Source organism: Pogoniulus pusillus, chromosome 3, assembly GCF_015220805.1.
Source record: "Pogoniulus pusillus isolate bPogPus1 chromosome 3, bPogPus1.pri, whole genome shotgun sequence".
Classification (NCBI taxonomy): domain Eukaryota; kingdom Metazoa; phylum Chordata; class Aves; order Piciformes; family Lybiidae; genus Pogoniulus; species Pogoniulus pusillus.
In genome coordinates, this window is record NC_087266.1 from 22,769,061 (window position 1) to 22,913,239 (window position 144,179).

The 144,179-nt window shown below is 43.5% G+C and overlaps 2 protein-coding genes across 5 annotated transcripts; one reads left to right on the plus strand and one right to left on the minus strand.

Moving 5' to 3' along the window:
• Positions 1-13,524: 13,524 nt before the first annotated feature.
• On the minus strand, positions 13,525-83,530 carry LNX2 (ligand of numb-protein X 2). 3 transcript variants are annotated; one of them, XM_064172455.1, is made up of 11 exons: positions 62,136-62,206; positions 61,323-61,640; positions 46,000-46,513; positions 33,562-33,800; positions 32,301-32,500; positions 27,816-28,187; positions 26,022-26,168; positions 23,460-23,637; positions 21,389-21,620; positions 19,576-19,734; positions 13,525-16,335 (listed from the first exon to the last, which is right to left on the minus strand). In XM_064172455.1, the coding sequence occupies exons 3-11, from the start codon at positions 46,398-46,400 to the stop codon at positions 16,200-16,202; spliced, it is 2,064 nt and encodes a 687-aa protein (XP_064028525.1). In that variant the 5' UTR covers positions 46,401-46,513; positions 61,323-61,640; positions 62,136-62,206; the 3' UTR covers positions 13,525-16,199. The 3 variants fall into 3 exon arrangements, with proteins under 3 accessions (XP_064028525.1, XP_064028509.1, XP_064028517.1); XM_064172439.1 differs by lacking the exons at positions 61,323-61,640; positions 62,136-62,206 and adding an exon at positions 82,310-83,530; XM_064172447.1 differs by lacking the exons at positions 61,323-61,640; positions 62,136-62,206 and having other exon boundaries at positions 46,000-47,166.
• On the plus strand, positions 83,143-102,408 carry POLR1D (RNA polymerase I and III subunit D). Of its 2 annotated transcripts, none has more exons than XM_064172470.1 (3): positions 83,143-83,272; positions 92,562-92,636; positions 101,048-102,408. In XM_064172470.1, the coding sequence occupies exons 1-3, from the start codon at positions 83,247-83,249 to the stop codon at positions 101,331-101,333; spliced, it is 387 nt and encodes a 128-aa protein (XP_064028540.1). In that variant the 5' UTR covers positions 83,143-83,246; the 3' UTR covers positions 101,334-102,408. The 2 variants fall into 2 exon arrangements, with proteins under 2 accessions (XP_064028540.1, XP_064028549.1); XM_064172479.1 differs by having other exon boundaries at positions 83,150-83,272; positions 92,566-92,636.
• The last annotated feature ends 41,771 nt before the right edge of the window (positions 102,409-144,179 follow it).

Sequence of the window (144,179 nt, forward strand, 5' to 3'; positions counted from 1 at the left end):
TCAACCTTCCCTGAAGCTGGTGCATAGTAGGGTATGTGATAGATCCATTCAATACCATGCTCTTTGGCCCAGTTTTTCACTAGATTGTTCTTGAAATGAGTACCATTGTCTGACTCAATTCTTTCTGGAGTTCCATGTCTCCACAAGATCTGTCTCTCCAAACCAACAATGGTGTTACGTGCAGTAGCATGTGGAACTGGATAGGTTTCCAACCATCCAGTGCTGGCTTCTACCATCGTTAGCACATACTGCTTGCCAGAACGAGATCGAGGTAAAGTGATGTAGTCAATCTGCCAGGCTTCACCATACTTGTACTTTGACCACCTCTCACCATACCATAAGGGCTTGATTCGCTTAGCCTGCTTAATAGCAGCACAAATGTCACAGTCATAGATGACCTGGGTGATAGCGTCCATGGACAAGTCAATTGACCTATCACGAGCCCATCGGTATGTTCCATCTCTGCCTTGATGTCCAGATGAGTCATGGGCCCACCGAGCTAAGAACAGCTCACCTCGGTGTTTCCAATCAAGGTCAATGTCAAGTTCAGAGTTGGTATCAACTTGAGCAATCTTAGCAGCTTGGTCTGCCTTCTGGTTATGTTGATGTTCCTCAGTGGCTCTGCTCTTAGGCATGTGTGCATCTACGTGCCGCACCTTCACTGGAATTTTCTCCAGCCGTGCATCAATGTCCTGCCATAGATCAGCACACCAAATAGGCTTTCCTTTCCTCTGCCAACCATTCTTCTTCCAGTCCTTTAGCCAACCCCATAGAGCATTGGCTACCATCCACGAGTCGGTGTAGAGGTAAAGGATAGGCCAATTCTCACGTTCAGCCACATCAAGAGCAAGTTGAACAGCTTTTACCTCAGCGAACTGACTGGATTCTCCTTCGCCATCTTTCGTTTCGGTAACTCTCCTGGTTGGACTCCAAACTGCTGACTTCCATATTCGCTTGTTCCCAACAAGACGACAGGAACCGTCTGTGAACAAAGCATAGTTCTTTTCCTGATCAGAGAGATCACCATAGGGAGGAGCTTCCTCAGCACGAGTTATTTTCTCCTCTGGAGGTTTGGAACAGTCTGTGCCTTCCGGCCAGTTGGTGATCACCTCCACCAGACCAGGTCGGTCAAGATTACCCATTCGTGCTCGCTGGGTTATCAAAGCCATCCATTTAGACCAGGTTGCATCTGTGGCATGATGCGGTGATGAACCTTTGCCCTTGAACATCCAGTTTAGAACTGGCAGTCTAGGAGCTAAAAGCAATTGTGACTCAGTTCCAATCACTTCAGAAGCTGCTTTCACTCCCTCATAGGCTGCTAGGATCTCTTTCTCAGTTGCAGTGTAATTTGTCTCTGAACCTCTGTAACAACGTCCCCAGAAACCAAGTGGACGACCACGTGTCTCATTTGGAGCTCTCTGCCAAAGACTCCAAGTTGGACCATTGTCACTGGCAGCCGTGTACAGAATGTTTTTAATGTCCGGACCAGATCTCACAGGTCCCAAGCCCACTGCATGGACTACTTCTCGCTTGATCTGATCAAAGGCTGCTTGTTGTTCAGGTCCCCACTCGAAATTGTTTCTCTTACGAGTCACATCATGCAGAGGTTTGACAATCTGACTGAAACCAGGAATGTGTAGTCTCCAAAATCCCACCACACCAAGGAAAGAAAGTGTGTCCTTCTTACTGGTGGGAACTGCCATGGTAGAGACTTTGTTGATCACATCCTGAGGAATGTAACGGCGACCATCCTGCCACCGCACTCCCAGAAACTGAATTTCTCTGGCAGGTCCTTTGACCTTGTCTCTCTTAATGGCAAAACCTGCTTGCAACAGAATGTCAATGATTTTGTTACCTTTCTCTAAGACTTCCTCAGCAGTTTGGCCCCACACAATGATGTCGTCGATGTACTGGATGTGCTCTGGAGCTTTACCTTTCTCCAGTGCATTATGGATGACTGAGTGACAGATGGTTGAGCTGTGTTTCCACCCCTGAGGCAAACGGTTGAACTGGTACTGGATTCCTCTCCAGGTGAATGCAAACTGAGGCCTGCACTCCTTTGCTATGGGAATAGAGAAGAAAGCATTAGCAATGTCTATTGTTGCATACCATTTAGCTTCCTTCGATTCCAGCTCGTACTGGAGTTCCAGCATGTCTGGCACAGCTGCACTCATGGGTGGTGTCACCTCGTTGAGGGCACGAAAGTCAACTGTCAGTCTCCAGTCGCCCGTAGGTTTACGCACAGGCCAGATGGGACTGTTGAAAGGTGAATGAGCTTTCTCGATGACAGCCTGACTCTCCAGTTGACGAATCAGCTGATGAATGGGCAACAAAGAGTCACGGTTAGTTCTGTACTGCCTATGATGAACAGTTTGAGTTGCAATTGGCACTTCCAGGTCCTCTATGTCATGATGTCCCACAACTGCAGATTCATCAGAAAGTTCAGGTCTAATAGACAATTTCAATTTATCATCCTCAATCTCTACAGATGCTATTCCAAAAGCCCATTTATGACCCTTAGGATCTTTGAAACAACCTTGTCTCAAAAAGTCAATTCCCAAAATGCAAGGCGCATCAGGACCAGTTACAATAGTATGTGTCTTCCACTCTTTACCAGTTAAACTGATCTCAGCCTGTACCTTAGTTAACTCTTGAGATCCACCAGTGATTCCAAAGATAGAAATGGACTCTGTCCCCTTACAATTAGATGGCAATAAAGTACACTGAGCACCTGTGTCAACTAAAGCCCTGTATTTCCGAACTCTTGAACTGCCAGGCCACCTAATGAATACATTCCAATAGATTCGGTTCTCTCCACTATCCCTTTCCTCCTCCTGGCTGGAGGCAGGGCACCCCTAATGCTGAACATGGCATGTGGGGTGTACACAGTGATTGGTGTTGTTGCGAGAGGAATTGCAACTGTTGGAACAATTGCAGTTGCTCTCGGGAGCTGAAGAAGTGACAGCTACTTTTCGGGCATTGCTGCCTCTGTTTCTGCCACTCTGCAGTTCCCTGACTCTCTTTGAAAGAGCTGAAGTAGGTTTACCATCCCACTTGTTCATGTTCTCCCCGTATGTGTCACGCAGAAGTATCCACAGTGACGCACGTGATTGCTGCTGTCTGGGTGGAATTTGTCTCCTCCTAGGCTGGAATTGCCTTGCAGGAGGTGGGCGTCTGTTCCTGATTGCAGAAACATGCACCCATTCAGATGATGCAGGAATGGTATCCTTTACCAGATTGGTAATGTTTTTGAGATCCTCCTTCAGTTCTTTCATGCTCTCCTTAATGCCATCTCTAATACCATCTTTAAGCTCTGTAGTCATAGTCTTTATGGCACAGATTATACCAGAATGTGACAAGCTGTCCTCAATCTGCCTGAGCTGATCAGTGAACTCACCAACAGTGAATGACCTTCCATTATCACTCCTTGCTAGAAATTTACTGGCCAAGATGTTAGCATAGGATGAAGGAGCAAGCTTAATCAGCTTCTTCATGAGACCTGTTCCCAAAGGAATATCGTCAGGCTCATGAGTACCATGATCTCCATAAAGCACTTCCTTCACAGCAAACTCCTTCAGAAGCTTAATTCCCTGCTCAACGGTGTTCCACTTCTTGGCAGCCCATGGCAAATCATCTCGGGAAGGATATCTCATAGCCACAGCCAACAGAAGGCGTGTCCACAAGCTAACCCTACCAAGAGGACTTGCTAGGTGTTTGTCCACTCCACTCTCCTTAGTGAGTGGTCCCAGCTGCTTGGCAGACTTGTCTCCTACCTGCAGAGCATTAGCACCAATGCCACGGCATCTCACTAGCCAGCTTAAGATTGGCTCACCTGATTCCCTTGTGTATTCCTTCCTAACTTCCCTGACCTCTCTGAGTGGATCCTTGGAGCCTTGGATGTCATCTTCCTCCTCTTCTTCCTGTTGTTCTGGTGGTGCCGGGCCTAACACAATCTTCCTCATAGCATTCCTAAACTCATGGGAACCATCCTCTCTCTTGGCAGCTAATCTCACAGCACTCCTCTCACTTGAGTATTGTTGTCTCAGCACATCTACAAGGTCTCGCAGACTAACTGCCTCCTCTTCCTCTTCTTGCTGCTGATCACCAGAGGTCCCATCTCTTACATCCTCCTGCGAACCACTCTTTGTCTTAGCTTTTGCCTTAGCAGGTGCCAGAAGGGCCTGAGCAGCAACAGACTTGGATGTGTCTGCTGGAGGATTTGAATCTTTAGGAGTCTGACTTGGAGGGTTTAAATCCTTAGGGGTCTGACCTGGAGCTTGTGAGTTCAAATCTGCCTTGCTTTTAACAGGAGGATTTTGGTTCTGGTCTGCTGGCTGGGGGTTCGAATTGGCTGAGCTGGTGTCATTAGGATTTGGACTGACTGGGCTAGCGTTACTAGCATTGGTAGTATTATTAGCATTAGTGGGATTATTTGCCTGTCCTCCTGGGATGCCTGCCAACCCTGAGGTGTTTTGATTTTTGCTAGGGACATTCTGATTTTGGGTACCTGCCTGTCCTCCTAGGGCTCCTGCTGAACTCTGTGGCTTGTTTTGGTTATCCTTATCATTGTTTACGTTAGTGGGGGGAACACTGGCTGTGTTCCCAGCACTTGGAGAAGGAGGGGCAGAGGCTGGCAAGGGGGAAGCCGATGACTGTGTTCCCTTGTTTTGCTGTGAAAGAGACTGCTTCTGAGACACAGAATTTTTCCTAGCTCTTACAGAAACTGGTTTAGAATTTTTCACCAATAATGCCAAAATTAATATGAATATTAAAATCATGAGGCAAATATTAAAAACTGTGAGAAGAAAAACAGTTTTACACGAGCATGTACCTATACAAACAGTTGGAATTCCTGTCTTAGGCTGAATAACTCTCATTAGAGCCATATTTAAAGCAGAATTTCCATTGCTTGTCACATTATTAACCAGAGCTCCTGTAATGTCCTTGGTAATATTCTCAGAGATATTAAAACCAGCATAACCAAGAATAAAATCACCCCAGCTCCAGAACATGTTTGAAAGCTTAACTTTAGCCTTCTTAAAAACTACATGAAGCAAGAAATAACCAATTTGATCTTTGATCCAGTTGTACACAAAAAACCAGAAAACAGGCCACACAGCAATCCCCACCAAGTACAATAGCTGCTTGATTAGCTTCATCTTAATTCCCAGAGCTAATTTCCACTCACTGAAATCTCTAGCCCCACGTTGGGAAAGCCAATGAAAAATGTGATGGTTTGGGGGTTACCCCGCCCCCCCACACTTTTGAATTTGCCCCAGCTAACTCAGACGGACCCTGGGAATATAGATGAAGCAATTTATTTACAGCTAGCAGAATTTACAAGCAGCTATTTACAATATATACAGTTATATACAATTATATACAGAAATATACAAAGGATAAACAATACAAAAGCACAACTCCCCTCCCAGAAACCTGAGTCCCCAGGAGGGGCTCTCAAACCACCCCAACACCTCCCCCCGTCCCTCTCAACCTTACCCCAGTCCTCAGGAAGAAAAGAGGTGCAGCCAAGAGGTTAGGGAGCAAGGTTAGTAGGAGCAGGGTTAATGAGATGTGACCAGGTCTAAAGCCAAAGCAAGAGTGAGAAACAAAATGGAGAAAAAGTCTTTCTTCTTCCCAGAGTTCTCAGCGAGACTATGAGAGAAGTTGACATCACTTGTTTTCATTTCACTGCCCATTATCTAGTTCTGTTACCAAAACATCCCAGCTTGCTTCAAACTAGCACAATATGTAAGGGGTGAGTGCCAGGAGGATGGAGCCAGCTTCTTCTCGGTGCTGCCCAGTGACAGGACAAGGGGCAATGGGTGGAAGCTGAGGAATAGGAGGTTCCGCGTGAGCCTGAGGGAGATTTTTTTCCCTGTGAGGGTGGCAGAGCACTGGAGCAGGCTGCCTGGGGGGGTTGTGGAGTCTCCCTCTCTGGAGATATTCAAGAACCGTCTGGATGCATTCCTGTGTGATCTGCTCTAGGTGATGCTGCTGTGGCAGAGGAGCTGGACCAGATGATCTTTCGAGGTCCCTTCCAGCTCCTGACATTCTATGATTCTGTGATCATAAAAATATCTATGAAACCCTGTCCCAAGGTTTTGGTTGATCATTCACCCTCATTCCTGACCACATCCAGTCTGGCTGGGAAGCAGGATGCTACCAAACCCCATCCTTGTGCAGGTGCTGCTGTTACAAGTGACTCTGGGCCCAGGTCAGGGAGTTCAGAGCATGTTTTTGGATATTGGTACCTGAGAGGCCACTGCAGTATATGTTTGCATACGTGGCCACTGAATAAGGGAATATTTTCCTGCAAGTGCATCAGTCCCAGGAGACTCTGCTGATGAAAAATGTTTTTCTGTGGTTGATGTCTCACCATATTTCTGGCAGGTGCTTTTTTTCTCTCTGGCAGAGAAAAAAAGGAGTACTGCATTCAAGAAGTTTCTTGTGAAATACAGTTTCTTTAGACTGCACTTCAGGTTGCTACAGACAGCTGAGACATGCTCTGAAAACACTACTGGTTTTGATGTCAGATAAAGTAATGAAAGCTGCAGAGATAATGTTGTCATCCAGAGGAAAGGCAGTAAAACTGGCCACAGTGACACATGAACAGCCCCTCGTAGGCCACAGCATGGAGGAGTGAGGACTGACCCTACACCTTGGAGGATCAGTCCAAAGAGATAACTTCTTGCATAGGAGGCTGGTGTGCTTGGGGCTCTTCAGGCCTTGCTAAATGAACCAGGACCAGGGAGTCAGCACTGGCCCAGGATGCTGGTGGCACTCAGTGCTTACTCTCCTTTTGCATCACAGTGCAAAGATGTTCACTGGATGGTGGATAAAAATGTGAACACCGAAAGAGTGTCCATAGAGGAAGAAGGCACAGGGTCACAGGTCTCCAGAAACACTGTGGCTGGTGTTGGGATCACCCAGTTTGACATCTGCCTGTGCCAGGAGGAACATCCCAGCCTGAAAAGGCTGAGCAGCTACTCGTGGCAGCTGTGAGTGTGGACTTGCTGGCTGGGGGCCAAAATTGTTGAAACATTTCTTGGGTGAGCTGTGGCACTGATGGAGCAGGCAGGAGTGGTGGTATGTGGGTACTGATGACAGAGGGAGAGAGGGTAGCCCTGTGGCATGTGTGCTCTGTGAGGAGAAACCTACAGTTGCTCCTGGTGGTTATCCCTGCTGCTCTGGACCTCTAGTGTCCCTGCTATAGAGGATTGGTGTGACTGGGTTTATGGTGAGAGGTGCAGAGTTGGACGCTGGTTCATTTTCAGCCCAGTTCACATGCAAAAGGCACCAGGGAAAGAAGGACCTCTTGCTGTTTTTGCTCTCCCACAAAGTGATGCCCTAGATGGACTTCTGCTTGGCAGGAAAGGAGCTATGAAAGGAGGCAGATGCAACAGGAGATATGCAAGCTACAGCGTGGGTTAAATGAGAAGTAGGAGAGAGGCTGGCTGCTCTCTCCCTGAGATCGGTTGCAACCCACTATCAGCCTTCCAACATTTGGCAATTGTCACAGCTGGAGTTTAACTGAGTTGAGTTGGACACGGGGAACTGAAATTCAGCAAGTCTCAGAATATTTGCTGTTCTGCCCCCACGTGAACTCACATAAATCTATTTTTCAAAGTTTATGGTAAAACTCAGTCATGCAGCTCAGGCCAAGCTGGAGCTCTTCTCTGCATCATTAATTCCTTGGCTGGTTTTTCTTTTTCCAAAGTTCTCCGCAGGTCATTCCCAGCAAAGTGGAGTAAGGGATGGAAGAGCACACTGAAATCATTATCTATAAACAGTTACATCTCAAAGATACAAAGAACCATTATTTCTCAAAGATGCAAACAAAATGGTTTTGCATCGTGTGAATTATTTTCCTATTTGAAACACAAAACCTCTCTCAAACAGCTTTAAAACCCGTATTGTAGTGAAGCATCTAGTTTGTTCCATTAACTACTGACAGAGTCAACTGGAGAACCACTGTTATTAATTTCAATGGAAGCTAAAATGCAGTTCATTTTCTGTAATTGCAGGCCCATCACCTAAAGACCCAGGAAAAGCTTTTAATCCAAGGCGTTTTTAGAAGGGTATGATTACATCGCATTTCTTCATAAGGTGTATAATTACCAGGGCGTCAATCACAAAGAAACACAAAGAGCCAAACTTCCTGGGCTGTTAGACAGCAGTCCCCTCCGGCTCCCCTCGGGCTGCTGGTGCAGGGGGTCCCCTGGTGGGTGCTGGAGGTGGGGAATCTCTCTGGGACCCAGCGGTGCTGCTTCCTCCTGGGTGGGGAGCAGCTAACAGCAGCTGTCCTAATGCCAGGTTGCATAGGGGACAGGGAACACATGAAAAGGTGAGGAAAAAGCCAATAAAAATCTTAGGAAGGAAAACCTGAGGGTAGATGCTATTTAGTTTAAGGATGAGAGACTCTGTGAGGCACAGAATATTCACCAGAATAACGTTTCACTGCAAGGGCACTGCAAGGAACCTGCCATGGTTGGACAGCTGGCATGTCCACACGCTGGATAACAGTGGCAGCAGGGTGGTGGCTCCCATCCCAGCTTCTCTCAATGAACACCACCCCATGACAAGCTGCTGGCTGTGCTCACACCACAGTCAGATGGGACTGTGCAGTTTGTCTTTGCATGGTCTTAGCTGCCTTGATTCAGGACAAACTGCATAGCTCCTCCATCCTGCCTGTGAGAAGAGGAAACTCCATCTGGAGGGAAGAAAAAGAGAAAACTTTGGGTTTGAATTATTGCATCTCCATTTCACTCAAAGGATGGACAGCCACGATTGCCTGCTGTGATTCAAGGCTGCTTCAGCCTGGAGGTGTAGTGGCAGGGCTTGGGGTTGGGGACTGTGAGCAGAGTTTCAGGCCAGAGCCACTCCTCCCCATTGGGCTCCTTAGTACTCAAAAACCCTGAATCACAGAGGAAACTGAGATTGGTGGAAACACATAGATGTCAGAAGGAATATTTAAATCCCACTTAAATTCCTCCCCAACACTGAATATTTTTAAGACTCAGCTGGACAAGATGCTGGCCCATTTTGTCTAGGCTGTGCTTTAGCCAAGAAAGGTTGGACCAGATGATCCTGGAGGTCCCTTCCAACCTGGTATTCTCTGATTTTATTAAATCTGTGTGCATTAACAGCCCCTTTCCCTTGGCTCCTGGTGCCAGTCTTCTCCCTCTTTAAGCATCAGAGGATGCTAAGCAGTGGCTGCAACAGCTGAAGCTATTTCATTTCAGAGCTGGTTCACCAGTACAGAAGAGCAACCCTTTGCTGCATCCTGCAACGAGGGGCCATTTAATTGACTGCAAAAAATGCTAAGTGTACTTATCACCTCAGTGGATGAGGACTAAGGTGGGTAACAGTGGTGGGAGAAGTAGCTGTTTGGGGAGCAATTTAATTAATAAAAATGTACGACACAAAAAAGGTCAAGTCTTGCCTCTGCTGTGCTGTGTTTAATCTGCACATGTAGGCAGGACTTCAGGCTGCTCTGTTGCTTTTTATTCCAGCTGGCAAATTTCCCCAAACACAATAAAATCTTTCTTTCTTTCTTTCTTTTTTTTAACTTTAGTGGATGACCTATTGTAATATGTTTAAGGATCTGTCATGTTTTATGCTTGTAGCTTTCTCACAATTGTTGTTCCAATATGGCAGGGATGGCAGCATTAAAGTTTAATATGATTAGAAAGCTCAATTGTATAACCATGGGGTTATACTCTTTATCTATTCTAATCTGATTAAAATGCTTCTCTTCAGTAGCTTCCTACAATCGCTTTATAGCAAACCCTGGAAGCAAAGCCACCAGTGCTTTGGTTTGTCCCAAACCACAAGAAATACCAAATAGGTTCCTTAATTGGTTTTGTTGTTTGGGGATTTTTTTTTTGGTTACCATACAAAACTGGATCCAAACTGCAAACCCAGCTCCATCTGGCTTTAGAGGAGCTTCTTCCTGAGAAAGAGCTTGTGGAACCCTTGTGGGATGCCCAGGCTTGCCCTGAAGCTGGGTAAGGTTCAATACCTGCCTGCATTAGGGACAGAAAAAAAGTGGTTTGGATCTTGGTGCCTGATGCTGAGGCTGCTAAGTCACTGCAAGTTGCTAATGTCACAGCTACATCTAAATCCTAACACAGCATTAAATTCAATATTGCAATTAAATTATCTCACTGCCTATGATACCATCTCCCCACATGATACATCTCATCCAGCCTAGTGGTAAACTACTTGATGCAAGAGAACATAATCCACCTCTAATTTCCGTTGCCATTTAGCACTCATAAGCCACAATTTATTGTCAGTCTGAAGGCACAGTACTGAAAATACACTTCAGAGAATGTAATCGTCCATTAATAGGTAAAAGCATGGAGACAGAGCTCCATTTTTGTAACATTTCCATCTTTTCCTTCAATTGTTCCTCTAATGGTTACCAACATCGTTACAGCAGAAGAGCTGTAGAAGACCAAACACACCTGATAAACTAGAGTTGGGTTTGCTCTGTCAGGCACTCTGCTCTGGAAGTGAAGCAGAGCTGCTATACGAACCCCTGACACAGCAGAGGTTATTCGTTGTGCTATAGATCTGCAGCATTAGGCAAGCCTACCCCTGAGACCAGGGTTAGAGAGTGCTCCTGCTGCCTTTACATGCACCCTTGAGGCCACATCTTAAAAAGTGGTGATGGTTGTTCTGTAAACCTCCCTGCAGGACACTCAAGACTGAGTTACCGCTGAGATCATGACCACTGACTGGCATAATCACAGAGCAACTTTGATGTCACTGCCTCCTCTCTCTAAAACTGAGCCATGCTCTCAATAGCGTGTTGCTGTGGCTAAGGCACGATACAAAGGGCCTGAGAACTGAGGAGTTTAAGCTAGCTACTACTACTTGGGAAGGAGGCTGAAGATGGGCAGCCCCTCCTAGATGCAGTATTTGTCCCCACGAGTCACAGAAGATGCTGTCCCCTTCCATCTTTTGCTCAGTTGCTCCCCTTGCTTCAATGGGAACGACTGGTTCTTCCATTCATCCTCCAGCAAAACAAGCCTCCCTTTCCCTCACTTGGGTTGGGCTGCTTCTGCTTGGCTGTGCATGCAACTCACAGCTTCCTCCAGCCACTCTTTACCAGCAGAGTTCAACAGCAAAAGCAACCTCTAAAGTCAAATACATTCTCTCCCCTTCTAAAACTGCTTCAGGTGCAGTGCCAAGCAGGCTCCACACTTTTGACTGAGCTCTCAGGCCTCTTTGCTTTCTGAGTTGTCTGAACTTTTGGCATCACTCTACAGAAGGGAGCTCATCACCATCATATCAACTGCAATGCATCACTGGCATGGCCATTGCATTCATATTGCACTGCTAATATGCAGAGGATCCATCCATGTGATATGGCAACAAAATCAGCATTTAACTAGAATTAAGCTTTCCTACTCATGTAAGATTATTTGATTTGTCCCTTAAGCATAAAGTCTAAGGTTTTCTCCATCATCCGGGCAGCAAGTAACTTTAAGAATTGTTCTTCACTAGCTTCACAGAGAGAGTGATTTCCCATTGGAATGGGCTGCCCAGGGAGGTGGTGGAGGCACCGTCCCTGGGGGTCTTCAAGAAAAGACTGGATAAGGCACTTAGTGCCATGGTCTAGTTGATTGGATAGGGCTGGGTGCTAGGTTGGACTGGATGATCTTGGAGGTCTCTTCCAACCTGGTTGATTCTATGATTCTATATCAGGAGTGATGAGGCCATTGCAAATAATTTTCTGTCTCTCCTTTTAATATATGTTGGGGTAGATCCACTTTTTAAAGCACACAAGCTTGTGTAGAAGTTGCCTGAGACAACTGGGATGAGAATGTTTCCTGATCTTCCCTGGTGTTACAACATACTTTTGGGCCATGTGGTATCAGACATGTAAGACCTTAACTCTAAGCCTGCTGTTAATGCTGCCCTGTCTGGTACAGCCATTCCTTTAACTCAATAGGGTCTCCTATCTTAATTCATTAACTACTTTTATGAGCCATTAAAATTGCCTCAAAGGAAAGTGGTCATGTTTCTTAACTAACAAGAACTTGTCTTGCTTTTGATAGTACCTGGGTCACTCTGTAACCAAGAATCAGGAAGAGATTTTCACCATAACCACCCCAAATCTATTAGAGACTTTACAAATAAATTAATTCTTAATTATTTTGCAATGTTGAATTTTCCCCTCAGTTGTTCCTATCTCTAAATATGAAGTTCAGAGCAGCAAATTAAATATCTTCAGATTTTGCTTCATTGGCTTTCTGTGAAGCAGAACAAACTGGTTCACATTCTGCACTGGAGATCCTCAGGGTTGTTTGGGGAAGGTGTTCTCCCATGAAACTCCAGCACACAGATGACTAGGTCCAACACCTCACACTACAGCTCTGTGCACCTACAGCCTGGCACAATGAATTCATTCATCTGTCTGCAAATCAAATTCCAATGATCTGGCTCCTAACCTTCCAGAAGCACAAGACCTGGCAGATGTCGCTGGTTTCTTCCATGTTTCTGTACATAGGCATGGTTTTGTAACACAGGAACACATCTCTCTCTCTAACCCAGTAACTACTGCAAAGAAGAATCCAGGTTCTGGGCAAATTTACTGCAAATCATTAAGAAATTGCTTTTAGACTCATTCCAGCTTTGTGGATGTCTAAAGATAGAGCATACTTGCCCACAGGACGTGGAGATGAGAATCGATCACCAGGAGGCTCAAGTTTCAGCTGTAAAACTGAGGTTTCCAGCAAGACTGTCTCCTTGCATCAAATCTATGCTGTGAAAACATCCTCCAGCTGGTCGGTACCAGCTGGCATTGAGGGGAAAAGATGAACCGCTGCTCGTGGCAAAGTACCATAAGGCACAGAGAGTACCCCTGCTTTAGAAACACTTCTCAGTGCTGGGATTACTAGTTAAACAGCTGATTTGTTACCCAGACATGACGAGCATACCCTCAGACTCCTCTGGTACATTGACTAACTGTAATTTATGATAAACTACAGAAAAAATAGTATTTTTAAACTGTGTCTTTACTGAGTCACCCATATGCTGCAACATATTCAGAGAAGGGCCAGGGGGATGATCAGGGGGCTGGAGCTCCTCTCCTAAGAAGACAGATTGAGAGAGTTTGGGCTGTTCACTCTGGAGAAGAGAAGGCTCTGAGACCATCTCTCACTGTGTCCTTTCAGTATCTGAAGGGGGTTTGCAGGAAAGCTGGTGAGGGACTTCTTAGGATGTCAGGTAGTGGTAGGACAGGGGGGAATGGAGCACAACTAGAATTGGGTAGATTCAGCGTGGATGTTAGGAAGTGCTTCACCATGAGGGTGGTGAGACACTGGAACGGGTTGCCCAGGCAGGTAGTGGAAGTCCCACCTCTGGAGGTCAGGCTCTGAGCAACCTGATCTAGTGTGAGGCATCCTTGCCCACAACAGGGGGATTGGAACTAGGTGATCCTTGAGGTCCCTTCCAGTCCTGACAATTCTGATTCTATATCTTTAGCAAAGAGTGAGACAATACAGGGGAGTTATTACAACGAGTAGAATGAATTTTTATTTTCATTCATCCTTCATCAATACTATACAGTTAGAGAGCAATATCTGGGGAAAAAAAAATAATCTTGAAATAATTTGAAACAGAAGGCACAGAAAACCAAACCCAACTATGCAGCTACAAAAGAGAGGGGGAAAATGATTTAGGAAGGCAATTAATTCCGAAAGGTAAATCCACTAAATTGTTAGATGTTCTGACTAAAAGCTACAGCATACAGAAACAAAACTGCACAGTTTAGGCTAACCCATGCTTTTGTTATGTATTCATATGACAGGAAAAGAATAAAAAAGACATAAAAATCTGATTTTTGCAAGGGTTTGACTGAAAAGCCTAATTTTAGGATAATTTTAAAAACAAAACTTATTAAATCTAGTACATATGTCAAAATATTCCCTGAAGTCTATACTAAGATGTACTTTACCCGAAAACAACAACAACAACAACAAAAAATCTGCATTAATAGCAAAGTATACAATTAAACAGCATCTGCATTCCTGTGTGGCCTTGCACTAGATTATGGTCCTGCTCTGGCAGGGTGTTTGGACTTGATGATCTCTGGAGGTCCCTTCCAACCCCTAACATCCTGTCATCTGGGGATGGGAGGAAACTTGTTCTCAGATCCATTAAGTTTGGTGGTTGCTTCAGAAACAGAAGTTCTCAGCACAGTAATATAATGTAGAGGACATTGAAGACATAACATAGATGTTAGGAAGAAGTTCTTTACAGTGAGGGTGGTGGTACACTGGAACAGGCTGCCTAGGGAGGTTGTTGACACTCCCTCCATGGAGGTGTTCAAGGTTAGGTTGGATCAGGCCTTGAGTGACCTATTCCAGTGGGAGGTGTCCCTGTCTATGGTAGAGGGTTGGAACTAGATGATCCTTGAGGTCCCTTCCAGCCTAAACCATTCTATGATTCTATGACACCGAGAGCATACATTACAGAGAGGAATTAAAAAAAAAAACCACTTCATTCATATGAGAGTTTTACTTTTTTTCCTTTTTTTTTTTTTTTTTGCAAAAGAGTAACTTTATTTCATTTGAAAACAAAGCTGCTGGAATTAATGACATGCGATAATGCGCCCCGATATTATTATACCAGCCGAGTCTGAAAAGAAAGGTCATGCTTCACAATGGAAATACGCTGCGGTTCTCAAATACATTCTCTGGTAGTTAAGAATACAATACAGAGGTCATTCATAAAATCAGTTCAGGTTGGGAACCTGGTTTATAAATGAAGCTCTTGTTCTTTTTCCCCCAAATATGTAGAACACCGACAACGTGTGTCCCGGTCAGTACATTTCTTTCTGCGCTCCACCCTTTTTTATCTTAAACACGTGGGTGCTTAGCTTGCAAATACCACGGAAAAGCAAAGTCTAGAAGTTACAGGTTGGTTTGTAAAAATACTAAATACAATCCAAGATAAATACTGTTACTCTTACTGACAACTTAATAGCAGATGCTCTCTAAAGGGAAAAAGAAAACAAACAACAAAAACACCCTGAAATGCATGAGAGATCGTTTCAGCATTTGATATCAAGGCATTTGCACATTTGTCAGGAGGTGACAGAATAAAAGGGAACTTTGCAGCTTACTTTGCAGTTGGACTTGAATTCAAAGAGCCTTCCTTCTAGCTTGGCCACCTGTAAACCATAATGTATGGTTTCTTAATAGCTTGCTTTTTCCCCCTACCAACCCCCCTCGGAAATAGTCCTCCCATTTAGAAAGTACAAGTCAAAGTCTTGTTTCCACAGATGAATAAAGAGAGCTGACAGCTACAATAGAAACGGTAAAAATGATCTTTGTAAAAATGGTCATCAAAATTCTCTGACATAGCAAAACATTCATTTGTAAAGTAAAGTCTAACACTGCAAGCCATTCACTCAGAGGCGACCTCGGGCACGAGTACTCTCGCCAGCGTTGCCACAGTTACTACTCCCATTTTTCTTGTCATTATAGGATACAAACTCTGTAATATATTAAAGTTTCCTAACAAAGAGTCCAATTATTGCACTTTATAAAAATTCCAGTAATATCAGGCTTTTATCCTACTTTTCTGTGAACACTGATGCCCTGCTAGAAAAACTGGGGGTGTGGGGGGATGCAAATAATTTCTGATGGGTAAGATGGATTATGTGAATCAGTCTGAAATACTGAGTCAAAAATAGAAGGCTTAAGAAACAAAGAGACGTACCTTTGGGAACAGATTTTGGTTCACAGCAGCAGAGAGATGTGCCACTGCAGTACTGACACACCTTCTCTTTGCAGGGAAGAATGGGCACATGGCTCTTACGCTTACATATCACAGATAACTTGAGCACTTTGCAGAGAGACCTAAAGAACCACTAAGTTCTTCTTCTGACTCTACAAGCCTGATGGGGAAGGCTCAGTGACAGCCATATCAGAGTGGGAATTTCTCTGTGAGCTCCTGTGTATTTCCATTTGCTTCAGCAATGGATACAGCAAATAGAAATGGCTATAGCAGGACGGAAAGACATATAAAGGAAGTCTGAGAGGCCCATTAAAAAAACCAAAGAAATACAGCAGTTTTGGCCCTACTTATAACCAGCTGTATCAATATGGGAAAAAAGACAGAGATTTTTGTGCCAGCTATCTAGAAAGACACTGCTTGAACCAAAATGATTCGCACATTTATATGAGGCTTCCAGGCCAGCAAATGACAGTTAAAGTTACTTTGTTCCTCTGCTCCTTCAGCATGGGGACAAGTGCAGAATGGCTCATTCCAACCGTGGACAGTCCGTTCACAGCTACAATCATATCACCACACCTGAAAAACACAAGGAAGAAAATAACCCAAATGATAACTCCTGCTCTGCAGTAACTACTACACACCAACAAACAGCGCTTCATTGCTGGGGTGACTGGTTTGCATCAGGTTGGAAGTGGAGCTTAAAAAGCTGAAGGGATTAGGTTTTAAATCTGTTTTACAATTCCTCTGGGAATCTAGATCACTAGATTTTCAATTCTAACAGAAAGACAGTTCTGCATTGAGACCTGACCTGCAGAGAAACAAAAGAAGAGTTGGAAAGATCTAATGGAGTCAAGTGTGTGCATGCCAGAAGCCTTTGTGTTTGTATGGACTGCAACACATTTACACCAAATGTGCCCTTACTATGTAGGAGGTGCAAAGATACTTATGGTTACCAACCACATTACAACCAAAAATCTTGTTTTCATTGGCTTATGATTCTGTCAAATGTTACCATTCAGCCTGAAATCTCCCTCAGCAGATGGTTCAACTGAGAAGCTGTAGCATCTCTGTGGTTTTGAGGAACAGAAATCTGGGAGGGTGCTGTTTGATGGCCCACAGAAAATTGACCTTAAAGGGCTCACTTTCAGTTTTCACAAGCCTAAAGGAAACTTCAAAAAGGCACCTAAGTTCTTCCTATGCTGAGCATGCTCTTCTCTGTGACTTGAGTACAGAAGCAGCTGAACATGACTCAGGATATCAAACAGGACTTTTCCTGTAACTGATCCTCACAACTATTGGAGGCATGAAAATGGATGGCAAAAAGACGCTCTCCTGAGCTCTCCTGGTGCCTGCTCCTAGAGCAGAGAATGAAGAAATGGTATGTCCAACACCAGTCAAATGTGCATTCAAAAGCACTTCTCTGCCTAAACCAAGGCGCCCACCACCCCAGAGCATGACGTTACAGTGGGGGTGAGCGGGGTCTCACTCATGCAGCCTTTCTGCTGAAGTTATTTCACCTTCTATAAAAATCACACCAGATAAACAGTGTAGGCAGAAAACAGTCTTTGCTATTGAACTGTAAAGTCATTTGCTCCCTTCCTCTCTAACAAAAAAAAACCAAAAAGCCAGATACTCTAAATAGAACAGCTTCAAAGAGCTCTGCCCTGGAACAAATCATGGTGCAAGGTCTAAGGAGCTCTCCCTTGCTGATGGTCTGTCTTGGTAGATTTGACCAAAGTCTACCATATCACAGCATCACACAAAAGCATCTTTTCCCTTCCTTACAAAGGGGTCCGCATGACCACAACCACTTTTCCCTCCTCTCAGGAATGATACTTGAACTTCCATTTGTGTGAAGACTTCTGATTATGAATTCCTGTGCTAGTTTGAAGCAGGCTAGAATGTTTTGGTGACAAGAATGAGATTACAGGCCGTGGAAAGAAAACAGTGGTGATGTCTACTTTGCTCACAGGCTTGCTGAGATGTATAAAAACATAAGTCAAAACATAGATGAGACACTTGGCATCACTCTCGCTGGGGTTGCTGGCTGAGCTGCATCTCTCTAACCTCACCCTCCATTTTGGGATAATCCACTTTGCTTCCTAACCCCCTGGCCGAACCTTTATTCTTCCTTGGGACTGGGGTAAGGTTGAGAGGGGTGAAGGGGTGGTTGAGAGCCCCTCCTGGGGTCTCAGGTTTCTGGGAGAGGAGTTATGTTTCTGTATTACCTTTTACCTTGCATATTTCTGTCTATAACTGTATATACTGTAAATATCTGCTTGTATATTGTGCCAGCTGCAAATATAAGCTTCATTCATATTTCCAGAGCCAGCTGAGTCTAGTCTGGGTGATTTCTAAAGTGGGAGGGGGAGGCAGGGAACACCCAAACCATCACAATTCCCCGGTCAGAAATTATTTACTTTGGGTTGTACAGAATTCTTTCATTTAATCCAAACTGTTTCACAGTTGTCCACAAAAATCTAATTTTGTGTTCAGCCAAGCTATTTTTTCATTTATTTATTTAGCCATTGAACTGAAAAATCAATTACTGGCAAGGCTCTAGGCATAAGTACATTTTTGCTTAAGCTACTTTGTAAGTAAATCTACATGTAAAAAATCGTGCCATAAAACTTCAAGTTGCATATTCGTTACTGCCACCTTCACAAGAGATCAGGTTATGAATGAGAGAACCTTTAATAGGAACTGTAAGTCCTGGTTCTGAACTAATTCTACCTAAAGCTAAGATGTACATACACATATTAGACCTCAGGGTTGCATCAAAACATTATGTGTAAGTAGAAACATACAATCTTTAAGGTCAGGAGGGCCCTCAGGAGGTCTCTAGTCCCACCTCCTGCTTAAAGCAGGGTCAGCTGTCAGATCTGACCAGGTTGCTCAGGACTTTATACAGTCAAGTCTCAGAAATCTCCAAAGAGAGAAACTTGGCAACCTGTGACACTGTCTGAGAATTTCTCCTTATAATCTGCCTTAATCTCTTTTGCTCAGCTTGTGCCTGTTGCTCTCTTCCTCTTGTCCTGCACTACTGTGAAGAGCCTGGGCTTCATCTCTTCAGTAATCCCCCCTTTGTAGAGATTACTCAACGGGGCTGTTAGGTGGTGCCTCTGAAGACACCTCTGCTCCCAGATAAGCAAGCCCAGCTTCCCAAGCCTCTCCTTGTAGGGCAAGTGCTCCAGCTCTCTTCATCTTGAGGGCCTCAGCTGAACATGCCTCATTTATCAGTGTTTTTCCTGCCAGCTAATGAGTCTCAGCACTGACGTGGGGATTTAGTTCCTTAATTGTCTTTCCAGAGGTACTGTTTTTTTCATCTACTTTCTTGCCTTTCCATTAAAGCAGCAATGCCCATCTTCAGTACCAGAATTTCCAACAGTGAAGTCTATGTGAAAAGGATGAAGTAGTTCCCCCTGTTTTACCTAAGTTCTAATTTTTCATTTGTGCTCTAGAAAGACAGAAATGTTAGGAACTAGGTAGTTCTGCACACAGTCATTTTGCAATGTCTCTTGGCTTAAAGAAGCCAGGAATAGACAGACATCAGGTGACATCAGCACAACAGCTGGGGAGGAGGGTGAGAGATGGCAGAGGTGCCAGCACAAGCACCATCTCTGACAGACACCCTTTCTTCATAAGCAACAGCCTGTACTACCCTGCATCACACTCATCAGGGAGGCAAAGCCTTCATGATTTCCACAGTACGACATGCTGCAGTGAATTTCCTTAAGTAATCAGTTGCACCAACAGTTAACTCTTTAAAAGTGATGACGAAGGTGATGATTACTATTATTACTACTTTTAGCTTACTTTAATCTTCCATCAAAGTAGGCAGGAGTTCCAAGAACAATGGTTTTAATGAAGAAAGGCTGGTTCGTGTGGTTCTCCTCGTAGCCACCAACGATGCTGAAACCCCAGCTGCCTAAATTGCTCCGCCGCAGTACTACGTCATGGCAGCTATGTAGGCAGCTGTAGAACAAACAGTGAGAGAAAAAGCCATGTACACCACACAGAGGCATTTTTATAGTAGGCACAACATCTGCTGTCACATCATTACCACTGTGCTAAGCGTGGAAGAGAAGGGAAGGGATGGTGATTAGACCTCCGTTCCCGCAGTCAGTTCACATATTCAAACCGATTACCAAAAATGCCTGCCATCTTGAGACAGAAAAGTGTCTTAAAAGAAATAATGCAGTGCTAAAATAATTGTTTAAGCACAGCTAACTCTGTATACTGACAGTAGCAGAATGGCATTTTAGGGATTTCACAGGTAGCAAGGATGTGGGTAGAAAATGGATAACTGATCTGTTCCGTTTGCAAGAGAAAAAAAACACAACAAGTTTTTCTTCCACCCCCATCAAGTTCAGGCATTTTCTGTTTTAAGATCTAAAAGTCCATGCATCATCTTCACTGCCTCTAAACTGATACATCACCAGCAACAAAAATATGTATGATTAGCCATTTTATGACACAGAATGTAAATAATTCAGATCATGCTTCACTAACTATATTGGCATATGTTATCTCCCCCAGTGAAATTTAATTACTGCCAAGGAGGTTGGCAATGACTTCTGAAAAGATCCCCAAACCAACCAACAACAGAGAAACTAAATTTTGGGTCAAAAAGATGCCAGGTTCCTTACCCATATACAACACTGTATATACCAATATACAGCAGCATAATGCATAGCATAACTTCAGGAGCCCCACATAGGCATTTCTAGTATGTATGTAAGTGATAAACCACTGCGGAGGCATGGAAAGGAAGTGTATCTGAGAACTGTTTACTGAGATTAGATAACTGAGGATAAATTGATTGATAGAACTCAGAAAAAGGGAGAAATCTTTGAAGGGCCAGTTCTGTTATCTTCAGCTACATTCTGCTACCAACACAACTTGGTCGTGTTGTGGTTTTATGCCTAAACTATGGACCTCAGAGTGGTAACTATCAAGACTGAGGGGAATTAACCTGCATGCCCTGACAGAAGTTAATAACACTATGTGCTGTAGTAAGAACTTTTCTTGATAGCAAACAGTGCTGGAATGAGCTTATGGGTGTAGCCACAAGAGAATGAAAAACAGGACTGTAAAAATGAAACACAACAAATGAAACACTGTTGGACAGTGATGTCCAACAGACTGCAGAGGAGGCAACTCACTGCAGATCTTGAAGAGTATTTTTGTTTGGCAGAGACAGTAGTCTGCTCTTGAAAAAAACCTCTGGGAATCTGTAGCTACAGACCCACTTGTGTACAAGAGACCCATGTCAAGAATCTGACAGAATGGCAAGTCTGATCTGATATTCTATCTGTGGTTTTATTAACAATCTCTCTGGTTGCAGACATGCTATAGAAAGTTGCAGTGTGGCTAAACAATAGAAAAGATGACTTGTGCTCATCTACATGGGGAGTTACTATGGTTTGAGAAGAGAGAAACCCAGTTTCCTAAGGAAACACTGCTCCTTGTTCACAGTCTGGTTTGCAAGCACACTGCCAAACAAATGTAACTGAGACTGTCAGACAGAAAGGCAGATGTGCTGCAACTAATAAGGTCTCTGCTTTTGTATCTTTCATGGGCTTATCTTAAATCAGGAAACGAATAACTTTATCAGTTAATTCTGTACCTTGGAAGTCCCAGCCACATGACCCATGATGGTGACCAGCTGGCATCATATTCATTTTCACTGATGGTATTCAGTTGTTCTTCATTAGCCTGAGGCTGTTCCTCTACAATCTGCACTTCCAGGGCTTTCAGAGCAACTACTGAAGAGGCAGCACTAGCTTTCAGCATGGCCACCGCCTCGCTGTGGCTTAGGTTTGTCAAATCGATGCCGTTGATGTTCAGCAACACATCACCTGTTGGAAGGTGCAAGAAAGAACACATCAGTTTGTCATAGAATCATAGAATCAATCAAGTTGGAAGAGACCTCCAAGATCATCCAGTCCAACCTAGCACCCAGCCCTATCCAGTCAACTAGACCATGGCACTAAGTGCCTCATCCAGTCTCTTCTTGAACACCTCCAGGGACGGTGCCTCCACCACCTCTCTGGGCAGCCCATTCCAATGTCGGCACCATTCCTAGCAACAGCACCCCCCACGCCAGGGCTTCACTTAGTACTGTGTTTTTTAGAGCTGAGACAGTCTGACCTGACAGCCTGGCACTGTGAGTAGCTCTGAGGCCTTATACTGCTGGTTCAAAACAGTAATGTGCTGAACTACTAAGCTGGATCAGTATCACTTGTTTCTACATAACATTTCAAATGCTGTGGCTTCTCTAGTATCTTGCTCTGAAAACTTGAGACAGAAATTACCTAAGCACCTCATCATCTCAGCTAGCTGCAACTGCTATTGCAGATGCCACATCACAATTATTTCCAGGATTTCAGGTCCACCCTAACTTCAAAAGGGAAAGAGGAATGATGGAAAGAAAAATAGAGACATCGCAAAATAGCAAACTCTTGTAGATAAGGGAGGCTCCACAGAGTGCTTTAGGTCTTTACCTTTTTCTAACTTGTTACTCAGAACAAAATGGAATTCAAAATCTACTGCAAAGGCTGACACAAATCCCCAGAACATTAAAAATAAAGAAAGAGCAAGTATATCTGCAAAGATAACCTGGAAAGACCTGAAGACACTAAGAAAAAAAAAAACCAGACAGAATTTTATTTTGCTTCAGAATCATTTTAAAAAGCTTGAAGATGAAATCAAGGATGTTATTTACTGTCCAAGAAGTGACAGACTCCTCTTTCACACAACGTCTCGCTCATTGATCAAAGCCAGAAAAAAACCAAAGCAAAAGTGTGAACACTTGGGTAGCTTAACTTGAAATCAGATTTGTTGCTGCTCTGGCTACTTTATGTTACACAATGAAAGATCAATTGCAATTCTTCTATCAAGTGTGTTTCTCATAGTAGTACAGAAAAAGAAAGAATCTCCGTTGGTATGTGGGTGTAAAACTCCCTCTCTCAGAATCATGTAAGCATGCTCCCACACTGTTCTTTTTAAACTTGCAATCTGTTAAGTATTTTTCCCTACATTTCTTTCCTAAGAAGCTGTAAAATCTGTAATTCTGTGAACTCTGAGTCACAGAGATCCCACGGGCAGCCTTTGTTTTGTATAGACACAACAGGTTTTAATCGCCGAATGCTTTGCTATCGATAGGGCAGGACAGCCTCACCTACACTGAATCGAACTTCCACCTCCCGGTTCCCTTCTGCAAAGCCAAGGAACACCGATGGGTGCAAAGCCAAGCTGTCCCAGAGGATAAGGCAGCATTCAGGAGCCAGGGTCAAGCTTCAGAGGTAAAGAGCATGGGTGAGCTGTGACCTGTCCTCACAGCATCAGGTATTTCTCAGACAGAGATGGAGCTCAGCGTACCACATTAAACACAAACCCAGGATGTGTGCATAGCAGTACAAAGAATTGCACCAGACCCTCAGCCCAGGGGATTACCGTCAGCTTTAAAGAATTTAAGCAGACATTTCCTGCTCTTAGCTGCTTCCCCTGCTATCTCTCATAGAAAAGATGGAAGTGTGACACTAAATACTCTATTTCCATTATTGAAACAGGAAGAAGCATCCATCAGCACTTCCCTGTATTTGTGAAAAGCTCTTTGACACCACCTGACTTCAGAGCATGTACTCATCACACAACAATCAGAGGCCACCCGTGCCACCAGGAAAGCCAAGCCCCACCTCGTTTAATCCTGCCATCTCTTGCCAAGCACCCGTGAGGCTGCACACTTGTCACAAAGATGGGCAACTCGCCACTTTTGCTGCCTCTGCCTCCTGCCACTGTCATTCCCAGAGATTCATGTGGCTCTTTTTTCACAGTAATGTGCTTTTCTTGGCATGTAACACACTGGGAGAGATCCTGTTCGACAAGGATAAATAACATTGTTAAAAAATGAAGGGAAAAAAAACAGCCAAAAAAGAACACAACAGAACCATAACTAAATTGTGAGTAGAGGGAGTGGAGGCTTAAGGCAATTTAAAGAGGCATTGTCAAAAATATTTAGGAAAAGAAGGGACTCCAAAATGAATTTATAAAAGCACAACTTAACAGAGTTTGCTGGCAAGATTCACTCTATTACATCCTATGTGGAAGGAACATGGAAAATTGGAGTCAGGTTGGATGGATTTAAATGGGGATCTGGAGAAATTTATACAGAGATAGGGGAGATAAAGCCAGGACTGAGTTGGAGTGAGTCTTGTGTAACTTTGGCATAGCTTCACATAGTCAACACTAACAAATCATGGAATTAAGATTGTACAATTCTCTACCAACCCTTAGTTGACAATCAATAATTTGTTATAATCAAACACAGTGATTCAGTCAAAGATTCACTAAAGTTTCTAAATGAAATCTCATACACATAGAGACACAGAGGTTAACCTATGATTAAGATGTTTCCTGTCTGCAGACTGCAGATTGTGGCACCTATGAACATCACAAGATTGAATTATAGTGAATTACTCATTATAATCCCTTCTTTGGTGGTGATCTTCCACTGTGAAAGACAGGTTGCTGCCTACTATGATCCCACAATGATCCAAAGGGCCTCACTTTAGAATCAATATTTATGGGGTCACAAGATGATTGACTCTGGTCAGTACTTTTCCACTGTGGCTGCAATTCCTGTCAGGTGATTTTGGGAACTTTCAGAGTGGGCTTCAGATCTGTGCAGGAGGGGGCTAGGGTATGTTTCACAGGCAACAGGAGCTCCAGGTGTGGTTAGGGAGTGTCTGATCCCAACTCACTGTATGTGCACCAGGACAAGAAGGTACCAGACTATCTCACTGCCCCAGTAGGCAAGGCTAGAAAGCACCTCATTGTCCCACCCCACTGCACTTGCAATTGAAACAAGAGCAATGTTGGGCCCACAGTCCTTGTAACTAAAGCAAAAACAATGTCACAATATGGCCTGGGGTGGGGTGGTCTTCACCACCACATCAATACACCCCACAGCTATACTCTGGCACTTTTAACAGAATGGTTTTAAAAGGACTAAGGAGTGCAAATTGGCTTCAGAATTCCCCCTGCTTTCTCTTGGAAAATGGCAACACTGCATGCTTGGATTTTAATGCCAGATGCTCCTTTTGACTCACTCTGCTCCTCATATATACATGTTAATCACATATATATGTCTGTATCTATACACATTACCATGGCTTATAAAGACAGCTCCTTCTTAAGGCTTTAGGACTAAGTGGCTGGTGCCATGCAATTATATAAACATTTTTAAAGTCAACTCTAGGTTTATGAGAGGGTGGGAAAGATAAATGGTGTTAAGCATGGGGAAGGCCCATTTGTGGTTGAACAGGATTTTGAAAGAGTGTGTGGTACTAACAGATGAAGGAAATCAGCTCAGCCAACAGATCAACTTTGGAACTGCAACATGAACGCAACCCGTGTTGGCAGATGGAAAGTATGTTCAAACTCTCTAATCATTAGGACATAAGGACAGAGCTCAAAGGATTGTGGTCAGTGGGGCAGTATCTAGTTGGAGGCCCACGGCTAGTGGTGTTCCCCAGGGATCAGTATTTGGTCCAGTCCTGCTCACCATCTTCATCAATGACCTGGGTGAAGGGACAGAATGTACCCTCAGCAAGTTTGTTGATTATACCAAACTAAGAGGAGTGTCTGACACACCAGAAAGCTGTGCTGCCATACTGTGGGGAGAAACCTGCTTAAATTCAACAAGGGCAAGTGCAGAGTACTGCATCTGCGGAAGAATCCCATGCATTAAATACAGGTTAGGGGCTGATCTGCTGGAGAGCTGCTCTTCAACATACTCTTAATATGCTGGATGGTGTGCACCACACCTCCTTTTCTTGCTGGAGCCAGCACAGTGGCAACAAAGATAATAATGTTCTTGAATGACAGCTCTCCCAAGCAGCAGTAACACATGAGCCACTGTCTTAGATGTATAACAACTACAGCTCTATGAGCTCAGAGAACTTGCTGCTTTCACTGCAGTCAGCAAATCCAAAGAAATACTGAAAAGGTCTTGCATAGCTTTTGTTGCCACTCCCGACATGATGTAGGACTTGAGTACCTGGAAGTTGTCTTTTAAAGAAAGAAGGGAAAAAAAAAAAAGAAAACCAAAAAAGAAGGTAGGTGTAAATGAAGACATAACCCCTTCTTCCAAACTTGCCCTACTACACACTTCAATCTTCTCAAGACTAAACCTGTATTTATACCTACGGGAAATTGAAAGAAAAAGAATTTATACCTGCTGGAATATTTATACCAACCTTATGTGAGTTGGGTCTGCTGTGAAACAGCTGCTGCACCTGGTGCTGGTGTGAGTTGCTGTTGTGAGTCCCCATGTCTCGGATAATACTGACGGTCTGTGACTTCAGAGGTCTAGAGATGATCAAATTCACTCTCTCCCCACTGGCCTGTTAAATGCATAAAACAAAGTAAAGCAGTTGATAGGATATTGATTATCAGCAGAGATGGAGGAAAAATGCATGATGAAATACAAAGCAAAACAACAGAAAAACCCATTTTCCACTTTCTGGGGGTGCACAAATTGCTTAGACTTGCAAAGTCCCTTTCTTGCTTCATGCTGCAATCCCCTCTGGAATGGAGGCAATAGTAACACTCCTTTTTCTCTGTTACTTTTACATCAGCTGGAAATCCTTTGCCAAAATCACTGTTTCTCGCTTTGTGTTACAAAGCTCCAAACATTAAAAATCACACAATTCCATTTGCAGCCTCTGTGAACTTCTGCAACACATAGCAATGTCACAAAGAAATGCCCATGTGCTGGCTCCAGGGTCTGCAGACTTTGGTCAAATGCTCCGAACATTTCTGGGACTTCCCAAAGAGACTTCCAAGAAAGATCTTATCTATGAGCAGACCATCAAATTCCTTTGGGTTTGGGGAGTCCTAGGAGATTCAGCTACCAGATGTTAAAATAAACCATCAGCTCTTTCTACAGTCACAAAACTGCACCTCAGCAGGTAAGTTATGCAGTGTAAAGTTCTGACCAGTTCACCATATCTTAAAACATAGACACTAAAATTGCAGTTTCCAAGATTATTGCTATTTTCATTTAACTGCAAAGGAAACCCTTGACATTATTACAGAGTTCTCTATGTGGTGCTAGGTTAAACAAAGGTGACTGCACTAAACTGCAAGAACCTACTACTGGTCTATTCCAACTCAGACATGGCAGTTTTCACCAACATCCCATCAGCAAGAAGCAGCAATGTGCTGCAGCTGTTTCCTTACAAACTGGGAAAAAGACATGGAGTAAAGGTTTTCTTGTGGTAAGAGGGAAGGGTCATATGTCAGACTGCATCAAGCTTTGGGTAGTGTTTGTCTCCAGAACAGCGACAGACATTGAGAATAGCCCTTTCCTGAACACTCAGAAAATGAGTTGTACTGCACAAGACTCAGGAAAGATTTGTACTTTTTCTTCCCACCTGCTTCCCATCTGTTGCCTCTGCAAAGTCTGAAAAATCCCTTTCCTGTTTTAATCCCAACTTCACAAAGAGGAAAATCAATACAAAACAAAGCCCACTTTGATAGAGTTTACTGAAAGATTAAAACCACATAAATATCATAATAATCCTCTTTTCCTGCTAAACAACAGGCTGTGTGGTAGTCTCCTTGCTCACGTAAGCAGCCTTATAAATTTCACACTGCATGTCAAGGAAGAGTGATGTACTTTTCACTTCTGAGCAGGTGAAGTTACCTGTTACCTGCCAGCTGCCAAAGCAGACCCTGTTTTGCACCATTGTTTCCAGAACATAAATCACAGCAAACTGCACCACTGCAGGCTTTTAGGCATTACATAGAATCATAGAATCATAGAATCATAGAATCAGCCAGGTTGGAAGAGACCTCCAAGATCAGCCAGGCCAACCTATCACCCAGCCCTAACCAATCAACTAGACTATGGCACTAAGTGCCTCATCCAGTCTTTTCTTGAAGACCCCCAGGGACGGTGCCTCCACCACCTCCCTGGGCAGCCTTACCCCAGGCTTTGCTCACGAAATAAAGCTGAGCTGCAGCCTCAGATAGGCAATGCACATTACCTGTATAACCTGAGCAGCAAGCTCAGGTGTCCCATGCTTCAAGTCATGTCCGTTAATCGCAAGCACGCGGTCGTTGCTGCAGAGCCTGCCATCTTGAGCAGCCAAGCCCCCTTCCAAAAGGTCCAGAATAAAAACTCCCGGCTCATCCGTTCTGCGCACAAGTTTAATGCCCAGCTGCTCGCTGGAGTCGCGCTTGTGCAGCGTCACCTGGAAGCTGTCCTCCCGGGAGGAGCCGGTGGTGTCTGCGTGGCCGTGGGTCCGGCTGCCGAACCGCCGCTCTCTCAGCACGGTGAGGTGCAGCACCGAGCAAGGCTGGGAAAGCACAGCTCGAGCGTGGTTGTGAGACACATTGCTGATGTCAAAGCTATTGACCTGCAAAAGAGCAGCAAAATCGGAATGATATTTTCTTGTCTTTAATTGTTCCTAACTATCGAACAAGCTGCTTTCCAAACTCAGCTCAGAGCTCACTGCAAAACCAGCCTTGGAGCAACCTGCACATCTGACCCTGCCAGGCTTCCTCTCTTGTCCTTCCATCCTTTTCTGCAAACCCATTTTGGCCACCCAATCCACAAGTCTGTTTTTAGCATGGAAAAGACCCCTAAGATCATCAGGTCAAATCATTAACCTAACACTACCAAGTCCACCACTAAACCATGTACCTTAGTATCAAGTCTACCTGTCTTTGAAATACCTTCAGGCATGGTGACTCAAACACTTCCCTGGGCAACCTGTTCCAGCGCTTGTAAACTACTTTCATTAATAAGCTTTCCTAATATCTGACATAACCTGCCCTGGTGCAGCTTTAGGCCTTTTCCCACGTATGTGACAACATCTCTATAATGGAGAACACTCTGGCATCGTGGCTAAGGGTTTTTTGCTCTCATGGTCTCCTATACTTGCCTTCCTTAGATCTTTATACCTTTTACTCTCCAGGGCGAGAACTTTGCATGTGTTTTCAGGGTCAAGTCCAATATCACTTAAAAATAGTAACTATAAAAAAACCACATCCAAATCTCTGAAGAAAGTTTGTGTCTAACAGGAAGTCAGAGTTTTAAATTTATAATGTGTAACACTCAAAATTCAGTTGTAAATGGAAAGCAGATTAAATCTTGAGGTGGAGTGGTTGGAAACTGCTCAGAAGAAAAGGACCTGGGAGCATTGGTGAACAGCAACTGAACATGAGCCAGCAGCGTGCCCAGAGGGACATGACACCAGCATCCTGGCCTGCATCAGCAATAGCATGGTCAGCAGGACCAGGGAAGTGATCCTGCCCTGGTATTGGGCACTGGTGAGGCCATACCTTGAATACTGGTTTCAGTTCTGGGCCTTTCACTCTAAGAAGGACCTTGAGGGTATGGAGTGTGTCCAGAGGAGGACAATGAAGATGGTGAAGGTTCTAGAGAAGAGGTGTGGTGAGGAGCAGCTGAGGGAACTGGAGTTGTTCAGCCTGGAAAAGAGGAGGCTGAGGGAGACATTCTGGATGTCTACAACTTCCTGAACAGAGGTCAGAGCCAGGTGGGGCTTGGTTTCTTCTCCCACAGAACAAGTGATGGGACAATAGGAAATGGCCTCAAGTTGCCACAGGGGAGCTTTAGATTGGACATGAGGAAACGTTTCTTCCCCAAAAGGGTTTCAGAACTGTGGAGATGTTGTGTTGAGAACCTTGGTTTAGTAGTGACCTGGCAGTGCTGGGTTGATGGTTGAACTTAATGATCTTAAAGGTGTCTTCCAGCCTAAACAATTCTGTGCTTCTCTCCCTATAAACAAGAATTGTTTGTTAATGTGGCTCACTGATACAAAGCTCAGTAATCTTCAGGCTTTTCTTGTGATAGAAAGTTAAGATAAAACTCGACAGTGCAACGAGACCTGGCAGAAAACAGAAGCACCACAAAAAAACCAGCACAAAAGCCATATTTGCCTTATTTTGTAAGAAGGGATACAAAGTTAACACTAAAAATTCATCCTTAGCATGTACTACTGTGTCCTGATTGAGAAACCTCTGCCCCATAATTTCAGCAGGTAGAAGCTAACACTGAGTGGATTATGCTGACCTGGTCCCTGCACAACCTAATTAAGTAAAAGGATACATTTGCAGCTTCCCACCATCTATCAGCAGTATAAACACTTAACAAAGAACAAAACCAAAAAAGAAAGAGAAAGGAAGGACTGAGAAATCTATGTACCACAGCCACCACATTTACTTCACGCATCTGACAGGTCAATGCCAAACCATTTGGCTGTGGTGTTTTCAGCACAGCAAAGGGGTGGCTGCATCAACCAGTACCCTGCCCCTCTGAAAGGCTTCCACTCCAGCAGTGGAGGTAGCACTCTCTGAGCCACCTCCATCCTCCAGCCTGATGCTCACTACAAAGCCACTGCTCTTGGCAGCGCTATGAGCTCAGACGCTGAATCACCGCCATGTCCTGGTCTGCTACTGCCCCGAGACAGGCTGTAACCTTGGTCAGAGGGAAAAGAGGCATAGCTAGAAGAAATAACATTTAGAGCTGCCACCAGCAAAACCTAGTAGGGCTCATCCGTCAGAGCCTTTAAATTAAATCTGGTTTTATTTTTAGCTGTTGCTAGCTAAAGTAAATACATAAAATATGGAAGCATTCAAAGGGCACAGAAGAATACATGCAATAAAATGTAATTCTTCTTTCTGCAGTTTCAGAATAAAACAGCCTTTACATTTCTGGGGGAAAGACATTCTCATTAGGACATGTTTTACATGAATTACAGTCACAGCCCAGCAGAAAAAAAAGGACAATTGTGGAGCACTTTGAAAATGTTAGTCACCTATCTATACCTTGCAGACAACATACACTTTTATGCAGCTGTTACAAAATGCTGTTCCCTCACATCTTAAAAGGGTAATATTTCTTGTCTGGCTGGGCAAGAAAATGCTGATTTTCACCTCGCAGTCCTTTCTGGCTTTCTTTTCACCCTTTACTGCTCATAAAAGCCTTTAGAGACATTTTTGGAAACATCCAACTGAAGCGTGCATGCTGAGCTGCATCTGACTGCTTAATTACAGCTGGCAGAGAACAAGCCTGCTCATTTTAACACAACAGCTCAGCACCTGCACAGGTAAATTCAAAGCAATAAAGATACTGTATCTTGGTGAATCTCTTCCTCAGCATGGCAGAAGGACTCTCATGGACATCCCCCTAGCATCTGACAGCCTCAGTGCTACACATTGATAGAGAAGACTCACTGCTGCCTATAAATTCTATTTATAGTCAATTTATTGCCACTTATGGCTTTGGAAACTATAATTGACACCTGCCCAAACAGCAATAATTCACAAAGCCTCACTGGAGCTCAAGCTCCCTATTCTGGCAATCAAGGAGAGCCCTTGAGTATCAAAAATAAATTAGGCAGCATTCAATCAGTGTCTGCGACTGCTTGTTAAAAAGGCAACATTCTGGAAACCTCTTGGGTTGTGTTCTTGGCCAGTCACTATGCTAAGACTTTGAGAGAGTAAAAAGGCACATTTCTCCAAAGGGACTTTATCTTCTGAAGTGCAAACTAATTTCATTCCAAGGGTAACTACGGTATTTAAGCTACTTCTATCAGCTTGATTTCAAAACCGTGAAACGATACTAATTTTAGACTGATCTTAGGCTGTCAGATCAAAAGCAAACATTGTTACTGAAGCTGTTCTGAAATGATGATAACCTATTTTTAATCATTCCACTTGAAACAAATAGTAAAAAAAAAAAATGTCAGAGGACTGCCTTGCTTATGTAGAACTCAGTCAGTGACATCCTTAAGAGTCCCTACAAACAACCCTTTCCCCTAATAGAAAATTGAAATTCCAAAATATAATTTGATCTTTTTACACTGTCTTTGCCTAATTATCTTAAACCTTAACAAAAATACACAATCACAACAAAATTGAATTTTAATTGGGGTTTTTTTTTGGCTTTTTTTTTTTTACTTAGAGCATATTGCTTCAAGTCATGCCAGTGCAGAGCATCATTGACACCTCTGCACATACTGCAGATGCAAGTCAACTGCCAAGACTACTGGAAGGCAACAACAGTGAAGCCAGACTAATATATCTGATGAAGCCAGCCTCACAACACAGAAATTACTTCTTTACATAGGACAAGGCATGCCAACATGATAGCCAGGAGTAACCCTGGGTTCCTTCTGACTGCATGCATAAGGATGAAATAAAGACCAGATCCCACAACATCTAAACCAGAAAAATGAACTTATACTTCAAATACTGATAAGAGATGCTAAGGAGGAAAAATAATCCCAAGGACTGGTCTGACAAACAATGTAAAGCACCATAACCAAAAGCACTAGAAAAACAGGCCTTGCTCTGAATATTAATTTGCCTTCCAACTGATAATTGCAAAGCTAACATTTACACAACATAGTCTGACAAGGAAAATCTCCCATTTCGCTTAACAGGTAGTTCTGCAAGGACTGAATTGAACGCAAGCAGACAGAATATGTCATTAGGTTGCATACTTGAAGTATTTGGTCTCCAGCAAGAAGTCTTCCATCTCTGGCAATGATCCCATCTCGATAAACCTCTTGAATGACAATGTTGATCAAAGGCGTTTCATTGCCACCCACTATGCTAATTCCCAATTCGATATAAGGATTGGACCGATGAATTTCAATCGTAGTGATCTCTCCTTCGGGCAAGGTAGGTGGCTGTTGATTTGCTGCCAATTATTTCATAAAAAGACAGATGATTAACATCCTTTACACCTTACACATTTTCAGTAAAGCAAATCAGCAGAGGACAACGTAGACAGGCCACACAGCAACAGTTTAACGACAAACTCAACAAGTGCAACTGGATTAGTTCCACTACTTGTTGGATCACCTTAGCTTATTAGGAACAGCTCTCTAACGAGTTAGCAGCATCCATGCTTCTTGAAATGGCATTATTTGTGTTGGAAAAGGATATTCTGAACCCTCTGGATCCTGTCCTTTATAGGAAATTTCATACTCTTAATTTCCAATTTGATCACTTGTGTATTCACATCTGATGATGAAAATAAATATGTGTTTTGAGGCTTAGTCCAAGGAGCATAACTTGGTCATGACTTTTCATTAGCAGTTCTCACAACTGCACTAGGAGTTGAGTTACCAGGTAAAGAGAAAGAGCCCATTTCTGAAGCAAACATGGAGACAACTAAAGTGGGGCAGGGGATGCTAAAAGATGGCAAAATACAGGGGAGAAAGAAGGGGACAGAACCACCTTCCTCTGTGATAAGGCTCAATGCTTCTTCTCTAAAGTCCCAGATGCTAGAGACGTTACTGCTCGTTTGATGCAGACGGATGCAGAAGTTACTCAGCTGCCGTTTTGTTCGAACAGGACAGCATTCCATGTGGAGGAAGGCTGCTGATCCGGTCAGAGGGTAAGGGGGGAAAAGAAATCTCATCTTAGAAAACAACTTTTGCAATTTTACAGAAAATACGCTCCTTCCATCTCACTGCAAGGCCAGATTTACATGAACCAGGGCACCATGACATAATAAATGGTGATACAACACCATGATATCTGGCACACGCCCCAAGATGTGTATTTCCTTCCTGTGACCTTATCCCATCTGTATACTTGCAGACGACCAAAACCCACTAATATTTCTCCAGGACTTGCAAGAGACAAGAGCAGAAAATGAAGGCACACATTCATGGTTTGCAAGAGACAGGCTCTGACACCACCAATGTTTCCACATCTGATAAGAGAGGCTTGAGAAGATAAGTGATGACATACTGTCTGCTACTGTGTTCTCCTCAAAAGGCGGATTGTCGGTGCCGGGCTCGTCTGTCCACGCAGGAAGGGCGGGCGAGGTGAAGCTCTGCTCAGCTGGCACTAGTCCCTGATCTGCATCTGATGACAAACTGCTGGGCTGCTCTGTCCCACCAGGACCACTCTCACCCTCCGCTTCTGTTTGCGGCTTGCTTGCTTTCCTTCTCTCTAGAGCAAGCCTTCGATGAGAAGCCCCAGGACACCTGTAAAGACAATGTTTATACCATGCTTCAAGCCTGCAGCAATGTTTGTAGCACAGAACGCCCAAGGTAATACAGCAAATTAAATCAGTCTTCTGCAAAGCCACAGCTTTAAACTAGTCACAGAAAACACAAAACACAATGGACTTTAAGACAAACTCATGTTTTAGTGGACAGAACAATACTCCCTTCTTCACAAAGCTTGTATTGTGTAGCTTTTGGGCCATGAACTAAGTGTGCTGTAACACCTTCTGACTGTGGACTTACTCTGTTATAGAACGGTCCCGGCTGGGAGGGACCTCCAAAGGTCAGGTAGTCCAACCCCTCCTGCAGTCAGCATGGGCATGCTCAACTAGACCAGGTTACTCAAAGCCTTGTCAAGCCTCACCTTGACTATCTCCAGGAATGGGGCTCCAACCACCTCCCTGGGCAGCCTGTTCCAGTGTTCCACCACCCTCGTAGTAAAGAACCTGTTCCTAATATCTAATCTAAATCTGTTTTTCTCTACTTTGAAGCCATTGCCTCTCATCTTGTCACTGCTGGCCTTTGTAAACAGTCCCTCTCCTTCCTTCATGTAGGTCCCCTTCAGGTACTAGAAGGCTGCTATAAGGTCTCCCCGAGCCTCTTCTTTTCTAGGCTGAACCTCAGCTCCCTCACAGCCTGTCCTTGTAGCAGAGGTGCTCCAACCCCCTGATCATTTTCATGGCCCTCCTCTGGACCTGCTTCATCAGGTCCATGTCCTTCCTATATTCAGGCCTCCAGACCTAGATTGTGCTGTAAATAGGACTGGCATGAAATTGCACAGAAGAGAAGCCCTGTTCAAAGACACATTTGCAGATCCATTGAAGCAATTTCTTTCTGCCTTAGTAAGCCAAGAGAAGGAAGTATCACATTTTTCTGGGGTCATTCAGAGGAGAGAGACAAAAATTTAATCTATATTGTAATTTAAAGTGTTAAAATACTGAAAAAAACCCCACTTGCCTATGAGTTTGTGTTAAAACTTTAGCAAAAGTAACAGCTCTGCTCATCGTCTCTTGAATTGGTAGAAGGTGTTTCATTCTCCTCCTGCCTCCTCTTTTTTGTTCTGACTTCTCACAGGAGGTGCAATTTTTTGCTTTGCCTCGTGTAACAATGCTCCATCAGCATTTGATGCTTTTTGCTATAAACTCTCTTTTGTGAATTCCCATTATCCCCCCTTTTTTTTTGCTTAAAATCTTACAATAGTTTATTGCAAAGAAGGGCTCCAATGTTGCCAATTCACAGAAGGCCTCCGTTTACCAAGTGGTTGGTCTTACATTTATGTGTGTATAATTGGATGTGGACATCAATCTTACATCTGCCTGCATGACAGTTTTTGCAGTGTCTCCTATGTCACTTCTTACAGTATTTGATGTCTTTAAAGTTCCTGCTTCCAGAGCTGCTGACTACCTAAAGGTGCTCATAGCATAGCAGTGTCACAAAAAAAGGAAAAGGAACCATGTTCTTAAAAGTGTTCCCTGTTTGGGAACTTGACAGATTGTTGTAAGAAAAGAAGAAATGATTTATTTTTTCAACAGTGTTAACAGAATAAAAGACAGCAGAAGCCTAATGACGACCTAACTTGTTAAACCAGAATGTTCTGAGAATCATGATTCTTGTTGTGACATTCTCTGAAGGAGATCTGATAATTACATGGTTAGACTGTTTTGGTATTCAGCTCCAAAGAACGTTGATAAAGACATCTGCAGAGCTTTTGTGATCTCCAGCAGTGTTATACATACATAAAGTGATTAATACAGATGTATGATTGACACATACATCATTGTATGCATGTTTAGAAGAACAGCATAAGGTGACCCAAATGTTCTGTGAAATATGCAAAACTGCATAAGTCAGAGACAGCTCACATGATTAAATGACACATTTAAGAAATAATTTCTAGGGACTTTCCCAGAGGCCATCTTTTTGGTCATCTTGTTCTTCAAAATTAAGAAAGGGCAAGCACGGAAGGTGAAAATTACTGGAAAAGTTTTGCATTCTGAACAAGTTTCTCCAATTTTAATGATGGTACAAAACTCTGCTTCTTGGGTTTGCCCAGGTAATATTCTTTACATTAAATTACTGGGCTTGATGGCACCTATCTGCTAAGAAAGTTAGCCAGTCTCAATTTATCCTGGTGGTCAGAGACACACATACTTAGAGGTGAAATTCAGCAGCAAGTTTTTAATCATTGACCATTTCACACAGTATCACCAAGGTTGGAAGAGACCTCATAGATCATCAAGTCCAACCCTTTACCACAGAGCTCAAGGCTAGACCATGGCACCAAGTGCCACGTCCAATCCTGCCTTGAACAGCACCAGGGACGGCGACTCCACCACCTCCCCGGGCAGCCCATTCCAGTGTCCAATGACTCTCTCAGTGAAGAACTTTCTCCTCACCTCAGGCCTAAATTTCCCCTGGCATAGCTTGAGGCTGTGTCCTCTCGTTCTGGCGCTGGCCACCAGAGAGAAGAGAGCAACCTCCTCCTGGCCACAACCTCCCCTCAGGTAGTTGTAGACAGCAATGAGGTCTCCCCTGAGCCTCCTCTTCTCCAGGCTAAACAATCCCAGCTCCCTCAGCCTCTCCTCATAGGGCTGTGCTCAAGGCCTCTCACCAGCCTCGTCGCCCTTCTCTGGACACGCTCAAGCATCTCAATGTCCCTCCTAAACTGGGGAGCGCAGAACTGAACACTCAAGGTGTGGTCTAACCAGTGCAGAGTACAGGGGCAGAATGACCTCCCTGCTCCTGCTGACCACACCATTCCTGAGGCAGGCCAGGATGCCACTGGCTCTCTTGGCCACCTGGGCACACTGCTGGCTCATGTTAAGATGCGAATCTCAAAACGAGAATGCCAAAGTGCCAAGAAAAGGAAAGATGTGATTGCTTCCCTCAACATTTCAAAAATACTTTAATTTGATGGGTCACCCCTACACATCCTGAAATCTTAGCACTGGCCACGGGGGGGGGGGGGGGGGAAGAAAAAAAAAAAGGACCAACTTCCACCATCACTCAGTTCTGCAGGAAGGGGTAAAGGCTCTTGCAGAGGAAACCTCATCAGGGCTCTGACAGATGTGTTCTCTCACAGCAATATCACAGTATCACAGTATCACCAAGGTTGGAAGAGACCTCACAGATCATCAAGTCCAGCCCTTTACCACAGTGCCCAAGGCTAGACCATGGCACCAAGTGCCACATCCAACCTTGCCTTGAACTGCCCCAGGGACGACGACTCCACCACCTCCCCAGGCAGCCCATTCCAGTGTCCAATGACTCTCTCAGTGAAGAACTTTCTCCTCACCTCGAGCCGAAATTTCCCCTGGCGCAGCCTGAGGCTGTGTCCCCTTGTTCTGGAGCTGGCCACCTGAGAGAAGAGAGCAACCTCCTCCTGGCCACAACCACCCTTCAGGTAGTTGTAGACAGCAATAAGGTCACCCCTGAGCCTCCTCTTCTCCAGGCTAAACAACCCCAGCGAGTTTAGGACAAAGCCACCCCAAGCTGCACGTCCTTGATGTGCCTGAATTACTCTGCTACAGGAGCTGGACTTTTCAGCAAAAAGATGAATGAATAGCTCAAACCTGCCATGAAGAGAACCACACTTCATTCCCACTCAGGCTGCAGACAGCAAAATCCAGCTTTACTGGACTACTTCTCTGAATCAGATACTTCCTTGTCTTCTCCCAAAACACTGCTTCAGCTAGCTCACAAAATCTGTGGATTCCAAAGGACTCAGTGTAGATGGCAAAGCACACCTTGAAATTTATTGTTTTAAAAACTATCAAACCAGGACAGAACGAAAACCACCCCTGAAGTGTCCTATTTCTTTCAAAACCTTCCAAACCAGTCAGGTCCTCCTCCACCTTCCTTCACAGAGCACACTCCCCTGTCGTTACCTGGCAGCTGATGAAAGTCATTGTGCAAAAATATAAATAGATTTGAGGTTTATTTTTGTCAATGATATTTAATTATCATTTCAAAGGCTAATATCAAGAAACACAAACAGCCTCCTGAGCACACCTACTCAGTGGAATCTTTTTTTTTGTGCAGCATTCTACAAGGCCAAAATGAGGGGGGAAAAAAAATCCAGATTCTTCCCTAAATTACCCAGTAATGACTGTGACTTTCAGCCTGGTATAGCAGAATTGCATTGCCAAGAAAGTAGCTGTCTGGTGGAGAAATGAATTAACAGGATGCCAGTTTCTAGGTCTTTAAAGACTATATGCCTCCTGCCAAGCAGCAATGCCTTGTATTGGCATTCAAGCACATTTAAGGAGCTTTTCCATTTGCAGTTGTGAGATAAAACAATTTGTTACTGGCAACAGTATGAATGTCACAAAGAGCAAAACCATACAGTAGTTTTAACAGTTAAGAAGCACCAATAAATCTCTATGCATGCACATCTTCACTAATACTGCTATCGTCAAATACCTGGGATAAAAAGCACTTTGGACTAAGTCTTGCAACAAGTTATGTACACAGATGGATATCCTGGGATCAAAATGAGCATTACAGATTGTTTTTATGGGTACAGAAGTCCATTCTCGTACAACAAACTGCAAAAATAAGGGCTGAAAAGAGACTGAAATGTGTCTTAGAGGGATGCCATTTCATATTTACCTACAAAGCCGGAAAATCCAGGCTAAGACAGAGAGGAAAGGCAGGAATTATTTTTAGAATTGCCAGAAATTACTTCATGTCTTTCATGAATCAAGATGCTCCAGAGCAGAGATACTGACACAGCCAGTTAAAACACTTGAGTGCTCTTACTTATCAGGAAACTCAAAGGCAACTGTCCTTTGGATGTAAAATGAGCTTCTGCTTGTGTACATCAACTCACTCATCTCCTTCCTTTGACTCCAGCTATTGCTTAATTCTGGATGGTGATAAGGTGTAGCTTTTACCTTCAACTTCTATAAATCTAGATCAGGCATAGAAGAACATTTTTCTTTATTTTTCCCACAGCCAAGTCTGCTGGGTTTCTCATTTAAAAGCTGACTCCTTGGAACACGAGCAGCAATCCATCTCTGCAGATAAAAAAAGAGCTTTCATACAAAATTAAGATGTAGTTTACAGTGTATTCCATGAAATAACAGTAATGCCTCAAAAAACACATTTGCTCACTGACTACTGAAAAGAAAGACTTCATTGTGACTTATGCCACCAGCTTCTGCTCAGGGTAGAAGCTTGATAAACATGCCAAAAAGCCGCAAACCAGTTGTACTAACTCATTTTCCAAGTAGAAGCTGAATTTAAGCAAAGACTGGAGAGAAGCAAACCAAATGCCTTTGCTATTGCTCATAAACTTTGCCAGCAAAGTGACCTTAAGCAGTAATTCTGGCAAGAACTGCAGCTGCAAGTCAGAATAAAACAGGGCTGCTTTGGAAGGTTAAATGTTTGGGTCTTGGTTTCGCTTTAGCCAGGAAAAAACAAAAACCAAACCAAAACCCAAAACCCCCAAAACCAAAACAGAAAAAAAAACCCCACAAACAATCCAAGGGAAAAACCAAACTCACAACCAAATAAAACAAAGAAGTGAGTTAGGTTTGAGAAGAGTTACAGAGGTTTGGAAATCAGAGAAGACTCAGGAAAAAGAAACAAGTGTGGATTTGTTGCACAGATCCAACGACTTGAGAAGACTACAAGAAGCTATGTGGCAGAGAACCACCACAGAAAGGTCCTTCACCTTTCCAGCAATTGGAGAAGTCCATTGGGCATGGAGAAATTCTGACACTGTTGTCTATCCACTTATAGGTGTAAGAAAAGTCCTGCCAAAAGAAGGTGAAATCCTATAGATCCTTTTCACTTCTAGTGCTACAAAGAGCAGGGTAGGGACAGTACTCACAGCCAACATGGGCTGAGTGGGAAAACCAGGACTCAGCAGCAGTATCATAAACACCAAAATAACTGTGATTGTCAAGACTTTGCACAAGGAAATTCTGTACAGTTAATTTTCATGTGGATCTCATTAAGCACAGTGTCTGACACACAGTGAATAACTCCAATGATTTCCTCAGTTCCAGAAAACCAGATCTATACAGAGTTCAAACTTAGCTTGACATAAAACTGGCTTGTTGACACCAACATTAAAGCATTTAGAAAAATGTCTCCTTGTAAAATGATAACTTAAACCAACACAGGAGAATATGGGAGGAGGAAACTGATGTCCAACCCAAAAGCAATTCACAAATGCAACACCAAACCCTCTCTTCAAAAGGCTGTATGAATTTCAGAGTATGTTTTGTCATAGTGGAGTTTATTCAGGTCTGAATAATCCATAGCAATTCCCCGAATTAAAATCATACACAGAAAAGCTCAAAAATGTTTTTGTTGGTCAGATTTCCTTCTGATAAATTTACCTTTCCTATTTAGAAGCAGAACTGGCACCTTACTAAACATTAACAGGTTTTCTGTATCAAATGACTGGGAAAATCAGCACAACTCAGCGTTACTCACCTATTTTTTTTCCTTTAAAACAGTTTGTGTGCACTGTGTGTAATTCTGAAAACCACAAAAGTGAATCTGATGAAACTGAAGGACTCGTAAGTTGAAAACGTCTTCTTTATGCAACAAGGTATCACAGTATCACAGTATCACCAAGGTTGGAAGAGACCTCACAGATCATCAAGTCCAACCCTTTACCACAGAGCTCAAGGCTAGACCATGGCACCAAGTGCCACGTCCAATCCTGCCTTGAACAGCTCCAGGGACGGCGACTCCACCACCTCCCCGGGCAGCCCATTCCAGTGTCCAATGACTCTCTCAGTGAAGAACTTTCTCCTCACCTCCAGCCTAAATTTCCCCTGGCACAGCCTGAGGCTGTGTCCTCTTGTTCTGGTGCTGGCCACCTGAGAGAAGAGAGCAACCTCCTCCTGGCCACAACCACCCCTCAGGTAGTTGTAGACAGCAATAAGGTCACCCCTGAGCCTCCTCTTCTCCAGGCTAACCAATCCCAGCTCCCTAAGCCTCTCCTCGTAGGGCTGTGCTCAAGGCCTCTCACCAGCCTCGTCGCCCTTCTCTGGACACGCTCAAGCATCTCAATGTCCCTCCTAAAGTGGGGGTCCCAGAACTGAACACAGGACTCAAGGTGTGGTCTAAGCAGTGCAGAGTACAGGGGCAGAATGACCTCCCTGCTCCTGCTGACCACACCATTCCTGATGCAGGCCAGGATGCCACTGGCTCTCTTGGCCACCTGGGCACACTGCTGGCTCATGTTCAGGCAGGTATCAATCAGCACCCCCAGATCCCTCTCTGTCTGGCTGCTCTCCAGCCACTCCGACCCCAGCCTGTATCTTTGCATGGGGAGGTGCCATGGAGTGCAATTAGTGACCATGAAATAATCAAGTTTGTGTCTCATGCCTCTCACCTCCTTGCTGGAACAGCTTGCAATGACCTTACGCTCTGAGGTGCCTGGTGGATATGATGACATTTTCTCCCAGCTTTTATGCTCAAATGGAGCTCATTAAAACAACACTGGAAAATCTAAGTGTGAATGTTTTCAGACAGTGAAAACTAAGCAAACACACTGCATCTCTTAGAAATACAAACTAGCTCTTGTAAAGGCTTGTTAAGATTGGCTAATATTAATCTATGCTGAAAATGATAATAATAGCAAATTTGTTATTTCTTTCCTACATGTAACAATCAGTAGCAGGATTTTACTGCATTCATTAATCCATATAAAATCGAATTCAAACTATGCAGTGGCTGCCAGCATTTATGTCAGAAATGATATTTTACAGGTGTTGAGATGTTTGCACATAAACTTAATTGAAAACTGTAAATTAGCATGTACTCAAAATGCATATCAGCACCCCAAGATGACAGAAAGAATTTAAAGTGAGCAGTCTTCTGCAACTGAAAGCTTTTTTTCAGCCGACAAACAGGAAAAGCTAGTGGCTCAGCTCACTCAGATTTCATAATAACCTGGTGCATTAAGTAAATTACTGTTTCATACATACCTAAAGAAAGCATACATCGTGTTCCCCATAAGAACAAATTATGTGGTCCTTTTGTAAACAGCCCTAATATTATTCAAAGAGTTGTCAACCCAAGCAGATGGACTGAAGAAGTGAGGGAGAGTGGGGAATGAGAATATGAACCAACTGTGTAGCAGGAGACTTGTTAGCATTTTGGGTTTTATTAAAATCAAATCAGGTTATTGTTAGGATTATAACTTGAACAAGCAGTTTGGCTTCCTTGCAATTCCCAAGTCATCGTAAAGAACAGAAATTACTTTCCTGGAGGGGAATAAAACCCAGCAGCCTAAGTTAGCATGGAAACCTGTGAAGAAATGAAAAAAAAAAGAGGGGGGGACACAACTTCAGAAAGGCTCTTAGTTAGTCTCCATACCTTCCTGACAATGGATAATGCACCTGTGTACATTCGTGCTGAGAGTACAATAACTAACAAAACCCAGGCAGCTCCAGGCTCACCACAGCCTGCAGGGTTGCTGCATGTCCTGCATGTCCAAGGTCCTCCCATGCTCTGAATCCCCAAGAGGCTTTAGCATGGGAATGTGAAAAACAGCATGCTGGAAATACATGTGTGCAAAACCTGTTTCCAAGGCAGGCAATGGCTGCTTCCTTCCCCTTCTCTGTGGAGCACTCATCTGTGTACACATCCCCATCACGTCTGACTTCCAGTCTCCTCCACGATGTCACCCTTCACCCAGGGTGGCCTTCAAGAGCCTCCAAACAGACAAAGACCAAGACTTGGAAAGAAGTTGATGGGGTAGATCCACGCACCTCAAAAGGAAAAAATCTTACTATCCAGTACAGCTGGAACAGACTGAGGGCAGGCAGAGGAGGCACACAGCTAACAGTGCCCTCCCTTTTAGGGAAGGTGACAGGAAAGGAAGCCTCTCCCAATCCCAGGGCAGCCACCACTGCCCATCCCTCTGGGTAGAGGATTTTTAATCCCAATGTGGAGGGCTCTTTGCCTGAGGAGCTGGCACAGCCAGGAGTACCGAATCATGAGACAGCCTCATAAAAAGGGCAACTGTTACAGTTTATGCAGGCTGTTTCTAAAAATTGAATAAAGACCAAAGGGGGGAAAAAAGAGTGAGCATCAAGTTGAAAGAAAGCAGAGCTGGTAAGAACAAAGCTCATGACAAAGTCATGGAAATGAAAAGATCTCATTTCAGCTGGTGATTAAGGAGAGTTAGGATTTGTACCATCCATTCTTATGAAAAGCCACTAGAAAATGTGCTTGTGTCTCTGAATGCTACTGACAAAACCACTGACACACAGAAAGGCATTTCCTTAGTGCCTTTTGTCTGTGTGCAGTGGATATGCTTTTTTTGAAGGGACATTTACACATTTTTCTGAAACCTCTCTGCAAAATGAACATAGGCTTTCAAATAGCATTGAGTTGTACACAGGGAATACTTTCTGGTAGCAGATGCAATTCACCTGAACTGGATCCTTTGAAGTGAGATGTGCTTCTTTTGAATACATAACTCCCCTTCTCTACATAACTCTTCACTACATTCCTCTTATAATTTCCTAATTCTCTACACAGTTTAAAGTTAGTTGGAACAGATTTGCATGGTATTTTTTAGCCCTGACTCATTAATTCCAGGGGTTTTTTTTAGCTTTAACATTAAGAAAATGTCATTGTCTTACAGAGAAGAATGAAACATCCTCATATAGCACAGTACTGCATACGTGGCACAGAGGCAACTCCTTTGCTGAGGAACAAGGCACACTATTCTGCACAGTATGAAGAATCATTCCATCTGAATTTGATAATCATGGAGTATCAGGTTGGAAGGGTCCACAATCATCAATCATCTCATAATAATCTCATTTCCCTCTTTCAGTAATGACCTCTTTTAAATATTTAGAGTAGAATGGAATAAAGCAGAAAACTGTAAAATTATGAACCATTCAAAATAAGGACCTAAGCATTTATAGGTGCAGGTAATATTGGAATGTAACTCTTCAGCATTATATTGGAATGTATCTCTTCAGCAGGTTTGCTGACAACACCAAGCTGGGAGGCTTGGCTGATACAGCTGAAGGCTGTCTGGCCATCTAGAGAGACCTGAACAGAATGGAGAGCTGGGCACAGAGGAACCAGATGAAGTTCAACAAGGACAAGTGTGGAGTCCTGCATCTGGGGAGGAATAATAAACTGCACCAGTACAGGCTGGGAGGTGATCTCCTGGAAAGCAGCCCTGTGGAGAGGAACCTGGGGGTCCTGGTGGATAACAACTTAACCATGCCACAGTGATGTGCCCTTGTGGCCAAGAAGGCCAATGGGATCCTGGGGTGTATTAGGAGGAGTGTGTCCAGCAGATCAAGGGAGGTTCTCCTCTCCCTCTACTCTGCCCTGCTGAGACCTCGTCTTGAATACTGTGTTCAGTTTTGGGCTCCCCAGTTTCAGAGGGACAGGGATCTGCTGGAGAGGGTCCAGCAGAGGGCTAGGAGGATGATTAGGGGACAGGAGGGCATGGCTTATGAGGAGAGGCTGAGGGACCTGGGGCTTTTTAGTCTGGAGAAGACTTAGAGGGGATTTGATAAATGTTTATAAGTATCTGAAGGTTGGCCAGGAGTGGGGGGACAGGCTCTGCTCACTTGCTCCCTGTGACAGGACAAGGAGCAATGGGTGTGAGTTGTAGCAAAAGAGGTTCTGCCTCAACACAAGGGGGAACTTCTTTACTGTAAGGGTCCCAGAGCACTGGAACAGGCTCCCCAGGGAGGTCGTGGAGTCTCCTTCTCCGGAGCCTTTCAAGGCCTGTCTGGGTGTGTTCCTCTGTGATCTGTGTTAGATAGTATTGTCCTGTTCTGCCAGGGCGGTTGGACTGGATGATCTCCTTGGGTCCCTTCCAACCCCTAACATCCTATGGTCCTGTGATTTTCAATACAAAATCACTTGCAAATGCGGCACCAAAGCTTCTCGTTGGTGTGAGGTGATGAGTTTCTACAGAATTAAGACTATGTCAAAAGTGTTCCATAAGCAATCAAAACATAAGCAAGCAAAAAGTTCTGGAAACTACATCATGCTTACATGACATATCATCAACTTGTTCAGTAAACATATTTGTTTGTTTTAATAAGGGAAAAATAGAACTTGCAGGAGTCTCAAGAGATACCTTCTCCACCTGTCTACCTCAAAGCATAATCAGTTTTGTGCTTTCTGATAAAGTTTGGTTCAACATGTTCATAAATGCTTTCAAAAGTGAGGAACACACAAGCACCACCACCCAAGGAATCCATTCCAGTGCTGGACTATTACAAACTTGTATAGGGTTAACACTCCAGGGGGAGTAACCCTGAACCTGACCCTAGGGGTCTTGTCCCCTCCCCAGGGGTGGGCCACACTCCAGGTGATGGTTAGCCCACTCCCCCCACTTCCTGTGGTATAAAACAGAGGAACTTCCTGCTCCTCTTCCTCTCTTTCCTTGGCTCCCTCTCGACACACACACTCACACTGCATACCAGCACACCACGTGGCAGCCACGAGGCAGAGACACAATCACATTGCTTGGGTTGTATCCATCCCTTTTTGTATTTTGCTGTTTTCCCTTCCTTATCCTTTGTAAACTCCCCTACCTCCAATACCTTTTTTAAGTTATTGTTAAACTTTTCCTTTTTAACTTCCAAATCGAGTGAGATTGATTTATTGGGGTGTGCTTATCTCTTTTCTCTCTCCCTATCTTTGGGAAAGGAGGGGGAAGAGGGGAGGGCACTCTATAAATTCTATAAATTGTCATTGGGTCTATTAAATTTATTAGAGTCTCTGGGAACCTGCATTTGAACCCAAGACAAAACTCTTTTTTCCTAAAATATGAACTAAACCTCCTTTGTTCCTATGCACTATTTCCTTCCTCTTCACAGCAAGAGATTGCATATTTCCCATTTTTCCCTCCCTCAGCCTTTTTTCCCTATGATAAACAACTCCCATTAACTTTTTCTGCTAAATCATGGTTTTAAGACATCCAATGAATCACATCCTTCTCCTCATGACTCTCTCCAAGTGTTCTCTATTTCTGGCGCAAAGCACAAAATGGGATCCACTGCTCTAGCAGCACGCAGTTGCAGATTGACCATTTCCTATGGTCTTCTACTATGAATTTAAAATCCACCTTCCCCCCCCAATCCTACTCCCAGTTTCCAGTGATACACAAACTGGCCTACTAGGAGTGTAAGGAGCATGCAATGCAAGCATCTGCACCACTCACCTGTTTTTGAGATGTGCTGCCAGGTCACATCGCTGCATGACTTCCTGACACACGGAAGAGAAGGGGCACAAAACAAACAGTTTGTCTAAGAGTTTATGAACAAGGATGCTGGATTTTTTGCAGAGTTTAAAATGGAGTCTTTTTCGATCCAGCGGGCAGAAATCCTTCTCCTGCAGAAAGTTCCTTAGGCACTTGTAGCAGAAAGTATGTCCACAGGGAGTGTCCAATGGCTGCAACAAGGGCTGAAGGCAAATGTGACAGACCAAGTCATCATCCACTTCATTTTGGTAGTTGTAGAGGTGGTTCTCCCTTGTCCAGTGCTGCTGGCCACACTCAAAGCACAGAGGGTTCAAGGAGGCATTCTGCTCCACTGAAGCCATATCGTCACCTGTAGTCCCCATTGTACAGCTATGAAGGCTGACAGATCCTCCTCTTCATAAGATGAGGTTGCTCACATACAGCTCAGAGAGAACTTCTCCCAGGGTGTTTACGCTTTTCAGTCAAGTGTCATTTTCTGAAACAAATCAGTAAAAATTACTCATTTTGAATGACTTAGGAAAGATCTTGTCTGAACTTTGGATGACTTCTGGGTTTACCAAAACACAACAGATAGACGGTCGAGGAGAATATTTCTGGGCTTGGTAAGTTTATCATAGAGGAGAGCAAGAAAAAAGAATCTGCAAGTACAATTCCTTTTACAACAGAAATGTTTTACAGCTTCACAACAGCTGCTGCACTGCACAGTGTTCACCTGCAAGATGACCAGTTTGTGACAGCAAGGACACTGCATAACGCAATGTCACGCTAGAAGCATGCAATTAGCATCTAGCACAGGAATACTCTGTTGTGGAATAATGGCTATATCATCAAGTAATTAGACGTTTTCTTTAATATGAGATTATGATTTTAACCTGGGCCTATTCTCCTTTTTCTTTTGATTTTGACTATTAATGTAAAATATTACACATTAAAGGTCTAAACACATTAACAGCAGCACACCGCTTACCCTCTTTAGTCATATTGCATATAAGTCACCACTTACCTTCAGGTTTTCTCTGTGGGTTGCTACACAGTAAGAGGGACTCGTTCTATCCAATATGTCACATTTGATTGACTACACAGACTAGTAATAAAAATATCTAATAAACAAATCATATGGAGCTATTGGTTCCAAACAAGTAACCTGTTTTGCTTTTTACCTAACAGGATTACAGCATACTTTATGTGACAATAATCATGTCAGTCAAAGGAGTGTAGATCTGTCACTCTGCAATTTGCTTTTTAGAATTTGAAAGTTAATCAGTTTTGCCTTTCTTAAATCAACCACCTGGTTGGGAAACTGTGTAGCCATCAGCCTGCAATTTCAAGCACTAAACCCTTACCTCTCCCCACCTTATCTACCCTTCTCTCCCTTACAAAAATCACATTGCTTGACACTTGTAACAGGATGATTTAGCAAACAGAGTTTTCTCACATTCTTAGCAAAGAGATGCCCTCATTCATTAGTTCTGGTAAATGTTCTCATTGACAATAAAAATAATAACCCAATCTGAGCAATGTTTACCCTGTGCCTTTACTGCAATCCAGCAGGCAATGCTCAGGACGGGCACTTACTGTATTCCAGGAGAGTGGTAGCAAGCACGCAGAGAAATGAAAACTGCTACTCTAGGTACCAGCCTATCCTCTTTATTTTTAGCTGCTGAGATGTAGTGACAAATGTATCCTGAAATTCCTATGGAAGGCACACATTCCACCGTGTCTTGTGAAGCCCTGCTTTGGTTTTTGCCCCGTAACCTCACACAGCCAAGCACAAGACTTACAACACATTTTACAAGGATTATTATATCCTTTGACGCAAAAAGGATTAAACAGTAATTTGTAATCCAGGCTTCTATTCTGCTGTGGAAATTGATGCTCATCATGGCCCTGCCTTGCAGTAGATAATGTGCACCTTCTGGAAAGGATTTCACGAGGGAAGAGTGCAGCGGTTCTTTGTTAGTGGAGACTAAGAATGCAAAATGAGAGCCTAAAAGAGATTACACAAAAACCAGTCTTAAACATATTATGTAAGAGCCCAAAGATTGGAGAGCGGATAAGGAGGGCGGCGCATGGGGCCCTGGTGCTCAAAGCACAGCTCCTGCGTCCCTGCTCCTAGATTAATACAAAAGGGACAAGACCCATCTAATGGCTGTTCTTTATGTAACACCAAATACATCAGATAAACGTTCCAGAAAAGCACTGCATTGATCGTTTTACTTTACCAAATTACTGCACCGCTTATGGCAACAGGAGAGCAGCAGTGTTGTGTTGTATCCGGGCGTACCCATGGCAGCAACAGGGAGGGCAGAGGAAGTCGTTGTAAGAGTGCCTTGCCCAAGTGCTAGACCCACTCCTACTACTGACTACAACTAGGATGCTTCCTCCTTATCCAAGTAACCAAGGAGTAAGTCCTGCATCAGCAAGGCTAGAGAAAAACTCAGGGACTGTTCTGTGCACTGTAGCTGACCTCTGACAGCGAGCATCTCGAATTCACCCTCTTGAAGGCTTCTAGCATTTCTGTCCTTTTAAGTCTACATGACTCACACAGAAGTCTGTCACGCAGTGAATGAACCCATGGCCTTACAATTGCTATGGCTAGATATCTCACACAATCACAGAATTAACCAGGTTGGAAAGACCTTTGAGATCATCAAGTCCAACCTATTACCTAACACCTTCTAATTAATTAAACCATGGCACTAAGTGCCTCATCGAGTCTCCTTTTAAACACCTCCAGAGACAGTGACTCCACCACCTCCCCAGGCAGCCCATTCCAATGGCCAATCACTCCTTCTGTGAAGAACTTCTTCCTAACATCCAGCCTAAACCTGCCTTGGTGCAGTTTGAGGCTGTGCCCTCTTGTTCTGTCACTGGGAGAAGAGACCAAATCCCACCTAGCTACAACCTCCCTTCAGGTAGTTGTAGATAGCACTAAGGTCTCCCCTGAGCCTCCTCTTCTCCAGACTGAACAATCCCAGCTCCCTCAGCCTCTCCTCATAGGGCCTGTGCTCCAGCCCCCTCTGTACCTCTCTTTTAGAAGGTTGTAATTAAATCCTTTTGAGCACCAAAACTTCTTTTAAAACAAGTTGCTACAAATTACCAACAATAAGGTAAATAAGAAAAGCCATTAAGCAATCTGGCTTTTACTGCCACGTTTGAAATGACAATCCTTCTTTCTCAGGAAAGGTACACCCAGAGACAATGCTTATTTACCAAAACTACAAGACTTTACTACCCTCGGTGAAATGCAAGCAGTCAACTCTTTTGCTCACCACTGAAGGAAGTCAGCAGACAGACTTGCTCCTACAACTGTCCCATGCCAGTGTCTTAATATTGCTGATGCAAGGTCAAGTGCCCTTGGCTGAGCTTGCTGTAGAGGTGCCACTTCAGGCCAGGGGCAGGCTGTTTCTGCTGGTGGCTGACACTGCCTCTAGCTGCTTCTCAGCACTACCAGTTAGCTTAAGCCATCAATAAATGCCATACAAACTAATCCTGCATAAAATAAAAACTAAAACCCATACAAACTAATCCACTTCTGCAGCTGACATCATCACCTTCCAACCATCTCTGCTGGCAAAGCTGCAGGAAAAACAATGTGGTGATTAAAACAAAACCAAACCCCCCCCCCAAAAAAAACAACAAAACAACAACAACAAAAAACCACAAACAGCAACAACAAAAACCCCACCCTCACCCACTCCCCAAAACAAGGATATTTGTTTGCTATCACACTGTTGTCCGCTTCCTCCACTTCTGTGTTATGTTTGGGGCAAGTCTGTTCCATGACTGAAGAATCAGTCATGAGGATTTGTATTGATTATATGCCACAGCTGCCTAATTATCAATCCCAATATTTCTCACAGGCTGTTCCCAGTGCAGCAGACCAACTGATGTACAAAATCCACAACACAGCATTCGAAGCCTGAACAACGACTGAGGTGGCAGAGCAGGGTCTAAATTTCACGGATGTGAAGCACCATATCCCTGAAATCCATACCACCAGAGCACTGCCATATAGAATACCCTACTTCAACCCTCTTTGTGCATCGCTTAGATTACTTGTTGTATCTCTTATCACTGCAGATCACCAGCTCCATGGGATGGCATCAGCTCAGGAAAACTGCCAACAGGAACAGTCAGAAGTATGAACAAAAAACGAGCCAGCAAGGACTGTTATTCAAGTCACATCATTCCCGAGGAAATAATTCTCCTGGGACTTCATTACAACAGCCAAACAACGCAGGTGGTGCCCTGCTTTCAGTTTTAAATCACAATCCACTTGGGACTGGCCATCCAGCTGCAAATTTTGATTTTATTTTTTTAAGTGGAGCGTGGATGAGAGTGATTGCAGAGTCAAAAAGACAGCCTTATCCTTAGGCCTCCTCTAGTTCTGACTTACTGATTCAACTAACGCTCATTGGAAAAGAGCCTGACACGATCTTACAAAAGCATAAGTCAGGCTTTATACCTACATCAGATTTCACAATGTTTATTCCTTCTGTCTGAATAGACACTATAAAAAAAAACACCAACCAAACAACAAACAAAAACCCTCACTGTCAAACCCCAAGCAAACTAGATTTGCAGCAAGAACTTAAGAGTTTTTTGCTATGGCTGTCCCCTTTTTTTTACTGAAGTGCCATATAATTAACACTAGTTTCTGACTGAAGCTATCAGAAATATGTACTTTGCAATAAATGCTCTTGGAGGTTTAAGTAATACAAATTCTCTGGTTAAATTCCTGAAGATTTAGAGACCACTAATTGATTGTTCAAAATTTTACCAAAAAGTCTGACAATACCCTGGAAGTAAACAAGGAATGTGCCATCTTACCCACTTTTAACATCTTTGATATGCAACTAATTACTGTTAGCATACCACAGTTTCCCTTTTTTTTCTTTTAATTACTACCCTATCAAAGTTCTTCAGCCAAAAGCAAAGGTCAAAAGAACATCCTTTGATGAATGACACCTCTGTTCCTTTGCTAGACTCCATTGTTCCTGTAGTCCCAAAATAGATGGGGATGGGATGCAGATCTCTTAGTTCTGTGGCTAAGGACTTCAGAATGGATGTCTTCTGACTGAGATGTATCTAACTACTGAATCAATGTTTAATTTCCAATTTGTAGCTTAAACCAACTCCAGGTGAAGACAATGTTCACTTGTATTCTCTCTCAATTCAAGATCACTTGATGCTGGCTCCTGCTTCTCATCCCAGAGGGCTCAATTTGGCTGCCTGCTGGCAGCATAGGAATACCTCAGTATATCCTTTTCCTCCACAGCAGGGAAAGGGAGGATATGGAATGAAGTTGTAACAGCTATGGCAAAGGTTTAATATGACCCTAAACTCAGGCAGCCCTTTCCTGTACTTGCAAGGCAGCTCACACCACGGAGCTCTGAGCAACGTGATCTAGTTGGGGATGTGCTTGCTTACTGTAGGGAGGTTGGACTAGATGACCTCTAATGGTTATTTCCAACCCAGTGCATTCTATGATTAGTAACTCTGAGCAACAGTATGATCATTACCCTGGATTTCAGGAAAGGTGAGCTTCATTTTAAAATGTCTCAAGATTTCTGAAGTCTGTTCTCTGTGATCACAACACTTGAGTGTCCAAGCTAGCCAGAAAGGACTCTTCCACTGCCATGTTCAAACACTAGGAGTGTGAACAGGATCTCCTAGCAGCCATGAGTGCCCCAATGCAAGCCCGGTGTGCTAGTTTGAAGCAGGCTAGAATGTTTTGGTGAGAGAAAGTAGATAATTGGCTATGAAAGGAAAACATGGTTGTGTCTCTTCTCTCACAGTCCCGCTGAGAAGTATGGGAACAAGAAGCAAACATTAGATAACATTCTCCATTTTGTCTCACTCTGCTTTTGCCTTCAGACTGAGCAACATCTCATTAACCTCGCTGCCACTAACCTTCCTTCTTAACCTCTTGGCTGCACCTCTATTCTTTCTCAGGATTGGGGTAAGGTTGAGAGGGGCAGGGGGAGGTGCAGGGGTGGTTGAGAGCCCCTCCTGGGGACTCAGGTTTCTGGGATGGGAGTTGTGCTTCTGTATTACTTTTCCTTTGTATATTTCTGTCTATAACTGTATATATTGTAAATAGCTGCTTGTATATTGTGCTGCTGTAAATAAATAGCTTCATTTATATTCCCAGAGCCCGTCTGAGTTAGCTGGGGCAAATTCAAAAGTGTGGGGGGGCAGGTAACAGCCTAAACCACCACACCCGGGAAGAAGGGAAGTAGACAGTGGTGATATTCATTGCTTAAACCTACACCATATAACAATTAAACTAGTTCCCAGTCCAGTGTTCTTCACAGGAATTATAGCATCAGGCTGACGATTCATAACTGTTTTCAAAGCAGAGCCTAGCTTGAGTGGACAAATAAGAGACAGTTGAAACTGTAATAAAAACCATGATGAGAATAAATAGGTGGCACACAGCTCTAGAGTAGAAAAGTGTTATTCCACATCTTCCAATAAGTGTGACCTAGCTCATTAGATATAATCTTTGCCTTAATATTAAAGCGTTATTCCACATCTTCCAATAAGTGTGACCTAGCTCATTAGATATAATCTTTGCCTTAATATTAAAGCCATACAGCAAACAGGTGAAGCAGAACCAGCAACTTACACTGACTTTACAGTATCCATGTTAATTATACTGATATCTGAGGGCTGCACTGTCTTCAAACACCAAATGCCAGTTCAATTCTAGACCAAGTTTACGAGACAGTAATCCTGCTAGACACTTCCTCTTTTGACAACACAAACAACTGAAAGTGTCAAAAAATGGCATCTGGCAGCAAAATGTCAGGAAAAAAAAACCTTACAAGAGTTGGGCAGAGCACAGCAATTAGCCTGGGACAGATTCCTGCTAAAGCTGCAGCCACACTGTCACCGCATGCCAATTACCCAATACATCTATTTTTTGTACCAATGATCAGTTCTCCTTTTTTTGAAGTAATTCAGCAGAATGACTGGAATTTTTTATTCAAACTAAATAAAATTGTACCTGGATGTGACTTTGTGCCACTGAACCACAGCCAGGCAAGACTGGGCTTGCAGTAAAACCATTTCCCCACTGATAAATTCTTTGCCTCTGTGCTTGTCTTTTTGCTCCACCAAAGCAATGCCCACATAGCCAAGGCATCAGCCCTACACCAGATATTGATGTGGCACCATCACTACAAAGGCAACAGTTTGCAGGCAATGGTTTTCCTTCCCTGCTTCGGGGGTGTGGGTTTTCACAGGCAATATCCTAAAAGAGATGTGCACAAATGCTCCCCTTGCTGGGTATTTCCAGGGTATGGTGTTTTTCCAGGCTCTGAAATGAAACTCTGCTTAAACCTGGCAAATAAGGAGGGTTTGGGAAAATTAACAGGACCATAAGTTGTGCTGAGTTATTTTGTGGAGTGCTGTGTTTCTCTGGCAATGGGGGGCTACAGGCTTTAATTACTGTTGTGATGCTAAGGGCTTTCACTGTATAGCGCTGTGTGAGAGACATGCTGCCAGGCCAGGGCAGGAACCTCTCTGCCCCACAGCTACCTGTTGAGGCTTAGGGAGTCTGAGCAACCATCACACCAGAGAGCAAAGACATGCAAAGAAAGGGGAAGTGCAAGGACATCCAGCCTTAGGATGGATGACACCCGCTTCCCAAAAGTAGCCCCTCAAATCCAGGGATGCTCAACACTAGGGGATAACAAGAGGTAAGAGAAGGACACAGTACCCAGAAATAAAACAGGTTTTACTTCAAACATGCAAATATCACCCTGTAGTCATTTCCTATGGCACAAATGGAATGGTTTCTATTTTGGGACTAGGAGATCAAAATAGCTTTACCTTAGTCAAATGCGTCTCAAGCGAGGCAAGGAAGATGAGGATTGTGAACCTATGAAAGTCTCCACAACAGAATATCCATTCTTTATAGCAAATACAGCTGACAAATCATCTCAGAAAAGGAGGAGGCAAGAAAAGATACCTTTACACATCTATAGATTAAACTTTGCATGTTCCTACTAAACAAGAGGAGTGCTCGAAAAAGGAAGAAGACAGGCACACAAGCCAAGCTAGATGAGATCTGCCCAGGTGTATGTGATTGGGCTCCCTTCCTGGCCTAAAGAAATCTGAACTCCCAGAGAAAGGACTTGAACTTGCCTTGCAGACATGGCCTTTACACATGCCTTTACAATTCTGAAGATCCATTTTCTCTAGCTATATTCACTTTTCTCCTAAGTAGAAAGAGAAGAGCCTATTTGTGGGGGCTAAACCTGCTTGGTGTCGGAAGCCATCTCACCGCAGAACCACCAAATGCAGGACGAATGCCTGGGGCTTCAAAATGTTAGTTCATCTCCCAACAACTGAGCACATTTGCAGCTTACAGTGTATAAAAAATTCTGGATGAAATCTTCTTCAAGCTCCAAATTCCCTTCTGAGATTTTTTTTCCAAAAGCAGCAAAGTGAAATGAAAAAGAAACAGCCACACTCACCTGCCAGCAGAGCCAAAGACGCATTTCCTTCCTAGAGCAAAGAAAACAACGAGAGCAGTGTCTCATCACCACTCTCATAATGCGTGGGCTTTTACATCCAGTGGGAGTGGGAAAAAAAAGTACCCCAACAGTCAAAAATCCACCTCAAGAAGACAAATAGAGAGGCTTTCTTGTCACTGATGGAGCACAGGAAAAAGGCAAGAAAAACATTTGCTTATCTGCCATAGTTATTTTCTGCAATGCAATCTGTCCACCAGCCCTTGCCATATGTGCCACCCATTCTGTCTGGAGAGATGAAGGCAGCAGAAAGCTGTCTATCAAGATGCTAAACCTTCTGGAAAGCCCTCCCCCTCTGCACTTTGCCCTGAAATGGGGACTTTTGTGGATGAACAGAAAACACTTAGCTAGATTAAATGCAGTTGGTTTCTGGGTATGCAGAGAGAATTTGATTTGAATAATTCAGATTTTAAGGAGCTGAAGTGATTCAAACAAAATAAAGAAGGAAATCATGATCTACATTTCCTTCTTCTTCTCTTCTATATAACCAGACCACATCCCTATAGGTGTGCATGGAGAAAATTCAGGAAGATGACACTTGGATTAATCACAAAACGGCTTTGATGACAGAGAGAAGGTGGGGGTGGAAGTGTGGAAATAGGTATAAAAAACCCTTTCTGGGTAGTTAAACTGCAGGACAAACTGTTTTCAGGGAGAAACACCATCTCTGGCTCTTCCTTTGGGTGTATGCTACCTTGCGTAACATGTTGGCGCTGCTTTGTTCCACTGACCACAACTCAAGTGATGGTGGAAAACCATTTTGAAAGGTAAACTATACTGTTACTAAGCAGTTCTTTACCTCAGACATATCACAAAAATAAAAGAAGCTACCTCCTACTAAGCTAACAAAAAAGAACAATCTCTCAAAACAAGGGTTTCTAAGATCTGTGTGAGCGACGGAGCCGAGAGGACGCAGTTTAGAGATGGCTCAGAGAAACAAGCCACATGCTGCCCTTGCTCTGCAGGAAAGCAGGCAGACTTCTCTGTGGGAGCGAGTGCCCACTGGCTGCAAGGAACCCATGAAAACCCATGGCTAGAGGAAGAAACCTGAAAATATGGGAGAAAGAATGCTGAGGATGGTTTAGGCAGACGGTTTGCAGCTTCAGCCTGTAGCTTCAACCTGTCAAACAGCACTCCAGTAGCATCAACTTGAAGAGCTAAAGCAATCCCCTGAACCTGTCTGCCCAGCCTATTTTCTGTCTACCCCTGCTTATTTCCTTCCCAATGAAAGCAACCAAGCATTGCCAGATCAGAATTTTCCAAAAAAGAAGAAAACAGCCTTAAGACCACAGTCAAAGCAGTGTCTAACTCCACAGGCAGGCTGGACTGGCCAGGAGACATGGCATTGCTTGTAAACAGGGGTACTGCACACAGTGTGGCTGGTTCACTTGCAAAACCGCTCCACTTGGTCTGCAGCCCAGTGAGACCAGAGGCCAGGGAAAGCTGTGCTGGCTCAGGCCACTCCTTGGCAAGCAGGTGGCTCATCCTGAAAGCACTGCCATGCCTGAGCAGTCCCTACCTATGCCTGGGAAAGATGCTAGCCTGCCATCCGCTAGCTGTCACATGAATAGATTCCATGACAGATGCAAGCTCTTTGATTCTTAATGCTTTAGCATGATGACTGCACCTCTTCCTAGTAACTCTGCTGAAGACATTTCACTTTGCTGCTGCATGTAACTTAATTTCCACCTAATTCCCAAGCAGAGCTCTCCTTCTTATCCATGCACAAGGTTATTTTCAGAGCCAGCTGCATAAGCCAGTTTCAAGTACGCAGGAAAGGCAGAGCACAACCCATCCCCATGTCCTTTATACAAAATATGCCCATCTTGTTTTGTAGGACACTTGTCAGAAAATTAAAGACTTTACACTGAGATCTCCTCCTTATGTACATGTACAATACCTTAGGTAGATGTACTCTGTACACAAAGACTGAAAATAAATGGCTCCACACATCACCGTAATTTGCATAGCAAGAACGTGTTACATCTAGAAGCTGTAATCTTAAATATACAAATATCATCTGAAATAAAAACAATTTTAATATTTTGTATGTAAACAGGCCTTTACATACACAGTAGACTAGCACTTGGTCTGGGGCCTCCAGACAGAATTTGGAGAAGGAAGTGGATGTTGACTATGTAAAGTTGAGTCTGGTTATACAGATTTCACAAAGACAGAGAATACAGAAGCAAAGACAGCACTGAATTTGTTTGCAGTCCAGCTAGTCCAGCTGTAGGAATCACATATTTTCCAGCTCAGCCCTTTTAGTTCTACTCTTATCATGAGTGGAGACATTTGTTGAATGGGGGTGAGGGGGAAATCCCCAAACACTTTTCCTAAAACATTTCTCTGCTCCCTAACCATGTTTGCCAGCTGTTTGTTTCAATTAATTTCCCTATTAGCTTGGCTGACTGCATCTTAAAAATATGTACACACACACACACACATATCTATAAAAAGAATTTCAACACCTAGTAGATAGGGAGGCTTTTACAGTGCTGTTAGTTATGTGCCTGAAATATAAAGTTTCACTGCTGCAGCATGCCCTCTGAATCGTGTTAGTGCTCTCAGAAAGGAATTACTTCGGTAGGAGCACTGTTTAAAAACAGTTTTTAAAGACCCAAGTGAAAATGTTAGCAATGATGCATAGTAACACACAGTAGGCCAGCAGGTCCTGGTATGTGTTCTCAAATGAGTGACAGGGGCTAAATATTAAGTGGCAATCTTCTTCTACCTTCTCCTTGCAGAATAAATAATGCGGAGGAGTGAGTGCTGAACTGCTGTTACAGCACTTCTGGCTGCTTTCCTTGGTAGTCTCATTTTTGCTTTAAAAAAACAAGATTCCTAAACAGGCAGACAAATGAAAATCATTAAGCTTCTATGTGAGTAGCACTGATCAAAATAAAATCAAAGGGAAAGGATGGCAGTAAAGACACATGAGTAGTAGTACCTATGTAAAACATTGAACTGGTAGCCTTGAGGAAATGATACATAACATAGATGTAACTGTAAAGAAGTAAACTACAATAAAGTTGCCCAATGAAAGGACAAGAGAGTTAAGAGCTTGTTCTACATTCAAACAGGAAGAAGGGTCAGGAGAAGTTTGTGGAGCAGCAAACAAAAGTTAAGTAGTCAAAAAGCCAAAGACCTAGAGTTATGAAAGAAAAACGCATTTCAGTTCTCAGATACTTAATCACAAATTTGCATTTAGAAGGCATTTACTCACGTCAATAGGGAATTCTGCTTCACCACAGTTTGGGAAGAGCGGAGAAGGAGCGATGTGCTAAAGAGCCCCAGCGGGCAGCACATCCAGATTCCTAACTCAAGGCATCACTTTTCTGTATCCGTGGTCAAAATGGTTCCAGCAACAGAGGCTGACAGAAGTACACCTCATAGGGAAGGAGCCAACCTTCCTCTCTTCCTTCTCTCTGTCCAATCTCAGTACAGTGAAATTTTGCATTTGAGCTTCTGTGGGGGATGATACAATTTTCACTTCCTTGTTTATTCTACGTATTCAATCCTTAAGAGCCAGCTCTTAAAATACCAGCCTTGCTTTGAAGGATATTACTATATTAGCATTACTTCTGGAAAAAGGATTTTATGAGGCAGACAGTTTAGACTCCAGAACACTCATCTTCTTTGCTATCCCTAACCACAGTGCTCATTTTTCCAAACCAAGCACTTCACAACAAGTTAGGTTAGGTTTGGTTTGCAGATATAAAAATTCAAATTCTTATTTATTTCAATACCTTTTTCCCCCCCCACTCTTAAATCACGCTAAACACTTTCACATCTTTTATGCCAGATACTTAGATGAAACACTTTTAAAACTTTATAAACTTTTTTTCTTAATTGCTATATTGTCCAAGAGCCAGAAATCCTCACAGGCAACACTCCTGCTGCAAATGAGGAGCCGTGCAAATGAACCCACGAGATTATGCTGTCCCTGAGATAAAGACTCACATTCCCATGGGATATCTCTTTTTTTTTTTCATGAAAAGAGAGCAGCACTGTGCATGAAGACACCAGGAATGCTGTGCAAGGCACTGTGGTGCTGTAGACACCAGCATACCCTTCCTACAGAAGCAGAAGTGTTGATAAGTCCAGGTTAGCTAGCATGCAATGGAGCATTTGGAAATAACATACTTGTAAGCTTCTCTGATCCTACCAGCAACAACATGGATTCAAGGATCAGTCAGAAGTTCAGCTACAAACTGCTAGTTTATAAAATCCAGATCTTGTAAGAAATGACTCAAAGTTACTATCAAGCTTAGTGCAGTCCAGTGGCTCACAGGAACACAGCCTAGTGGGTCAAAGAGACCATGCCACAAGTCACCTTCACCCAGCAGAGTTGTTAAAAGCTAAGGAATACCTAGAAGTGAGTTCACAATTTATCCTGAGTAAGAGTCCTTCTGCATCAAACTTAAAGACTGGATAAGGCACTTAGTGCCATGGTCTAGCTGACTGGCTAGGGCTGGGTGCTAGGTTGGACTAGATGATCTTGGAGGTCTCTTCCAACCTGGTTGATTCTATGATTCTATGTAATATAGATAAGTATGAGAGGACAAAGACAAACACACCCAATCTGCTACACAGTTATTAAGTTTCCAGCTAGACACAGACACTTGGGTCAAAAAACCAACTTTTCACATTTCTATAAGGAACTATTTAATACTGCAATAAAAAACAGCCTTGATTTTTATTGGTTTGGAAAGTTGAAATGATAATAATTGCAATTTTATAAACCAAGAGGAGGCGAAACAGGGCAAGTTAAAGTCTTCATCCTGTCCTTTCTGTGTGCAACCTAAAAACCAGAAATGCAGTCAAGAAGACAATGAGATTTTCATTAAGGAGACATCTTACTTTTAAAGCAGGAGTCTCAACTACAAGCAACACTGTCTACTATTATCAGTCATATGTGATGAGAATACAGAAACAGCAAATAAAATCCCAGGCAACTAGTCTGCCTCTGTGTATCGAGTGACTGTAAAGAAACCATACAGGGAAAAGGAAAGAATCCTGAAAAGGTCATCTTAGCTAAACAATTTTGAGATGGAAAATAGAAAACCTTTCACAGAACCATGAAATTACACTAGAAAGCTACCACAGTAATACAGTGTACTTGGCTAAAAGGACTAATTTACATACATTTTCCTTGATAAACTTTAGAACTGGAAAAACATGAACTTACATTTACTGCAAGTCCATACAGACTGGTTTAACTGAACATGAAGTTTCAATAAAGTTGAATTTTGAACCAATATTTATTTTTTGAAAAACAGTCTGTCCTGCTTTAGCTTCAGACAATTCCTACTACCAAATGGGAAGAAATATAAAGCTAAAATGGTTTACAAAGACTCTTGGTGTTTTTCACTGTGTAAATGAAAATAATTCACTGCATCTTTCCCATATGCAATAGGAGGTGGGTTAGTTAGGGTTTTTTTTGGATGCTGGATTTGGAGAACAGCACATCTGCTGGAGCTCCAGCTGGCTGGAGACCCACTTTCTCCATTGCCCTCGTGACTCCCTTCAGACCTGTGAGTGTAACCGAGGGGATGATTTGGCTCAGAGATTCCTGCTTAGCTACAAACTGGGTAAAAGCATGCAATGAGCTAGCTGTAAAACCTTGTCCCAGAAACATTGGTACACAGTATGCTTGGAGTAAAACACACAAACAAAACCACTGAGCACCACCAATAATTTCAAATCTTCAATTAAAAAAAAAAATCTCCTAACAGCCAAATCTGACATCTTGCTTGCTCTCCCATTTTTGTCTTTCCCTCCTCCATCTCCCCAGATCCTGGAAAAAAAACAGTGAAACAAGAATTATTCTTCTAGGGCAAACATTTCCATTTGAAAATATTAAGTACAGTTATTTCAAAATAGCTACACAGTAGGGCTCTTAACTTTTTTTTTTTCCCCTGACCAAGCTGTCCCGAAAGCTGATTCGGTAAAAAGAAGGAACAGAATGATACTCTGTTTCTCCTTCTGTGATTCGGAAGGATATACTCTCTTTCTGTTTTTAAAGAGCCTTAATCAGAAGACTTGCGCCACTTAAAGTTTGCACGCACTGCACAACACCCAGAAAAAGGATAAACCTTTTTAAAGCAAGATGGTTACAAAGGCTACCTGGAAGTTTACCGAGTTTCTAGGGTGCGTAGTGATAAAACCTTATGGATAACTGTACAATTATTACTACATACGTATCCTAGGAGACCAAAGAGCTTTCGCATTTTAGAGCACATTTCCCAGCCATCCTCTTGATACACATCTCATGCATTTATAAATAATACAAATAGCCACGAGAAAGGAGGATGTTGGTTTAATTTCAGCCAGAACGTTCACCGACCTCTGCTTCTATCGGCATAAATGTTTCATTTCACTTCACTACTTCTTTCTCACCTTCTGACTACACAACTGTCAGAAATCTCATGTAATTCATTAAACGTGTTTTCAAACTTGGAATTTCACAACTGAGCAAATCTAACATTTCTTTTTTCATCTTTAAAAATTCATATGCACACATGCAAATCACCAGAAGGAGCCTTTGTATTCATGCAAGTGAATTTCAGATTCCTGACCACAACATTTTGCAAAACATCAACCTATTAAATGCAGTATTTAGCAGAGAACGTTGGAAAAAAATATTTAGGAAAAACCCTCAGAAAGTGAAATGAAAAAAAAAAAAAAGCCCAATTAAACAAAATGCACAAACCAGATAAATCAAAAGAGACTCACTTTACACTTCGGGTTAGAATAGCCACGCATTTAAAACAAGCCGAATCAAAAGCATCCCCTTCAATTCTTGTTTGTAATTCTCGTCACTGGGTCTAGCCTGCAATTAAGCACTCGGCACCCTGCCCCTGAAGATGAGCATCCTTCAAATGCCGAGCGGAGCCCCGGAAACACCCTGGTACGATTCCTCGGCAGCTGGCATCAAGGATCTGTTACAAAACCTGCAACACGGAGCCTGACAGCCTCTTCCCTTCATCGCTTTTTTAGTCTACGTTCCTTACCCTTCCATCTCAGCAGAGGCGAGGAGGGAGCATGGCATACCTGCCCAACATAAAGGGGAAGAAGAATAGACTGTTGTTCTCCTGGAGGAGGGCATATCACATGACAACAGGGAACTTCAAGGAAAAAGGTTGTCGACATGCTGGTATACACGAATTAATTCACCGGTGGGTAATTAAAACGCGACCAGCCTCTCCTGTAATCACTGAGCAGCTCTCAGGTTTTGATTTAGTTAAAGCAGTCAATTCATCTAATCACCTAACCTCGCACAAATATGCATGAAGTCCTAATAGCTGTGGCTCAGTAAATACTAACCAGAGCAGAAGCCAATGTAGAAGATCTGCAGGCGGTCTCTTATAATGTGTCCTTTGCAAATCCTAAACCTAACATTAACATTAAAATTAACCGCAGGCTAAAGCCTCGCCACCAATTCCTCATGAATGCATAATGAAACGGAGCTACTACATCTAGCACATCACAGTTTGCTAAGTGCACTCAGCAAGCATGTGCAGGTATCACACACGCTGGAATACTTACAACAACTCCATGTATAGAGTGGCTTTACAACAGGTACAGGGCATTTCAAGTCTCTGCCATGCTCTCAATGTGCTATGAATATTATGTAAAGCAAGACAACGGTTGCCAGAAAAACAACAAGCTGGATTATGTAACATATTTTTTTTTTAATTTCCTCCCCTCTATTTAAGAAAATTCTGCTTTAAAAAAAAATAAAAATGAAGGGAAATGCCTTTCTGAAAAACATTTTGATATAGTTTTATAATTCAGTATCTTGATACTACAGGGGTACTGAGTGCAGGAAGTCAGGTTTACATCCTGAAATTGTTCTGCTTTTGTCAATTAAGAAAAGAAAGAGAGAGGAAAAAAAATTAGTATTGTGCTTTTCTTTCAAATTAGAATCATAGAATCATAGAATCAACCAGGTTGGAAGAGACCTCCAAGATCATCCAGTCCAACCTAGCACCCAGCCCTAACCAATCAACTAGACCATGGCACTAAGTGCCTCATCCAGGCTTTTCTTGAAGACCCCCAGGGACGGTGCCTCCACCACCTCCCTGGGCAGCCCATTCCAATGCCAATCACTCTCTCTGCCAACAACTTCCTCCTGACATCCAGCCTAGACTTCCCCTGGCACAACTTGAGACTGTGTCCCCTTGTTCTATTGCTGGTTGCCTGGGAGAAGAGGCCACCCCCCACCTGGCTACAACCTCCCTTCAGGTAGTTGTAGACAGTAATAAGATCACCCCTGAGCCTCCTCTTCTCCAGGCTAAACAGGCCCAGCTCCCTCAACCTCTCCTCATAGGATTTGTGCTCCAGGCCCCTCACCAGCTTTGTTGCCCTTCTCTGGACATGTTCCAGCACCTCCGCATCTTTCTTGAATTGAGGGGCCCAGAATTGGACACTAACTTTCTGGCTTTCTGAATATCAGATACACTGCCTGTATTCACTCACAAGCTACAAAGCACTACCTTCTGTGGCAACTTTGATTAACTCCACTATATTAGACTTTCAAACTGAATACTTCAGTATTATTTTTCCATGATACATAATGGCATAATACAAATGACACACAGGAGAATCCACAGCAGATCATGCAATAACCACCACGCCCTTCAAGCCATCACCCTCTCCCTCCACTATTTAGTAAAGTGGATGAAAACCCCCCAAACCTACAAACACCACCACACCATCATAAACCAGCTATAAACTACTATGCTCCAGTGGCGAAGGGTTCAGCCCGAAGTCTCAGTGGGTGCTTCAGAAGATTTCAGGTTGGTTTTTATCGCAGTATCACAGTATCATCAGGGTTGGAAGAGACCTCACAGATCATCAAGTCCAACCCTTTATCACACAGCTCAAGGCTAGACCATGGCACCAAGTGCCCGTCCAACCTTGCCTTGAACAGCTCCAGGGACGGCGACTCCACCACCTCCCCGGGCAGCCCATTCCAGTGTCCAATGACTCTCTCAGTGAAGAACTTTCTCCTCACCTCCAGCCTAAATCTCCCCTGGCACAGCCTGAGGCTGTGTCCTCTCGTTCTGGTGCTGGCCACCTGAGAGAAGAGAGCAACCTCCTCCTGGCCACAACCACCCCTCAGGTAGTTGTAGACAGCAATAAGGTCACCCCTGAGCCTCCTCTTCTCCAGGCTAAACAATCCCAGCTCCCTCAGCCTCTCCTTGTAGGGCTGTGCTCGAGGCCTCTCACCAGCCTCATCGCCCTTCTCTAGACACGCTCAAGCATCTCAATGTCCCTCCTAAACTGCTTGAGAAAAGATGATTGCAAAGTAAATTACCCCTCAGAAAATGCACCAAAACTGTCTTTCTTAACTTCTTGGCTCGGTGTGGTCTTAAACAAACAGGCTTGGACTGATGTTCTTCCAGCCCATGGGAGAGCTGCATGGCCTAAACAAGGCATCACCCCTGGTGAGGCCACCAGGCCACCTAAATAAACTGCCTGATCAGACACAAGGCTCATTCTGCTCCTTCCTGTGAGATTAAGCCATCGGTGGCATTTCAAAGATCTAGAGTGTGCTATGGAAACTTTTGACCTCTGCTAGAGATATTCCCAACAGCACTAAAATGACGCCAGTGAAATTCCTGCTAGGCTAGGGGTATTTTCTCTGGGTTTTAGCATTTGCCCCTAATAAACCATTTCATATGGAGAACCAATATAAGCCAACCCTGGCTATAGCAGTCCTCTGTCAACCCACCAATAGTACACCTACATGGGTTTCCTTTAGCATGCAAGTGTCTTTCACCACTGGAAACAACACCCTTACATACCAATATTTTTAACATGGGGAGGTAGCTGTACTGTGGGATGGTGTGCTGAAATGCCATGCAGCAGAGGAAAGGGGTGAAAGCAGAGCCCTTGCCTGTCCACGTGAAAGCATGATTTTCCCCAGCAAAATCCTGTCACAAGGCTCCCTCTGAACAGCCAAACATCAGCACGGCTCCAACTACCAGGGTAAGTAGTCCTGTTCAATATCTTTATTGATGACCTGGATGAGGGGATTGAGTTCAGCATCAGTAAGTTTGCAGATGACACCAAGCTAGGAGCAGGTGTTGATCTGTTGGAAGGTAGGAGAGCCCTGCAGAGGGACCTGGACAGGCTGGATGGGTGGGCAGAGGCCAATGGGATGAGATTTAACAAGGCTAAGTGCAGGGTTCTGCACTTTGGCCACAACAATCCCAAGCAGTGCTACAGGCTGGGGACTGAGTGGCTGGAAAGCAGCCAGGAGGAAAGGGACCTGGGGCTACTGGTAGAGAGTAGGCTGAAGATGAGCCAGCAGTGTGCCCAGGTGGCCAAGAGAGCCAATGGCATCCTGGCCTGCATCAGGAACAGTGTGGCCAGTAGGACAAGGGAAGTTATTCTGCCCCTGTACTCAGCACTGGTCAGGCCACACCTTGAGTACTGTGTCCAGTTCTGGGTCCCTCAATTCAAGAAAGATGTTGAGGTGCTGGAACATGTCCAGAGAAGGGCAACAAAGCTGGTGAGGGGCCTGGAGCACAAATCCTATGAGGAGAGGTTGAGGCAGCTGGGGTTATTTAGCCTGGAGAAGAGGAGGCTCAGGGGTGACCTCATTGCTGTCTACTACTACCTGAAGGGACATTGTAGCCAGGTGGGGGGTGGCCTCTTCTCCCAGGCAACCAGCAATAGAACAAGGGGACACAGTCTCAAGTTGTGCCAGGGGAAGTCTAGGCTGGATGTCAGGAGGAAGTTGTTGGCAGAGAGAGTGATTGGCATTGGAATGGGCTGCCCAGGGAGGTGGTGGAGGCACCATCCCTGGGGGTCTTCAAGAAAATCCTGGATGAGGTACTTAGTGCCATGGTCTAGTTGACTGGCTAGGGCTGGGTGCTAGGTTGGAGTGGATGATCTTGGAGGTCTCTTCCAACCTGGTTGATTCTATGATTCTATGATTCTAAGTGGAAGGGGGTAACTAGATTTTGCCCACTGAACCAAAATTCTGGGTTTGAGCCCCAAAATTGCCTTCATATCTTCAAGATACCTAAAAAGGCTGGAGTGTGATCTCCTCCTGAGTCATGAACCTATTCCCTCCACCAACAAGGGGTTTAAGACAGAGACTCCCAAACTTTTAGCAATGCTTTGCAGCAGGAAAATTAACAATTAATATTTGATTGCAACTAAGAATGCCATATGACTGTAGTGAGCAGCTGAATAATGAGATTTTATTGCAAAAAAAGAAACAGTTGCCACAACCCCCCATGGTATACTAATCTTTAGAATGAAAAAAAAGAGGGAGGAAAAGTGTTTTGGAAGGAAGAGGTAAACAACTTTTATTCTCATTAAAAAGTTGAGAAATGTGCACATCACCACTAAAATATAATTAATATACAGCCTTCAGAAGAGTCCAAAGGAGCAATTTAATTAGCCACCTGCTGATTTCATAAATGACAAGAACACACAAAGGTAATGGCACCTTATAATTGAAAGTGTCCTGGTTATTTAGGTAAGCAATTCTGGCAGTCCTACGTTGGTCATAAATATGAGGAAGCACATTTTGAACTCATGACACTTTTAACTAAGGTGTGACAGAACAACATACTGCTCATGATACAGTCACTTTACACCCCACAGTTTAATACTGTTACCAAAGAACCTCCAAGCTACTGATAACCATGGAGGTCTTAACCTTTATGAACTCTTTTGATAGGCTTTTCCCATACTCTTTTCAAAAACACAGAACAACTGAGATGAGAAAAAACCCAATTTTACTAGTATGTCACTTCAAACAAACTATCACCTCATGCAAGGACTTAGTTTATATCTATAGTTCTCTCACCTTCATACAAAGAGATCCTCTGTAAGCCCCATGAAATTTGCAATTTCTCACCCTTTTCCTTCACGTGGGAAAAGCTTCCTTTCAGCTACTACATCCTTTATTAAAGCTGAAGAGAAACAGCTTTTACCAAGGTAGGAAAACAAAGTAACAAAATATGTGAAAGGCTCTTTGTCATTTTTTTTCATGGGACTTTTTCAGGTAGAAAGCTGAACTGAGTTAATATTCCTGCTTGCATTCACGAAACTAAAAATGCCTTTGTGCTGCTACATTAGAAACATCAAAGTCTATTTGACTGAACATGAAACAGAGCAATATCTGAATTTATGAGCTGTCCAACTCACTATGTAGTGGACACACTAGGAGCATTTATTTATACCTGCTTTAGCCCATACATAATTTAAAATCATACATTGAAGGGATTCTTCAAGCAGTCTTCACTGGAAAGCTGATTGTCAGACTAAAAGCCTCTCCTTACAGGACTCAACAACACATCATAAAATGAATCTTACTGGTCTGACACTGCAGCAGCAGTGCCATGCAAGGATGGGTGTAGCTGCCTCGTACACCAGTTTCAGGATCTCTGGTCCCACTTATCCTCCCTATCAGTAGTCCTGGGATGGCATCAGTGACTTTACAAGTCATTGGCTCACTACCCACCTATTACAGGGAAAGAACTTAACAGAAATGGTACCATTAAAATGCTGATCATAAGAGCATCTCTCTATAATGTATCCAGCTGAAATGATTTGCTTATGTCTATACACTAAATACACATTTCTGCAAGTTTGCATCCAACAGTGAAATCTTTGCTTACGGGTACTAACTAGTCATGTTTACTGTTCCACAGGGTTTTCCATCCTTAAGCATTTATGGTATTTATTCAGTCTACACCAGGCTATTACCAGGCCTCTCTAGCTATATTAGCTGCCACCAGACACGTAAACACCTCTTTAAAAAGATGAAGCCCCCCACTACTTTTACACACTATGGTTTATTTACCAATTAGATGAAGGAGGAAAGGTTCCTGAATAAATAACATAAAGCAGCCTCCAACAACTTCTGTAACATTTTTCCTTTTCTTTTTTTTCTCCAAAATAACTATATCCAATATAATCTGTTAACTCTTCAAGAGCACTCACATCATAGAATCACAGAATCAGCCAGGTTGGAAGAGACCTCCAAGATCATCCACTCCAACCTAGCACCCAGCCCTATCCAATCAACTAGACCATGGCACTAAGTGCCTCATCCAGGCTTTTCTTGAAGACCCTCAGGGACGGTGCCTCCACCACCTCCCCAGGCAGCCCATTCCAATGGGAAATCACTCTCTCTGGGAAGAACTTCTTCCTAACATCCAGCCTATACCTACCCTGGCACATCTTGAGACTGTGTCCCCTTGTTCTATTGCTGGTTGCCTGGGAGAAGAGGCCACCCCCCACCTGGCTACAATGCCCCTTCAGGTAGTTGTAGACAGTAATAAGATCACCCCTGAGCCTCCTCTTCTCCAGGCTAAACAACCCCAGCTCCCTCAGCCTCTCCTCATAGGATTTGTGCTCCAGGCCCCTCACCAGCTTTGTTGCCCTTCTCTGGACATGTTCCAGCACCTCAACATCTTTCTTGAATTGAGGGGCCCAGAACTGGACACAGAAACTGGCAGGCCCCAGGTACCACCTGTACTGCATACTCCAGCAACAGCACCTTTGGATTTGTTGATAATATTCCCTTATGTATCCCTCCTTAAAAGACTCTTAGGCATCTCACCCTGGCCCTGAACACAGAGATGCCTTCCAATAGTTAATCACAACTGCCACATGTTTCCAGGAAGTGAACCCTGTGAAAATGGCTTAGATTTACTGGTTATAAATGTTACAGAAAACACATTGCTTAAATTGTAATGTATCATTTCATTGCCTGCAGCTCCCAGACCCGTCTGGACTGCTCAATACTGCTGACTTGTTTCTAACGTTTACTAGTGCAATAAACTTTATCAGAAACATTTGCCTTCTTCCATGGCATCCTGGCCTGGATCAGGAACAGTGTGGCCAGTGGGACAAGGGAGGTTATTCTTCCCCTGTACTCAGCACTGCTCAGGCCACATCTTGAGTACTGTGCCCAGTTCTGGGCTCCTCAATTCAAGAGAGATGTTGAGGTGCTGGAACATGTCCAGAGAAGGGCAACAAAGCTGGTGAGAGGCCTGGAGCACAAACCCTATGAGGAGAGGCTGAGGGAGCTGGTGGTGTTTAGCCTGGAGAAGAGGAGGCTCAGGGGTGGCCTCATTGCTGTCTACAACTACCTGAAGGGACATTGTAGCCAGGTGGGGGTTGGTCTCTTCTCCCAGACAACCAGCAACAGAACGAGGGGACACAGTCTCAAGTTGTGCCAGGGGAAGTACAGGCTGGATGTTAGGAGGAAGTTGTTGCCAGAGAGAGTGATTGGCATTGGAATGGGCTGCCCAGGGAGGTGGTGGAGGCACCGTTCCTTGAGGTCTTCAAGAAAAGCCTGGATGAGGCACTTAGTGCCATGGTCTAGTTGACTGGCTAGGGCTGGGTGCTAGGTTGGATTGGGTGATCTTGGAGGTCTCTTCCAACCTGGTTGATTCTATGATTCTAAGATTCATGCCACTAAAATATTTTGAAAGAAAATAATGTTCTATGAACTCCACCTACCCATCATATTCCTCCCAAACAACTGCATTTAAGGACTCTCAAGTGGTCCTATCTACAGTAAACAAATAACCTGGTGCACAAAATCTGTGTACTATGGATAACTAGGTGACATGCATTAGGAAAGAAACCGAACACAGATAGAGAAAGGCTTGATCATAACAATATTTACTACAAGTGTCACATCCTGCTGGCAAAGCTCTCAAACATAAATGCTGTTTGTGTAACTCACCAAAAGTCACCTGGGATGGGCAACAGGGGAAAAGCAACAGGGAGACCTTAGCAGTAAAAGACAACTTCGGATTTTTCAATTCAGTGAAAATTCAGCTCTGCTTTTGTCACAAAGTATCAGGATTTCCCATCGAAGAGAGCGAAAATACTCCTTTCCTTCTTTTTTTAAGTGGGTTAAATGCTGCCTGTTTTATCCTATTGATAGGTAGATTTATTTTTCTTCTATTGATAGGCAGACCTATTTTTCCCTCTATAACACTATTCTCCCCTGTTGTCTGCTTTACAAGTTTGAAGAGTCAGAAACGTGGTGGTCTGCAGCTGGTCTATGACATTGGCCTTTACTATCTCCCCAGGCAGACTGGAGGGGCAGGCAGGAGCTGGACATCCTCCCATACGCTTCCTTGTGATTCCTAAGCCCCTTTCTTTGGAGACATGGGAGGGATGCAAGGAGATTAAGTTAAGTGATCAAACTACATACAGAAAAATAAGCCATTTGAAATATTACACAGGGGAGGCAAGTAGTTTATTAATTGCATCTTCTAGACTAATTTCTGCTTCCATTAGGCCATGGCACAATGAAGTAATTCAAAAATCAAGGGATTTACAGCACTTTGAATTAGTTTAATAAGGCTAAAGCTTACTGTATATATTCAAGTACTTCACTCACAAGAGCTACCTATTTTCACTATTTTATAAAATTAACTTTAAAATAAAATGTATTTCATTACCATTTGTGGTAGAGACTTTTATTTAATGAAATAATGAAAACAAACAATACCATTTTATTTTTAGATGCAACTTAAACCTTCAGACTTAAAAGTATTCACTTAAAAATTACATGACTTATCACTACATAATTACATTCTTTCAGTGCAGTAGTTCCTTTTTGCATTCCTGCCCTCTCTGCCACCAAGAACAGCTTATGTTTGATTTCTGACACTGAATACTCCTTCCATTCCCTGGTACTTCACCACAGAATGTAAATTTGGAAGTGGCAGAGTCTTGCCTTGAGCCTCAATTATTGCTGCCAAAAAAATCTCATGCTTAAGAATTTCCTTCATATTCCCAAAATTAGGATGGATACAAAATAAAAGTACGGTCAGAAGTGTTTTTCAGGTTTCTCTGCACATTGTCTACTTGACTACCTCAACACTGACACCTCCACAGGGGACCCACTTTCACATAGCCTATTCAGAATCTTCAACCCAGGAGCTCAAACAACATTTGTTATCTTTCAGTAAATAACTGCTACTGACTATTTGCATTTCACAGGCTTTCCCACAGCTTCTGGTTGTAAGAGAAACCTTCAGGGTGGTTTTAACTAGCACTATCTCGTTTCACATTTCCAAAGACCAGGAGAACATGAATGGTCAGCTTCCAGGGCTCAGTTGAGGCAGCTTCCCGCTCAGAAAACTAGAAGTTCTTAAATGCTATCTCCCTACATCTCTACTGGTATCATGGCTAGAAGGCTATTTCTTCATGTTTTATGTAGGTGCATTATTTTAATGAAACACAAAATACAGAAAATTATGCAAAGAAAACAGGCAGACTACTGCTGTAAAATTGACCTGGCAAATAACTTTAGAAATCCTGAAGGACACCAAACCTTCTTAAACTCAGTTTTCTGAATTGAGAGGAATCCCATCCTATCTACTGCTACATTTCCCAAGTACTTTCTTATACAGGAATTACATCAAGCATTGAGGACAAATTCAGTTCTTGTCCTGCCAAAGCCTGCGTTCTGTGGCTTTATGAACCCCAGAACTGCTTAATATGTGTAAACCTCACAAATAAATATATAAATAAAGCACTGAGAAAATTATTCTTCCAGAATTATGCTGCACTGTAACTAGAATGGAACTTCTCCTTTGCTGCACTATTACACTGTGATACTAACTCAGAAGTCCAACCCATTTTCCTTTCTTTATTACCAGTAGCAATCTAGGAAACGCTGCCATCAGTAGTAAATCTACACAAAGTCGCACTCCTCTGGTACATTTTGTGCATAGCAATCAGTTCAAAATGCAATCTTGTGTTGTTTAAAATTCAGTTTATTCTACAATTACTCTGCTAGCCCGACTCTAATTTATTATATTTTCTGGTACATTTGATTTTGGATATTATGACATCCTGGCTCATGCCATTAGAGGGGAAACATAAAACGGTGAGCACGTCTAGGGACAGCTGAGAGTTAGATAGCAACAGCCTGGAAAATTAACAATATCACTGTCTGTGTGCTCAGTTAGAACTCTCCTGTATTAGCACTGAAAAAAGAAATTTGGCAGTATTTCTCTGGTATAGGCTTGACATCCTGGAATAGCCTCAGAGGCACCATAAAACCTCAGTTAGTGCAGAGGGCAGTACAGATGACTGCGAGGGCAGATGACAGCCTCTTAGCCCACTGAGGCAACTGAGGTACAGAAGAAAAGAAACACCAGCCCTGTTGCTGCTTGGAGCCCATGTAGCCTACCAAAAACCTCAATGCAATTCTAAATGTCATAGATACTATATACCTTGATTAATTTTTTAAGCACTGCGTTGTCTAGCCACCATTTCTTTCTCCCTGCACCCAAGGTGAAATAAGAGGCAGCAGCCAGAAGTCTTCTTAGAGCATCTTTCTTGAGAACCTTGGCAGAAGGAAGGGCTTTGCCTCCCTCTCCAGCTTGGCAACCGACTACATTAACCTTCAGGGCACACCGCCAGCCCCACCTGCTTACTCAGGCTTTTGCCAGCAAGCAAAGCTCTCAGCACACTCATTCGTCCTTTGAAGACACATCCTCTTTTGCTTACTTCTTACTTCCCTCTACTACATTTGGTGCTTGGACTCCTGCATCCAGAGGATGAAGAGGTAGTCCTGAGGAGGAAACATGAGGCTGCTGTACTCATGTCTGACCTTTTCCTTACAACATATTCTGACAGCTTCAAACATGGAAAGTTTTCATGTGCCTGTACAGCCTGCTCTGTCCCAAGAAATTCAACAATGGGTTTTGAAAACGCTTGTATTTCCCTTCTTTTATCTGCCCTTTAGAAAGCCTAAAGACAGCTTACCAAAACAACCCCCAAGTGTGAATGCTTTGCAGGGCAGATCATCTAGCAAAAGACTAGCTAGACCCAAATCCTCACTGATCATTTTGCCTTCCAGAAAAAGAAAAAACACACCACCAGAAACCCCCCAACAAAATAAACAAAACCACCTCAAAAACAAAACAAAAAAACCCAACCACAAGCAGACTACTTTTCCTATATAGGTTAATAAAGTTTTCTCCTGTCTCTAAGCTGTAGCTCAGGCAATATTGCCAGCTCCTTCTAAACCTCGTAAGCACTAAGGACTTTATTACTGATGTAGTTGCTGCAACTGTTGCAGTCATATAAAATGACAGTGTAAAAAATGACATATATCAATGTTAAAATATGGTGGTTGAGGTTGCAAGCATATTTACAAAATTAAGAAATGCCACATTCTTAGCTTACCAAATGCCTTTCACTTTTCCCCACCCCTCCAGTACCTGTGTTGCTGTTTTCCGTTCAGAAGCCTTTTTCCCCTAACAGCCCAGTCCTGTACAAGAACAAAAGGGCAAAGCACCAGGGATACACAAGAGAATTTCCAATGTTGGGTTGCTTAATTTCACACTTAAAAAAAAACCCCACAAAGTTATTAGTGCATGAAAAAAATATAGAGTACAACTTTAGTTTGTGAAGTCTGGAGTCAATCAGACCAGGCCATGCTTAAGTGGGAGGGAGAACTGGGATGAAGGGACTCTTCTCTCCTGCTAAATGCTATCCTATGCCTCAGTACAATGAAACATCATCACTGTGATGAGAGAAAACAGGTAATCTAATTTTGCTATATGACTACCAGGAAAAGTTCTTTAAAAGTATATGACAACTTCAGCTCCAACCATTTTCTCTTCTCAATCCCATGTACTCTTACGCAACCTGTCTATGCTTTCTGTGAATCAATACCTATGGTCTGGCACCTCCCTGCACCAGCTTTCATTACCCTATGTTTGAAACTCAATTTCACTTCCCAACATGCAGATAATAACCACCAATAATTGCTACACGATTAGATGTTAGCAAGAAAATCTTCACTGTGATCACGATGAGACACTGGAATAGGTTGCCCAGAGAGGCTGCGGATTCCTCATCACTGGAAGTGTGTTCAAGGCCAGGTTGGACAGAGCTTTGAGAGATCTGATCTAGTGGAAGATGTCCCTGCTTATGGCAGAGGGACTGGAACTCCAACCCAAACCATCATACAGTTCTTCGTCAGCCAGCTTCATCTGGGGCACTGCTTCAGGCATGCAATGGAGACTTACACAGTATGCACCAAGAAAAGGGGGATTTGGATATAAAATGATTTGATAATCTGAAAAAATCCCTTGGTAAACAAAGGAAGTTTATAGATAATCGTATTACAGATTAGAGTTGTTCTAAAACAATGCAGAATGCATTCGAAAACATCTGGGAAGAAAGATGGTAGCTTTAAAAGCAAAACCTTGGGGGGAAATATTTTTCCCCTCTCAAATAGAAAACAGTAATTCACTTTAAAAATACTAATCCTCTTCAATTCATGTTAAGCCAGGGAATTTTATCAAATAGAGACTTTTATCAATCTCTTTAAATGCAATTTCATAAATACTCAAATACTATTTTAGTACCTGATTAAATGATTGGTTATTCGTCCTTTTTTTGATTGCTTACTTTTTATCCCAAATTTGAGAAGCAGGCTAATTTTAAGTCAGAAAACTGGGTAAGTTGATTGTTAATTAAGGATAGAATTTAACCTTTGCACTACAGAAAAATATGAAAGAAAACACAATGTGAGGTCTGCCTTTTTATACGCATCTACTCATCAGATGGAACATTGAATAACTAATGCCTCCTGTGTCATTATTTTTCTATTATGTGCTTACTGTTTTCCAAACTTTTGTTGGTTGATTTATGTGAACCCCCCCCAATAAAACCCATAAAGTATTCATGGCATTTTGTACAATCAGTATAGTTCTTCTATTTCAACATTATTGAAAGTCCTTAGTGCTGTAACTGCTGGCAGCACCAGAAGAATAAAGTTACTCACAACTGAGAAGTAAAAGCAAAAAAATGCAGAACAGAACAATAATATTAGATCAGATTTGTATGTTTCTGCCTGCTGTATTTCTGCTTCATTCTTCCATAAAGAATGCTTAATGTGAGAGCTAAATTTGGAAGGATTTCTAAGATCTGAAAACAAAAAATGGAGAGAAGAAAAATCGTTGAAAGGAAAGAACAAGTACAAGGATCTGTTTTTTTCCTTTTTATATTGCTTTATTTATGTATAAAACTTGCTTATACACACACACACATTAAGTAAGTTCAATGACACATAAACAGATTTGTACCAGCAGCAATGGAGTCTTAGCAACGAAATCCTATAAGGGATGCTTTGCTATAACCACATCATTGTGGCCGTGGTGAATCCAGTCACTCTCTTGGGAACAGAAGCAGACAGAAGGACTCTCATGTGCACAAAGGCCCCCATGGAGTCACCACTGCAGATTCAACTGTACAGTCAAGCTGTAGAGAAGGCTAATTAGGAGTCAGCATGCAATACATCATCTGAAAAATAGTATATAGGGGATAGCAACTGCTTCTAACACATGGATACATTGTAGCAAACTCCCTTCTCTCTTGGTTTTTAATCTAATGTGTTTAGCAAGTTTTTGGGTATAGTAACTGCCTCACCTGTATCAGCACTTTAGAACAAACCACCTTGATTCTCAAAGCCACTACTATAGCTAAACCTCAAGTCTTTCCTCATGGACCCTTTGAGATAGAAAAATGAAAATCATAGCGCAGTGATCTTGCTTTGCCAGGAGGTGCTGGACTAGATCTATTTCTAGATGTACCTAAAGATCTCTAGAGGTCCCTTCCAACCTCTAACATTCTATGATTATTTTATGAAATATGTTGTCTTCACTAAACTTGAGACTTATTTGAAGACAAAAAATACTTGCCGTGAAACCCACGTGGGTCCTGCTCATTTGCAGGAGGTAACATGTTAAGCCATACCCAGAAGTTCTTCATCAAGTATCTTCTGCTTCATAAGAGCATGTCACTCAGTTATGAACATTTCCTGGCTTCACAGGTTTTTGAACTTTTAAAAATATGATTTAGGAAAGCATTACACTGCTACAGCATTTCTCTAGTCAGTGGCACTCATCCCTTACTGCAGAAGAAAGAACTGTAACAGTTCCATTTCACACTCCAGTAACCCAAAATTCTGCACTGCCGCTTACTTTAGTGCTAATTTTCTCATAGATTCTCTTTTTTTCTGCTTACATGGCACGACAGCTCAGGTCAAGTGCACAGACAAGCTGTGCTGCTGATTCTCCTTTTCACCGCCACTGAATCACCTTCACTTTTGCTTCACACGAAAGTTATTTTCCTTGAAGAAGGCAGCAGAGCAACAGTCAATAGACTAAGTCAGCAGCTATCAGTCAAAATGGATCTCAGAGCAGGAAAAAAACTCCCCATGACTAAACCCATGAGTATTATTTATGCAGGATCATGCCCACACCATGACAGGAATATTTGCTGCTGTGCATGAAGTGAAGCCTAATTCAGCTCATGCCACTTCCAGATCCAGACACATATCAGAAGCTATAGAATATAAAAGTATCAGCACTGAACAGGCATGCTGAGACATCCCCCAGGTAGCAGGAATAAAGAGTGGTTATTCTGCCAAACAAAATAGAAAGACACCTTTTTCCTATTGGTGATTCAAAAAAGAAGCACTCAGTGGTTGCTACTGAATTCTTCTGAAGCTCTGTAATCTGTATGTAAAGACTTAGCTTACCTATCTTTTTAAGACGTCTGGATGAAATGCATGACAGAGCCACAAGTAGACAAATGTATCTGTGGATGATATTATCTTTATCTTGCATTAAAAAAAAAAGAATTACAATAGTTAAGAAGTCAACCTAAATTCCAAAGACATTCGGTATTGAGCAAATAGTATTTTAGACTTAGTCTAAGGCAGAGAACTCTCTGATATTTAAAGCTTCCATCTTCATTATCAACAGCAATGACAGCTTAGTAATAGAACACTTGTAAAAACAGTGCAGGAACTGACTTGAACAAATTTTTAATTAACAGAAATACAAGATCTATCACAGACACAGAACTGTTTTACTGATTCACTGGGTGAGCCTTCATTAGCTTCTGTCAGTAACAATAAATGGCTGAGAAAACCCCCCTGAGACCAAACATGACATAAAGCCAGGAAAGAAGGACTGGATGGAAGGAAATCCTCATCAAGTTGCTCTAGACAAAGCTGGACTAGGAAAAAAAAACAACATCCAAACTTTGTTTAAAGTTTAAAAAATTTTAAAAATAAAAAAGTCAGAGAAGCCCCAGAACACCAAGGTTTGGACGACAGCTATGGTGCACAGCTAGCAACATCTGTATGACTAGAATGGGGTATATAATGAACTCAGAAAGTGACCAGGAAGCTTATATGATACATTAGTATCTATGTGTTAGGTCTTGTGACATATTGATCAACTTTCTGTTGCAGCTATTTTGATTTGGTTACAAACACATATAAAACAACTTGGCTTTTTATAATTTAGGGGAAAAGGATGATAAAGGGTAGGGGAGGAGATCTAATAAAAAGAGACATGAACACAGGGAAGAGCAGGCTATTGGTAAATAAATGCATAAACTTGGAAGCAACAATAGGGCATCCTCTGCATTATTTTTCCTGTAACTTTTGATCTCCAACTATGTAGAAGCAATTTAATATGCCCTGTATTTAATCTATTGCAAATATTCACTGCACTGTTCATGAGTCACATATCAATATAAACAGTGTCCTCCTTGAGATGTGACTTGCTCTAGATGTAGGATGCAGTCAAAAGATGGACTCTGAATGCACTGTTCCACACAGACCATTAGTGAAGGCAATGGAAGAATCAATTACGTTGAAGTCAAAATGTGGTTAGCTTAAGAGCCTTGTGGGCATTGTGGGTTTTCCTGTCACTGTTGTTTTGCTTTTGCTGCTGTGGCAGGTAATGATGTTAATTAGGGAGACAATTTGGATGACATCACTGTACCCACAGAAAAATGCAATATAGGCTCCATTTTACTGCCATGAGTACATTGCTGATACAGCCTATTTCATCTGGGGTCTATAGTACGAGGTACACAGACAAAAAGCACATTCACGTTATGACAAAGTAAAATGCATCAACAAAGAAGGCCTGCTGGTACTGGCCAAGCTTTTATTTTTTTAAATGAAGACTTTGTTCAGGAACATCAATCAAAACTTGATAGACAGAAAAATCATGACACACCTAAATTCTGAAACGTTGGTTTGTCAGGAAAAGAAAATCCAGGGGTTGGTCCTTTCAAAACAAACACAACATTCCTGTGGCAGAACACGACAGTTTACCTGAGTACAATGCAGCAATGACTGAAAACTGCTCTCCACAAACTGGTTTCAGTACACAGGTCAGCAACATTTTACCTTTGTTAGTTTTGCTTCAATTTCCATTGGCTTCTGTTGAGCCAAAACCTACCAGCTTTCCTTGTTCTATGTATGAACTCAGAAACGAGGATTAGCACCAATCTGAAGAACAGAGAAAGATACAGGAAGGCAAAAGCTTTAAATCCTCCATCACTATAGTTCTTTGGTCTTTCAGGGAGAAAATTTCAAAAATGACACTGCATTAAGAGTGTCACTGCTTATTCCCAATGATTTTCTAACTAGTTAACCCCCATGAATGCATGATGCCACATCCTGACGCCTTCCACTTGGGCTTGTGCAACCTTTTCAGAAAAGGTTACGGGAACTCACAGTAGCAGTGCTAACTTTAGGCTTGAGATGGGGAGAACAGCCTATAAGACAGTTCAAAATCACTCCTACTGCAAAGTGCGTTCCAATGCAGAAGCAGGCAGCTTGCCATTCATTTTACTCCACTGTGCTGAATGGTATTTGACAGCACTACACCACTCAAGGCAACCTGATCCAAAAGCACTGCTTTGCCTTGCTGCAACTACTGGGCTCCTCCCTGTGCTCAGACACACAGGTTCTCCTTTAGCACAACCCACTGTCAGCTGCTTCTATTGCTAGAAACGTTTTGGCAGGAACGAAATAAATAAGCTGTAGTGTCTTCTTTGTGATCTGGAACTCCTTAATACTAATCATTTACAGTATTTTGAAGACAGAGCAGTTCACATATTGGATATATTCCCTGACTGAACTGTCTTTAGCTCTACAAACAAGGGCTCTTCATAAAAATTCTGTAAACCCCATCAAAAAGTGGTTAAGTGTGACAAATCTCAACAATGAAACATAAAAACAACATTCTCTGTGGACTGAATGCAAAAAAAACCACGGAAAATGTAATATCCATCACTCCATCCCAAAGTAAACCAACTCTGCCTGGAGCAAAAATAACTTCTATATACCACTGAGCTGACATATTTATAACCTCACAAGTTCTTTCTTACCTAATTTGGTCTGTTTTGCTGTGATGACAGCAAGAAAATTCTGGACATTCTTAACAAAATACCAGAACTCCAGAGTAACATCACAACTTGCTTACTTGAAACAATGTGGCTGGAAGTAAAGAGCTACACTACCCCGAGGTTCCATTTTTAAATTACAGTTCCCACTAATTTTGTGGGGGAAAAAAAAAATCACAGAAATGCAAAGCAATTTAAAGTCATGCACATTTAACATTACCTGATTTTATATCAAACTGCACACTTAGCCTTCACTTTTCAACATCTAGTGCACAGCTCAGTGCAACACACTCAGTAAGAGATTCCACTCCAATTCCAACCCCCAAATTACTTGTAAAACTAACATCTACAAGAAAATGAAGAATTAACATCTATGCATGTCTGTATCAACAAAAATACTTTCAGATAAAAGAGATGCCTACAGGATTGCAAAGCAGGGCACTTCTCTTTACGTGTCAGTAGATAAACTAGTCCCCAGTTGGAAAGCAGAAGTCAGCTACCTACATTATCACATGCAGAATACAGAACAGTTCAGTATGAAAACACATCACTGATTTATCCCATGAATGTTGTGAACATAAATCCTGACCCGGAAAACATTTACGTGCAGGCTTAACATTAAGCCTAAGAACAGACCCACTAATTCCAAAATAAATACTTGAGTGTTTAAAATTAAACATATGTAAGTGCAAACATCTACAAAATGGTGTGTGTGTGGGCAGGAACAAAAAGTACACATCATAATATTATTATTATTATTGTTCCACAAATATCATGTCTAACAATTACATAACTTAGTACTGATACTTAAAAGAATTTTAGTCTTCAAAAGGCACTACAATTTCTAAATAACATTCTCCACCGACCTAGTAAAGCAATTAAGCTGCACGCAATTCAGTGGGGTCACATCAAAACTGCTCCTTCAAACCAAACGAACAAAGACTTTTCAAATATCGGAATTAAATTGACATCCAGGTTCCTTTAGTGCCTTTTACACCAGGGAGCATTTTAGCACTGAATGAATGCTGATTTCTTCTTAATTACAGTTCTTCATGTCCAATAGCTCTTTAAACAAACAGCATCTTGCTGATTTGAGACAATAATTTATATTAATGTTTAAAACAAGTATCTTTACAGATCGCACTTTGATATTGTTGGTATCACTTCTGCATGGTTGCTTTAAACTACTTTAAGACATGTTTTAAGAGTACAGAAAACTGGAATAAAAAAGAGGTATTCACAAGCATTTTCAAGTAGATAGCTTTAACTAGCAGCTAACAAACTTCTGCTGTTTTTTAGTGCTACAGGCCCATAAATGCACAATGAGACAATGACTGGCAGCCTGTTCAGTGCCAGTTAAGCCTCATAAAAAAACCCAAAGTTTCACCAAAGTCATCGGTGCTTCCGTGAGACTCCAAACAAATGCCAAAGCTTGCAATGTCAAAACCAACACTTTTGTAATTAAGCCTGACAGGTTTTAGCAAGCTTAGTTTTTTAATCTAGCCTGTCTCGAGAGAATAATACACTTCCACCCAATCACCAGCTTACTTTCTTCTTCAAAAGTTTCATCTCCAAGCTGTAGTTTAATTTCTGTGGGTTTTTTTTGTTTTGTTTTGTTTTTAATAGAGGATTCAAGTGCTGTGTTAGGAAATCACACTGCATTTTCAAATCTCAAATCTGAGTCCAAGGCCCTGGGCTCTCTCCTCCTGAAGTCGTCAAACAGAGTTAAGGGTCAGTACAGTTATAAACTCAATACCAAAAACTCTCGTTTTAAAATTACAGTGGTTTGTTTTTTTCCCCCCTCACCATCCAGAGATCTTAGAATTGTAATAATATAAGCACTTCACTTGGCACAACGGTGTGCTTTACATCCTGGTGAATTTGGAATTGAACATTTTATACTAAATCATGTTCAGGAAAGAGGACTCCTCCCTCAGTGAGCTGACTGCTTACAGAAAAGAAAAAAATACACAAATGACAAAGGATGCTATTAAGTCTTAATGGTTCTACTAAGCATGCTGATATACCTTGTTTCCATTTTAAGAAAATTTGTTTTAATAAAGTCAGGGCAGCATATGGTACTAGCGTGTTTATTTTCCAAGTGGTGGGAATGCTAACTGAAACCATCTGATGTTTGTTCCTAAGCCTCCTTGATCTGCTGCTGGATTGCAGCTTAGAATAAAGCATCACCACGCCAAAAGGAACTGGGTAGAGAAAAAAAAAAAGGCAGTAATTCAAAGTGTTTATTTAACGAGAGCCTAGCTCAGAACACTTTCTCTTTTGACTAGATGCTTAAAAGCATTTATGATTCGAAATTTATTTCCAGAGACGATCAAACGTACCCCAAAGCTAATTCTCATCAGATAATTTTTACTTTGCACACAGAGACAAAAACAAATCGACAAAATCATGTAACTAAAAAAAAAAAAAGGAATTGAATGAAGCTCAGAAGTACTTAACAGTGGATTTCTACAGAAGAGAACAATCAGTGCTATGCATTAGGAACGTGGTAAGAAAAGTCACAAGTAACTGTCAGATTTGTCACTTCCACAGCTCCAGCAACTATTTTCTCAATTAGCTGACCAAGTAGTAGTACTGCGTCAAGAGCAGTGACAATTTCAAAATATGCCTTGTTAAAGATTAAAAGATGCGAGGTTTTAAGTTCTTAAACCACATTTTTCATTGGTAAGTACTACAAAGGGAAGAAAAAAACCGGAGATCCCGGATCAGAGCACCGGGGACTAGAGTTAACAATTTGAAATAGCTGCCAACTACACAGGCTTCTGAAACATTTTACATGCAGCTCCGAGTTCCTCTGGCGCAGCTGTAAAACACATAACCTGAAACCAGCTCCTGCAGCAGGGGTTCGCTTGCAGCTGTTCTTCTGCCTCCCCCGCACGCAGTAACTTGACTCCTTTTCAGGCAGCAGCTTCTTTAATAAAGCTGCATAAGAGCAGCATGAGGTGTATTCAGGCACCCCAAACGCAACCGCCTCCGGAGCGTGTCTCCAACATCCGAGCCCAGAGCTTGGCTGCACAGAGACGCGCTGTGGGTCCGGGCTCACTCTCGTTCACCTCCGGCCGGCAGAGACCCGTCGCGGGGTGCCCATCCCACAGCGGCACCGCTCTCTCGCGGGGGACAGAAAAAAAGCCGCGCTTCTCCCGGACGAGAGCGGGGCCGCTCGCTCCGGGGCGGAGGACCCTGTCCGCAGGCGAACACACCTCAATCCCGCACATCGCTTCCAGGCCTTGGTCCCTCTCCTGTACTTGTTGCCCCTATAGGGCAGCCCAACCTAGCGTCTACAGCAGGCCCAGCTCCGTCGCCCCTGCAGGGAGCCCCCCGGCAGCGCTGCCACCGCCGTGGACGGGAGAGGGGGAAGGGGGAGGGCGACGCGGCCACCGCCCTGCCCGACGGTCCTCCTATCGCCGCCGGGTGAGGGGAGGCTGAGCCACCCGGCACTGTAGAGGGGCAGGGAAGTTACTCACCGCCACCGGCTCCATGCTGCGCTTTCCTCAGCCGCCGCCGCACCCCTCAGCCAAGCCGGCTGTACCCGTCCGCCCTCACCACCTGGCGTGAGGCAAACTACGGACAGCTCTGAGCGGACCGCGTCTCCGCTGGGCCGGTGCGCCCACCTCCGCCCCCCACCCCGGGCAGCGGCGTGGCCCAAGTGACAGTCGCTCTCCGCCACTCCAGCAGCAGCCCGGGGCGCAGGGCCGGGCGGCAGGGCGTGCCGCAGCCTATGAGAGCCGGCCGGGGCGGGCCGCGGCGGAGCCCCGGGCCGGGGTGTCCCCGCCGCTCGCCTGATCGCAACTCGTCGTATAGAGCCCAGGGCAGCGGTGAGGGAGCAGACAGCGCCGGAGTAGAGGAGAGGGCGATCGGGGAGCTGCCCTGCCCTGCCCTGCCTTGCGACTTGTCCCAGCTCGCTCGAGCCCTGTAGCCTTTATAAGGGGGTAAACCCCGGGGGATTTCGCCCTCCCGCCTCCCTGGCGCTGCCGCCGATCCCGCCCGCCCCTGCCTAGCCACAGGCGAGTGATGACCACCCTCATGCCTCCTTCCGTCGACCCGGGGCTCGTAGCCCTCCCGCCACTGGGCCGGAGGCTTATGGTCGGTCCCGCTTGCATGCAGCGGGTCAAGCAGGAGTTCATTGGGCCGGCTGTCACCCCCGCTCTCCCCTCGCAGCGGGGCAAAGGGGCCAGGAGTGGCTGCCGGTGGCCGCAGGTGCCGGGCGGGGTGTGGCAGCGGCCTGGCTCGCACCGCCCCGGCTCCGCCCCGCCGGGGTCCTCGCCGTTCTTTGCGCCTGCCCCCGCTGCTCCGCTCCGCCCCGAGTCAGGCCGCGAGCGGGTCATGGCGCCGGCTTTCGCCTGAGCAAATAGTCGGTACAAACGGAGAGCGGAAACCTTCGCCTGTCTTTGCTGCGCCGCCATGGAGGAGGACCCGGAGCTGGAGAGGTGAGGGGCGGGGTAATATCAGCTGAGTGCCCCTGGAAGCCCATGGGCGCTTAACGGGGTCCGGTGTCGTCTCCTGTCTCGTAAGGCCCAGGCAACCGTGGTCTAGGGCCGCCTGGGACGGGTCTGTGCGGCATGAGCGGTGGGGCCGCGCGTTCGTGGACTACGGATCTGGCTGCTGCCGTTGGAGCCCATCTCCTAATGCCGGAGGTGGTGAGTGGTCCGCAGGGGAGAGGTGGGCTCTGCGCACCCGGCCTGCTCCTTGCTTTCCCTGCGGCCCTTCCGGCAGCAGTGAGTGTGCGCTCCGGGAGGTGCGCAGTTGGTAGCTGGTGTGCGCCGTGTCCTTAGGACGCAACTTGGGAGCCTTCACTGAGGGAGCTGCAAGACAAATTACTTTCTACATAGTGGGAACATTCGATGCTTTAAAAATTAGACTCCAGCTATTCTTGTGGTGCATGCTGGTAGCATTTAGAGACAAGACTGAAAAGGCTGAGGTGGCTCATCTCTCATCAGTTACAGTTGGGTGCTTAGGTGTGCTTGGTAAAAATAAATTAAGGGAGGGGAGATGAAATTCTTGCAGATTTCAAGTTTCAGTGTTGGAGATGCGCCAGTTAACTAGTTGTTTAAATTACCGTGTTCCATGTATGGAATAGTACAAAATACTTGGCAGTTATTTTGTCCAAAAAATGAATCGATTTCTACTTTGCATTTTACTGGGACAAGATAATTCATCTCATTATGTGTACCAAGTTGCAGTGTTTCCAAGCAAACATTGGGGATTAAAATGCAAGTTTCTGTATTTAAATACTTGGTCACAGCAGACCTCTCATACTTTATGAGTAAACTTTAGATGTTTACATCTTGAAATTTTTGGGTAAAACTTTATTTGTTGTTACTATAATTATTTGTTTGCAAACTTATTTGTGAGTAACTTAACTTTTCTTATGGCTGTTTAAAGTGATTACCTGATGCTTTCTGAACTGTTCTTGTGGTTCTCTCCTTTAACTTTTAAGAAACTGTATCTGAAAGTGGCATTTTCTATAGAAAATAACTTATTTCTACTTATGTCTGGCAAACATTTTTACGGTAATGGGGTGGAGGAAGGGCTAGAGAGCATAATGCTAAGAGGCTTTTAATTCTTGGTAAGCTACTTCTGCTCTTGGATCACCAGTTTAATAATTAATGCTTCTTTATATGTGTTCATGAATGTGGTTTTTTTTTGCTAGTGCCGTTTCAAACTTAAACCTTTTTAATTCACAGCAAGTTGAAACCCTGTCTCTGTGCTTCCATGCTGTCTGTCTTCTGGCTGTTATTGCTGTGATGGGAGCTTGGGCTCCTTTGGTCAGTTCAGGGCATAGTGGTTCACTCAACAGCTACAGATGACTGCTCCACAGTCATCTTCTGACAGGACCAGATTCAAAGTTTTATTCTGTCTCGTACCTTCAGTCCAAGTTGGGATTTGCTATCCCTTTTCTGCGACAAACATTAGATAACGAGGATGATCACTTAGAGTGGTACACAGTAGAGTTTGGCTATCTGATGTTTGTAATCTATGCTTCTGGTCACCTCCATGTGCTTAATTGGCTCTGAGCGCATTGCAAGTACGATATAGTGAACTGGATTATCATCTTCTGTCCTAGTGCACGTGCCATTAGTTAGCTTTTCATACCCCTAGCTGTCATAACATCTCACTTTGCTGGTAATACCCTGAATTTGGTTCATGCTGAATGCATTTACACTTACTTTGTAGAATGGTTTGGGTTGGAAGGAACCTCAAAGATCATCTAGTTTCAGTTCCCCTCCAATGTGGTGATTAATTCTTGACTGATACTTAGTTATTTTTCACTCTTAAGTGTCCTTCCCTATACAGTCTTCAAGACTGTAATGCAGACCTTTCTTTATCCTTTGGTTTGCAAACATTACTCCATGGTTTCTTAGTCAATGATTATTTTATCATACTCTCTTGTGAATAGTGCAGTGATGATAGCTAAAATGTATAACTTTTATGATCTCTTAAAGACATTTTTAACATACAAATCATGACAATTCTGTTCTGTAGCCACGATGTTAACTATTTTAGGTAGATCTTTAGTGGTTTTAAATAAGGCATTTATTTAGAGTATTTTCAGGAGTTCGTCTCTGAATTCATGCTTGTCTTGCAGCGTACAAGTCTTAAATAACATCTTTGCCCTGGGGGGAAAAGAAGTATAACTATTTTTGTGCATGTTTTTCCAGGTTTGAAGCAATTTTTGTGTCCCAGCATTCCAAACAGTGATTTGTTAGAACCAATCAATCTTTCTGTTATTTTTGTCTTGCTTGTTAAATTTTGTCCTTACTGCCACATTTTGCTGCTATTCTTTTTCAATTTTACTGTGCCCAAGTCTTGCTTGACCTAGCATTTGGTATTTTCCTCACTTTAATAAGAAGTGATAGTTGTCACCAAAGCTGAATACTAACTTGTGAGTTGCCGTGTGACTGTTGTGTACTGTGGGTTTTAAGCTGTAAATACGACAGGTGTGGAAAATAGTAATATTTGCTATATTTCACTGGTTTATTTCCTCAGCTCCATCTCGCTCAGTGTTAACCTTCGTAACCTTTTTTTTTATGCAGTGTGAACTGATGTTTTTTTTCTGTGAATTTGCTGGTTCAGCAGTGAAGATCTAGAGTCTTCAGATACAGTGTGATTCTAAGAAAGTTCTAGGCTATATTCTGTTAATATATAGTTAGTGCTATTGTGGAGATGTGAACCAAGAATGAGTAGGGGGGAAAAAAGCTTACATACAAATCATCTACTAGGAACTGTTTAGTTTATTTCCCCTGTAAATACCCACATGTGCTTCTCCTAGTTTATTTCAACTAAATGTCTTTTGGAATATTGCAGAACTTAGGTTTTTATCCTTATCTAAAGCAATATTTCTCCTCCTTCTCCTTCCTAAATTGTGGTCTTGGTTGTTCTGTGTGTGCAAACCACAGAAAATATGCAGTTTCTCTGTGAATATAAAGAAAGTGCCATTATTATACTGAATATCCAAATCCTTCCATAATCCAGTCTGTCTTTAAACAGCTATAAATATTTCACAACCCTGGATATCATACTTTGTTTTAAGTGCCTACCAAGCTTATTTGGAGCAACATTTACTTGGAATTAAGTGTTTTCTAAGGAGATGCTACTCTGAATCGCAAGAAATGCTATAATTCTGTAACAAGAGTCCTGTAGTTGAGCTGAGAATCAATAGTGTAATATTTTTGCTGCACAGGTGTCCCAGTTACACTTTTTAGCAAGTGTACTTTGTGCCTTGAATAAATTAATGGATAGTTCTTGCCATTGTTTTTAACAGTTAAAATTGAATTATCAGGATTTAGCATGTCATATTTCATGGGGCGGCGTGAGGGAATGAGTGGTCCACAAGCTGAAAAATGGTGTTTGAAATGGAATAGTGTATTTATTCCTCAAGGTGGTGAGAAGATCAGTACAGGAATGTGCTCCAAGTAGCACTCGTAAGGCTGACAAATACATTACTACAAAGAATGAGAGCATTCACAAACCCAGTGTCAAGCGCCTCAGCCTTTGAACAAACGTTACAAAGTTTGTGGCATGTTTGTGGCTTTTTCTATTCTTAATGTTGTGGCTTAGCTTTATTCTTGACATTATTTTTCATCATTTTTCATAGTAAATATGAGCAGATAGGAAAAAAAACATCTCACAAGAGTTAATGGTAAGTAACACTGGACTGCATTACCATTCCTTTATTGCAGAAGATAGTATTTCCAGTCCTTTACTTGACTGAAGGTCTTGATATTAATTATTCAGATGTAACTGGAATACCAGCATCCACTTCTATTTCCAGTCCCATGCATGGTTAAAAATAAGTCGTATAGTCATCATAAAGCTACTTTGAGAGAATCAATTAAAAACAACTCCTCTATGATTTTTTCCTGGACTTGCAGCTTGCTGTCAAGACTTCAGGAGATAGGTTTAAGTTGGCTTTGAGGATTGTAGCAGCCTGGCAGTTGAGATTAATAGTAATAAAGACTGAAAGCAATTATTGCTGTGAAAGTCTCACACAAAGATGTGTTTGTTACGAATGTCCCCTCTCTGATTCTGGAAGATGTTGAATATGAACACTGCCCTTCTAGTCCATGTCTGGTGACTTCTGTAGCTAATTGCATGCTGTGAAGCAACTCTAGCAGATATATGTTCATTAGGGTTCGCATTGAGATCTTAATGAGATGATGACATGGGTGGAGATGTGCCTAAAACGTTCAGAGCACACCCAGAGATGACTAAAGACAGACCATGGTGGATGAGGGAGCCCAAATAGTGCCTAGGTCCATCCCAGGAGCTACCAGCCCATCAGAAGACCATCTACATATGCCCAGAGTAGCACAGGGCACAGTGACAGATGGGAACCTACAGTAAGGACTTACAGGAATGAGCGTTTTCTCTGAGCCCTTCCTAGGGCTGGTCCCAGGAGACAGCCTCAGTCAGGTGTGACATGCATCAAGATGAGTCAATCTTGAAGTGCCTTTGGGACTTAAGGGTGTTGCTGCCTAGGCATGTGGGATGCATTATGGGATGCAAGACAAGAGCATTTCAAAATTGCATAAGACTCGTTATGGGATGTGGAGAGGAGAAACCAAAGGCAGTTCAGGTGATTCAGAGAGAATCGGGAATGGAAAAGCAGAGGAATAAGGGGATAAAAAGGTCTGGTTATGTATGAATAGACTGCTGGTTGATGTACTTGTCTGGCCATGCCCTGTGCCTGATCAGTATAGTGTGTCTGGTGTTTCTCTTACATTCCTTTTGGGTGAGGGATTCTGAGGGGAGAATGTAAATCTCAGTGCTAGCAGCTACAGGCAGACTGTGAGTTGAAGGGATCATGTCCCTTGGTCCATGGTGTCCATGGTACCAGCAACTGGACCAAGTGCAAGTCTAGATGCCAGCAGTTGAGATGGGACCCTGGGCTGCAGGCCTGGGTGCTAACAACCAGCATGTTTCATGCAGTGAGTAAAGGCAAGTGTCAGTCACTGGAGTGGGGTTGGGGACTCTTTTATCTCTGCTGCAGTACTGGAGCAAGTGTGAAAGGGTGTGTGGTTGCTAATGAAGATCAAGCTGGGTCAGCTAGTGAGTGAATAAAGTGGAAATTGGAAGGTATGCATATAGTAAGTATGGGGAGACACTGGGGCCCAGGGGTGAGACATGAGTGTGCACATGCATGTCTTTACAAGGAAGACAGCAGTAGGGAGTACTGGGGGACCCAGTCCCAGCCAGCTCTTCGTGATGGTCTATACTAGCAATGGAATTAGGTTGAAGCCTCAGTGGCTTCTACTCCTGACCAGAGAGAAGGGCTGTGTGTGACTGTGACTTGTGTGGCCAGCGTGGTGTGTATGCCTGCCTGCTGGGAGTAGATTTTCAGCCTTGCTATTTATTGGTTGGACCTTATCATCGAGCTGTGGCTACCTGGCCTCTGGGCTGTCAAATCCAGCATGTGTCATCTTTTAACAGAGAGGTCTATAATTAGAAACATTGGGTGGTCTCTAATGACATGGTGTTTTTGATGCCTGTAACTGTATTAGGCACACCTCTTTTTTACCAATTACTCTTTTTAGTCTATTTTATATTTTCTGGAAGAAGTGATGAAGTTCTTTCTCTATGGAACAAAAAGTATCTCATGTTTTGCCTGATTTGGAAGCCTTTAACATTCCCCCTTTCTTTGGGCACACGCATTTGTAATGAAAGTTGTTAGGATTCATGCAACTGAGCTTTGCCTGTAACCTTAGAATATAGAAGAAAAATCTTAATCCCTCAAAAATGTGAATAAATCTTGGACCATACTCCTGAATAAAAGATAAAAATATTACTGCTTTTACCTTCATGTTGAGGTAGTTCTGCAGCCAAGCATGATTGCTCAGAAAGAATTGTCACAACAAGTTTTAAGTGATCCTTGCTGTAAAAAATGCCATAATCATGACAGTGTTCTTGAATGTGTTCTATCCCTAATTTTCCCTCCTGTCTTTCCCTTGGTGTTTGGGTGATTGTCATGTGAAAGTTGTGTGCCACATTCCCTTTGTTCATGCTGCTGCTCCTGGAGTTGAAACTGTTAACCACAGGACTATTTGTATAGGAACCAAGCTGTAAAAATGAAGAGAGCCAAGGAATGCAAAAAGTCCTGGGAGACCTCTAAAAGTGAATGTGAAATCCCTGCTTGCATAGCTTTTAAGCTTTTGGCTTTCTTGTGTAGAAGATACAAGTTCAGTGAGTGGAAACACATTATTTCAAAGGATTTGAGCATGTTTTTCATTTGTCTGTGCAAGTCTAAAGGGCTCTGTAAAGTTGTGGTGAGTAAGAGTGATGTTGAAAGACTAATATTAGGAAACTATGTTTGATAAGAAGGGAAGATGCTGACTTGTAAAGCTACTAAGATGGATGCCAAATCAGTCTGGTATTTGATAAACCTGGGGGGAGAGGCAGTCTCAAATACTTAATGGCTTCTAGTTCCTACCTAAGTTAATAGAATTGGTGTCATCAAATTAATTTATTGTGATGCTTTCCTTGAAGCTGAATTGTGGTTGTTTAAAATTGTGTTTATGATTTATTATTGCTCTGTAGCTCAGCTACTTTGGTTTATTATTTTAATTATAAAACAGTGACAGATTTTATAATACTATATTAATGACAGGCTTTTAATCTGTCTTCAAGTCAGATTTCTCAAACCAGAATCACTAACTTTAGTAACTGTGATAAGTGATCTGTGGTCAGACACTTCTTTTTCCACTTTTCCTTCTCTTTGACTGACATGACTGTTGGAAGGCTTAGTACAAGCTTTTATAAAGACCACATGTTCCTGCTCTCATTACTATAAACTAGCTGAGATTGCAAATTCTAGGTCTGGAGAGAAAAAACATTTCATGGAGAGTTGCGTATGCAGCATTTCCCATGTTCCAGTCTGAGAGCCTCTGTTTCTTCTTAGGGAGTACCCATCCCTCACACACTCCACTGCGCCTACCTAGGAAGGCAGCAGTAGCCGATGAAGTTGCTGACACTGTACTCAGCATTTAGGTGCAGATGACTCAAACAGGTGACAGCTTACCTGGGCAGGTACTCAGTTTCCATGAATGTCTGTGGTGTGACTGGATATGCACAGTTAAATGTATGCTTACAAAGGGATTTGAAGCCTGGCTGTTACTGAAGTCATGCTAATAGCCTCATATGAGAGAGACTTGTGTGAAGAACCTAAAACTAATGTGTCATTAATAGACTGGTGCACAGATAAGCAGTACTACAATTTTTGATCATTTGTCTGCTACTGTTTTGATGGAAGTCTTGGGTATTTTCCTTTGTAAAGTTCTTCAAATACAGGCTGTCGAAAAAAAGTGTTATGATCTGTGAGCATTTGCATATCTGTCTGGCATAGATCTCAGCATCTGCTGGATGGAATGGTTTCCTCTTGGAAGAAAGGAATATAGATAGATAAGTTGATCAAGAATTAGTTCTATGTTGTTTGAGAACCTGCAACTGATTCTGGAGAGTTTAGGAGTCTGTACCTGAAGTATTGCTTGCTGAAAATTAAAGTGGGGAAATAGTTCTGTGATAACTGGTTCCAATATAAAGTATGAAAATTTATTCAAGCAGAACTGCAGAATAACTCAGTAGCTACTGCGCAGTGTGCATTACTCCTTTAGCACCAATTTGTCTTCTGTTGCCAGGGAAAACCAACCTATGTCCAAAGCACTACATAAAGAAGAAAAAGTGTGTCTGTTTATAAAGTGTCACAAGCCTATCCTGATGAATGAATGAATCTGTGATCCTTAATGTGAAGGGAGCAAATAAAGACTTAGGAAAGACCATAACAAACTGAAAAAGGTTAGATTTATAGGTCAACAAATGTAGGCTGCTGTGTAACTGTATAACAATTTCTCATTAACTACTGAAGGAAATTCTGTGCAAATGTGATGCTTGGGTCATTTTTTAATCTGTGGCAGTGGTAGTTCAGAGCTAACACTCTAGCTGAATCCTGCTATGCTGATAGTTTCCCTGGAGGTCTTTAAGGCCAGGCTGGATGGGACTCTGAGCAACCCAGTCTTGTGTGAGGTGTCCCTGCTCGTGGCAGGGGGATTGGGACTAGATGATCCTTGAAGTCCCTTCCAGCCCTGCAATTCTATGATTCTACCATAACATGATGGAACATGGCTTGCTTACAGTTTGAGTTGAACTCTGTTGGCAGTTACCTTTTTTGCAGTCTGCACACACACACACTTTTATTATCAAGATGACAGTTGTGTTGCTTACATAGTCAGCAGCCATTCTGGAATATCATAGCTGGGAGAGTAAAACCACAAATATCTTCTTTGTTACCTTCTGTTTGCAGTTCCTCAAGCGTTTAGTCAAATTGGTGGTGGTAAATGCTTAGCTTCATATACTGGGCACTGTGATCAGGTTCATACCTTTCCTTTCCATCTTGCAGCTATTTTTAGTTGATACATGTATTTAGTTACACTGAACTAACCAAAGTGTTGGATTGTGCATTCAATTTATATGATAAATGGCTTTTGTTACCTGTTCATTGCTTTTTGCATTAACTTCAACTATGTGCTATAGGGCACTTACTGAAGTTTTGTTTGAGATCAGTCTTAACTTGTAAAGAGAACTGAAAGACTGACACTGCAGGGGTTACCTGTAATTTGCATAATTTATACTCTTCAGTGACTTTTTATGTGCACCTAGTTATTTCATTGCTTTAGTGTTAGTCTGACCAGCTTGTTCTAGATGCTGATAATATAAAGTCTGGTCATTTAGGGTAGTGGTGGATCATTTATAGTCACAAATATGAGCTCTCTTCTGCTGTTACACAAAGCTAGTGCTGTTTGACAGCTGATAGTTGCAGTGCTTTTACTGTCACCTGGCTGCTTGCCATTTTTCTGGTGTCATTTGACTGTGCTCGAAATAGTTCTGCTGTGCTTGAGAGAGCTTAGGAAAAACTTAAGTGAAGTGACAGCAGGGAAAAGCATTCTCAAGGTGAAGTGATAGAGTGCTTTTCAGTGTAGCAAAGTAGTTTTGCAGACTTTTATTTCTACTCTTCAATTAGTTATATTTGTAGCAAGTTTAATTACTCTTGGTAGATAAGGAATCTGGATTATTTTAGTAAGACAGTCTAAGTGATTTTGGTAGCCTGTTTATTATTGCTTAATTCATTACAGTGAAGAAGCTCTCCACTTTCTTTACAGAAGTGCATAAAGTGGCAAGTTCTTGTGTTCTGCGAGTGGTAACTTTTTTTCTTTCCCTTATGTTTAGGAAGGCTGTGGAAGAGTTACTTAAAGAGGCAAAACGTGGGAGAACCAGAGCTGAAACAATGGGAGCTATGGGTTGGTAAGTTGTACTGAGAGGCCATAAGTTAAGACCTATACCAAATAATTTTAACCTTTAATGCATTACAGAAGTATTTACCTTTTAATTTGTTTTACAGAAGTATTTACCTTTTAATTTGTTTTATGTTTAAATAATTTGTTTTCATCCAGGTATTAATTTGTCTGGGCAAAAATTTGAAACCAGATAAGAAAGAAATTCAAGTAAATTCTGCTTGCATGAGGTTGCTGGGTTGAATGTGTTGAAAGCAAAGCATTTGGAAAACTGGAAGTAGCTTCTCTAATAGTATTTCCTTGTTGGAATTGCAAAGACCTTATGGGTCTTTAAAATGCTGCATAGCTTCAGTGTGCACATGCTTAGATTCTGGCCACTGAGTTAGATTCTGTTTAAAGTAAAAGAATTCATAGTCTGATGAAGAAACCTAAACTCTTAAAATAGTAAATATATTAAACAATCCTCTGCTAGAGATTCCATGTGTAAATTGCAGAGGAAAATGAACTCAAAAGTAAAATCTAATCTTGGAAGGAGGTATTTTTTAAATACCAGAAAAACCCTCAGTAGCCAAACCCCAAGGGCTAATTGTATAGCAAGTGGGAAAACAATCACAATATTTAAATCCAAAGCGAAATACAGTATTAATTCTTTAGCACATTATTTCAGTGTTTACAGGTAGATGGTGGAATGTAATGCATGTAATTGTAGTTCAAGAAGTAATAACACGCTAAGACAAATAATTAATCTTAAAATAATACATATGACTTTGATAAGAAACCATTTGATCTAGGGATTTTCACCCAAGTAGTGTGCCAGTTGGCTGTGTTAAACTCATTTGCAGATAAGGTTTGCCTTTCCCCTCCAACAGCAGTAAAACATATGCCTGCACTGTTAATGAAGGTCTCAGCTAATTCCTTGGCTGTGTTTGTTTTAGTAGCTCTGAAGAGGTTCAAGTGTGTCTTACTGAAAAAAGTTAATCCTTCATGTTTTCTGAACAAGTTTTTGAGATTTTGCGTATTATACCTAGTATTTCTGCTAAGGGTGCATTTTACAGGCTTTATGTTAAAATAGTAAATTGGTTCAATCCCCTGGAGCAGTTACAGCTGCACTGATGCAGCGTGCTTTCACCCTGTCAGCCTGGCCAAATAGCTAGTTAAATCAGGGCAGCTATCTAGCTTCATGAAGTGTTGCATGCATCCAGACAGATAGTGTGCATTTGCAAGTTAATTCCAGATACTGAGATGAAAAATGTCTGTTGGAAGATGACCAAATGTTCCTGTGCAACTTCACTGCCACATGTGGAGTCTGGAATTCACCTGCTAGGAGTGTATATATGAGATACTCGTTACTCCTTGTTTGTGAAAGAGTGGTGATCCTGCTCAGCTGATTGTGATGTTTAGTTCAGGGTAACATGGAGTTTGCTAAAACCTGATAGCTAAGACCTACCAGAGGAGGGAACAGCCAAAGATGACCTCATAACAGCTGCAGATATCACTAGAGCAAAGCAGTGTCTGGCTAGGCCAGGGTTGTGTTGTAGGAGGACAGAATTGTCAAGAAGGCTTCAGGCAGGAAGACTGTTGACACAGGGATTGATACGGTGATATCCTGAACTGAGACTGTGGAAGTAAAGATCTTTTCAACTTCAGAGGAACATAGCAGCAGTTATACTGGGTCAGACAGAGGATCCATCTCTGCAGTGCCCAGTGTCATTTCAGTGGCCATTACCCAGTGCTTAGGAACTGGCAGAAGAAGGGTACGAGAGAGTAGCAGTACTTCTTCAAGATGCTCTCCCGGCTTCAGGCAGCCTGCAGTTCTGATATCCTACATCCAGAGTGATATTTTTGTTGTTTAGGACACTTCTCCAGGAATATTTTTCTCCCTTAACTCAATCCTTATGGAGAATGGTAGTAGTCCCTCTCATTTGTCACAAATCTTCTACTGCAGAGTATGGCCAAGGCTAGTGTACATCTTGTGTGTGTGGCCGAAAGGGAGGTATAAAGCTTCCCTGTAGCCAGACTTACAGTAAGTCCTTGGTGTGGAGTTCAAGTGCCAGGACAGACCAGCAGCTGGAAGCCACCACTGCTCTTCTCTTTAATACCTTACATGCCTCATTGTGCTGTTCTGGTCCTTCTGAACTGGTGAAGCAGCAAAGTATTGCTTATATACGAGGGAGATGAGATAACCATTAAGATATTTGGAAGGAAACTGAAGTACACTAAGCTGAGTATCACACTCCAGCAAAATGACATCAATTGTAACTGATGTTAGTCAATCCTTTAATCATCAAGGGCTTGAGAGATTAGATTTAGGACTGTAGACTACTGAGAGAAAGATAACTGCTGCTCTCAGCTCTGTGGGTAGCAAATGAAATGTGCAGGAAAGTTAGTTTGTGAAAATGTGTATTGGTGGATCAAATTCTGGGAAGTACAACTGATAGGTCATCGCAACTTGTCTAGAAGGGCAGTCTTAACAGTTGAAGCACAAAACCTTCCTTCCTTGCCAAACTCAAAATGCTTACAGGTGTGTTTCATGAGGACTTCTGGGATTTCCTCAGCCCTTTGTCAGAGGAGTCCTGGAGAAGAGATGCACAAACCCTGGAGACATCTAGTGTAAGGCCATCAGTCCCGCATTGGCACTGGATAGTTGAAGCTACTCGGCCTATGAAGAAAAGATTTGTTCTGCCGTCTCCTTGGGTAAGAAGAAGCAGAGGCTGCTGCTGTTCATACTTTGATGCCAGTTTATGTTGCCAGCAGCTGTTTAATACTGGGAAATAAATTTCTGGAGTCAGTGGCATTTGACAGGAGTTGTTTAAAGGGAGGTGTGGGGGAGGTGGCGTTTCTGGGGACTTGTATTGTGTATACAGTTACAAAGGAGTAATGTCTATGGGCAGAACTTAATGACAGCAAAACCTTAGCCATCAAGCCTTTGAACACTGGGGATTGCTTTCACGTTCAAGCCACTGTTCCATTACTGTCCAGAGTGGTTAGTTCTCATAGCTCAAGTGCATGGTTTGAAGAAGTTCCCTGAGCACCTCTACCTACTTTTCTGCTGTCTCTTTGTATGAGGTGGATATTCAGCTGCTGTTTCAGACTAAATTGCAAGCATCCAAGCTTGTATAGCTTACCAGTTCAGAAAAAAAAATGTGCCAAACAGTTCTTTAGCCCACAGTTGGATACAAAGACTAAGCCTTGAGATATGGGCCAGTGTTGCTAGTATGTGTTCCAGTTTGGGAATGTTTTGTCTTACAGGCTTGCTATGAATTGTTGGGTGGGTGCTACAACCTGTAGGAGTTAGGTACTAATAGAAGAAGGGCTTGACCCAAACAGGGACATAGTTAGTGATATCAGGCAAGAGTTTATCCAGGAGAGGAAATTATCTAAGAATGTCTGGAGATGGAGCAACTTGTGAGTATTGCCAGTGGGCTGCATGATCTCATAGTTGCTTAAATGTCTTAGATCACTGGCCTCTCAGCTCTCAGGACTGCTCAGCTTGGCAGTATCTAAGTCCATGGCAAATCAGTCCAAGAAATGCTGGATGTTCTTACTGGTAGATATCGTGTTATTTGCTGTTCTATATTGACTTGCTCTGTGGATGCCCTCAAAATGCTTGCTCTCAGTGCTGCCGTATTTCTGGTACCTACAGGGCTTCTTTTGTGTGTACTCTCTGGCCTTAGTCATTCTTGTTGGGGTCTCCTACATCCTTATGAAACCACGTGATGTACATCTTGTTGATGATGTATCCAGTTCAAGCATTGTTAGAACAAATCACAAGTAAAAAAATGTGTGAGAAAAGGATGTCATGGTTTAGAACCAGTCAGCCATCAAGCCTCACACAGCTGTTTGCACCACTGCCACCGCTATGGGAAGGAAAATTGGGAGAAAAAGATACGTTGAGATGAGGAGAGTTTACTAGCATAGCACAAAGAGAGAAGCAGCAATGGGGATAACAATACTATTAATGAAATAGTGCGTGAAGTGAGTGTTATAAAATGGGACGAGCACCTGATCCTGTCCAGCCCTGCCACAGCTGTACCTGCACTTGTCCCAGACTTCCTTTCAGGTAGCAGGCATGGCATCAGCATGGTGTGAAATACTCCACCGGCTGGTTCAGCTGCCTGTCTTGGCTATGGCTGCTCCCAGCTTCCTGTGGAAAAAGTAACCCTATCCTAGCCAAATCCAGGATAAATGGGAAGGATTGTCTTCTGAAGATGTCTTAATGCTGAAAACATTGAGTAAACCAGAGCAGAATCTCTGGCTGAACCTCAGTGATGCTGCTGTGATGCTGGAACTCTGAAAAGACATCAGAGCATTTGTCTGGAAGTTAAAATTTGAAGGGTCAGCTGTGGACAAATAGTGTAAGAACTCTCAAAATGGCTAAATTTGTCCTCATCACAGAATGTTGGAGATATATGGAATAAAGCTGTAGGATATTTGACGTTTTCCCTTGTGTGTTTAGTTAAAGCTAAAATCTCAGTTTTCCTTAAGTGTTTTTGTTGATTCTATGTACATAATTCATAAGCTTCCGTATAGCAGTGAAGTTTTGTTCCATTCTAAGGGGCTGCCCAGCTTTGAGGAAGGCTGATAAAATGCCACAAAATCTTCTGTGTGGAAAAGTTCTGGTGGCTTAGTGTTTTTTTTTTTCTCCAGTGTTTATAGGTTGCAGATGATTGTAGCAGGTGAACTAAGGCTGAACTGAATGCAATCCTCTCAGCTTACTTGCCTAAAATAAGATACAGAAAATAGGATGTTTTGGGATGGTTTGTTCATGTCTACATTTTAAGAGCCAATGAAGTTGCAAGAAGATGATAAATTTTGGAAGCATTAAGTTATTTTAAACCATGTTTTGTGTAAAGCAATCCTAAAAGGGCTTTCATTCCTACAGACAGCTTTCTGGTTTATACCAAATCTGTTAGAAGTACTGCAGGATACAAAATAATGAAGAAGAGGCTGAAGCATTTAAGGGCCCTGGAACTGCAAAATGCTGTATTGTGATGTCTCTGATGGGGTATTGCACGACTGCAGAAACACTGCATTGTGATTTCATGCATCTCTTTAATTTGAATGTGAAGAGGAGGAGAAACAGAGTAAAGACAGAGATTGCAAAGTAAGTCTGTTAAAATGTTGTGATGAGAGCACAGGTTCCCATCCAAAGTCTTGACAGCTGCCTCTAGTTGCCAAGATCATACATAAAAACTTGCAGTGTCTTTCCATATAACCTCTTTTGTGAGATCCCCTGTGAAGGGATCACAGCCTAGACTAGTTGATTTGGCAGAACAACCTCTAGCTGCTTTGTTTTGCCTTCAGTCACCCTCCTGTTATGTGCTGTATTTTCCCTGGCAGTTTGGAAGTGGTAGAAATGTAACTTGTAAGTTCATCCATAATGAACTTTATTTTCCTGCAGGGTTGCGATTTGTCCTGTATGCTGAAGCTGACTGTGCCAAGCCTCTTTGTGTCCAGTTACTCAGCAGAAATAAGGTTGTGGTGCCATAGTACTGTACTACTGTGTCTTAAGTGGTGCCAGCATGTTTTACTGTAAGTTGTGTGGCCCAGTTCTGTGTTGACTTGTGCTGCTGCACTCAGTGACAGGTTGGCTGGAAATTCTGTGTTACTACGCAGATGTTGGTCTGAAGTGTTGAATGTAGAGTTCAGGCTTGGCCTAAGTTCACACTAATGGATTCAGTTTCTTTTTTCTTGCTCAAAATGCTATCCTGACTCTCTGTTACTGCATAGTTGAGTGATTTTTGAGGGTGTGAGGGACTTAACCTGTGGAGGGGGACTAGGTTTTGTGGGCAAGAATAGCCTTGTTTGGTTTATGGGAAGCATGTAAGACAAAAAGTGAATCCTTTCTCTGAGTCTTTTTTTATAGACAGCCCTACTTCAGCCACGCTTCAGATTGGAACTTTTAGTATTCTTTTAACATGTCTTCCCCCTCCTTTTTTAAAGTAAATGTTTTAAAAGTGCTCTGTGGTGCTGCTCACTAGTCAGCTGTATTGTGTTCCATCTTGCATAGGCTGAGCTTGCTTCTCAGCCCTTCAGAAGTAACACTGAGGGCAAAACTGTGGTTGAATTGAGCATTTGAAGGATCAGGCCTATACCAAGCCAAAGGCTTGTCTTTGAAGAAGTAATTTTTTTTCATGTTAAGAAATTGTCAATGGTACCAGTGGATTAGCACTTTTAATCTTCTCGGTTCCACATACAGCCTGGATATATATAAACTTCATGGGCTTTTGTGCATGTCTGATACAGCATGTGCCATACATCTCATTTCCTTTAGGACTTAAAGGCAGAACTTGCTTTTTTGAAGCCTAAGGTCAATAAATCAAAGGACTAATGCCTCTCCTCAGTGCCATAATCTGCAGTTGTTCCATTAAAGCTCAGTGGCTCACTTTTATCACTGTGATGATGAACTAGTGACATCTTTTAGATGACTCTGAAGCCTGCATTTGTCATCAGTTTTAATTTTTCATATAGCTCAGGCAGCACTCATAGTGCCAAAAAGGAATAAACACTTCAGCAAGGTGAATTTATTTAGGGCAGATTGTCTCATTCTGGTGCTATGTGTTAGTGTTTAATCAATGTATTAGCTCTTAAGAAAAAGCAAGATAAATGTGAAATCGTTTTTGCCTAGATGCAGCTTAGAGAAAGCTGCACTCCTTGGTAGGAAATGTTCAGATACAACAGTTCAATGCTGTCATAAGACGTGCAGAGGACTTTAAAAGTTTAGGATAAGAGGTAATGGTCTCAGCTTATGCCAAGGGAGGTTTAGACTGGACGTTAGGGAAAATTCTTCATCAAAAGAGAGTCTCAAGCATTGGAACAGGCTTCCCAGGGAAGTGGTTGAAGCACTGTTCCTGGAGGTGAAGCACTGTTCCTGGAGATACAGTGTTGTGATGGACTTGGCAGTGTTAGGTTAATGATTGAATTTGATATTGAAGGTTATTCCCAACCTAAAGGATTCTGTGATTGTGTGTGTTGGCTGCTTTGTGTTATGTTTTGAGCATAGCCTGTGCCATGGCATGTTCAGCACAGTGTTCATAGCTGATATAGCTTGAAGTAGATTCTGCAGGCATATGTTAGCCTTTTATTTTTACTCTGTAATACAGTTAGTGGACAAATACTGCCTTTCTAGTTTACAAAACAGCTAAACTAAATAAGGTTCTATGCCTTTTTTGGTTGATTTTTTTTAACTAGTTGTTGAGCAAAATAGTCTAGATATACATGCAAGAGAATGTAAATATGTAAGGAAATACATAGCAGAAATAAAACAGTGTAGCTGTTTAAAGTATGCTTCTAAAATTACTCTCCAAGTTATTTGGAGATTTAGAACAAGAACAATTAGTGCTTAGTAGGCAAACTGAATCAAAAGACTATGGTAAATGCTATGTCCACTTGAAAGTTATGTCTTATGCTAACTAATCCCATGGAAGCTTCATTAGTTTTCTTGTTCTGATATCTCTGATTATTCTAAGGTGTCAAAAGTTTTTAAATGGCATAGTTCTGGTACTTTACAAAATAAGTAGAATAGATGATCTTAATGTGTGATGTTAGGATTCATTGGCTCTGTACTTGATTCAGTAAGCGACACTGATCTCTGTGAGCTCTATTTTTTTGAGAGTTATCTTTTAACTTCTCCATTAGCATGCAGACTGAAAAATATTGTGAAGATAGACACCACAATGGCTCCCACTTTAAGCAAAGTCTTCAGAGTGATTTCTACTTACTGTAGGAATATAGTTAAACTCTTTTTTTCCCTCATTCTGTCAGCTGATACTAACAAGATAAACTGTACACTGCTTGCTTGCATGTAATTTATTAGATAATTCTAGTGTAAATGTTAAGCTACAAGAAGAGGAAGTGAGAAACAATGGAAGAATTGGATAAGTATCTTTTGTTGAAGAAAAAGAAATAAAGTATTTTGTCTTGTCATTGCCAGATAAAGTTTTTATATCTCATGGTTATGTTTTGTCATTCCAGATGTTTGGATTCTTTATGCAATTGTATTTTTTACTTTCAGAATATCTCCATTCATTAGATAGTGCTGGCTTCAGTAGATTCTGTCTTTTAAAACCATTCTGATTTGACTTAATATATGTTACTAAATATTTGATTGCTGAATACCTAAGTTAAGCACTGTCAACCTTAAAATACATTGTTGCCCTCTTCTTTCCTCTGCTCACAGTGTATGTGAAAACCATGTGGGTTTTCACTGTGTTGGAAGCAAAATTATTTTCCTCCTGTGAAGAGTAAGATAAAAGGAGACTGGAAGCAACCTTGAGCCTATCTTTCTGTACTGACAGTTTACACTAGGTGGCATGCAAGGAAAGCCAGAAGCACAAACCTGTCTTAAAATTACTGAAAATCTCAGACTTGTTTCAGGATGTTTTTATCTTGTCTTTTGATTGCTTTTAAATATCTTTACAGGTTGAAATGTCCTCTTGCTGGTACAAATAAAAGATTTCTTCTTAATACCATCAAAAACACGTTACCATCTCAAAAAGAACAAGACCAAGAACGTGAACAAAAAGACGACAGTAAGGAGCCTGAGCCAAACAAAAGCAGGAAAGAAGAAAAGCAAAAGAAACTCAGAATTCACCCATATACTCCCAGCTTTCAATCCAGAAGGAGAGTCAGCTACTCTCCTCCGAGGCACCGAAGCAGGAGCCACCACACAAAGGATAAGCATGAAAAGCGATCAAGCAAACGATGAGGGGAGTGACGAATGTGTGTTGTTACAAGCCAGGAGTGTCATTAAGAGTCAGACTGCAGGGATGACTCTCTTTCAGGAAAAGGTGATGTTCTAAATTGAGTTTTCAACAGAGTTGCTTGTGTGAGAAGTAACCTTGAGGTAGCTTTAGTCAACCTTCCTTTGGGACCTTTAAGAGAAAAGCAAAGTGCAGCATAAATCTTTCAGTCATTTTAGAACAGACATTCCTTTCCTTCTGCTCCATTCCTCTCCCCTCTTCTGGCTAAGCTTAGGGTCTTGATGATGGATTGTGATATATGTGTTACTGTCCAATACAACTTGTTTAGTAATGTCACTCTTTCAGAAATAAATTTAATTTAAGCAGAAACGTATTTATTGTGTAAAGTTGGCAGAACTTCTTTGCTGCTAACCAATAAAGAAGTTTTGCATGTATGGGTTAGTTTAGTTTTACAGAATCTAGATGAATGGAAAGCTAATCAGTGCTTGGCCAAGCACATGCATTTTGTATAGTACATAAGAGTTTGCTTTCTTTAGTATAAAAGGAACAAGTTTTATGTGGGCAACACCGGTTTTGTTTTGCAAGAGAAACCACCAGGGAATACTGATTTTACATGTTATTGTACATTCACAAACATGTCAGAGATAATAATAAACGTTACCCCTAAAAAGCCATAACTGCAATAATTGTCTTTGTTGTGACTTCCCTCTCTAAGGAAGTAGTTTGAACAGTCTATTGTCATGGTGCTTTCAAAACAAACCTTGAAGACAAACTTATGTTCTCTGTCCACTGCTGAGGAAGTTTCCAAGTAAGTGTGTAATACTAGAAAAGCAGAGGTGTTACTTAGAAACAGTCAAATGCTCACTCTCCAAGCCTGCGTGGCAGTTCTGTGGTGGTACAGTTGTCAAACGCGTGATGTGGAGCTCATATACCACACATCAGCACATTCTACATCACTTCTGTTTGTGTTACAATAACAGACTTCTGTGTGGAATATTTTGTATTGCAAAAATCATTGTTTTGAAGATAAGTTTCCGTTCTTAAGCGCGTTGACAATAAAAGCGAAAATGTTCATTAAAAGTGCTTTGTGGAATTAATGCTTTTAATGGGTGTTGTAGTTGGCACGGACCTCTCGCCTCTGAGGGAAGGCAGAACTAGCAGTTTGTGACTCTTCAGTGTTGTATCAGGGCAAGAGTGCCACCTGTAGGCTTATCTATACCTCGTCTTGGTGCACTCGCCTGTTTCTTTTGGAAGGATCATGTTAGCAAGGAGATGGGGAGATCCAGGTGGGGATCTGCTTCGTCTGAATTTTGATGCCTGAGCTGAGAATTTCTCTTCTGAATAAAACTGTTGCTGAGTCCACCAGTGGCTGCCAAAGCCTCTGTAACCAAGTAGGATAGGTTCACATTTCCACTAAGGAGTTATGGATACTTTATCTCCTTGCAGGAACTATAGCACTAGAATTATGTTCCCACCTTTCAAAAAAAAATCCAGTTATTTAAGTGGGATCAATGAAAAAGTACTGTCTTAAAGAATGTAGGACTGTCTGTGATTTACTTAAGCAGATGTCTGCTGTCCTTATTTTGCTGTAGGCTGGTTGTGTTCTGAATTCTTTTTGGAAGGACAGCACCCATGAGACTGTCTGTGCTCTGCTGCAGTAACTATGCTGGAGGTATGTGACTTTGCAGCAGAGTTCATCTCACCATTGGTTGAGACAGAGGATGGAGGTGTTCCACAGAACAAATCTTCATGAATTCTTGTTGGTCTGGCTTGTGATGATAGCGTGGTGTACTGAAAGCTTTCCACACTCAGGCCTTCAAACACCCCTTTAGAACAACTGTTGTTGTTGATTCTGCATTAATTTAAGCCAAGCTTATACTGAGCCAGCAGTGTGCTTTCAAAATAATCTAGACTGTTGATAGAAAGTACTTCTGTACTAGAAATACATCTAGAGAGTCTGACATGACCCAAATCAGTTAACTGGAGAAAGCATGTTTTCCGAGTGCAGAGAAGGACACTGAAGCTCATGAAGGGCCTGGAGAATAAATCTTACAAAGAGCGACTGGAGGAGCTGGCACTGTTTAGTTTGAAGGTGATGAAGCTAAGGGGAGACCTCATGACTCTCTACAAGGATGTTGTAGAGACACTGGTGCTGGTCTCTTCTCCCAGGTAATTATTGATAGAAAAAGAGGAAGTGTCCTCTACCTACCTGCAACTGGGGTAGGTTTAGACTGGACATTAGGAAAAAAGTTTCCTCAGCAAGAGTGGTCAGACATTGGAATGGGCTGCCTAGGGAGGTGTTTGAGTCACCAACCCTGGGTGTGTTGAAGATTGTTTAGATGTGGTGTTTGGGGTGAACTTACGCACAGTAGGGTCAGTGGTTGGACTTGATGATCCCAGGGGTCTTTTTCAACCTGAATGTTTCTGTGATTCAGTGCTGATAGGTTCAAATCCAATTCTTTCTGACTTACAGAACGTATTTGAATTATGAATCTTCTGAGGCCTGATTCCATGTGCTAGTGCTATCTTTTGTAAGTGTACATAATAAACTGCTGCTCATTGACTGTTTAAGGCAAATTTGCACCTGCTGACCACTTTTTTTTAATGAAATATCGGGTGTGTAAACCCAGATTTGTAGTGTGTCTGCAGTTCCTTGTATTGTGCAGCACCAGCATCATGTTTGTAGGGTTTCGGAAAGATAGGATTTAAACCTTGAAACTTAAAAGATTGAACATGACTTTCCAAAATATGTTAACTGTTGTAACTCAGAACTCTTGCTCTTCATGTATAGTCCTTAAAATAAATGTGTATATAAACAAGAAACACCTCTGAACTATCAATGCAATGGCATTAATGCAGACTTCATTCCCTTCCCATGTAACTAGGCTACCAGGCACTAGTACGGGTGGCTGAGTCCTAGAGCACAGTTTATGTATGTACCTATGAGCTGCTGATGTTGTCTTCATTGTTTAGTGCACATTGTATGGATAACAGAGTTTATTCAGGTGAGGCTCTTCTCTTGCCAGAGCCACAAGAACTTGTTAGTTAGACTTTATTGTTATTATGTTCTTCTGGAGTTTTCAATTTCATCGACCAGATACTGAATGAAGATCACAAAACAATGTGACAGATTGAAAAAAAAACTCACTTTATGATCAGGCATCATGAAATGCTTTTAATAGGGCTGAGTGTCAAGAATATAGTAAGGTGCAGCTCTTGAGCTCATTGTACAGCCTCTTCTCTTTTGTAAATCCAGTTGGAATTATTTACACTTAATCATGAATGTCCAGGAAAAGACCAACAGATTTGATGCATAACGTGATTTAAAGGCAAAAATAGACCCTGTTTTAGCCTGATTCAGTCTAAAACAGAAGTTTCTTGAGGTGCAGTTGTAAAAGTGTTCCTTAGTGATTATGAAATTTCTACAGAAAACTACTAAACAAAGGAGATGTAAATGTTTGTAGATCAATGGAATAATGTAACAGGAGGGGGTTGCTTTTCCTGCTCAAACAGAACTGGGTTTTGTGTAGTGGCTGCAAGCTGATCACCCAGAAGCATGTTTCCTCTGCTGCCCTATCAGAGCTCTCATTAATAATTATGTGGTTTTACTTAGTTAAACTGGAACAACACCAAAATGGACTTGCTTGGATAAGGAGTAAGAAAACACATTTGGATTGTGCTTAGAGAAGGATTTTATTCATTTTATCAGTGGAGTCACTGATCCACCAAATCTTTATTCATGTGAGTCATCTTTGCACTTGCAAATAATCCTGTTGTAGCTCACCATCTATGAAACTCTTCTGCATTAATACACATTCTTTGTTTTAGTGACTGTTAATGGGAAATATTAGAGGGCATAGCTCTAAAAAAGCCTCAAAAGATTGACAAACTGTATATTCACACCCTTATTTACAGATATAATAATTTTAAAGTGGGAAAAAAATACTAATATGTCAAATATTTTGTAACCTCTGGATGTCTCAAATTAACACTGTGGTTGTATCATCCTTATTTATTTTGCATTACTAGGACTCAAAATTTACCAAATAGTGTTTTGGCAATTTTCAGATCATTACCCTCCACCTTATAGATTCAGCCTTCTAGAATCCTTTTATATTGAATCTCAAAGCCTTGAGTCTTCATCTTTATACAACAAAAATAAACTTCTGCAAGCGAAAGCCAAAATAACCTATTCTTAACACAAAATATGTGGCTCTTGTATGAACACCACTACCCAAATAATGAACCAAATGGTCTGGGTTAAAGAATGGTGCAAGTTCTGCATAGCTTTCCTGAGAGCATCCATTGTCTTTTATATTGCAGCACCTAGGTCTAACTGCCAAAAAAACTGTGCCAGAAGTGATGTGGTGCCCTGGAGAAGGGGATATAGTCCCCTTTAATGTTGGCGTAGGTCTCTGGAGAAGAGTTCACAGTATCACACAGTATCACAGTATTATCAGGGTTGGAAGAGACCTCACAGATCATCAAGTCCAACCCTTTACCACAGAGCTCAAGGCTAGACCATGGCACCAAGTGCCACGTCCAATCCTGCCTTGAACAGCTCCAGGGACGGCGACTCCACCACCTCCCCGGGCAGCCCATTCCAGTGTCCAATGACTCTCTCAGTGAAGAACTTTCTCCTCACCTGCCTGCTTACAGCTTCCTCAGAAGCTTTTGGGCAGGTCTGCTTCTTACTCTAGGTGTGTCTGTACCATAGAGGTTTTTTTCATGCTCATGAGCACTTCAGGCTGTTTCTTGCCTGTCTTCTCTCCTCTTGGATGCTTTGCAGGTGGCAAATAACTTCCCAGTGCGGCTGTATTTGGTAAGGTCCCATGCACCTGTGCAGCCCTGAGTCCTCCAGACTTAGTAGCCTTCACTGTCAGGAGTGTTGACTGTGGATGTGTGTAAGTAGTGGCCCATGATGACTTTGGCAGTGAGCAGGACAGAACTGGAGCTTAGTTTATGAGTGGGGATTTGAGATGTGGGAATACCCAGCATGGATTCATAGGGATGCTTTGAGGAAATCACAGCCTCACATGGACGACTTCAGGCAGCACTGTTGTGGTCTGGAGTATGGCATAATTAGTCATGCTTTGCTGTCTCAGCATCGTACAGGCCGGAACATGGTCACATAAAGTGTTAGAAGGATATGGCCCTGCAGTCACAAAGGCAGAAGTCCCAACTGTCAGAAAGTGAAGGCAGTGGCATCTTTAATGGGGTAGATGAGAAATGGCTGTCTAGACCACCATACAAAACCAGTGTAACTGTGGGTTTAATTGAACTCTTAAATCTCAATGTACAATCCTAGAGAGGCACAGAGACTCCTGCTAGCAAGCAGAGTGGAAATACTTTCTGTCACCCTCTCACCTGCGCTAGTTTGGCTTTGTGTGGGATGAACCACTGTGCCCAGTTCATGTTCCTTGGGTGGGAGATGCAGCAGTGAGAGTCTTCCCTGCTCTCATCAGTTGTGACCTGTCTCAAGTCTCTGCTGAGAAGGCAAAGATCTGTAACATTTGTTAGCTTTCAGGATAAAGGCTCAAGTCCTGAAACATGGTAGAGTTGATTCTGATGCTCTATTAAAGAATCATAGAATGCACTGGCTTGGAATGGACCTCTGGAAATCATCCCTGCAGTAAGCAGGGACATTCCCAACTAGATCAGGTTGCTCAGAGCTCCATCAAGCCTGACCTTGAATGTCTTCAGGGACTGAGTTCTTCACTACCTTCCTGGGCAACGTTCCAGTGTTCCACCTTATGGAGAGTAACTTCCTCCTAATGTCCAATCTAAATCTACTCTTCTCTAGTTTAAAACTATTGCCCCTTGTCCTGTCACTACAAGCCCTTGTAAACAGTCCCTCTCCATCTTTCTTGTAGCCCCCTTGCAGGTACTAGAAAGCCACTGTGGCATCTCTACAGAGTCTTCTGTTCTCCAGACCAAACAGCCTCCAATTCTTCCAGCCTGTCTTCATAGTAGAGATTTTCCACCCTGCCATCAGGTGCATGTCCTTCTTGTGTTGAGATCTCCAAAGCTGGATGCAGAAATCTGGATGAGGTTTCACCAGAGGAGAGTGACAGAATCGTGTCTCTTGACCTGCTGGCCACACTTCTTTTGATGCAGCCCAGGAAGTCCTTGACCTTCTGGGCTATAAGTTCACGTTGTGGGCTCATGTCCAGCTTTTCATCTAGCAGTCAAAGTCCCCACGTCCTTTTCCGCAAGGCTGCTCCCTATCACATCCTTCCCAGCCTGTATTGATACCAAAGATTGCCCCAGCACAGGTTCAGGACTTTGCATGTGACCTTGTTGAACCTCATGAGTTTCACCTGGGCTCACTTCTCCAGCTTGTCTAGGTCCCTCTGGATGACCTCCTGTTCTTCTGGCATATTGACTGCACCACTCAGTTTCAGCGTCATGAGCAAATTTGCTGAGGGTGCACTCAATGCCTGTGTTGTTGATGAAGGTTATGAAGCAGCACTGGTCCCAGTATGGCCCCCTGAGGGGCACCAATTGTCACTCGTCTCCATATGGGCATCAAGCCCTTAACCACTACCCTCTGCAAGTATCCACCAAACAGTCCACCCATTGGATCCATATCTTACCAGCTTAGAGGAAAGGATGTTGTGTGGGTCCATGTCACAGGCCTTGCAGCTCGCCCAGAGAGATGACATCCATAGCTCTTCCCTTGTCCACTCTTGTAGTCGCAGATGATCCAGTGTTGCATAACCTCAAGTAGGGCTATTTCATGTCTTAAGAAGTTATCATAGAGGCACTCCAGGACTCTGCTGGATTGCCTACAGCCCACTGTGTTACTTGTCCAACTGATCTTAGTGGTTGAAATCCCCCACCAGGATGAAAGCCTGTGAGCACAATGCCTTCTGGCTAAGGGAAGGTTAAAGAAAGCTTCCCCCCGAAGAGCAAAAGCAGGGAACTACTGTCAGTGAGTGTAGAGAAGGCAGAGATTTTCAACAACTTTTTTCCCTCCTTCTTCACAGGCAACCCCTCTCCTCATGGCTCTCATGTTGTTGGCCCACAAGTTAAGAGACCAGGGTGACAAAGTCCTTCCCACTGCAAGCGAAGACAGGGTGCACGATTAGTTGAGAAACCTGAATATCCACAAGCCCATGGAACCTGATGAAATACACCCCAGAGTCCTGAAGGAGCTTGCTAACGGTTGCCAAACTGCTCTCCATGATGTTTGGAAAGTCCTGGCAGTCAGGTGCAGACCCTGAGGATTGGAGGAAAGGAAACATTATACCCATCTTTTAAAAGGGTTGAAAGGAGGACCCTAAGAACTACCAACCTGTCAGACTCACCTTGTGCTTGGGGAGATCATGGAACAGATCCTCCTGGATGCCATGCTGAGGCACATGGAGAACAGGGAGGTGATTCATGACAGTCAGCATGGCTTTACTAGGGGCAGCTCCTGCCTGACTAGTGGCTAGTGGCTTTCTATGATAAAGTGGTTAAGTCATTAGATGAGGGACACCTTATGGATGTGCTCTATCTAGACTTGTGCAAGGCCTTTGACACGTAGCCCACAGCATCCTGCTTGCCAGATTGGAGAGATGTGGGTTTGATGGGTGGACTGTTCAGTGGATAATGAATTGGCTGGATGGCCACATCAATCTTGATGCTCAATGGCTCGAAGTCCAGATGGAGAGCAGTGACAAATGGTGTCCCTCAGGGGTTTGTGCTGGGACCTATGCTATTTAATATTTTTATCAGTGACATAGACAGTGAGATTGAGGGCACCATCAGCAAGTTTGCAGATGACACCAGACTGTGTGGTGGTGTTGGCATACCAGGACAGGAGGTCATCCACAGAGATCTGGACGGGCTGGAGAGGTGGGCCCAGATGAACATCATGAAGTTCAACAAGAGCAAGGGCAGGGTCCTGCACCTGGGACAGAACAATCCTCACTATCAGTACAGGCTGGGGGGTGAGGTGTTAGGGAGCAGCTCCTTGGAAAGGGACTTGGGGGTGCTGGTGACAAGACAAGAAGCTGGACACGAGCAGACAGTGCACACTTGTAGCCCAGAAGGCAAATCATACTCTGGGCTGCATCAAAAGAAGTGTGGCCAGCAGATCCAAAGAGGTGATTCTGCCACTTTGCTCTGGTCAGACCTTGTCTGGAGTACTATGTCCAGTTCTGGAGCTGTCATTGTAGGAAGGACATGGACCTGCTGGAGCGGGTCCGGAGGAGGGCCATGAAAATCATCAGAGAGTTGAAGTGGCTCTGCTATTAGGACATGCTAAGGCAGCTGAGGTTGTTCAGTCTGGAGAAGAGGAGGCTCAGGGGAGACCTAATAGAAGCCTTTAGTACCTGAGGGGGGCCTACAGGAAGGATGGAGAGAAGCTGTTTACAAAGGCCTGCAGTGATGGGATGAGAGGCAATGGGTTCAAGCTTGGGAAGAGCAGATTTAGATTGGATGTTAGGAACAAGTCTTTATTATGAGCGTGGTGGAGCACTGGAACAGGTTGCCCAGGGAGGTGGTTGAGGCCCCTTCCCTGGAGAAAGGGAGGCTTGACAGGGCTCTGGGCGACCTGGTCTAGTGGGGATGTCCCTGCTGACTGCATAGGGGCCGGATTAGATGACCTTTAGAGTTCCAGACCATTCTATGATTCTGTGGCTGGAGTAAGAAGGCTTCATCAGTGGGCTCCCCTTGGTCAGACTGACTGCAGTAGACACCACCCACAAGGGTCACCTTGTTGCCTTGGTCTCTTAGTACCTACCCATAAGCTTTCAACAAACATGCATTAACTGGAATAATAAGAAACCCCCATACATACTGTGGCTACTTAACCGCTCATCTTTTGTCAGTAAAGTCCACCTTATGGAGATCCTCCCTCAGTTTGTGTCTGCATGGTTGTAACTCCAATGGAGTGACACTGCAGGGCTCCCACTTGGGGGAGTTCAATATTGTCACAGAGGAGCTGAAAGAGGACCATGAACCATGGTATGAAAGGGAGAATGCAGGGCTGTAATCTGTTGTTTGCTTGGTCAGTCAACCGCCAGCATAGTCTTAGTGCAGTCTTGCTTCTCCCTCCTGCCAAGCAGAAGCACACACATTCACCTCTGGCCAGGTTTGTCTCTAGTCCTCAGCTCACTGTGAAACTCATAACCTAGCCAGCCCATTTGTGCTTTCCTGGGGCACATGAATTAAAATGGGGCAAGACTGCAAATGCTGCAGGAGCAATATTGTGCACAGCATAATAATATCTGTTGTGTAAATAGAACCGAAGTCTGGTTTAGGAAGCATAGGTGGGCATTGTGCTTGAGACTCTGTCTTCGGAATTCCCCAGCTTTTCCTGGAAGGGAATTACCTCTAACCTTTTAAAATGTCCCATGAGAGATGAAGGTTTGCCCAACACTAGTCGTTCAAAATGCTTCAGAGAGGGGAAAATGGCATCAGGAACATCAATGATAGTTTCTGGTAATGAGCCATTGTTGAAGTTCAATAATAAGTATAATAAGACAGGAGTATAACATGAAAGAAACCAAAGCATTGTGTAAGGCATTGCTTTGCCTCCTGTATATTATATTTAAATACAGCTTTCCCTCCCTGCCACATTAGCAGACACAATAGTAATAGACAAAAACTAAAGGAAAATAAGCAAAACAGTTGGCATTGTCAGTTTGCCTGTCCAAACTTGGACGGTTCTGCCTACAGCAGACCCCTAAATTAAAACATCACAGCTTAATCTGCTGTGTTGCTAAAGCAGTGGAGGAGTGGTGTTGCTGGGTTTTCATGGCATTGCTGGTTCAGTTTCTAATGATGTTCCAGCTAGTGCTGGGTGGTTAATGCCTCTCTGATCCCCTCCTTGCAGAGAATGCACTTGCAGATTCTTTGGAGGATGAAATACGTTTTGTTTACAAGAGAGTATGACTCTACTTGTTGCCTCCTTTCTCCCCTGGTCCTGATTTATTCAGCTGGGGGATGCCTGGAGGAGAATCATAAAACTGTTTTGGTTGGAGATCATTGAGTCCAACTATAAGAGAGGCAAGTGAAGCTTCCCATGGCCTGGCCCTGTGCCTCACTCCTGACAACTCTAGCAAGATGCTGTGTTGGGACACAGTTGCTACTTCATGTCAAACACCTGATAGCATTCTGATTAAATAAATCTCTGAGAGGAAGCATAAGCTCCTTGGGAGAGTGGATGGCACCATGTCAGTGAGTAAATCCTCATCTGATAGGAATCGGTGAAGTTGTGCTGATGTCAGCAGAGCCAAGCTAGATTGCAACACCTAATCACCTCACTCTGTCTCCATTGGGCTTCTGACAGGCAGGTTAACAGGGCAGGGAAGCCAAACAGGCAGTGTGGGATCACCAGCAGCTCCTATTAGTCTCATCTTTTCCCAGAGGCTCACAGTTTGGGTACTGCATCTCTCAGCTCTTGTGGCTGCAGCAGGATTTTGAATCACATTTTCTTAGCATCTGAAGACTGTGAAGCTCAGGGCAGGTGCTTTCTGATCTGAAAGGAAAGGGGGCTGCAAATGTGTTTTCCCTCCCTATCACCAGGAATATATTTAGGGTGGGAGGTTACCTTATTGGAAATTTTACATCTACAGTGTGCTTTGCAATTACATACAAGGAATTGCCATCCTCCATGCTAACACCTGCCAGTAGCAGGGTCCTAGGGAAGAGCAGGGTGAAGCAGCACAGGCTTGCTTCTACACAGGCTTGGCATGCCAGGCAGGCTTGGCATGCATCCTGCCTACAAGAAACACTATAGACATGCAGGCAGACATACAGCTACTTGTGACATCTGCACAGTGAAAGGTCTGAAGATCAACCCCACTACATGGGAACCTCTTCTCGAGAGTGGCTCTGGTTCAGCCTCACCAGTGAGTGAGGCATTAGACCACTGCACTTGGCCTTGGATCCCTGCAGGCATCTTCCTACAGCAAGGAGGGGACCAGGAAGGCACAGCTCTACCATAGCAGGACCTGTTGCATTCTGCCCAGTAGCCTCCCTGTTGTCTAAGAAATTAGTTAAGCTAAGAGGGAGTGAATTTTACCTAAGCTTCGTTTTTCTTTACCCATTGAAAAGAGTTTCCCAGGCACCTCTGCCCTTTGGAGGGAGCAGAGAGCCCCCACTACACTCTCATTGCTCAAAATTCACCTCCAGCTACTGCTGCCAACTTGTCTTTTTTTTTTCTCTCCTTATTTTTCCTTTCTGGGTTGAGGTCTGTAATAATTTTGTTTCTCTTTCAACCTAGACTCCAGTCTGGGAAAAACAAACCTGCTAGCCTAGCAAAAGCCAAACACACACAGCAATTACCAGCTTCCCCACTGTTCCTTTGGGCCGGGTGGTATTCTCCCTGCCTTTGTTTGCCTGCCTGCTCCCTGCCTCCGAGTAGCTTCCTTTGACTCTGCTCCACGCAGCTGGGCAGAACGAGATCCAGCAGGTAAACTGAGGAAGAGCTATTGTCCAGCTGCCCCTCGTGGGTGGACTGCTGTGGTTTATCTGCCAGCAGAGCTTCAGACAGCATATTGTTCTTTGCACTTGAAGTGCTCATGCAGGGGAAGGCAGCATTGATGTGTCTCAGGGCAGCAGACCATGTGTCACAGTTTGGGTGCTGGTTTCAGCTCTGGCTGCATAGCTTTTGTCTGACCAGCAGCTAATGCCTTGGCTGGAACTCATTCTGTCAGCCTTGAGAAGAACTGGAGAGGATGGATGAGGCTGCCTCCAGAGCCATGTGATCCTGCATCTCTCCAGGACAAGAGCAGCACTCTGTGAGCACACATGGGAGCAGCACTCTGTGAGGACCTGGCCTGGCTGTCCTAAGGCAGGGAGATGTTGATGCCCATTGTTACTCGTCAGAAATATCTGGGAGATGAGAGCTGGCAGAGATGAGCCAATACTAGCCCCCAGGAGTTGCTCACCACAGCGAGGTCTTGGATCACACCACCACTAGGCTCACTCTCTGCAGCTGAGGGGTGTCCATCTCCCATTTTATAGCAGGTCAAAGTGTTCTCCAAACGTGTTGTACCAGGGTGAGGAGAAGCAGCAGCTAGTCCTATGTCTCTTTCTTAGGCAGCAGTAGCTTATCCCTCTGTTCCAGCTACCCTATCTTGCTGTCACCTGAGCACCCGTGAAGTCTCAACTGTGCACATGATGATGGTTGATGCCAAGGACTAAAAGTCCATCTGTGTGGCTCTCCAGCCCCAGGACTGCCTGCTCTTGCTTGTCTGTCTGCAGTTGCTTATGCAGGATAGTCCCAGGCAGGCTGCCTGGAATGCTGAGCTTGGGCACCCTCCGAGGCTAGCTGGCAGGGCCAAATCCATGCCATGGTGGCACTGATGAAGGCAGTGCCAAAGACACAAGTTTAGTTAGGTGGCTGAGTCCTGCTGACTTTGCAGAGTGGCAGAAGGGTATGAAGTGTGGGGTGCACAGCTGGCCATTGGTACCTGTCCTTGAGAGCAGGATGCTTCACGACATATGGTGGATGCCCTGAGACAGTTGCAAGGATGCACAGCAGCTGCAGGTCTGCTCTTTGAGACAGTAACTAAAAATCAACTTTGAAGGGTGAGAATTTTAAACAAAACCTCTTCCCCATCTTTTATTACCAGGGCTGTGGCTACAGAGACTTCAGTTCACCAGAGGTCTGCATGCGGGGAGGGAGCTGGTGAGAGGAGCGCTGGGGAGAAGCTTTAAAGTGAATTGTTGGAACATATCTCCATCTCAGTGCTCAGTTTATAAAACAAATTCTTTGGGCAGGTGCTTGAATTCACAGCCTCTTTAGAGGGAATTTATCAGCCCCAGGAATATGCTGGTTAAGAAAAAAAAATCAACCCAGAACTATGGCCATCAGCTGCTAGGAGGGAAAAGCTAATCATCTAAACTTTACTGCGGGAGAGGTGCAGCTGTCAAAGCAATAAGGTAAATGAGTTGAGGCTGAAATGGTTTTTGCAGCAGAACTCTGCTCCCTGCTAAATAGGGGAGATTGAACTATAGCACCATTCCACTATTCCCTGGTAATGCACCATTTTGGGGCTGACTGGGTGGTCTTAAGTCCATTGCCACAGTGGCTATATCACTGATACCAATCAAGGCCCCGCAGCTGAGACCCTGAGTGACCTGCTTCAGCAGCTTTTTTCAAATCCCAATTCACTCATTTGTGTGGGATGCTTTTCTGCTACTTTATTTATGGGATTACATAAATGAGCCATTAAAAATGTAAATCTTCAGAACAGTGGAATAATAAAGATTTAAACAATAAGCTCAGGGCGGTACAGTACAGAAACTTCCCCGAACCAGCAGTGCTGCACCATCGTGGCTATGGCAACAATAGCAGGCTGAGGGAAAGAGAGAGCAAGGAGGAAAATAAAACATCCCAGCATTGTTACAGTCACTGGCACCACAGAAAGATTAGGGATTTTTTTTTTCAGAGTATTAGAACAATAATGAAGATGTGCCATTATGCACCACAGAGACGACCATGCCATCCCTCACATAGTGCAGGTGTCAAAACAATCAGGCTGGCCACAGAATTGAGTTTAAGTGAAGTTTGTCCCACCTCACCACAAAGCTTTTAACCCTTCTGAGGCCGGAGCTGGCTACAGACATGCCATGGGTAGTGCTGCCTATTTTCTCCTCTCCCACGCTGTTAGTAATCTAGTCTGAGCATCTTTCTTCATCAGCAGTGGCAGCAAAACTGTACACTATCTTAGTGAGGAGGAGTTGGCTGCAGGCTTTATTTGTCTTTCCTTGTGTTTATATCATGCTAAAATACCTGGTGAGGCAATAATACAGTGAAGAATTGTGCTGAGGTGTACTTAAGTCCTACTGCATCCTTCTTTCTACAAAGAATAAAATGATGGAAGTAGTTTCTTGGCTCTGTTAAGCTCAACGTTTGTGAGATTAAATAGCAGATTCTCCCTGTACAGCTTTGTATTTCAGGTGTCACATACTGACTTCCACATGACAACTCTAGTGAAGAAGACAGATTCCACCAGCGTTTAAGGTGTTCACACCTTGAAGACAAGCTCTGAGCCACAACAGTGCTCTCTCTGGAAGCAGATTACAGCATGGGGTGCACTATTTTAATAAGTCTTTCCTAATCTTTGGTTCTGGTAGCTGGGTAGGTTGTTTGTTTTTTTTTATCATCAAATCTGGGAGTTTCTCTGGGAGACTAAATCTGGGAATCACAGAATCACAAATATTCCAGTTGGAAGAGAACCTCAGGATCACCAAGTTCAACTGTATCCCTACTCTACAAGGTCCACCCTAAACCATATCCCCAAGCACCACATCCAAACAACTTGAACACATCCAGGGGCAGTGACTCAACCACCTCCATAGGCAGCCCATTCCAATGCCTAACCACTTTTTCCCTCCATCCTCTTGGACTATTTATGGAATGCAGCAATATCAGCTATGCTTGCATGTTGACATTTATTTTCTAAGTGGTGACTCTCCCAGCAGGGTTATATGTTTGGGGCGATGGAAAGGGAAATTGGATTGCTTGGAAAAGTAGAGAGGGTAGATGAATGCAACACGTAGACAGCTTTGCTTTGATAAGGAAAATCATCTAGCTTGTATGAGTCTTTTTGGGATCACTGGATTTATCTCAGGACAGTGGTGTGATTTTAGGATAGGTAGATGCCACTCTCAGTCAGAGTAGTGAATTTGGTGATATTTACAGGTGCTCTTGCCTGATTGCATGTGATAGGTACAAGTGGTTGCAGTATTGGTTTGTGTGGCTGTGGGCACTAAGGTGGCAGGTGGTGGCCTGCAACCCCATCCATTCCTACAGCAGAGTGATCAGCCATGCCTGCTCCAGGCCAGCTGCCTGTCCATGCCTGAAGCGCTCTTGCATGGGAGCAGGAGGATGTGATGCACATCCTCTGTGTTGCATTTAGTTTCTATACCCATTTGCCTGACTGGAGTTTTAAGCAAGCAAGCCCACGTAGCAGGCAAGGGATACAGGGTGCTGCAATCTCACTCAAATGCAGCTCTGCGCAGTGCCACGTGTAGAAGTGGTGCACACATTGGGCAACCACTTCAGAAGTCCCCACATCAGTTTTCCCACCTCTGTGTACTGAGGGGACAGCACAGTGGAGCACTGATCTGAATTAAGTTGTCATGTACATGTTCAGACTTCTAAGATATTGCAGCCTGACTGATCTGCGTCCGGGTCCACAAACATATTTAAAGAAGCAGTCATGAGCTATGATCCTGTTTGCTTCAGGGAAATAGCTGAATGTTAATTTTAACCTTTTCATTCTGAAAGCAGGTGCTTCGTGGAAAATAGTGCATTAAGAAGATCAGCCACTCCTTCATCCTAATGTACATTGTTTTCTTCTCTCTGTATTCTACATCAGCTTAATTCACTCGTTTCTGAGAAGGGACAAAAAAGCTGATCCTGCAGTAAATGCAATTGAAGAGATTTTTCCAGTTTGTTATCTATGAGCTCTGTGTGGCCAGTGATTCTAATCCTTGTTCTGGTTCTTACTGGTGTGACTTGTAAGTTCCTAGGAGGAGAAAGGCAAGTTAACTGTTTGAGAGAGTCCAGCACAGAGCCACAAAGGTGATGAAGGGAATGGAACATCTCTCTTATGAGGAGAGACTGAGGGAGCTGAGGCTCATTGGTTTGGGGAAGAGGAGACTGAGGGGTGACCTCGTCACTGTTTATAAATACATAAAAGGTGAGTGCCAAGAGGGTGGAGCCAGGCTCTTCTCAGTGGTGCCCAATGACAGGACAAGGGAAAACAGGTGGAAGTTAAGGCATAGGAAGTTTTGCATAAACGTGAGGAGGAATTTTTTCACAGTGAGGGTGACAGAACTCTGGAACAGGCTGCTGAGGGGGATTGTGAAGTCTCCCTCTCTGGGGATACTCAAGAACAGCCTGGATGCATTTCTGTGTGATGTGATGTGATATACATGATCCTGCTCTGCAAGGGGGTTGGAGTAGATGATCTTTTGAGGTCACTTCCAGCCCCTGACATTCTGTGATTCTGTGAACTGCCCAGCTCCCCTGGCACAGCGTGCTGCCTTCCCCAGCACTTGGCTAAGTAACTGCAGAGACTGTCAGCTGTTGGGCAACACCAGCTCAGTCCTGGCAATTACTCTAATGGGTCATAGCTGTGATTGCACTCCAGCCTGGTTAAGGCTGAATCCATGTGGCATTGTGGGACATGCCCTTTGATGTCATAGCTTCGAATCCACTCTGGAATGGAAAAGCAAACTGAAGCAGATTCCAGAGTGATTAACAATATCCCACTTGCAGGAAAAATCTCTCTTTGGACTACCAGATTTAGTTAATGATGGTTTTGAATATTATACACTGTTTCAGTTTCTATATGAGAACAAATTATTTTACTTCTTTACTGTCACAGAGCACTGGAACAGGCTCCCCAGAGAGGTTGTGGGGTCTCCTTCTCTGGAGCCTATCAAGGCCTGTCTGGATGTGTTCCTCTGTGATCTGTGTTAGATAGTATTGTCCTGCTCCAGCACGGGGCTTGGACTCAATGATCTCTTTGGGTCCCTTCCAACCCCTAACACCCTGTGATCCTATATGTCATTTCCAAAGCTGGCAGAAAGCCACAATCTTTATTGTTTTCTTCCTGAATCTCACTGGCAAGTCAGGAATTGGAACCTGAAGATAGAGATAGTAGGACACAAGGTTGAGGAAGGTCTGGTTTATACAAATGACAGGTTTACAAGGTGGGGAGCACAATGAATTAGTTTCCCAGTAACTCCTCTGTCTAAGCCAGACTGCAGCCTCTCTGGTATCACCAGAGTGGTTCTCCTCCTTGTTTCTTCTCTCACCAGCACAGAAGGAAGTTTTCAGGTCCTGTCTAAATTGAAAACTTTCTCATGATTTAGAAATTAAAAGTTTGTTCTCTCACCAAGAGGGAGGGAGGGGAGAGCAAGTTTTTTTTATTATCTGATACTGAGGAAGCTTTTCTCCTTCACACAGGATCTGATACCAAGCTTCAGGTCTTTGTTATGCCAGTGTTGCTAGGATCTTCTTTCTCCTGCCCCATCTTGCTTCTTCTCCAGGCATCTGGGAGGCACTACTGCCGGGTTCCTCAAAGTCCATGCGGGAGACCAGAAAGACACGAGCTTATACCAATATGGTACATAGAAGGTCAACCTCTTTATTGAAGCTAAGAGTGGGGCTTATATAGTGGATTCGATACAGACATGTATACTTCTGATAGGTTCTGAAACAGAAACATTCAGCTGTTTCCAGGGCTGATCAGCCTGCCCCCCTTCAAGGCTCCCTCGCACAGCTCAGCTACAGATAGCAGCTAACTTTCACAGCTTCTCTGCTAGCCTTCCCAAGGCCGCTTCCCCGCAGCTGTGCTTCTTATCAGAATGACCTTAGCATTACCCTTTTCTTCTTCACTTCAGCCTTTTTAATTCTGTGCAAACTCCAGCACACTACAGAGGACCAGCTGTGGCAAAGTCGTTTATGCTGCCATCCTGGATTGTGGAAGCTCATAAAAAGGAGCTTCAGTGGAAAAGAAAGATCAGCATGACTGTCTCCTTTAGGAAATACTTGAGGGAAAAGAAACACCAAATTTCACTTCTGGCTTTATAGAAGGAAACTTTCCTACAGCCTTCCCAATGTGCTACATTTTAAGTTCTTTGACTTGTATGTAAATGGAATAGAATCATAGAATCATAGAATCAACCAGGTTGGAAGAGACCTCCAAGATCATCCAGTCCAACCTATCCCCCAGCCCTAGCTAGTCAACTAGACCATGGCACTAAGAGCTGGAAGCATTCACAAGTATAGAGTCCTAGGTTGGAGATATGTGTCAAGACAGGTCTGTGAGTCTCTTGAAGTCCTACTGCAGGAGCAGAAAATTTGGGAGAGGAGCTGGTGGGAACATGGGGCTTGCGTCCATCTCCCAAAGTCCTTGGAGGATTCAGGCCAGCCCTGATCTTGGGACTGGCTGTGTGAAGTCGGAAATGGGGAAGAAGGGCCAGTGCTCAGAGCATGGTAGCAACTTGCATACCCAGATGTGATTCATCTTTGCATCATCTCAGGTAGAAGTGTAATTGCTGCCTACCTGAAATGGGAATGGCCTGTGCTTGCCCAGTGTCAGTGTGAAGACTCACCAGAGCCAAAGACCACAAGAGTCACAGCTGCAGAGCTCCTCTGCATCTTCCAGGTGGAAAACTTGCTGCCAGGATCAATGTGATTCTCAATTTTTTTACTTATTTCAGGTTAAAATGAAAATTAATAGAACAAGCTCTTTTTTGGGGGGAGGGGAGAAACGATGGATGGAGGATGAAGGGTGTCTCTCAGCTTCATCACCAATGCTTGGATGAGTCAGTCCTTTCACTACAGCCCTGAGCTTAGCAGAAAGCGTGAGCACGAAGTAGCAGAAAATTGAACTCCTTTTGTAATCAATAGCTCAAAGGAGCCTCTCCAGAAACTATTATTTCCATCCTCATACCTGTGTCAGTGCTTCTGTCTGTTTCTGTGCTGGGACTGCAGAAGGCAGCCAGCAGCTGAGGTTGACCAAGCCCTTGCCACTCAGTTAAGCCATGGTCAGGTGAAAACTGGGATCTTCTGGTGAAGTAGCAGCAACCACAGCTAAAGGAATGATCTGTAGCAGGTGCATGCACAACGCAGTTTGTGGAGAGCAGGGGTGTCTGCCATAGCCTGGAAACAGGGGAAGCCCTTGGAGCAGCAAGCCCTTCTTCTGACATAGAAAGAGACAGGCAGCTTCTGAGCTTGTAGTCTGCAGCTTCTGTTTCAGGTCTGGAGAAAAGCTCCTAACTCCTGAAAGTTTTTCCCCATTGTTATATATCAGTCTAATAAAAAGCTTCCACCACACTGACATAAGATGCTCTCTTGCTTATTTCTCCTGTTTTTTAACCTGTTTGCCCCCGAGTGAAAGTTATAATTTGACATGTCAAATAAAGCTGGGTTTTTTTCCCCTATCATAAACCATGAATGTGATTTCAGGAAGAATGTTGACTATTAGCACACAGTGAAAGAAAAGAAAAAAAGAAGAATAAAAAAAAAGCAAACTAACTGGTGTGAATTCAAAGTGAAAATGAATGGAGTCTGCCTCATTCATAAATGTCATAGGAGACCTGTTAAAAAGGCAAGCCTGTCATCCCGAGGCCAGCAGCTGTTGTTATGTTGAACAAAATGGATACAAATGGGTATTATTTTAAAGAGAAATGCTTAATCCCAGGCCTAACAAGCCCACTGTCCTCTCTGTAACCCTGTGTCAGACAAGCCATGATCTCCAGTAGAGGGCTTGATTGCACAGGAAATAAAACTCCCTGGCTGTGCCCAACCAAACCGACAAACAGGCTGGCAATGTTTGAGTTACTATGGCAATCACAAAATAGGAAGGCCTTTTCTTCTTTTCCCCATCTCTGCATGCAGCCGCAGCCTGCTCCTGAATAGCTCACATCTGCAAAAAGTTTTAACACGGTACTCAGATAAAGAAAAGGATCCCAAAAATGGGCATTGACCCGTCTCAAAAAATGTTGCAAATTTTATATACAAGAATTGGGGAGCTGTGCCACTTTGCACAGGTTATGTCATAATGTGAACAAAAAGGGATAAAAGCTGATGGAGGCTTTTGCTGTCAAATATGGAGAGAGGGGAAAAAGCAGAAGTAAATGACAGCTTTAATGCAGATGTAAGAAGAAAAGTCAAAGATGGGTGACAGAAAGTTGCTGGTCAATGAATAAGGGAAAAATTTTGAACACAAAAACCAGACAAAAGAGTAAAATACAATAAAAATCTCACTATGGAGAATACTGAGAAAAGTCCCAAAAGCACAGTGAGCAAAATCTTGGAGCTATCAAACCATGTGAAACGGACATGTGGTTCTTTAGAGTGGCCCATTTCAGGCATTAATAGCTCCCATTATAAAGGGGGAACCTGATCTCTGGCCTGGAAAGCTTTCAAGAGGCAGACTTTTTACAACAAAATTGAAAAGCAAAACAAAACTGAACCTTTCTGCCTTGCACAAATTAGCTAAGTTTTTGGTCTTTCTAGGCAAATTTGGTCCCACATAATGAACTGTTACCCATTTTTACCAGTTTTCCTTGGACAAATGCTTTCTGGTAATGGGGAATAATTATGTATTTAAATGGAGATTTTGTTTCTGGCACTTCTAATGATTGCTCACTTTCTGACATTTTGCTTGCCACCATTAAAACATATTTATTGTTGAGAATGGAAACTTACCTTTGCCAACAAGCTGATTTTAACCACCTGATTTAGGTGCTTGTGTATATAATATGTGACTGCACATTAAATGCCTGCGTATAAAATCCCATGAGGGAAAAGCTATGAATCCAGAATTTAACATAGAGATAAGGTATGAATCCAGAATTTAACACAGAGATCTGCTGCTTTGAGCTAGTTTTACTTTGGATGTCTGGATCTGTGGTGTGGGACCCGGAAAGTACCACCACGACCTCCACATATGGTAGCTCCATCTCACAAGAGGGTTCAGTAAGATTAAATTTACTCTTAATTTGTTCTTAATCTTAGGTTGGATTGACATGTTCTAGCTTCTGAAAGTATCATTGCACTTTAAAAGCTCTTCCTGACAAGTCACATTAATCACTGGTGTCTGAGAAAGGCTTAATGTGGGGAAATGAATGAAAATGGCATAAACAGTTCACCCAAAAAAAAAAAAGTCCAAAGGGCCGAAAGAAGCCCCAAATCCAGTAAAAGTGAGACTGCATTATACATTCATTGACTCTTGTTCTTTTGGGGGTGTTTGGGTATGAAAAGAAAGAGACAATAGAAGACAATAGCGGTACCTTATCAAAGTTCATTCAAGCAGCTATTTCAAATACTTTTAACGGCTTGTCACTGAGTCTTGCAACTCTCTGAGAGTCTAAACACTCTGTCACATTTGTGTACTAACCACTTAAAGTGCTGCTAAAGCCTTTTGACCTGGACTGACTCTCCTTTATCTAGGTCAAAATGCAAGGCAAAGCCTTTGTATTCCACGGCCTTCATTAAATTCATTGATTTGACCTATATTTTAAAGACCAAAAGTCAAATGGAATGGGAAGTTAAAGTTCCCATACAAAATCTTCCACCGAGCACTTCACTGCCTCCTTGAACTATGTAACATTTAGAAAAGGCCATCTCACGGCCATTTGAAGTGTGGGCTATAGCTGGAGTGGCAGTTTTGTCCAGTTTTTTCAAGAGCATTGAAGGGATTCATCAGGCCTTTCCCTCTGTTAAATGAGGACAAAAAAAGTTGAAGCTTGCAGACAGTCCCACTGACCATTTTTTTTCTTCCCATATATCGTCTGTTTAACAGATTCAGGAGTAGATAGATATATTAAATCTCTTTAGCACAAGAACAGACAAAAATGAGGTTTGGTGCTGTACATTGGGCTCTTGACATAGTCATAGTCAGCTGCACTATCAGGGAAAAACAAGCAATCAGCTTTTACATGTCAGGAAATAAAGCCTCTTCTGCATCTGGACACGAAACTTCAGAGCTGTGTTTACTCTTCCTTGGAATCCACCATAAAACTCAATGCCTTAGGAGAAAAAACAGAAATGTAAGCCTTAATTTAGTTTTTGACTAGGACTCAGACATCAAAAAGCTTGAAACCTGGGGGTTTCGTTCACCACTAATAAAGAGTACAGTCTTGGATGAAGAGATGTTTCTGCATGTAGCTGACACAGTTAATATGTGTCTGAGACTTGGAAGAAACTGCTTCTAAACTGCCAAGGGCAGTCCACATTGGCCAAGGAGGTAAGTCCTGCCCTGTGGGGATATGAACAAATGCAGACACCAAGGGCCTTGTCTTGCCTCTGGGATGCACTGGTGCAAGGCTGGGGTGGGCTGGTCACCTTGTCTTGTCTGGCTGAGGTTCACGATTTTAAACAGCAAGAGTGGAGTGGAAGAAAAATAAATTACAAGTATGAAAGTAAACTGTAGCCAGGTGACAGGCCACACTGACCTTTAGAAGCAGCCCTGTGTGTTGAGAAGGTCTGCAAGTTTGTAAGTTCAGTAAAGATGGTCAGAGATGGTACAAGTGGCATGGCTTTCCAGGAACTCTCATTTTCATGGCTGGCATTAGGAATGGGATTCAGCTGCCTAGAAAGTGTTATGTGACTGAAGGCTCATCTCTGCAAACATGAAGAAACACAGAGGAATAGTGATGACAGGGCAGGAATCCCTATAACCTAACTGGAAAAAACCAAGATAACCTAACCGAGAAAATCTGCCCTTTCCAGGCTGTCACAGCCAAGGCATCAGCCCCCTGGTCTGGGTGTTAAGTCCCCCACTGAGAAGTACTTTGCTGATCTTACAGAGTGAGCGACTTTGTGGGTGTGGGATGTGGTATGGAAAGAAGGGTTAGAATATGTAGGGATTGCATAAAATGTGCAGTGGAACCTGTAAGGGAAGGACTACAGGTGGGGACAGAGAGGAATAAAAGTGCTTTTAGGAAACAAGTGTAAGAAAACAGAGAGAAAGAGAAGAAAAATGACTTGTTGTGTTTAATAAAGCTGCTGGTCTGTTCATGTGCCTGATCCCCTCAGTCTGTCCCATCTTCTCATTAAACTTCATTTCTAGCTAGTTTCCTGAACATGAGGGCTCTATGTCACTACGTGTGTGTCTGTGAAGGTCTGAGTGCCAGCAACAGGAGCAGAGCTGTGAGCCTTGTCTCCCCATGTGCTAGCAACTGAAGCAGCCTCTTAGATAGTCCTAGACATGAGTCAGGCACCTAGATAAAGACTTTTAGGTATTTGGATGTTGTACCAACTACTGAAGGCAAATCCCCCCCTTTCAGCCAGTCAAGTGGCTTACTGACATTGTCAGTCTTAGGAGCTGGGGCAGCTAACACATTCAGCTTGAACATCACCGTGCACACTGAGCGACTTACAAACAGGGTGGACATGGGATTAATACGTTTCAGGAACATAGGTGACCCCTACTGCTGAAGAAATCATCTGGAGTCTGAAGAGGGTAGCTCTCGGAGTGTATCTCCACAAGATCTGGAGAAGCTAATTTTGTTTTCCAGAGACCTAACTCATTTTTCACATCTAATCTACCTAAAGCTTGAGAGTTGTTTACAAGCATGAGCAACTATGAAGTCAAAAGATGTTAATGCAGTGTGGAGTTCAGAGATGTGGTGCTGAGAAGACAGCAGAAAGAATGAGCAGAATGGAGAGGTGTGATATGGGGATGTGTTTAGACTCCTGCTCAGCAACAGTTTGGCTATTCCACCCTTTCTCCTCTTCCTCTCTGAACACAGCTACCTGCTATTGGTCCCCTTGGAGCAACTAAGCTCTCAGGAGCTTTGAAACGGTTAAAATGCTTTCTCAGGTGCTTCCAGCAAATTGTATCCAGCTCTGAGCTGATGCAAAACCAGGGTGAACCAAGTGTTTTAATCCATAAAATACAAGTAGACACATCAACTCACAAGAGGATCACAGATGAGTTTAAACATTCCAAAGAAAGTCCAGGAGGAGGTAAAATCCTCTTCATCTAGCCGTAGGTCTCTGAAACAGTAGGTTTAACTGCTGTTTCTAGGTTCATGTGATTATGGTTTTGCAAATCTCACCACCTAAAAGATGCAGAGGAAAGGCAGCAGCAGAAAAGATGTATGAAAGCCCTTGGTGTTCAGTGGTGGCAGGATGCCACCTTATAGAAAGAGTATCTGGAAAAATGGAGGAATAAAGGTTTCTTTAGCTTTTGGACAAACTCTGTAGCTCCTAGAAAGGCCACTCTGACATCTTCCAGAAGCAGAGTGTTCATTCAGAAGAAACAATGGAAAGCTTAATTTAAAAAACCCAACATCCCAAAAGAGATCTAAACCATCCCTTTGAAACATTTTTTTTATGAGTCCAAATTTGTATGAAATCAAGATACTGAAAGCTGGAAGAGGATTGCTAACCAAGGCTAATTTACTTGATATTTTCTTTGGATGTTGTTTTTAAAATTGTCTCTAGAAGGGTTTTCTTTGTCACCTCTAGTGATTTGTTCAGCGATTGGGCAGTGTCTGGATTGTCTGCAGATTCCTTATCTATTGCTTTGTATGTTCCTCCTTTTTCAATGTCTTGGGCCATAACTGGTGACCTCTTTCTAATGGTGTCTAATTGGGCAGTTCCTGGAGCTTTGAAGATTCACCAGATGACCCATTCCTACTGTGACTCTTCATGGAGGAACATGTGTGCCAGAGGGTCTATGCCTATGAACACCCTAGTAAACCATCTTCTCCTTTCTTCTTTGGAAAGAAACGAGATGAAGAGGTAGTTGAATGCCATCAAAGCAGCAGACTGATTATTTTCTATTTGGGAAAACATTTTCAAAACTCTGTTTGGAGTCAGCTGTAGACAGAGCCACTCTAAACCAGTGTGTTTATTAAAGAAGTATTGTTCCAGGCCACCAAAGCAGAATAAAAGTAACTACAGGACCACATTCAGAGATGTGGGAAACATCTAGTTCGTGGCATGATTCCCCTTCCTTGCAGCCCTTTGCAGTAAGAGCCTCTTTTAAGCGTTGGGCTGAGCAAGAACTGCTGTGGGAGAAAATGCAGAAGGTGAGCTTGAGAAACATACTGCTGGGTTGGAGCCCTCTACTCTCTCAGTGGCAGTAGGAGCTGTTATGACCAAGAGGACAGGAATTTTGCCATTTGCTGTGTTCCATTTGAACCATTTGAAGCCCCAACCCCACAGGTGATGGGATGATAGCAGGAAATATCTGCACAGACTGGCGAGTACCACCTCATGTACCTACTGTCCGTAGATGTTTCTAATCCCCTTGTGAACTTGCTGATGCCATTTGGCTTTGCAGCCTCTCACAGTCATGATTTCCAGATGTTTGCTACTATCTGTGCACTAGCTGGTGTTTGTTCTAAAGCTGTCTCTCTGAATTTCCTTGGCAGAAAGGAAAAGATCAAGCATCTAAGGCTCACTTGACTCCAGTGAACCATGGTCAGCACTAGAGGTACATTAGGCCAATTCAAAACCATGTCAGGTAAGTTTTCCTGCTCAAAGAACTTGCAACCTGCAGGAGTTGCAACAGCAATATGCTCTTGTAGCCAAGAAAGCCAACGCTATTCTGAAGCGTATCAGAAGGGCTGCAGCTAGTAGGTTGAGAAAGGTTCTTCTCCCCTTCTCCTCTGCCCTGGTGGAGCCACATCTGGAATACTGTGTCCAGTTCTGCCCCCCCCTCGTTCAAGAAGGACATAAAACTGCTTGAGAGAGTCCAGTGCAGAGCCACAAAGATGATGAAGGGAATGGAACATCCCTCTTATGAGGAGAGACTGAGGGAGCTGGGGCTCTTTAGTTTGGAGAGAAGGAGCCTGAGGGATGACCTCAACAGTGTTTATAAATATGTAAAGGGTGACTGACTCTTCTCAGGATGCCCAATAACAGGAATAGGGGCAATGGGTGGAAGTTGAGGACTAGGAAGTTTTCTGCAAACACGAGGAGGATTTTTTTTCACTGTGAGGGTGATGGAACACTGAAACAGGCTGCTCAGGAGGTTGTGGAATCTCCCTCTCTGGAGATAGTTAAGACCTGCCTGGACGCGTTCCTGCGTGATCTGGTATAGGTGATCCTGTTCTGGCAGGTGGGTTGGGTTAGATGATCTTTTGAAGTCTCTTCCAACCCTTAAAACAAACAAACAAACAAACAAACAAACAAACAACAAAACCTCCTAAATAGGCAAGAGAGGAAGAAAGGGAACGGGACCAACAAAGCAAAGGGTGTGGGGATCAGAGAGATGCAAAACCTGGGTCTTTTCTGTCCACATGTATAGTCTTGAGAGAAAGATTTTTGATAGAAGAAAAGTATATTCAAACACTCCTGAATTTTCATTCCAGCATCATCAGTCTCCTTGTCAAAGCATCTCAAGCCTCTTTAGAAATGCTCATTTGCTTCTCAGAAGTCACCTGGTGAGTATCCCATCATTATTTCTGTTTTACAGAAACACCCAGTGAAGCAACTTAGGATGGAATCACAGCTCAGACTGCTAACCCTCTTCGTCCAAAAACACAGCACTGTCAGATCATAGTTTCACAGGCTCAGGCATCATCTCAACGCCAACCAGCATGGTGGTGCAGCAGGGAAGTGACTCTTGTCCACAGCAGCCAGCAGCCACCCATCTACTCTGCTGACATGAATGCAAGGGTCAGCACTGAAACCACTCAGTGCTTCCCAGCTTGGCAGACAGCACATAGGACTGCAGTGGCTGTGATCACAGGGATAACCATCACTGATGCCTCTGGGTTTGCTGCTTGCTGCAAGCTTTTACCAGTGTTGGCTTTTGGCTCTTTACAGACTTTCAGAACTTTCTCTTTCTGCTTGGTTTCACTTTTCTTTTTTTGGTCCATCTCCAACAGTATATGATTATACTTTTGCAAACAGTGATCAACTGTACCAAAAAAGGACCATGCTCCCCAATACATGGGGGAGCACCTCATCTTTTCAATGCAACAGCAAAGTCACAGTGCTTTAATGCCAACATAAGTACCTGAAATGGTTGTTTGAGGCTCTGCTGCCATCACGGAAGTCCTTGTAGCTCCTGCTCTCCTGTGTGCATCCTCCCTGACTGCCTGCAGCAGCTGGGATGAGGCCCGACAGATGCCATAGAACCTCAAAGGCTGGTTGTTTTACCTTGTCATCTTATCATTCACAAGGAGAAAGTGCTCCCCACGAAGTGCCCCAACAGGTGGAAGCTTCTAGCTCTTTGTGTGGAGGAGTTCAGGAGAGCTGTTTTAACGGGCTGAACGGCCACGTCATCTGACAGTCCTGTTTGCCAAGCTGCCAGCGAGCAAGTGGCACGAAGCATACCAAAACCTAATGATGTACTACCAACATCCACGCCAAAGACAAGGCCATTTAGAGCAGAGAGACAAGCTGAGTTAGCATAAAAGAAGAGGCATCAATCACCATCCCCCAAGACAATGGCGATAATTTAATGGCTGTTTTTTAAGAAGAACTGACACTATACAAAGATTGAGGAGAAAGGTCTTGTAGGCTTCACCTGCAGCTGAGAGCTATTTGTTCCCATTGTGCCAACCAGAGCGAGGTTTGAAATGGCAATTTCTGCAGCTGGCATCATAGGCATCAAGTTATGCTTGCAACTAAGGGTTTCATTTAAATTGCAAGATTCTCTGGCTCAGGCTGTTATTAATCAAGCTTGAGGGACTTTACCAATGAATTAACACACTGTTGAATTTTAAGCTTAACCACACAGTTCTGTAGTGTGTTTTTTTCTTCTCTTAACATGATTTTAACTTTTACATTTATTTTCCTTTTATCCACTAATTCTACAATGCCTTTTTCTATCATATTTGTGTAGATGGAATCCAGACTTAGGACAAGACTTTCCAGTTCTTTTCTATTTAACTGAGTTGTACCCATGTACTATTGCACTCTAATCGACACTATTTTGTTTATTAGGAGGGGTGAGCCAGCACAGACATCCTTACACATGGTGCAAGGTGATTCTACATAATCAAAGCAAAAGTATCCACAGAGCAGAAGTCATCATGACAGATTCATTGTGAAAGGCTAAAAACAGAAAAAAGAAAAAAGAAAAAAGAAAAAAAGAAAAGAAAAGAGAAAAAGGGAAAGTATCAGCATAAGGCTGGAGGGGTTTTCAAGCAGTCTTTCAGTCCAAACTGTTGCCACAAGCCATGATCACACTTACCTGTCAGATGGGAGTTTCTTCAAGCTGATCTTACGTATTTCTCATAATAGAAGCACACACTTCTCTAGCAAAGCTCCACTCCTTCGCTGTCCATGCCATTAAGAATTGTTTCTTGTGCCTTATTGGAACTTCTGCAATGAGCTGCAATGTTCTTTCTTGCCCTATATAGGCATGAGGAGCATTTTGCTCTTTCTTTGTAGCAGTTCTTGGTGTGTTTGAAAAATGCTGTCAGGAAATCCCTGACATACACTAAAGCAATCTCAGTTTTTTCATTGCATATCACACTTTATGGACTTTCTGTCATTCTCCTTGTCCTCCTCTAGTCTCTCTGTTTTGCCTGCAGCTTCCCAGATGTGCAGGCCCCAGGCTGAGTCCCAGCACAACATGGACCCAGGCTGAGCAGAGAGGGAATATTAGCCAGGATCCAGTGCAGTCTGTAGCTCTCCTTGCCAGATATTTGAATAAACATTTCCTGTTTTGCCTGAGAGCTTTCTGAGATCTCAGTGTAAACAACAAATTTCAGCTTTAATAGCCTTCAAGGAGAGTGTGGAAAGGACACTAAAGTGCTTTGAAACAAGCTATGTGAGAAACCAGCATTGCTTGGGTTCCTGCAGCAAGATTCAACTGGGACTACTTCCAGAAGTGTTTTAATTTACTTGACAGCTCTTAGTTTTATGATTGACTGCTCTTCTGAAGGCTACACTTCACACTTTGAACTGAGTCTTTCCATTTTCTCCACCAGCTCTGTCCTGTGCTCTGGTAGTTCTTGCTAGTGATAGCTACTGAAACAGAATCACAGAATGACAGAACTTTAGAGGTTGGAAGAGACCTCCAGAGATCATCGAGTTCACCCTTCCTGCCAGGGCCAGTGAGACAGCCAATCTCTTCAATCATCCTGATTGATTTCTAAAGATCTTTTTTTTCTTTCAAAGATGCTTTCATTCTTTTCAGATTTGACTTCCATTTCTACTTTGCTTTTCCGAACTCCTCCAGCATGAGCTTCATGAGCACGATGGGCCAGGGAGCAAGCTCCATTCATCATCCTCCCTGATGTGGCTGTGGACATCCTGCAGGATTTATGAGCCAGTCATGAGGCTCAGCATGCCGATGCTCTCATGTACAGTACTGTGGCAGTTTAAGAGCTAACGCTCTACTTGGGTTCTAAATTATAAGCGAGAGAGAGGAACTTTCTGGACGTTCTTTTGAATGAATGAGCAAGGCATTGGTTGTGAAGGGAAAACAATGCTAAAGTCTATATCATTCACTGGTTTGCTAAGAGGAATAAACCAGCAATGTATAAACAAGTTCTCATTCTTTGTTCCTTTTGTCTTCTGCCTTCCACCTCCTCCATTGCTCATCTGTGAGAAACTGGATGCTAACCTTGACTGATATCATGATCTCATGATAACACATGAGATCTTGCTGGTTTTCTATCTAGAGGGAGAAAAGAAGATGATGTTGGCCCTGTCGTGGGAGGCCTGATGGGCCAGAAACAGGCTTCTACATGTACTGGCTTGTCCAGGCATGTTTTTCTCCTGTGGTAAACAAGGTACACACACTTAGCTTGTGCCTGCCTTGTGCAAGGGCTGTGCTTTTCCCAAATTTGGGTAAAGCAAGCCTATGCTTCACCGAATATGGTCAAGCTTGGCTAACTGCTATTCTGATTGGCTATTTTGTGTCCAAAAGCCCATTAGTCTCAGGTCACACTGATAAAAGAAATACACAGGTAAGCACAGTGCTGCTGTGCCATTCTATTCATGCCTGCTGTTGCCTGCTGCCATTGCTTACTGCCTTATTGTTTGCCTGGAAACTCCACTGTCACGAGTTTATCAGGGACAGGCTCTAAATGCCTCCATGCAATCAACCTGCATAGCCAGCGTGACATCGTGCTAAGACTGCACATTGAAAGACATTCCGGAAGTCTTCTGCCAAGACAGAAGTCCTGGAGATGCACAAATCATCCAGAGGACCAGGTCAGGGTTACGGGAGGATTGGATTTCTGTATTATTTCTAAATTGTATAGAATTGTAAATATATGTAAATATATATGTGTTTTTATATATGAGGGCATCGAGTCAGTCATCAGCAAGTTTGCAGATGACACCAAGCTGGGGGCAGATGTGGCAGGGCTGGAGGGCAGAAGGGCTCCGCAGCAGGACCTTGACCACCTGGACAGATGGGCAGAGTCCAATGGGATGGGGTTCAATAGCTCCAAGTGCAGGGTGCTGCACTTTGGCCACAACAACACCATGGAGAGATACAGGCTGGGGTCGGAGTGGCTGGAGAGCAGCCAGACAGAGAGGGATCTGGGGGTGTGCCCAGGTGGCCAAGAGAGCCAGTGGCATCCTGGCCTGCATCAGGAATGGTGTGGTCAGCAGGAGCAGGGAGGTCATTCTGCCCCTGTACTCTGCACTGGTTAGACCTCACCTTGAGTACTGTGTTCAGTTCTGAACCCCCCAGTTTAGAAGGGACATTGAGATGCTTGAGCATGTCCAGAGAAGGGCAAAGAGGCTGGGGAGAGGCCTTGAGCACAGCCCTACGAGGAGAGGCTGAGGGAGCTGGGATTGTTTAGCCTGGAGAAGAGGAGGCTCAGGGGTGACCTTATTGTTGTCTACAACTACCTGAGGGGTGGTTGTGGCCAGGAGGAGGTTGCTCTCTTCTCTCAGGTGGCCAGCACCAGAACAAGAGGACACAGCCTCAAGCTATGCCAGGGGAAATTTAGGCTGGAGGTGAGGAGAAAGTTCTCCACTGAGAGAGTCATTGGACACTGGAATGGGCTGCCCGGGGAGGTGGTGGAGTCGCCGTCCCTGGAGCTGTTCAAGGCAGGATTGGATGTGGCACTTGGTGCCATGGTCTAGCCTTGAGCTCTGTGGTAAAGGGTTGGACTTGATGATCTGAGAGGTCTCTTCCAACCTTGGTGATACTGTGATACTGTGATATCTTTCTCTTACTTCCAAACCTTCCTAGCTAGTCTGGTAAATTTTATCTAGGGGGAGGAATTTCCTAACCCACCACAAGTATGCTAAGTTCAGTCCTCCTACACACCACAGCTATCTCAGACAGGGAGCAGCTACAGCAAGGCAACACTGAAAAGTGAAATGGGCAACTTGGTGGTGAGCATCGCACACATGCTGCAGAGCATTGGGTTAGCAGAGATACAATTAAAAAGGTCCAGGTTTCCCTCAAACATTTGTATTCTGCTTGCCAGTATGAAGAGAAGCTTCCTTCATAGCGACCAGCTCCATTTCAGGCACCAGGGGAAATGTAACTTAAGCATCACCTTGGCATCAGGGCCTGTGACATTAATTTCTTGATCTGAGCCACTCTTTAGTTGCAAAGTTGGGTTGTATCTGCACTACGGAGGCAGAATCATCCATATCTATGAGTAAGTTTGTCGTGTTAAATTTCCATCCAGATATTTCCAACTTCACTTAATCGCTGAGCCTGCTTCTGTTTCCAGGAGAGCATCCTCCAGTGAAGTCATTGCTGCTCACACTATGATGAGCTCTTTTAAACTTTTTCACAGGCTTGTCACTTGCTTTAGGGTTTCCTGCAGTTAATGCATCATCTGAATGCTTTGGGCCTCCCTATTTTCTGTCAGATTCTCTCACCTCCAAGCTCCTAAGTGGACACAAGGATGCACACAAATAGTTCTTAATGACCTTGTTTGCTCAAGCAAGTCACCGCCACTCCTACAATGTGTACTTGACCTGTGCAAGACAGACATTGCCCAGAATCAACATCCCTTCCACAGTTGAAGGCAAGCAGAGCTGTTGAACCCCACTTTGAAAGTACTGATCTCCTCCTGTCTTTCAGAGATGATAATTCAACGTCTTGCAGTGCAAGAAGCTCTCTCAGCCACTTTCGGTGTGGACAGCAGCTATAGATGCTGCCTTATGATTCTCAGGTATGCTTTTAATGTGTTACATCTTGAGTATTTGGCTTTTGGAACCACAGAAATCTTGACTGCTTTATAAACATTTAGCCTATAAGTTGTCCTGTGTTACTAAAAAGTCCTCTGCCAGACCAAGAAATTGAGGTATAGCCTTTCTGTTATTCTTCCATTCTTTCTTAGGATCAGTACTGCTAACAAGGACATTAGAATCCATGTGGAACCTCTGACAGTGCTGGACATAAAAAGTATCACAATCTGCTTTGCATAGAGGACTGTGGAGAAGTGCCTTATGAAATAAAATTTCAAGTGTGACTGTCACAACCATCACAGGGAATAATCCTTAAGATATCTCATGTTTGAGCCACTGATGCCTTGGATGACCAAGTCTTTCTGGTGCATGCCATGGACTGAGTGGAATGTCTGGGTCATCTTGGCAGTGTACCAATCACCTCCCCCCAGCTGCTTATTAATTGAGCTGCCACAAGTTGAACCAAGTGTAAGTCCCCAGAGAACCACAAGGAGCTGAAAAATCTCCTTTTTTACTGTTCCTGCACAAGCTGTCAGAGTGCTCACACCCTCATGTGTGTCTTTGTGGATACCTCTTTTAATCACACTTCCCCAAAGATTGAATTCCTATCACAGAAACAAGAACTTGTGTGAAGGCAGCAACCCAAGGGAGGTAATCCACATTCACATGCATTTTTATACAAATAGAAGACTGAAACAATTCCTGTGAAGCTGCCAGATTTGATTCCCCAAGACTTGCACTGTCAAGACTTGCTTGCACATACTCAGTAACTATCCATACCAAGGGGGTTAGCTCACTGCTGTTAGAGGCAACATAACCACCCAGATAGCTTAGGCAAGGAGATAAAGCTTCACACTGGAGTAATGCTGGTAGAAGAAAGGAGAGGATGAGTTGGAAGGTAGGAGAGCCCTGCAGAGGGAACTAGATAGACTGGATGGGTGGGCAGGGGTCAGTGGGATGAGATTTAACAAGGCCAAGTGCAGGGTTCTGCACTTTGGCCACAACAACCCCAAGCACCACTACAGGCTGGGAACAGAGTGGTTGGAGAGCAGCCAGGCAGAAAGGGACCTGGGGGTACTGATAGATAGTAGGCTGAAGATGAGCCAGCAGTGTGCCCAGGTGGCCAAGAGAGCCAATGGCATCCTGGCCTGCATCAGGAACAGTGTGGCCAGTAGGACAAGGGAGGTTATTCTGCCTCTGTACTCAACACTGGTCAGGCCACACCTTGAGTACTGTGTCCAGTTCTGGGCTCCTCAATTCAAGAGAGATGTTGAGGTGCTGGAAGGTGTCCAGATAAGGGTGAAAGGCCTGGAACACAAACCCTATGAGAAGAAGCTGAGGGAGCTGGGGTTGTTTAGCCTAGAGAAGAGGAGGCTCAAGGGCAACTTCATTGCTGTCTACAACTACCTGAAGGGAGGTCATAGCCAGGTGGGGGTTGGCCTCTTCTGCCAGGCAACCAGCAATAGAACAAGGGGACACAGCCTCAAGTTGTGCTGGGGGAGGTCCAGGCTGGATGTTAGGAGAAAGTTCTTCACAGAGAGAGTGATTTGCCATTGGAATGGGCTGCCCAGGGAGGTGGTGGAGTCACCATCCCTGGAGGTGTTCAAGAAAAGCCTGGATGAGACATATAGTGCCATAGTCTAGTTGACTGGTTAGGACTGGATGCTAGGTTCAACTGGATGATTTTGGAGGTCTCTTCCAACCTGGTTGATTCTATGATTCTACAAATTAAAGTCTGGTTGGTTCTACTCTTTCAGGACAAGGTTGAGGTAAAGTGCAGCACCTTCACTGGTACAACTGGAAGATAAGGTGTCCCCAGCCATTTACTCCAGCTCCGTGCACTTCTGGGGCATCATGACAGTTTACGGCTGAAGGTTTGCCATTATGAAATACCTTATATCGTGATTATGGTTATGTCTTATGTCTTCCAATTTAAGTAGACATCAGCTGGCCCTCCACAAGAGTCCAGCACTTGCTCTGAAATGTTATCATCTCCAAGAAACAATGCAAAAGTAGGTGGAAACCGAAATGTCTCTTTTTTATTAGAGTTTCAATTAAGCTTTCAAAGCAAAATAAGTGAATCCACAAGCAGATGGTGTGGAATCACACATCAATTGGGCTAATATCTTCTTTTTGCCCAAACCAGTAACAGTGACACCAATATTGTCCATTTGAGCAAACACATGGAAGTATTTGGCCTGGACAAATGCATAGCAAATCATTTAAGCTTTTTCTGAGGGAGTTTATCAGATTTGGCAATCAATCATCCAAGCTGACCAAGGATACAGTGTCTTTGCGATAAGTGTTCATGCTTGTCATCATTAACATCATTTAGATTTTAGACTTCTCCTAATTAAGAAAGGTTCCCACCAGCAACAGCAAAAATCCCTACCACCTCTTTCATTATCTCAGCTTTTCTTCCCTTTAATTACTATTGAGCTCCTGGCTGATTAAATTAGGCTTTTTAGGTCTTTTCTGAAATCTTAGGGAAATTATCTCAAAATCATGAAATCAATTCCCTTACGCTGTTTTAATCTTTTATCTTTTGGGCTCCGAGAGGGACGGGCGGACAAGTGCAGCCCCTTGGAAAAGTGTGCAGCACTAGACTGCTTGCCAGCCTTCTATTGCCTTTGTGGACCATCTGGGTCAATTTCCTTCCAACTAAATGAAATGCAAATAAAAATTCCAGCAGTTTTTCAGCTGCAGGCTGCCCAGCTGATTAGCATGACAGAGGCTGGGAGATGAGGCCTGACCCTGTGCACTTCCCCTCATCTCATTAAGTTGTAACTCTACCGTGGTTGCATTCATGGTGTTTATTGACGCTGAAAGGCGTCTTTATCCAAAACTAGCTAAATTCACATTCAGAGTTTTTCCATGAAGGCTTGCCTGCTACTGCATCCACATGAAAGTGAACCTATTGTAGCTTGGTGATGTGTCCTGCTGATTTCTTAACAATCTGAGCTTTCTCCAAAAAATGTTAGATTCACAAGTTTCAGTTCCATTAAAAAAAAAACAAACCAAACACATCATAACCCCCAAACATTTTAACAGCACCATAGTTTAAAATGCTGAGTGAAAACAAGTTGCATCCTAATGTTGAGAGCGTGTGTATTAAACTCTCACATGAGGAGACAGACCAGCCAAAGTACAGTAGCAAGTGCATGCCTGTATCATGTAGGATGGCAGACAACAGGGTATTATACTTATCCTCACATCCATCAGCAAGAAGAAGGACATCAGATTCAAGAAGACAACACCTCTAGCATTTTATAGTGCTCTGAGTGTCACAGCTGAGAGAAATACACCTTGCAGCTGCCCAGTATTTCATGTCTTGCCACAACTCTACATTGAAGAGAGGAAAATACTGTGGAACCAAAGCCTGGTGGAAACGGGCATCATAAGGCTTATGACCCTTTCACCTTTCCCTTGAGCACCATAACTAACATCCTAGGCAGACAATGTCAGTTGCATAACTAAGACACAGCTGATAAAGCTCTAAGGTGGATGAGTCTCTGCTGTAATGTTTGAAGAATAGGTGGGAACTAAGGTTTCCAGGAGGCATGCAAAGGATTATCAGCTACCAAGGTTTTTGGAAAGGAATAGCCAAATGCTCACACTCTTCCTACCATTGGGGTCTATGGGGTGCATACAGTAAAGACTCATTGCTCTCTCGTGGGGCTCCCAAATTGCAAACAAGAGTCAGGGATCACAGGATCACAGAATGTTAGAGGTTGGAAGGGACCCAAAGAGATCATCGAGTCCAACTCCCCTGCCAGAGCAGGAACATACAATCTAGCTCAGGTCACAGAGGAACACATCCAGACAGACTCTGAAAGTCTCCAGAAAAGGAGACTCCACAGCCTCTCTGGATGGACTCTCTTGAGCAGATCCCTGTCCCTCTTAAACTGGGGAGCCCAAAACTGAATGCAGTATTCAAGATGGAGTCTCACCAGGGCAGAGTAGAGGCAGAGGAGAACCTCACACCTGTGGAGTCGAAGCCTGAGTTTCAATTATTTCCCTCACACCTGTGGAGTCGAAGCCTGAGTTTCAATTATTTCTGCTCATCATATCTGGACTGTAAACTAAGGATAGGATATTTTTTTCTGGGCTGCTGCCAAGCCTCTGATGAGGTATTTTATTGTTTCATTGGGAAGGATGGGCTTTTTTTTGTTATGGGAAACAACTTTTTAGATTTTTTACTTCTATTGTCTCCAGACTGACAGGGGGGAGCCAGCCACAGATAGAGTCTTTGAATGAGATCCCAGAAAGAGGTTATAAGGCTGTGAGCATTTCTTCAAAGTGATTTATGCCAAGTCAGGGTATAGCACAGACTGACATCACAGGTTGTGAGAAAACAAACAAACAAAACATTACATCATCTCTACTCTCTTCAAAGTTCACATGGAGCAAAGAATCACAAAATACTGAAAGTGATCACTGTTTGGTTATCCCATGAAGAAGAAATCCAGCAGTAGTTTGCCCATGGCTCCTCTCTAGACTTTCCATCTCATCAGCTAACAAATTCCATTTACTTCATAAGGAGATTTGGACAAATGTTATCTTGATCTGAGAATTGATACAGTGTTTGGGCAGGGGGATTATTTTTCTTTTTCAGTTTATCATACATTAATGTCTTCCTAATGAGCCACAAGATCCTGTTCTGGCAGGGGGGCTGGACCAGATGATCTTTCAAGGTCACTTCCAGCCCCTGACCTTCTATGATTCTATGATTATGAACATTCTGGATCATTTGAGGGCATCGAGTCAGTCATCAGCAAGTCTGCAGATGACACTAAGCTGGGGGCAGATGTGACTGAGTTGGAGGGCAGAAGGGCTCTGCAGCGGGACCTTGACTGCCTGCACAGATGGGCAGAGGCCAATGGGATGGCATTCAATAGCTCCAAGTGCAGGGTGCTGCACTTTGGCCACAACAACCCCACGCAGAGATACAGGCTGGGGTCGGAGTGGCTGGAGAGCAGCCAGACAGAGAGGGATCTGGGGGTACTGATTGATACCTGCCTGAACATGAGCCAGCAGTGTGCCCAGGTGGCCAAGAGAGCCAGTGGCATCCTGGCCTGCATCAGGAATGGTGTGGTCAGCAGGAGCAGGGAGGTCATTCTGCCCCTGTACTCTGCACTGGTTAGACCACACCTTGAGTATTGTGTTCAGTTCTGGGCCCCCCAGTTTAGGAAGGACACTGAGATGCTTGAGCGTGTCCAGAGAAGGGCGACGAGGCTGGTGAGAGGCCTTGAGCACAGCCCTACGAGGAGAGGCTGAGGGAGCTGGGGTTGTTTAGCCTGGAGAAGAGGAGGCTCAGGGGTGACCTTATTGCTGTCTACAACTACCTGAAGGGTGGTTGTGGCCAGGGGGAGGTTGCTCTCTTCTCTCAGGTGGCCAGCACCAGAACGAGAGGACACAGCCTCAGGCTGCGCCAGGGGAGACTTAGGCTGGAGGTGAGGAGAAAGTTCTTCCCTGAGAGAGTCATTGGACACTGGAATGGGCTGCCCGGGGAGGTGGTGGAGTCGCCGTCCCTGGGGCAGTTCAAGGCAAGGTTGGATGTGGCACTTGGTGCCATGGTCTGGCCTTGAGCTCTGTGGTAAAGGGTTGGACTTGATGATCTGTGAGGTCTCTTCCAACCTTGGTGATATTGTGATACTGTGATACTGTGATTTCTTGTAATCTTATTGAAGTCAGAGAGGTTCTGTTAATTCCCATAGGATTTTGATAATATTCTTTGCCAGTTTGGCTTAGTTAATGGTTGCTACAATTCCACATGAGGTGAAAAAAATATCTCAGTGCTTGATTTTCCTGCTGCTACAAGTTAAGTGTTTGCAAGATAGATTTAAACTGCTCAAATGTATCATCACTCCCACAGGAGTTGTTCAAGACCATACTTTGTCTAGGGACATGTAAACAAGGGCTTTACTGTAAAGGCTTCTACTTGAAAATCAAGAATGTGACCATGAGGGTTGATATTTTTATTCCAGTGTTGGTATTGTTGAGCAAGGAGGGAGCCAGCCTCTTCTTGGTGCCAAGTGACAAGACTGGAGGAAATGGTTACAAGCTGCACCACGAGAGGTTTAGCCTGGATGTTACAAAATACTTCTTCACTGGAAAGTTTATCAAATATGGAAATGGTCTGCCTACAGCAGTGGCAGAGTCATTATCCCTGGGGGCATTCAAGTGTCATGTGGGCCTGGCACTTAGGCACATGGATAACGTTGACCCTTCAGTGCTGGGTGAAAGCTTGAACTGGATGATCTTTGAGAAGCCCTCCAACCTGATATATTCCGTGATTCTGGGGTTCTCACTTATTCATTTGACTGAATATGAGAGTTTGGGATTTTTTTCACTAGAAAAGATGAAAGCAGCAATAGTGGAGCTTTTTAGAGTACAGCAGAAAAAAAGAAAGTAAAGAGTAAAGAAATAAAAGTGGAGAGAAAGAAAATAAACTTCATTCAGAGGCTGAATTATGATTGGAGCTGGACTTGTTCTGTGGATCTGAGGCAGAGCAGCTACAACCACAAAACTCAGTTCCAAGGTAACAGAAAGAAGGGACTATTTGAAAATAAGAATATCTTATAAACAAATAGCTTATAAATATCTAAAGGACAGGTGCCAATAGAATGGGGCCAGTTTCTTTTCAGTGATGCCCAGCGGTGGAACAAGGGGCAATGGGCATAAAGTAGAACACAGGAAGTTCCACCTGAACATAAGGAAAAAATTCTTTACTTTGAACGTTACAGAGCTCTGTAACAGATTGTTGAGAAACGTTACTGAGTCTCCTTCTCTGGAGACACTCAAACCCTCCCCAGTATCCTGGACGTGTTCCTGTGCAACCCGCTCTGGCTGAACCTGCTTTAGCAGAGGTGTTGGATTAGAAGATCCCCAGAGGTCCCTTTGAACCCCTACCATTCTGCAGCTCTGTGAATAGAAGCAGAAAGGGAACATACTTGGGGACACAGGGTCAGGGAAAGAGTCCTGCATGGGAAGCCTGGAAAGGGACAGAAGGTCCTCATCTGGGTTACTTTATCAACATGGCAAATGGGACAGGTTGATCTGGCAGCAGCAGCAAAAAAACAGTGAGATTCATCATTTGCCACTTTTGACAGAGGATAAATGTCTCATGATCTCTGTTTTTGTTCTCAGTCCCAGTTCCTACAGTTCTGAGTTAATGTGCTGTTCTCAGCTTGGGCTAAGAAACCACCATAACTTGTTGTGTGGTATCCGAATAGCAAAGGACAGTTCAAAAAGGTGGCTGCTATTGGCTAAAACACAGCAAACCCAAAAAGATTACCCAGATTTATTATTATGGATGTAATTTCTGTGAGCTGGGTACCTTATTCACTAAGGTCTGGAGCTCTCTCTATTCTTTATCTTGGAAATGAGATGCTGCAGTGATGTTTACCCTCATTCCAAACCTGTGGAGCATCCTGGAGCAGTGAAGACACTGTCTTGTCAGGAAACCAGAAGTAACATCCCTGAATACAGAAAAAGGTTGTTTGCAGGTGTGTACTTCACCTCAGTGGTGCTGACCAAAAGAAAAAATGCAAGAGAAGACCTCAATGCTTTTTGTGGTGGTTTGGCTGTTACCCGCCCCCCCACACTTTAGTAATACCCAGACTAGACTTGTTGGGAAGCGTTCGGTGGAGCGCTATGGGAAGATGACTCTTTGTTCACCAATATGGTTAGATGGCCAAATCCACTTTATTTCCGTGATACAGTGACTTATATACACTTCTAGCAAGAGGCGTGCTCCACCAAGATTGGTTACAGTCAGAGGGTCCAGAGTTACATGTAAGGCATCAATAGGTCAGCATACCATAACAATCTGAGGGTCAGCCTCTGGGGCTGGCTAAACTCTGCCCGCCTGCAGCTGCACTCCACCCCCTGCAGCTGCATGTGGGGGGAAGCTACCCTGTGCCTGCTATCCAAACTCCCAAGATGGATTCAAGGACATTCCCAGCATGGGTTGCTCATGTTTATCAATTCTTGTGTGCTGTGCTAACAAGAATTTCTCCAACATAGACTCAGTCGGACTCTGGGAATATAAATGAAGCTGTTTATTTACAGCTAGCACAATATACAAGCAGATATTTACAGTATATACAGTTATAGACACAAATATACAAAGGAAACCTTCAAACTAGAACACTTTTCAAAATAAACAGGGAAAGGAAAGGAAAGCTACAAAGCCAGACTTTGAATACCTGGGGGAGGGCCATCTCGATGGGGCATTGAAGGGTTACACAGAGGAGCAGTAGAGGCAGGCTGAGAAACCTGCAGCAGGATGGGTGCAGAACAGGGTGTGTGCAGCACCTGAGAGCAGTAGCTCTGAGGTTCCATGGCCTTGCAAATCTGCTGCTCTAAATGTTACACTGGCATTTCTTACATCTTGGTCTTGAATCAGGAGTGCTAACATCCCTGTATTTGGAGACCATTTTTATTTCCTGCTGTGTTTTTGAGGTCCAGGTCAATGCAAACATGTTCGTTCGCATCAGACCAAACATACTCTGCCTGGGACTGGTTCCAGGTTTCTTGCTTCTCTATATTCAGCTTTGGCAGCTCGAGGGCAACATTTGCAATGAACTGGGTCTAAAGTGTGCTTTTTTTCCCCCTCACTTTGCACAGACATTGCTCTGCCATAGGTACATGAGACCCCAGAGGTCACAGAAGCTTTGTTTTTCCACATGCACCTTAGGCACAATGAAGGAGCAGAATGTAGAATGTTAAAGCTTTTATGTCCTTGTCTGACTCCTTCTGACTGTCCTTATCCTGCTCACCCTTAGCACTATGACTGATATTTTGGCCTTTTGTATCCTCTTTTCATCTCTTTTCCAGCCTCTTGACAGTCATTTTTACACAGTAGTGGCAACTTCTGTCACAGGCTCTACTTGAGCCATGGTAGTCAAGTCCTAGATTCTCTGATCCAGACTCTAGTTGCCCAAGATATGCCATGTGACAGCTCACAGCCCTTGTGTCTCCACCATACATCCAGTCCTGCTTACACAGTGTGCTACTCACAGCTGTCCTCCCCTGCCCAGCTTTCACCCAGTCTGTTCTCTGCCTTGTCTTCCTTGGATGCAGCACAGTGAGTCCACAGGCACCACTGAGCTTCTTTGAACTTGTCTCCCAGGATGAATTTGTCTGGCCTGGGGATGGACTTAAGCCCAGTAAGTAAAGAGTTGTTCAATGCTGCAAAGTCTGCTGAGTGTGCCCAAAGTCTACAGGACATGGACAAAATCAAGTGATAACAAATAGAAAGATCCACACACTCTCCTTTCCTTACTTTGGGGCAAATTCTGTTCTTCCTCCAAAACACATGGTACACCTTCACAGCAAATACAAGTGTTGCATCAGACATAGGCAGGAAAATGTGTTTGGGTTTTTCTTCTCAGAAATCGCAGTATCACAGTATCACAGTATCACCAAGGTTGGAAGAGACCTCACAGATCATCAAGTCCAACCCTTTACCACAGTGCCCAAGGCTAGACCATGGCACCAAGTGCCACATCCAACCTTGCCTTGAACTGCCCCAGGGACGGCGACTCCACCACCTCCCCGGGCAGCCCATGCCAGTGTCCAATGACTCTCTCAGGGAAGAACTTTCTCCTCACCTCCAGCCTAAATTTCCCCTGGCGTAGCTTGAGGCTGTGTCCTCTCGTTCTGGTGCTGGCCACCTGAGAGAAGAGAGCAACCTCCCCCTGGCCACAACCTCCCCTCAGGTAGTTGTAGACAGCAATAAGGTCACCCCTGAGCCTCCTCTTCTCCAGGCTAAACAATCCCAGCTCCCTCAGCCTCTCCTCGTAGGGCTGTGCTCAAGGCCTCTCACCAGCCTCGTCGCCCTTCTCTGGACACGCTCAAGCATCTCGATGTCCTTCCTAAACTGGGGGGCCCAGAACTGAACACAGGACTCAAGGTGTGGTCTAACCAGTGCAGAGTACAGGGGCAGAATGACCTCCCTGCTCCTGCTGACCACACCATTCCTGAGGCAGGCCAGGATGCCACTGGCTCTCTTGGCCACCTGGGCACACTGCTGGCTCATGTTCAGGTGGGTATCAATCAGCACCCCCAGATCCCTCTCTGTCTGGCTGCTCTCCAGCCACTCTGACCCCAGCCTGTATCTCTGCATGGGGTTGTAGCCAAAGTGCAGCACCCTGCACTTGGAGATATTGAACGCCATCCCATTGGACTCTGCCCATCTGTCCAGGTGGTCAAGGTCCCGCTGCAGAGCCCTTCTGCCCTCCAACTCAGCCGCATCTGCCCCCAGCTTGGTGTCATCTGCAAACTTGCTGATGACTGACTCCATGCCCTCATCCAGATCATCTATGAAGATGTTAAAGAGGATGGGGCCCAGCACTGATGCCTGAGGGACACCACTAGTGACAGCCGCCAGCTGGATGTGGCACCATTCACCACCACTCTCTGGGTCCGGCCCTCCAGCCAGTTCCTAACCCAGCACAGAGTGTTGCCATCCAAGCCATGGGCTGACAGCTTAGCCAGCAGTTTGCTGTGGGGGATAGTGTCAAAGGCCTTGCTGAAGTCCAGATAGACCACATCCACAGGCCTCCCCACATCCACCAAGCGGGTCACCTGATCATAGAAGGAGATCAGGTTAGAAAGGCAGGATCTGCCCTTCCTAAACCCATGCTGGCTGGACCTGAGCCCTTTGCCATCCCTCAGGTGCGCAGTTATTGTCCAACTTTCTATTACATGACCATGTGTAGTCACACATTACACAGTTTTAGGTAGTCCAAATTCAGGGTTACAGGGCAGGAAGGTTGACAAGAAGTGAGATGAAATATTCTTCAAAGCAGAGCTGCCCATCTCTTCTTTGGACCTGGACATGCTTGTGGAGCTCAGAGGACAACCCTCTGAACCTCTTGCATCACTCTTTATTGCTGCATTGCTCCTCATCTCCTTTTTTTCTTCTGGTGAAGATTTTGTTGCTTTTCAATTGAGCTACATGCTGTTTTCAGGCTGGGCCAGGACCCTGGGGATATTTACACAATCATGGAAGTTAGGAAGCAAAAAAAAATAGACAAATATTCTAAGAATACTCTAGCCCATGACACAGGACAAATTTATTCAAGTAAAGTAAATCAAATCATTCAATGAATAAAGGATAAGTCCTTTTAAAGACAGTCTGACTTCATGGAGGGTAAAAGGAACTGAAAGTTGTCTTAAAGGCTCTCCATCTTCAGTATTCCCTCTGAGATCTGCTGCTGAATTGGTAATTCTGTATCAAATCAAACACATTTATAAACCAATGAGTATTTTTCTCTTCCTCTCCTAACCT

Excerpts from the sequence above, each read along its gene's own strand:
- LNX2 (XM_064172439.1), bottom strand. The coding sequence starts at position 46,400 with ATGGGGACTACAGGTGACGATATGGCTTCAGTGGAGCAGAATGCCTCC. Across the intron at positions 32,501-33,561 it reads GGAGAACACAGTAGCAGACA|CAAATCAACAGCCACCTACC; the intron begins GTATGTCATCAC and ends AATAATTGGCAG. Across the intron at positions 23,638-26,021 it reads GCAGACCCAACTCACATAAG|GATCTCTCCCAGTGTGTTAC; the intron begins GTTGGTATAAAT and ends CTTGTCGAACAG.
- POLR1D (XM_064172470.1), top strand. The coding sequence starts at position 83,247 with ATGGAGGAGGACCCGGAGCTGGAGAG. Across the intron at positions 83,273-92,561 it reads GAGGACCCGGAGCTGGAGAG|GAAGGCTGTGGAAGAGTTAC; the intron begins GTGAGGGGCGGG and ends CCTTATGTTTAG. Across the intron at positions 92,637-101,047 it reads ACAATGGGAGCTATGGGTTG|GTTGAAATGTCCTCTTGCTG; the intron begins GTAAGTTGTACT and ends ATATCTTTACAG.